Source organism: Trachinotus anak, unplaced genomic scaffold (assembly GCF_046630095.1).
Source record: "Trachinotus anak isolate AG129_WGS33_773 ecotype Australia unplaced genomic scaffold, CSIRO_AGI_Tana_v1 ptg000032l, whole genome shotgun sequence".
Taxonomy (NCBI): Eukaryota; Metazoa; Chordata; class Actinopteri; order Carangiformes; family Carangidae; genus Trachinotus; species Trachinotus anak.
Window position 1 is genome coordinate 26183207 of NW_027273883.1, and position 108569 is coordinate 26291775.

General features: G+C 43.9%; 8 protein-coding genes across 22 annotated transcripts; 3 read left to right on the plus strand and 5 right to left on the minus strand.

Moving 5' to 3' along the window:
• Positions 1 to 4770: 4770 nt before the first annotated feature.
• rwdd1 (RWD domain containing 1) lies at positions 4771 to 9430 on the minus strand. Its single transcript, XM_071470130.1, has 7 exons — positions 9208 to 9430; positions 8692 to 8757; positions 8435 to 8565; positions 6480 to 6623; positions 6128 to 6260; positions 5970 to 6032; positions 4771 to 5256 (listed from the first exon to the last, which is right to left on the minus strand). The coding sequence occupies exons 1-7, from the start codon at positions 9278 to 9280 to the stop codon at positions 5144 to 5146; spliced, it is 723 nt and encodes a 240-aa protein (XP_071326231.1). The 5' UTR covers positions 9281 to 9430; the 3' UTR covers positions 4771 to 5143.
• Positions 9431 to 14446: 5016 nt separating this feature from the next.
• calhm5.1 (calcium homeostasis modulator family member 5, tandem duplicate 1) lies at positions 14447 to 20419 on the minus strand. Its single transcript, XM_071471003.1, has 2 exons — positions 19118 to 20419; positions 14447 to 17809 (listed from the first exon to the last, which is right to left on the minus strand). Exons 1-2 carry the CDS (start codon positions 19658 to 19660, stop codon positions 17420 to 17422), a joined length of 933 nt encoding a protein of 310 aa, XP_071327104.1. The 5' UTR covers positions 19661 to 20419; the 3' UTR covers positions 14447 to 17419.
• A 123-nt stretch (positions 20420 to 20542) lies between these two features.
• On the minus strand, positions 20543 to 23289 carry calhm6 (calcium homeostasis modulator family member 6). The gene is made up of 2 exons (XM_071471002.1): positions 22660 to 23289; positions 20543 to 21410 (listed from the first exon to the last, which is right to left on the minus strand). Exons 1-2 carry the CDS (start codon positions 23203 to 23205, stop codon positions 20976 to 20978), a joined length of 981 nt encoding a protein of 326 aa, XP_071327103.1. The 5' UTR covers positions 23206 to 23289; the 3' UTR covers positions 20543 to 20975.
• On the plus strand, positions 23036 to 36177 carry cnot10 (CCR4-NOT transcription complex, subunit 10). 7 transcript variants are annotated; one of them, XM_071470988.1, is made up of 20 exons: positions 24926 to 25158; positions 27149 to 27240; positions 28494 to 28655; positions 28758 to 28908; positions 29598 to 29737; positions 30057 to 30140; positions 30215 to 30298; positions 30410 to 30527; positions 30635 to 30784; positions 31960 to 32162; positions 32548 to 32669; positions 33283 to 33459; positions 33582 to 33662; positions 33789 to 33902; positions 34039 to 34169; positions 34247 to 34279; positions 34416 to 34543; positions 34929 to 35004; positions 35779 to 35859; positions 36020 to 36177. In XM_071470988.1, the coding sequence occupies exons 1-20, from the start codon at positions 25143 to 25145 to the stop codon at positions 36034 to 36036; spliced, it is 2160 nt and encodes a 719-aa protein (XP_071327089.1). In that variant the 5' UTR covers positions 24926 to 25142; the 3' UTR covers positions 36037 to 36177. The 7 variants fall into 7 exon arrangements, with proteins under 7 accessions (XP_071327091.1, XP_071327089.1, XP_071327090.1 ...); XM_071470989.1 differs by having other exon boundaries at positions 24927 to 25158; positions 29601 to 29737; XM_071470990.1 differs by lacking the exon at positions 24926 to 25158 and adding an exon at positions 23036 to 23157 and having other exon boundaries at positions 35779 to 36177.
• A 168-nt stretch (positions 36178 to 36345) lies between these two features.
• tcaim (T cell activation inhibitor, mitochondrial) lies at positions 36346 to 44103 on the minus strand. Of its 6 annotated transcripts, none has more exons than XM_071470995.1 (11): positions 43834 to 44103; positions 43267 to 43376; positions 42014 to 42146; positions 41426 to 41576; positions 41092 to 41347; positions 40776 to 40898; positions 40338 to 40435; positions 39134 to 39225; positions 38815 to 39047; positions 38600 to 38731; positions 36346 to 37867 (listed from the first exon to the last, which is right to left on the minus strand). In XM_071470995.1, exons 2-11 carry the CDS (start codon positions 43299 to 43301, stop codon positions 37642 to 37644), a joined length of 1479 nt encoding a protein of 492 aa, XP_071327096.1. In that variant the 5' UTR covers positions 43302 to 43376; positions 43834 to 44103; the 3' UTR covers positions 36346 to 37641. The 6 variants fall into 6 exon arrangements, with proteins under 6 accessions (XP_071327096.1, XP_071327095.1, XP_071327097.1 ...); XM_071470994.1 differs by having other exon boundaries at positions 43911 to 44102; XM_071470996.1 differs by having other exon boundaries at positions 43789 to 43913.
• A 2162-nt stretch (positions 44104 to 46265) lies between these two features.
• gpd1l (glycerol-3-phosphate dehydrogenase 1 like) lies at positions 46266 to 55957 on the minus strand. 2 transcript variants are annotated; one of them, XM_071471000.1, is made up of 8 exons: positions 55400 to 55957; positions 54671 to 54848; positions 54373 to 54513; positions 52187 to 52325; positions 51892 to 52004; positions 50240 to 50476; positions 50002 to 50150; positions 46266 to 49189 (listed from the first exon to the last, which is right to left on the minus strand). In XM_071471000.1, the coding sequence occupies exons 1-8, from the start codon at positions 55441 to 55443 to the stop codon at positions 49093 to 49095; spliced, it is 1098 nt and encodes a 365-aa protein (XP_071327101.1). In that variant the 5' UTR covers positions 55444 to 55957; the 3' UTR covers positions 46266 to 49092. The 2 variants fall into 2 exon arrangements, with proteins under 2 accessions (XP_071327101.1, XP_071327102.1); XM_071471001.1 differs by having other exon boundaries at positions 50044 to 50150; positions 55400 to 55943.
• A 526-nt stretch (positions 55958 to 56483) lies between these two features.
• On the plus strand, positions 56484 to 90679 carry LOC139613562 (oxysterol-binding protein-related protein 10-like). The gene is made up of 12 exons (XM_071470322.1): positions 56484 to 56788; positions 63500 to 63678; positions 64760 to 64839; positions 66442 to 66534; positions 68657 to 69014; positions 69919 to 70043; positions 81647 to 81814; positions 83065 to 83557; positions 87117 to 87303; positions 88317 to 88499; positions 89588 to 89741; positions 90553 to 90679. The coding sequence occupies exons 1-12, from the start codon at positions 56580 to 56582 to the stop codon at positions 90595 to 90597; spliced, it is 2274 nt and encodes a 757-aa protein (XP_071326423.1). The 5' UTR covers positions 56484 to 56579; the 3' UTR covers positions 90598 to 90679.
• Positions 90680 to 96661: 5982 nt separating this feature from the next.
• On the plus strand, positions 96662 to 106126 carry ggctb (gamma-glutamylcyclotransferase b). Of its 3 annotated transcripts, none has more exons than XM_071470387.1 (5): positions 96662 to 96731; positions 100463 to 100670; positions 100751 to 100896; positions 101029 to 101161; positions 105601 to 106126. In XM_071470387.1, the coding sequence occupies exons 2-5, from the start codon at positions 100560 to 100562 to the stop codon at positions 105763 to 105765; spliced, it is 555 nt and encodes a 184-aa protein (XP_071326488.1). In that variant the 5' UTR covers positions 96662 to 96731; positions 100463 to 100559; the 3' UTR covers positions 105766 to 106126. The 3 variants fall into 3 exon arrangements, with proteins under 3 accessions (XP_071326488.1, XP_071326489.1, XP_071326486.1); XM_071470388.1 differs by having other exon boundaries at positions 96665 to 96731; positions 100516 to 100670; XM_071470385.1 differs by having other exon boundaries at positions 96701 to 96731; positions 100333 to 100670.
• Positions 106127 to 108569: the final 2443 nt, after the last annotated feature.

The window sequence follows — 108569 nt, forward strand, 5'->3', positions numbered from 1 at the left end:
TGTAGAGTTTGGTTGTGTTAACACAACTAAACCTGGGGTGCTAACGTGTCTTTTCTGGTTGTGGCCAATGAGGGGCCTTTAAACATGCAGCTCATACATGTTCATGAGGAGGGTCACATCAATGAACAACAGGCTGAGCATAAATTACTGCTGTGGGCGTGTACACACTCATTACAAGCAACCAATTACACTACAGAGGAAGTGATGTGCATGAAACATAGGATACAACTGTGGTTTAGGGGAAAGTTTCCATTGGAGACGGTGAAGCCTCAGAAGCAGAAGAAAGCAGCGTGGTGATGCTGCACCCGTTTGTTTTGTCCACACAGACTGTCCTCATTTACTCAGTCTGTACCTTCTGCCAGGGGTCTCTCAGCCAAAACAATAACAAAAGATGGTGTTGGGTGACATCATGATATAGTGTGGAATGATGGGAGTTGTTGTCTCCTCCTGGTTTGGATTTCTAAAGTGTCAGTGGTTCAGGAGGTTTTTACCTGGAGCTGAATTATCTACAGAGGTCTCCTCCTCTCCACAACAAACAGACCAGCTGATTAAAACCAGTAAAAACACAGAATGAAACAGTTTCACATTTAATGTCAGTGTTTCACCCACACTATACAGCTGGGAAGGGAAGGGTTGGACTAATAATCTAACAAACTAACTGCCAATCCATGAACCAGACGTTCAGGAAGTTTTTACGTGCAGCTAAATTATCCACAGAGGTGTTCTCCTCTCTGTAACAAAGGGACCAGTGGATTAAAACCAGTAAAAAAAGAATAAAGCAGTGTCTGTGATTTTCTGGCGCTTCTTGGTGGACATGATGTCTTGGAATGGCTGGAAATTGAGACTCCTTACCTTTGTTTTGTTAAGGATGTTTTTACAGGTTCACCATGTAGCCACTAATCCGCCAAGCAGGCAAGTCCTGGCCAGGACTATGTACTGCAGGTCATTCCTCTTCTCTCTGTCACTCTTCGCTGGTTTTTACCAGCAGTCGATCAGCAGAGGTTCCTCCTCTCCACACAAACGCACCAGGGGGTTAAAAGAAACAAAACAGTTTCCCTTTAGAAATCAATGATTCCTTGAAGAAATCAATGATTCAATGCAGTAGGGAACAGCTCTCTTAACTTCTCATCCACACAGGTTGATGATCTTGTTGACAGTACTGTAGCCTCACTGCGTGCAACTCTAGACACTGTGGCCCCTCTGAGGAAGAAGGTAGTGAGTCAGAGGAGGCTAGCTCCATGGTACAACTCAGAAACACGAGCTTTAAAGCAAAATTCAAGGAAGCTAGAAAGAAGGTGGCGTTCTACTAACCTGGATGAATCTCTAAAGGCTTGGAAAGACAGCCTATTGGCATATAAAAAAAGCCTCCGTAAAGCCAGAACATCCTATTATTCATCATTGATAGAAGAAAACAAGAATAATCCCAGGTTTCTGTTCAGCACTGTAGCCAGGCTGACAGACAGCCACAGCTCTGTTGATCCATCTATACCTTTAGCCCTCAGCTGTAATGACTTCATGAGCTTCTTTACAAATAAAATTGTCTCTGTTAGAGAAAAATTCACTATCTCCTCCCCACAGCTGGCTCAGATGTACTGTCCAGTTCAGCAGCCTCAGAGTCCACTGTAACTGGCTTATATTTTGACTGTTTTACTCCTGTACATCTCTCTGAGCTCACTTCAACAGTCTCTTTATCTAAACCATCGACTTGTCTCCTAGACCCCGCTCCAACAAGGCTGTTCAAAGAAGTTTTTCCTTTAATCAACACCTCTATATTAAGTCTGATGAACTTATCTTTATCAACTGGTTATGTACCGCAGGCTTTTAAAGTTGCAGTAATTAAACCTCTACTTAAAAAGCCTACTCTTGATCCTGATGTTTTAGCCAATTATAGACCTATATCCAACCTCCCCTTTATTTCCAAAATCCTTGAGAAGGTCATTGCAAACCAGTTATGTGATTATTTGCACAGGAATGGTTTGTTTGAAGATTTTCAGTCAGGTTTTAGAGTCCATCATAGCACAGAAACAGCTCTGGTTAAGGTTACCAATGATCTCCTCATAGCCTCAGACAATGGACTTGTCTCTATACTTGTCCTGCTAGATCTTAGTGCTGCATTTGACACCATCGATCATAAGATTTTATTACAGAGACTAGAACATATGGTCGGCATTAAAGGAACCGCACTAAGCTGGTTTAAGTCATATCTGTCAGATAGACTCCAGTTTGTTCATGTTAATAATGACTCTTCTATCATCACAAAAGTCAGTCATGGAGTTCCACAAGGTTCTGTGCTAGGACCAATACTCTTCACTCTATATATGCTTCCTCTAGGAAACATTATTAGGAGGCACCAGATAAATTTCCATTGTTACGCAGATGACACCCAGTTGTACTTATCCATGAAGCCAGGTGAGACTAACCAGGTAGCCAAACTTCAGGTGAGTCTTAAGGACATAAAAACCTGGATGACCAGTAATTTCTTACTCTTAAATTCAGACAAAACTGAAGTTATTGTAATTGGCCCAAAACACCTCAGAGATACACTATGTGATAATATACTGACTCTGGATGACATCACCTTGGCCTCCAGTGCTACAGTCAGAAACCTTGGTGTCATTTTTGACCAGGACTTGTCCTTTACTTCACATATAAAGCAAGTCTCTAGGACAGCCTTCTTCCACCTGCGCAATATTGCAAAAATCAGACCCATTCTGTGTCTAAAGGATGCTGAAAAACTAGTTCATGCATTTGTTACCTCAAGACTGGACTACTGTAACTCTTTATTGTCAGGATGTCCCAAAAATTCAGTAAAAAGCCTCCAACTGATCCAAAATGCTGCAGCATGAGTACTGACAGGAACTAGGAAACGAGCTCACATCTCTCCTGTGTGAGCTTCTCTGCATTGGCTCCCTGTAAACTCCAGGATAGAATTTAAAATCCTCCTCCTCACCTACAAAGCCATTCATGGTCAGGCACCATCGTACCTTAGTTCCCTATTTTCCCAATAGGACACTTCGCTCTCTAAATGCAGGTCAACTTGTGGTTCCCAGAGTTTGTAAGAGTAGAATGGGGGGCAGAGCCTTCAGCTATCAGGCTCCTCTCCTGTGGAACCAGCTCCCAGTGTGGGTTCGGGAGGCAGACCCCCTCTCTACCTTTAAGATCAGGCTTCAAACTGTCCTGTTTAGTAAAGCTTATAGTTAGGGCTGGCTCGGGTATGTCCTGACCCATCCCTTAGTTATGCTGCTATAGAGCTAGACTGCTGGGGGATTCCCATGATTCACTGGGTGCTCTCTCTCTATTTCTGTCTCTCTCCCTCTCTCTCTCGATGACCTCATTCTGCAGGTCTCTCTGCCTCTGGAGCAGCAGGATCCAGATCCACCACTACTCATCTTTACTGTTAACCACTGTTACCTGTCATTATTATTGATAACACCATTACCGACACAGCTGTTCCTGGTCTCTCTCTCTCTCTCTTTTCCCCTCTCTCCTCCCCCACCCCCCCTTTTTTATCTCCTCCTAAACCCAACCGGTCGAGGCAGACGGCTCGACCCTGAGCCCGGTTCTGTTGGAGGTTTCTTCCTGTTAAAGGGAGTTTTTCCTCCCCCCCATCACCAAACGCTTGCTCTTTGCGGGAACTGTTGGGCTTTTCTCTGTAACAAAGTAAGGTCTGACCTTACGTTGTAAAGTGCCTTGAGATAATGTATATTATGTATTATGTATATTATGTAATATTATGTATATTATATAAATAAAATTGAATTGAATTGAATTGATGCTCTTCTGTGGACAGGACATTTCAGAGTTGACGCATGGCCATCCATGAGTGATGGGACCCGAGCTGCTATTTGCCTGTAAATCCAGACATCTGATGATTAAAATCCTTCATCTGGTTAAAATATAGAAGTGAAAAAGACCAAGGTGTAAAAAGTGAATCTTAAAATTTGGTTTAAAACATAAATAGGTAAAAGTCCATTTTGAGCTTCTGGCAAGTAACTGCAACACTTTCTTAAATCTAAAACATTCAGGAGAACCACGACGCTGACGCATGAGCATAGAGGATATGACATCATTGGCAGTCGACCAAATGAAATGGAGCTTTACTATGATTAAAATCACCATTTCTTTGGTTTGAGAATTGATGGAAACATCTGGGAAAATGTGAGAACACAACTCAAAAACATGTGTAACACAGGTGTGGTCATTTTTAGACATTTGAATGTGGAAAAGTTACAGATTATAACTTTAATAACATGTCTGTGAACTAAAGGAAACAGTGGATGGTAGGAACCATAAATAATCCTCTGGTATATATAGTATATAGGAGCAACATGTTAAAGATCAGACACTGCTTCACTCATGGCTGCTGCATCATTACACACAGACAGATTTGGATATAAAAGATACTGATTTGATATTGAAAGGGATCAAGAGTCACCATCATGAGTTAAATGCAGCCTTTAAAGTAAGTCATAGCTCAGCCTGATATTTCGATTTGTGAGTTCCACAAACTCATCACTGTTCCTCAGACTTCCTGTTTAAAAGTTCTAGGACCGTATTTCTGGGACCATGAACCACAAAAGTTGCCATAAAGGCTTATTCCACCCAAATGCTACTTTTTGACTTGTGGTTACTAAGAGTTGCATATTGGGCAATTTGTGTAATTGGCATAATAAGGTAATTATAAATTTAAATAAAGATGGAATCATATGCTATGGTCTTTGAGGTCACAAGATATTTGAACGATTGGAGAGACACAAGACACACTCAAGATAATGTATATACTTTTTATACAATAATGAACAACAAGGAAAGAAGTGAACCACCCCCGTTGTCATTAAAATTAATGACAGTAATGGTAACAGATGATATTTATTTATTGGGGTATTGATCCTTCTGAACACTGGTGAGATTCCCTGTTGTCTACACCTGATGTTACACTGCCCTCTTCTGGCCAAACAAGGTGTCTGTCACTGAGACGTCCTCCAGGTCAAACAGCACCAGTCAGGTCACACATTAATCTGGTCACTTTAATAGTTCAGGCATAGAAACAGACACTGGTGGTGTGTATGTGTGTGTGTTTGTATAAGAGTCTTTAAAAAATGAACACAGCTGTTGGATGTGTCTGGTCAGTCCTCTGTGGTCCTTAGTCCTCATCGCTGCCCATCTCTAAAGGGTCAAAGTCTGGGTCGTCCTCATCCAAGTCCAAGTCCTCAATGTCCTGGAACAGTGATTCGTCCACTTCCACGTTGTTTCCAGCTGCAGAAGAAGAAAGCAGTGAGTGTTAATCATTCTCCAGTAGATCCACTCTGAACTTCAGACATCACACACTTATTAGCCCCTCAGACACATGTTGAGGGTTCATATGATTCATTTATCAGCTCATATTTGGACCTGATGACTAGAGCTGAAACGATTCTGATATGATACGATATGAGATGGAGTGATGAGAAGTGAATGAGCTGGGTTTCATTTTGAAATTAATATTGTAGCAATTTAACCGATAATAATGTTGATTTTTTCTTTTGAGGAAACAATTTAATTGTTCAGTTTAAGAGACATGTGTTCCTCTCTTTTTATATTTTCTATGTTCTATATATTTTTAATATATTCAGTTATTTTTCCTATGTCTTATTCTTCAATAAGACAAAAGTAGTTCTTATTCAATTACTTGATTAATCCATGCAATAATCAGTAGAATACTTGATTGTCAAAATAATAAATAGCTGCAGCCCTACTGATCACATCATAATCATCATCTTCATCATCTTCATCATCTTCATCATGTGGGACACTTAGACCCGAAACCTGTTCCAGATCAGTGCTCACACCATGTGAACCTCTGAACTGCTTAGATTTCAGTTTTGAATTTAATGTGTTGAAGTTTTTGTCCATTTTAATTAAATTATTTTCATTTCTTTGTCCCAAAGTGAATCAACATCAGCAGCCTTAGATTCAGAAACACTCGTTACCGTCTTCAAGGAACTGAATGTCTGATGTGTCCAGATTGTGGTCTCTCTCAAACAGCTGTTTACCTGTTGAGGAAGAGATCACATGTTCACCGGATCAGATAGTGATGTAGTCAAGTTTCCAGGTGAGGAGACACTTTGACAGAAAAGAGTGTGTGTACCAGTGAGTTTGGGTTTTCCTGCCTGCTCCTCCTCCTTCTGTCTCTTCCTCCTCAACTCAGCCATCTCCAGCTCGAACTTGGCTTTCCACGCCAGGAAGTTTTCAATGGTCACCACAGTGCCATGGAACGCCACCTGTCACACACACACACACACACACACACACACACACACACACACACACACAAACACAAACACTTAATATCCTTCACACTATGGGAACATTGTCCTCCTGCCATTCACTAAAATAAAGTTTACTGCATTGAACTGGTTTGAACTGAGGGACAGATGTAGTGTGTATGTACAGACCCTGATTCATAACAATCCATAAATGTGTGTAAATTTGTTTCTCACCTTCTCCGCTTCCTCTGCCTCTCTCTCTTTCCGTCTCTTCTCTTCTTCTTGTCTGTTTTTCATCAAATCCACGATTTCGTTGAGTTTCTCCTGAACAGCTGTGACCAGGGTGAAGATCATCACCATGCCCAGGTTTTCTTCTGCCTGCAGGGAGCACATACACACATCCATGCTACTCATGATACTGGTGCTTTGTGTCAGATCAAGAGATACTGAAGAATGGTAGGTTGGTGACCTTATGAATATTATCATCATGTAGCAGCTCGTTAGTGTTGTCACTTCCTGTCAGTTTACTGTAGGGTGGATCCATGCTTCACGGGTTGTCTAACAGTTGTACAGAGATTTCTATTGTTCAGTGTTTTAACTGTCGATAGTGTTGTGTTTTTAACAGAAGAAATATCAGAAATGCTACTCTTCCTCTCATCAGCTGGAGGGGGGCGTGTCTGTGTTTGATTGACAGCAACTGGCAGGCTGAGCCCCAGCAGGGGACCAGGAGACAAAGGTCCTGTTCACACCTGATTTAAAATGAGTCTCAGTGACACCTGTGGTCAGATCTCATGCAAGAGAGAGAGAGAGTAAGCAAGAGAGAGCGAGAGCGGCATGGTGGGGAGGGTTTATCCATTAGAAATAGTACAATATTTTCGGTTCATGATAAACTTTGAGTGGAGGAGGTGGTCCTTCAATGTGGCCAGGACAGATTTGCGTTCACACTGCTAAAAGAATGTGGCCACATGTGGTCCAGACCAGAGCTGAACACTGGTGATGGCTCACTCAGGACAGATGTTAATACCAGGACTGAACAGATTGGAATGGGTCTGAACAGGACCAGAGTGAGGTGACTTGTGCTCAGAGTGTGTGTGAGTGGAGCTGAGGAAACACAGCAGCTCTAAACTGACTGATGTTCACTGTTCAATGCTACAGCTCAGCAGCTTCTTCTCCACTTCTCCACTCCACTTGTCGCTGCAGGATGAGACATGAAGTTCATGTTTGTATGTTGGATAAGGAGGAGACTTTAGCAGCTAAAGCTAATGTTTGTTGTGCAGCAGCTGCTATCGGCTCTGCCTATGATTCAACAGTGATCTCCCTGTTTTTATGCAAATATGGTTTAAATGAAGTGATTTGATTAGCTGTATGGAAAAAAGTTCTCCATCTATGTTGATGCAGCCTGTTGCGGTTGTTTCTGCTCATTTTATTTTTCAAACTTTTTCTTCTTCTTCTGTCAAACTTGTTTAAATTTTTCCTGTAATTTTCCGGTAACTTCTTTAAACCTTTCCCTCTCTAAAGATGCCTGCAGAGAGACGTTTTTTCATCAATTACTTTGTAGTGGGTGTAGTGATGTGTTTTCATTCAGCTTCCACAGCAAAGCAACTTCACAGTCGCATTGTCTGCACCAGGAAGAAGCTGATCGTACTGAACCTGGCTGGCATGGTGACCAGAGCAGTGATCATCCCTGCAGAAATCAGCAGGAGGACATACAGAGGATGTGGAAGAGGAGGTGACAGGAAGAGAACTGGGTCCAAAAAACAGAGAGTGATGAAGACGAGGTTATCTTCCTTCTGTCATCACAGGCAGCGTGAGATCACTACATCATAAGATGGATGAGCTAGTTGCCTGAGCAACAGAGGGCTGATACCTACAAGAGGATCATCCTCCATCTGTACCATTGATGGCTTTCAGGCGGTTCAGGCGGACAGGAGGGAAACGTTCCTGCAGCCCAGACATTGAACTACAAACCCAGGGAGTTCTCACACGCCATCTTGGTTGTTGTCTGTGTACTACTGAGTGTTTGAACATTTGTAACAAATCAGTTCTGACACTAATGTCAAGATAGGGAACCCCATCATGAAGCAAGAAGTAGAACATGGATTGTAAATTGGACAGACCCCAGGTTCACAGACAGGTCATGTATACAGGATTTGGACAATGGAGGTCATGTTGAGTTCAGATGGACAGACCTGTTGCTGCAGTAAGGTGAGGATGTCCTCCACGTCCTGGTCCTCCAGGTTCTCCTGGGAGTGGATCTCCCACAGTGGAGCCTCATCTGGGTATTTCTCTACATATGTGAATTTGAGTGTTGCTTCCACAGCTGCAGCGAGAGACAGAACAGACAGCTCAAACTATCACAGCCGTAACATCAGTATGAACACAGTCACACCTCAGGACTATTTGTTTTACCAGCCATGTGTGCAGTGGATGATGTTGGTGTACTCACTTTCTCCATGTTCTCCTGCATCTGAAGTGACAGTGATGGTGAAGCTGGTGGGTTCATCTGAAAGCACTGCAAACACACAGGAGTGAGTAAGATCAGTCCACACACAGGTCTGCCTCAGGCCGCCATAGTAAATCTGAGTCTGTTACACCAGGCAGTCAGTACAGTTACAGCTTTACATGACTCACTCTGTTTAACTGACCTGTGCAGCTACAATAAACTGAAGTCTACAGTTCAGCCTATTGATCCTACTTGACATATGTTTGATATACAACACAGAGCTGGGCCTGTTTAATGAAGCTGTCCGTGCCATATGTTCCTCAGTGTGGGCAGAATTGCAGCTCCTCTGTGGAGTTTACTGTTAGCCTGTTAGCCTCTGAGCTAGCTGTGCTCCTCTGTGGAGTTTACTGTTAGCCTGTTAGCCTCTGAGCTAGCTGTGCTCCTCTGTGGAGTTTACTGTTAGCCTGTTAGCCTCTGAGCTAGCTGCCCCCTCTCTCCGCCCCCAGCTGAGGCTCAGACCTGTGAAGGAGTCCGGGTAGATGGACTCTATCGCTTCCAGTTCATTCCTCTGCTCTTCGGCGTAGTCTGTCATGGTGGTGAGGCTGCAGGTTATCTGGAAGTTAGACAGACCATCCCGCTAAGCTAAGCTAACACACACACTGTGCACACACACAAGGTCCGCTGCTGCTTCTTCTTCTTCTAATGACAGGCCTGTCCGACAGGCTGTACACTGAAAAGCTCAATGCTGCCCTCCACAGACCAGGGTTTCTATTTATCCTATGTTTTTACACACAGACCAGTTGAGTGAAGACGCTTCACCAATATATTTAAAACTAGTTTCAGATGAAACCATAGATCTGAAAGAAAAGAGGAGAGACCCAGGTCTGACAACTCCCTGAATAACTGCCTCCTTTCATTTTTAATTTGAGTACAACATGTTGGGCTGTCTCCAAACCTCCACACTGACATGGACCATCTGGAGCTTTGCCTATGACTTTCAAATAGCTGTCTGAACCAGAGTGTCCCAGTCTCAGCCTAGTGAGAACGACATCATCTTTTCCCCCAGAGTGTACAAGCATCCTGATATTTACCCCTTCTCCACACTATTTTTGCCCCTGAAGCTTTAAGTTTTCCTTGCACATGTTGAAGCATTCACATTTTCCCAGCAGCACCTTCAGATCTACATTATTTCTTATCAGAGATTCTTTAGCCAACTTATCACAAACTTTGTGCGTTATGTAATAAATGTACTGAACTTGTACAGAATAAAGTGTATACAGCACAACTTCACAAAATGTACAGATGTGATGTAAATGTAAGTTCTGTTTATTTGAACTTAAATTTTAGGTAGCAGTAGTCCTGTAGTAATAACTTGTTGTCTATATGATGTTTCTCAATGTTTAAATGTTGCTATCTGTTGCTAACCGTTGTTGGGAAATGTTGCTTTCCTAACCAGATGTTGCGACCAGTTCTCCCGTCTCTGAAAAACAAGAAGAAAAGATACAGTTAAAATCAAATGTGATCAAAATAAATAGCTTATTACTATCCTACAGAAAAAAATTTAAGAGATCACTGCCAAATCACAAGTTTCTGTATTTGCAGAAAATATTAACTGTTCAAAATATATATAAAAAAGATGAATATTCTTTGCAATACTCAAGGTTTGAAAACACTGCAATTTTTTTTCATTTTGAACACTGATTTTCTGGAGCCAAAAACAGAAACTGATCATTTTGCGGAGTCCCTTAATTTTATTTTCAGGGGCTGTAACTTATTTGATGTGGTGTTGGCTCTCAGCCTACATTTGCACACTGCATGTGGAGAATATTATTTTCTTTTAATTAACCAACTTTTAACATAAACATATTTTTACATTGGCTAGCTGGCTAAAAGCTGAGGACAAAGCATGCTGCAGACATTTCACTTTTAGTGTTGTGTGACTGGACTGAGCGCTGATAGTTACTTGCTGTTGCACATACAATAAAGACAATAAAAAAATATTTACTCACCAAGTAAAGTTAATCCAACCCCCTGACCTTCACTCCTTGTGGTCTCTCCCTCTGTTGCTGGTGCAGTCTGGCAGCAGAAAATGGCCGTTGGTCACGTTCTCTGCTGTGATAGGAAGCTGCACTAACTTAATATTATAATACAATATTAAGTTTCATTAACTTAATTCTTTTCTTTGTTAAGTGAAGGCAGAAATGCTTATCCAAAATCAATATATTTTTGAGTTAAGACAACTTTCTTCATTTTTAATTTTGATCAACTTCTTGAAATAAGTTATCAACTTAATAAAAATAATGGACATGTAACAAATTGTATTTTTTATGTTGAAAAAGCTCATGTTTTTAAGTCATACTAACTAACCTCCTGAATCCTTTCTTAGAGTGTAGATATTCTGTAAATCTGGGGAAAAGGAGTTGAATGTGTTAAATGTTGCTGTTAATTTGAGTATGAATCATAGTTAGCTCCACTGCTTTCTGTCAGTACAAGTCTCGGCACCGCGCTCACCTGTCTTCACCTGTGGATCAGACAGGGTGGAATGTTGAAAAACTCATCTATCAGGAAGGTGATTGAATGAACCATGAACAGTCTACAGAAGAAGAAACACTTCCTTCACTGTCAAACACGGTGACCCAGGTGATCAGATTTAATTGCATTTAATTCATTATTAGACTCAATTGGCTTCTCTCAGCATGTTAATGAACCCACTCACTCTTTTAAACACACCCTTGATCTGGTTCTGACTTATGGGATTGACATCGAATATCTAACAGTTTCTCCCAGAAACCCTCTTTTATCTGACCATTCTCTGTTAACATTTGAGTTTTCAGTCATGGACTACACAGCATCTGGGGAAAAAATCTATTACAGCAGGCGTCTGTCTGACAATACCATTAGCAAATTTAAAGAAAGGATCCCATCAGTACTTAGCCCACTGCCATGTATCAATGCAGTAGGGAACAGCTCTCTTAACTTCACATCCACACAGGTTGATGATCTTGTTGACAGTACTGTAGCCTCACTGCGTGCAACTCTAGACACTGTGGCCCCTCTGAGGAAGAAGGTAGTGAGTCAGAGGAGGCTAGCTCCATGGTACAACTCAGAAACACGAGCTTTAAAGCAAAATTCAAGGAAGCTAGAAAGAAGGTGGCGTTCTACTAACCTGGATGAATCTCTAAAGGCTTGGAAAGACAGCCTATTGGCGTATAAAAAAAGCCTCCGTAAAGCCAGAACATCCTATTATTCATCATTGATAGAAGAAAACAAGAATAATCCCAGGTTTCTGTTCAGCACTGTAGCCAGGCTGACAGACAGCCACAGCTCTGTTGATCCATCTATACCTTTAGCCCTCAGCTGTAATGACTTCATGAGCTTCTTTACAAATAAAATTGTCTCTGTTAGAGAAAAATTCACTATCTCCTCCCCACAGCTGGCTCAGATGTACTGTCCAGTTCAGCAGCCTCAGAGTCCACTGTAACTGGCTTATATTTTGACTGTTTTACTCCTGTACATCTCTCTGAGCTCACTTCAACAGTTTCTTCATCTAAACCATCGACTTGTCTTCTAGACCCCGTTCCAACAAGGCTGTTCAAAGAAGTTTTTCCTTTAATCAACACCTCTATATCAAGTCTGATGAACTTATCTTTATCAACTGGTTATGTACCGCAGGCTTTTAAAGTTGCAGTAATTAAACCTCTACTTAAAAAGCCTACTCTTGATCCTGATGTTTTAGCCAATTATAGACCTATATCCAACCTCCCCTTTATTTCCAAAATCCTTGAGAAGGTCGTTGCAAACCAGTTCTGTGATTATTTGCACAGAAATGGTTTGTTTGAAGATTTTCAGTCAGGTTTTAAAGTCCATCATAGCACAGAAACAGCTCTGGTTAAGGTTACCAATGATCTCCTCATAGCCTCAGACAATGGACTTGTCTCTATACTTGTCCTACTAGATCTTAGTGCTGCATTTGACACCATCGATCATAAGATTTTATTACAGAGACTAGAACATATGGTCGGCATCAAAGGAACCGCACTAAGCTGGTTTAAGTCATATCTGTCTGATAGAATCCAGTTTGTTCATGTTAATAATGACTCCTCTATCATCACAGAAGTTAGTCATGGAGTTCCACAAGGTTCTGTGCGAGGACCAATACTCTTCACTCTATATATGCTTCCTCTAGGAAACATTATTAGGAGGCGCCAGATGAATTTCCATTGTTACGCAGATGACACCCAGTTGTACTTATCCATGAAGCCAGGTGAGACTAACCAGGTAGCCAAGCTTCAGGTGTGTCTTAAGGACATAAAAACCTGGATGACCACTAATTTCTTACTCTTAAATTCAGACAAAACTGAAGTTATTGTAATTGGCCCAAAACACCTCAGAGATACACTATGTGATAATATACTGACTCTGGATGACATCACCTTGGCCTCCAGTGCCACAGTCAGAAACCTCGGTGTCATTTTTGACCAGGACTTGTCCTTTACTTCACATATAAAGCAAGTCTCTAGGACAGCCTTCTTCCACCTGCGCAATATTGCAAAAATCAGACCCATTCTGTGTCTAAAGGAAGCTGAAAAGCTAGTTCATGCATTTGTTACCTCAAGACTGGACTACTGTAACTCTTTATTGTCAGGATGTCCCAAAAATTCAGTAAAAAGCCTCCAACTGATCCAAAATGCAGCAGCACGAGTACTGACAGGAACTAGGAAACGAGATCACATCTCTCCTGTGTGAGCTTCTCTGCATTGGCTCCCTGTAAACTCTAGAATCGAATTTAAAATCCTCCTCCTCACCTACAAAGCCATTCATGGTCAGACACCATTGTACCTTAGTTCCCTATTTTCACTTCGCTCTCTAAATGCAGGTCAACTTGTGGTTCCCAGAGTTTGTAAGAGAAGAATGGGGGGCAGAGCCTTCAGCTATCAGGCTCCTCTCCTGTGGAACCAGCTCCCAGTGTGGGTTCGGGAGGCAGACCCCCTCTCTACCTTTAAGATCAGGCTTAAAACTGTCCTGTTTAGTAAAGCTTATAGTTAGGGCTGGCTCAGGTATGTCCTGATCCATCCCTTAGTTATGCTGCTATAGAGCTAGACTGCTGGGGGATTCCCATGATTCACTGGGTGCTCTCTCTCTATTTCTGTCTCTCTCCCCCTCTCTCTCTCGATAACTTCATGCCATTAACATTGTATTTTTTCTCTCCCGTAGTTTGTGCTTCTCCTCTCTCTCCCTCTCTCTGTCCTCATTCTGCAGGTCTCTCTGCCTCTGGAGCAGCAGGATCCAGATCCACCACTACTCATCTTTACTGTTAACCACTGTTACCTGTCATTATTATTGATAACACCATTACCGACACAGCTGTTCCTGGTCTCTCTCTCTCTCTCTCTTCTCTCCCCTCTCCTCCCCCTCCCCCTCTTTCTATCTTCTCCTAAACCCAACCGGTCGAGGCAGACGGCCGCCCACCCTGAGCCCGGTTCTGTTGGAGGTTTCTTCCTGTTAAAGGGAGTTTTTCCTCCCCCCTGTCGCCAAGCGCTTGCTCTTTGTGGGAACTGTTGGGTTTTTCTCTGTAACAAAGTAAGGTCTTGACCTTACCCTGTAAAGTGCCTTGAGATAATGTATATTATGATTTGGCGCTATACAAATAAAATTGAATTGAATTGAATTGAATCAGCGTTTCATATGCAGGCATGTTTACAGAGGCTAGCTTTAAGACATAATTCTCACATATTACACAAAACCAAGAGACACATGATGCAGTATTACAATTTACTGTTTTCATTCATACACACTTTCAGCTTTTACATTAATTATCTATCAAAAATGAAACCAGGGCCGGAGCCAGGATTTTAAAAAACAAGGTCAAATTCCCCCAAAGCACCAAAAACAGTGGACTGAAAAAAAGATTTTTCATATTTTATTGTTAAGTGTATCATTCTTTAAGGTTTTCTGCGTTTATTTTCCCAAACTGGTCTAAATATTGTTTTAAAGCCTTCTCCATACTGCCAGGAACACAGCTCTGGAGGGGATATACTGAATATTTTATGTATTTTCTGGTTTAAAAATAAATTAACAACAAAATAGATCATGAAATTTGATATGTTTAGGTTTTATAAATTGTAGAATGGACATTCCTGAAGTTGTGGGGTTTATCAGGTGGTCATGCTTGGGCAGCTGGACCTGTAGCACCAAGTCCAAAAATGCAGTGGTAAATTGCACATTTGTATAATTTTTGATGGACTTTTTGACTGATGTGTGAACCATGCCCTCTGAGTTTAACTGCTGCTAAACGTCAGCCAAAGAGTGTGGTCAAACAGGAAACATCTACAGTGAGAGAGAGACAAGTGAAATTGATCATTTGTTTATAAAACTGTTAACTATCCAATAGCCTGATGTGGTTACTGTGATGTCACTATGTACCTGTGGATGCTCAAATCTTATTGGACCAGTGACACTCTGGACTCACAACAAACACTGGAAATATAACATTTAAAAGAGTAAGCTTGTTTGTCAGTGTTGCTAATGAAGTTAGCTCCAGAGTTCTGTCAACAGACAAACAAATGATCATCATAACAGGGGGACATTACAGACACTTCATCTCCATGACAGAGAGGAGAAAGGACTCAGGTGTGAAATAGTGGCCCTGCTCAGAGACTTCAATGATGGATCACTAGTGGTCAGCTCTGAGTACGGCAGTTCATACCTGAATTAACATGGGTCTCCACATGTGTCTGAGGCCTTGTTCAGACCTGTTCAGACCTGGTATTAACATCTCTCTCGGGTGATCCAATCACAGGTGGACAGCTCTAAGTTAAGGTGTCAAAGCACCCAAAATGTATTGAGGATGCATTTTAGATCTGATCCTTAAGTCCACATTGGGAGGTGTTCTAGCCCAGAGAGAGAGAGAGAGCGGGGCACAGACGGGTTGAGTGAATCACTGCTCTGCTCACAGCTCTACAGTGAAACAAAGTGTTATCCATTAGAAATAGTAAAATAATTTTGGTTCATTATAAACTGTGTTGGGACTAATCAGCCTGTGTCAAAGGACGTCAGTAGAGTAGAAACCTGGATCAGGCCTTGGCCGCGCCCACCACCTGCTGGCTCCAGGTGTCCAGGTGAAAGAGCAGAGAGGATGAAGATGTTAGAGGAGGAAACATCAGAGAGACTCAGCCTCATGTTGGAGCCTCAGTCAGACCCAGACTCAGATGAGGAGTCTGTTGAGACCAGAATCAGAGACTAGCAGACGGATCAGAACAGTTAGCGTAGTTAGCATCTTTTAATTGTTTATGTTGTTTGTTAGTTTGTAAGTGGCAGTGGCTGACACAGTGTTGGACACTGGTTGTGCTAATGCTAACTCTGGCTTTCTGTACTGACAAGGTTTCAGGAACAGGATTGGTTCCTCAGGTTCTATGACGTATGAATCTCTGGCTGTCTGAATGTGTTTTTATGAGACTGTCATTGGTTCACTGCAGTTCAAGGTGGAAATACTCAGTCATGGTGTCGATTGATTCATCATGTGTCTTTATTATATAAAAACATCATGTGGACGTTAACGAGGTGAAGCACCTGACCTTCATCAGAGGCTCTTTAATACCAGGTCTAAACAGACTGAGTGTGTGAGTCACACATTCTCACATGAAGGTACAGGTCCACCCAAGACTCAGTGAGGACAGATTGAGGTGGTCAGGGGCACATTGTGACCACACTGAGCTCAACTGTGAATTAAATTGTGTTGTTCATACAACATATACACATACAACAACTATATTGATGGAAATACATAATCGTGACTGATCCAAACCAGCAAGGGAGCAGTATTGTGGCTAGCAGCTGTTAGAAAAGTTTGTTGTTTTTCTTTGCCCCACACAAACAAGAGGAGGTCAGAGTGATCTGATCTCAGTGTGAATACCTGGATACCTGGAGGATTAAATGGCATCCGTCTGTGCGTGAACAGTCCTGAACAACAACACGACAAAGAGATGGTGTGATGTTCTGTAGGTTGTTTGCCTGGACATTGAAGCTGTTGTGTTAGGTTGCTGTCCATAAAGACAGAGCCTGAGTAAACTGGAATTTCTCCACTTTTCCTTCATTGGTTGTTCACCTGGGCAGAGGGAATTTCTTCCTCCTTGTTTAGTTCAGAGTCCTGAGGTTACAGAAACTACACTACTCCAGGACCTAAAGGCTGATCTCTGTATAGATAATCCCCTGTATTTATTTGGGTGACCTGTCTGAACCACTACACTGCAGTGCTATGTTTTAACTGGCCTTTATAAAACCGCAGCTGGTCCCACACTGGCCTCTGTGTTTAAATGAGCTGGAGCCATCACTGTCGTTGTAATCCTCAGACCTAGTACTGAGGACAGGACTCCAGTGTCTCCACCCATGGCCCCGGCCCTGACGGCAGCTTGTTAAAGTTACTTTTGTTAACACATTTTTTTTCCAGATCCAAAATGTGACAAAATTTCAAACACTGCGTTAGTAATAGAAAACTGACAATGCATCTGTGTTACAGAGGTAGAGAGAATTAGTATAAAACAGTGGTTATGTCCTTTACTGTCTCGTGCTTAGAAGAGGATTGTACCATTGCAGTTAACAGCTTGTCCTCAGTCAAACATGCTCATACAATAGCCCTTACTTACAGTGATGAGTCACACCACTGTCTGCACGTGCATTCAATTTCTGCATCTGCTCCTCCAGTAAAATGGCAGGCAGACCACGCCCTCTTCCTCTAGCTCATCTCTATTCCATGCTCAAACTCTAGGACAGGTCTCTTCTCTGGGGTGAAGTCCCTGTCTGTCCTCTCCACGTACCGCTGCAGCGTGCTGTAATACTGCTCACTCCTGGAGAAGGTGTAGTGTGCAGAGATCTCCTCCCATGCCTTGTGGTTGGGGAAAGGAAATGGGTCGGGGTTCTTGTTCTCAAAGAAGCTCTGCAGGTTCCTCTCAGCCAGCTTGGTGGCATAGTCCAGGGCAAAGGTGTCAAAGCGCTCCTTCTCTTTCTCCACGTAGCGTTTCCAGAAGGTGAGCTGCAGGTAGCTGACTTTAGAGCGGCAGTTTTTGTAGCAGGTACCCAGGAGGCCCATGATGGCAGAGATGATGATGATACACCAGCCCAGGATCTGCAGAAACACAGCAAGGACATGAACTCATGCTCACTATGAAAAGACAAATATATTTGAATAAACGCAGATGATGTGTAATTCCTCTTTTCATAGCCCCAGCACTGATAAAGGTGCCTGAAGGCTGGTGGTGACACTTTCACACTCGAGCTGCCACAGGTATTATTGTGCTGTTGTTAATTTTATTCAAACTTGACTGGTTTAAAATGTGCAATGTGTTTTTCCTTCCTATGGTGTAAAAGCACTGACAATAACAAAATAATCTTAACTCAAGGGCCACTTATTAGCTTTTTCTCTGGAGCTTTTAACCTTATTTGTATTTGACAACTCACTTTATCTCATGATCAACAGAGTGTGAAACACACACTTTAGTGGTAGTTGAATAGAGAAAATATCAATATTATTATATACCTGTGTTAACTGATGACTAATTAACTAACAAACAACCTTTGTTTGAATGCATTTGATTTTTATTTAGTCAAGTGTAAAGGTTTAAATGATGAGGACTGTGATATCTGATTCTGAATTAAAACCTGTTTAAGTTCTGAGATGGCTTGTTGTTTAATGTCTGTGGCTCCAGATGAGCTTTTAAAAGTGGAAAAATAAACCCTGATGATGTCATGGTGATGTCATCAGGGGTGTGGTATTTGAGAGATGTGGGGATACGAGTCAAGCTGTGAATTGTAGAATCCATTTTTTTCAGTATTTTTGTAGAGACGTGAGGAGGGAGGGCTAAGAGATGTGGACCAAACCTCCAGTCCACCAGGACAACCAGAGTCCTGTGTTCCAGTATCTTAACTCTACAAGGGGCTGAAGTCTGAAGTCTTGTCCTCTGCTGCTTCATGTGTCTCTCGTCCCTGAATTTATTAAAGTGCCACAATGAATCACTGGAGTTTATTAAAGAACACACTGGTGTAGTCACTTTAAATCCCCCCGATGTGGACCAGGTTTAGACCTGAAACTCAGACTGTGGCTTCAGGGGCTTCTCTGATCATTTAGTGTTGCCTCAATAAAATTATATCAAACCTGATGTATCGGAGGCTGACATGTCCCTACTATGGATCAAACTCCAAAATCACTGGATCCTACATTTCCCACAATGCAACTGGATTTTTCATCTTTCATTGGACCCTCCTGGTAAACGCCCTCATTGTTTGACCTCCATAATCTGCCATTTTTAATAAATCATCTGTAGTCTGCCAAGATGAGATAACCCCCATGACATCACTATGACATCATCAGAGTGGTTCTTCACTGGTTGGACCCTATGAGCAGTCTAATCCTCAGGTGTGTGTGTGTGTGTCTCACCTGAGACTGGGCCCTGAGCATCAGCAGCAGCTCCATGCGCTCCTGACTGGACAGTTTGGATCGGTCGCAGGGCACCCGGGCCAGCTCCTCCCGACACGCCACGGTCTTGTTTTTGCAGAACAGATCCACCACCAGGTTATCATCAAGACCGCTGACAGCACACTCATAAAAGGTCCCATTGAGCAGGGCCACAGAGAGCCACATTATAGGGGCCACACAGGCCCCAGAGAAGATGCTCATGAACACCCTGAGGCAGCCGAAGCAGTTCCCACGGGGGCAAAGCTTCATGGGGTCGAGGCAGCAGCCGGTGTAGAGCCTCCACATCCTGGTGCTGAAGAACAGACCCAGGACCAGCAGCACTACAGCCGGACCCAACAGGAAAGTCAGACCGTAGGGGAAATTCTGGTCATGGTTGCAGGGGCACTGAAAGGAGACCATGGAGAAGACTCGCTCCCCGCCTATAGTCAGCAGAGCCATGAAGCTGTAGCCAATGGTGGCTTTCTGGTTCATGAAGAACCGCAGGACGGTCTGGAAGTTATCCATGGTGTCAGTGAGGACACACTCCACGAGAAATGAACCCAGCAGAAAGACAACAACAAAAAGCTGAGTGTCTGGGCAGGCACAGAGTCTTTCCCGTCCCGCTGTTGTTTCACTGCCGAAGACAAAACACAGCTGCCAAGCCTGTTTGTGCCCCTCCCTGACTGAGCCTCCTCTCTCCAGGCTCCTCCTTCAGTCATTGTAACGCCTCCTCACTCACTGTGTCTGCTCTTCTCTGGGGCAAAGTCCCTGCTGCTGAGAGGAGAGCTGTGGATTTTACAGCTTTCACAGTGGTGAAGTTACTGCTTCTTCATGCCGCTTCCCCTTTTTCTCTTCACATTTATATCTTCATGTGCCTCTCTCTCCAGCTCTGACACTGCTGATGAAAAATCCTGCTGGTCTGGTTTTCATGATTACCAGTCTGTGTCTACTCAGTGATGTGGGCTACCACATGGAACAACAAATAAAAAAGCAGCACAAGAACTGAAACAGTGTCTTCCTCCTGTTTCTGTTCACTTCTATGAGGAGTTTCATGACTTGATCTGTTTCTCTTCAGGTAAGTGAACTCTACATGTCAGCAGCAGGATTCAGCTGTTTTCATCTGGACTGACACAGTGTGCAAAGAGGAAATACATACACACACAATAAACCCTGCAGAATGAGAGTATTCATTCACATGTTTCCATAGAGAACAGACATTGTTGCAGAGACAGAGAAGCAGTCAGCAGGAGCAAGACGAGTGGGGAAGTGTCCACATCCTCTTAGTGGTTTTCTGTTCCCTTCCCACGAGACTGATCACTCACACCCAAACCCTCTGAGTGCATCAGACAGAGTGTGAAACATCCTCTGCACACATGAAACACATCATTATCTGGCACCAACACCATCATCAGTCAAGTCACTTTTATTTGAGCTCATTTAAAAACAACACAAGTCGACCTCAGCCCTGCACAGAGTCAAATCAGTCAGCAGCCAGGTGAAATGAGTCACCAGTGTGCTGTGAACACAGGAAAAACATTCACGTGTGCAGCTACCATCAGTGCACAGGAAGTGGTTGATGTTATAACCAGTATATGAAGGTCATACATTTCCTGTTTACGTATACTCAGACATGGTAACATGAGGACTAAGCTGGTTGCTCTACTTCATACTTAATCAAATACATTGTCCTGTAAGAGCAAAATATGAGGTGACTTCTGAGGCTGGCTCCACCCACACAAAGCACAAGTCTAAATCTCTCACTACTCCTTGGTTCTTTGGATTAACTCCTGGCAGCCAGACCAGCACTGTCGAGTCCACCCATCAGCAGACTGCTCTGCTGTTATATTGCTGCTATATTGGCATTGTCCACAAAATTAAGAACAGCAGGGTTGTCTGTAGCAGTGGCTGATGTTACAGAAGACATCCTGATCATCCTGCCGTCAGACTCCTGGCAGTTCTCCACATACCGGTGCAGGGTGCTGTAGTACTGGTGTTTGGTGCTGAACTTGTAGAGGGAGGAGATCTCCTCCCAGTCCTTATTGGATGGGGTAACGATGGATTCAGGTGGTGTCTGGTTGAAGAAACTCTTTAGGTTCCTCTCGGCGAGCAGTTTGGCATGTTTGGCTACATATGAATTAATCAGGTCGTTCTCCTCCTGAGCATACATCCTCCAGAACTTGAGTTGCAGGTAGCTGATGGGGGAGGTGCACCGAGCCAGACAGGTCAGCATCAGGTTGGACAACATGATGGAGGCGATGATCAGCCAGCCCAGAATCTGCCCTCACCATGAACACACAGACAGAGGACATGTTATAGTTATCGTTTTTAACACATTTGTCATACATTAAAAGGTGAAAATAAGAGGGAACAGAAAACTGTGAATTTTCAGGAGTGTAAGGACATGTCAGGAGCTCTGTAACATGTGGTGAAGGTCCCTGACTAGTGTTTGAAACATGGCTTTGATTCACAGAAACAAAGAGGGCAGATGTTAAAGGTCAACATGTTGTTCAAAAAAAGAAAGAAAGAAAGCTCAAAAACACATCGAATCTCAATGTCACAAATGAACATCTGTTAATCACACATCATTAGTACTAGAAATGCAGATGTTTGTTTTTTCTCATTGCTAATGCTTCTTTCCTGTAAAAAACGAGCCCATAGGTCGTCTGTCAGCAGGTTATTATGACTCATAGTTAGGTTTTGTTGCTAGGCGACATCTAGTGGTCGCTGTAATTTTGACAGGAGCAAAGGGAAAAGTGCGGTGACGTAGTTTATAGAGCGACAAAGTCCACGTCAGGAGGAGGTTGGGGTGGATGGATGAATATGACACAGGAGAGCGGTGTTCGATTCCCATGTGACAGTAGCAGTTTATGTTGTTTCTAATATCCATAACCGTTCGTTGTTATTATTGTAACCATGACAACAAAGATCGTCCAATGTTGAGGAAGTACTTATTTTAACCCAAATCACCATCTTTTCCTAAACTTAACCAAGCCGTGACCATTATAGTTACCATGGCAACAAAGGTACGTACGCCGCTCTCGGAATAGTCTGCATGTTTACTATTGTAACCATGACAACCAAGTTCCGGGGGCACTGTTATGGGTCCTATCACAGGACACAAACGACCTGTGTGGTCATCATGTCAGGTTGTTCAGGAGGAGCTGTGAGGAGATGGTCTCTAAATGTGACATCATTTACTGGATGCTGCCGGTGAATCTGCCAATCACATCACATGCTTCATGGATGATAGTACACAAAGGATGCTGTTTGTAATTCTGCATATATGTGACCACACTATCGGTTGTCCACTGGCACCAGTACAGCTAATGAATGAGGTCACAGGGAAGCAGGTGTTTTCCTCTGCTACAGGCAGGTAAGGTGAACTTCCACCATACTGGCCTGTGGAGCCCCGAGACACTGAGGCTGTCATAAATGTCCTCACATCAACAGTTACCACAGAGCTGTGAGGACTTCATCTGAGGGCTGCAACATTTTCAATGACTCAATCACATTCATAAACTGACCTGAGACTGAGCTCTGAGGGTGAGCAAGACATCGTCCCCGACAGCCGACGCGACACCGCTGACCCCGCCACAGGGGAACTTGCGCAGGTGATTCTCACACTCGGCCCAGAAGCTCTTATCTCCACACAGGTGTCTGTTGAAGAAGCTGGCGTTGGTCCCGGTCATCAGACACTCGTAGTAGTTCCCGTTGAGCAGAGCCACAGCGATCCAGCTAGCGGGCGCCACCAGCGCCGTGGTGCTGATCTGGAAGAGGACCACCCCGGTGGTAGCCAGCGTCTTCCAGCGGCACAGCTTCTCCCTGCGCCGGCACAGACCCGTCAACAGCTTCCAGGTCTTCTTATTCAGGATGTAACCCAGCAGCAGCAGAGCCAGAGCGGGCACCAGCAGGAACACTAACCCGTACAGGAAGTTCAACTTATTGCAGGGACACTTGAACATCACTGAGGAGAAGATCTGCTCCCCCCCCGCCGTCAGCAGCGCCACCAGCCCGAAGCCCAGGTTGGTCTGTTTGTTGGCGATGTTCAGAACCGTCTTAAACTTGTCCATCTCTGACCGCCGAGTGTCACAGGCTCTGCTTTCTAACGGTCACACTTTCACTTCCACCTTTTTCCATCAGTCACCTCTGAGTTCAGCACTCAGTTCCCTCCCCCTCCAACCCACCACCACCACCACCACCACCCCACCACCCGCAGGTGTCAATAACCCTGCTCATCACGGTTTATTTGTGGGTGTAAAGTTACACCGGGCAGGTCTGCCAGGGCAGGAGGCTGCAGGGAGACTGTAGATTCAACAGAGTCTGTTTCACTGCTTCCATCAGGAGTTTTCTTTAGAGGCACTCACACGACCATAAAGAGGTAAAGAGGAAACACCTGAGGGATGCGGGATTTAATGAGCACAGGTCAGGGTACTGCTACACTGTAAAAATAATTCATCTGGTTCAATTAAAAAACTTAACTCAGGTTCCAGTTAAGTTTGCCCATGTTATTTAAGGCAGCAACTGAACTTGAAGTTCAGTATATATAATATATTCCAATATCGTCAACGCTCCACACAACCATGTACCATGATTTATTTTTAGACTTGTGAATTCTGTCAGTTCTTCATTTGATATGAAGACCTTAGCTTCAGCTGCTGAAGACACTGAGCACCATAGTCAGTGCAGAGACAACAGACACAGCTGACTGTTCAGTGTTTGTTCAAGTCAGAGTGTTGGGTACCAATCATCATCATGGTTTTCTGCACTGTTTTCATTATAGTGAAAAGAAACAACCTTAAGAGACCTTCACACATTTAAAGACACAGCAAGTTTACATCATGTCTGCTTGAGTTTTAACTCATAAGAAATGAATGCTGGGAAATCTGTTCATATAAAGTGACAGCCCACCGTGTTGCCACACATTGGTTTGTGTTTTGAGGCCTCAGTTTGTAATTTGGCCGTCACCATCTTGGTTTTTTGAAACCAGTAGAAACTATATTTGGAGGAGAAGGTGGAGCTGAGGAGGAGTGAGGGGTGGAGCTGACCTGCTCTGTACTCTATCCTGATTGTCAGGTACAGTCTGTCAATCACACGGTAGCCCCGCTCTAATGCATCCCCTGCTTTATGGTCTATTTTCCTCTAAATGGAGCATACTTTAAAAAATGACCGTCATGTTTTATTGAAGACTTGAAACTGTGTTCAGACTGAGACCATCAACTCATCAGGAAAACATTTACTGAGGTAATAAATCAAGTGAGAAGTAGAGACTTTTTCACATAGACTTCAATACAATCAGACTTCTTTTTACCACCAGTGGAGTCGCCCCCTGATGCTCATTAGAGAGAATGAAGCTTTAAGACTCTTCAGCATTGGCTTCACTGTTCAGACCCAGAGTCTACGTCCAGGTTTAGAAACAGTCTGTGGTTCATGCCAGATTTGTTTCTTGAAAAACTGAATTTAATGAGTTAAGTGAACTTTAGTAGTTTATTCAGACTTTGATTTAGAACAGCCCATGTTTATAACTTCATAAATTAAGACTAGACATTTTAAATTTAAATAATAATAGAAATTAATTAAACTTACTTATTTACATTAAGGAATAGGGTGGAGGAGGTAGTTCACATGGAGAAGGATTCATAGTAGTACTCGTCTGTAAAGGAGGATGAAGTATAGTTTAGTGTATATGTGTGTGTGTGTGTGTGTGTGTGTGTGTGTTAGATTGCCAGTTTATTGTCCGAGCCACACTCCGGAGCAGAGGGTGGCGGTAATGCACCAAGAACACAGCTGCCAACCGCCGTAAAAGAAGAAGAAATCAACAACCACCGAAGAAGAGTCTGTTTAGAGCGGACCAGACGGATTTCGGCTACAACATCTTCAGTGTGAAACACTGGAAATTTACTATTTATCTATAATACTAACGTTTCTTCTGCCGAACAACGGATTTGAATTTAATCTACTCCTAACTACAAACACAGGGTTTCTATCTGTCCCTTTAAAGGCTCCAGAAATGGCAGAAAACGCAGGTGAGTGTGTCCGCTAACGTTAGCTGGTGGCTAGCGGTGGTCAGTTAGAGCTAGCTGTACCTCTGTGAACAGATGTGCTGTTTAATGCAGTAAACCCAACACTCCCACCTTGAGCAGCTCTTTGTTATCTTGTTTCCCTGTGGTCCAACCACCCGGCTGACCCGGCTCATAACACCCGTCCCAGTTAACGTTAGCTTAGCCGAGAAGCGTGTTGTCTGAAGACACGTTAAGACCAAACTTCATTCAGAAACGTCACATTTACGTGTCTTTCCTACCCGCAGGACATAAACGACCCAAATATGCTGTAAGAGGTTTTGCCTGAACTAAATCGCCACCAGTATAACATTTAACGAGTATCCCACAGGCTCCTGCTAACGGTGAGTAACGACCAGTTAGCGTTAGCAGGACGACCCCGCTCTCCGTTAGCCTAATAAACGGGTTTAAATTGAAGAGGTGTCTGAACGATCTTGTAAAGTCAATGTGATTTCTGAATTGTGTTCGAGGCAATAATATATCACTCTTTTGAATGGGGCTCTCAGAATATCAACTTCGTGTACACTCATTGGCCACTTTAACACGGATACACCTGTACACCTGCTCCTTAATGCCTACATGTAATCAGCCAATCATGTGGCAGCAAGTGCAAGCATTGAAGCCTGCAGACAAGGTGAACTGGTTCAGTCGTTGAGACCAAACTTGAAATGTGATCTGAGTGATAGTTGCCTCCACACGGTTGCTAAGAGTCTCATAAACTGGTTACAGGTGGTGTGAGAACAGCAAACATCCGGTAAGCAGCAGCTCTGTGGACAAGAACAGCTTATTATTGAGAGAAGTCAGGAGGATGGACAGATACTGGTTCAAGCTGACAGGGAGGAGAATGAACTGAACTGAACTCGCTTAACCAGTGGAGATGCACAGTCTGTAAAACTAACAGCAGAGCAGAGCAGAGCTGCTTCCACTTCCTGTCTGCCAAGACCAGAAACCTGAGGCTGCAGTGGACTAACACCAACACTGGACAGGTGAAGACCTGGTCTGATGGATCTGGATTTCTGCTGAGGCAGCAGATGGTAGGGTCAGAGTCTGGATCCATGGACCCAACCTGTCCAGGTGGTGGTCATGGTGTGATGGGTGTGGGCATGTTTTCTTGCGCACATTAGGCGTCATTACCCACTGTTCAAACACAGTGTAGTTATTAAAGTGAGAGCTGCCACAGTACGGCATCTGTGACAGAGGACACACTTATAGCTATATAAATACTTCATGGTACTTTATGGGGAAATTCAAAGCAGTAGTGCAACAGCTCACTAATGTATTCAGTTTAGATCTGAGTCTATGTCATGATCCACCGTCTTTGTCTGAGGTGTTGAACAGTCTGATGACAGTGGGAACAGAGGATTTCCTGAACTGCTCAGTCCTGCAGCAGAGACATGAGACGTTTGCTGCAGCTGTAGCTGCTTCTCTGGTCTGAAGGATGTTGTGGAGAGGATGGCTGGTATTGTCTTGATATTGATATTGTATATAGATCGTCATATCACCCATCTCTATCAGTGGAATATGACGGTCTGAATGTCTCAGTCTCTCTGAGTGTTGTTCTGACCATGTTCATTCTTCATGGCCACAGTTCACCATCTTCTAACAGCTACTTCCTGCAGGATAATGCTCTATGTCACAAACTGGTTTCATCAACATGACAGTGAGTCCAGTTCAGTATCAGACCTGGATCCAGTAGACCCCCTTTGGGACGTGGTAGAACAGGAGACCTGCAGCATGAATGTGATGCAGTCATGTCAACATGGAGCAGAGTCTCAGAGGAAAGTCATCTGGATCCAGGACCTGAAGACCTGAGGAGCTACAGTGTCAGTGTGGTGTTCCTAATAAAGGGATCCCTGAGTGTCACCCCAGTCTGTTAACGCAGCTCATCCCCACTGCAGAATTAAACCTTGGTTTGAGACTGTGAGATTGACTATTTTCTGCTTTTCATTTTGATCAGAACAAAACGAGGCAAAGCATGACAGCTCATCGTCCCCTGGGATGACAGACCAAGAGAAGGAAATGGCAGCAAGTGCATACGAAGCGTTTTCGGTAAATCATCTCCTTTCTTTCCTAATGTGCTCAGTCCAGAAACATCTGGCTGTTCTTTGCAGTAACATCTTGACACCGATCTAAACAGCTGGCCCAGTGTCTGAGTTCAAGCTTCATCCAGCTGCTGCAGATGCAACACTTAGAAGAAGACAGAGGCACCAGTCACCATTTAAAGATACACACTACACTGAAATAGTAAACATCATGTTAAGACACTCACTGCTTTTCTGATAATAAATTCTGTGTACTGATCTCTCCTTTCATCCAGCCACTCTGCACTTTTACTTTCCAGTGTTTAGTGATGAACAAGTGCACTTGTAAAACCTGATGGCAGGTACATCAGGATCCTCCAGGAGAAGTCTGGTTTGTCTAACCCCCTACCCTGAATATGGAAACCAGGTTTCTTGTTTACATGTAAGAAACCAGCTGAGTGGAGAAAGATGACTGTAATCTGGTGACTGAAGAGCATTTAGATGTAGCTCAGAACAGAAGTTAACTTGTCTGTTGTCATGTTAATGTTCTCTCAGCATGTTTCCACTAACCTTAACCTGAACCTATCCCTAACCAGTCATCTCTGCTTCACCAAACCATAACCCAACCCAACCCTTACTCCAGCCGCAGAGTGAGGCACTGCTGGGAACACTGCTCCAACAGGAGGGAAACCTTATCGGACTCAGTCAAAGATCTTTTATGTGGGCAGAACCTCCACTCTTGCATCACGTCAGTCTTAGAGTCACATTCTCCAGTTTAACTTTCATTCATCTCATTCAAAAGTTTAAGATGATCCAGGACCAGGACCTCCAGTGTTTAGATGAAATCACTCATGAAAAATAAGGTTTCAGATTATAGCAGCTGCAGCTGGTTTAAAAATGTGAAATATTAGATCAGACTCATATCAGCAGAGACCTGAATTTAAAGGACTCAGGTCTGGATCAGGTCCAGAAGACCTTGGTGGTGAATCAGGAGAACATGTTTAATTTGTGCACGTGGTGTCATCCAGCAGCTTAACCCACTGATGTTTTCTCGTGATTGGAAATCAAACGGAAGTTGGTCCAGTTCCCACTGATGTGTGTCACTGTGGGGTTCAGGTCTGGAGACTATGCTGGTCTTCATCATGTTCTGCTCTTCTAATGTTGTGGATGAAGCCCTGACGTCCAGTTGGTTGTGATGTGTGAAACATGTGGACAGTAGCTTAAGGAGAAAGTCTCGTGTTGTGAACCACAGATTGAAACAGGCATGTGTGTTCCTCACAGGCCGGGAGATACGACGAGTCTCTGAAGCACCTGGAAGCCCTGCAGGAGCTCAACAAAGAGGACTACAAGATCGCCATGAACAAAGCTGTTGTGGACTTTTACAAAAGTGGTCAGACCACCACAGGGACTCTGAAGCAGACCCTCATGGCAATGAAGAACCAGGTAACTGCTGAAATGTGGGTCATGTTTTTCTCCTGACAAACACCAGACTGTGCCTCTTCACGAGCTCCTGGGTTTAATCACCCATCACGTCTCTGTCTTCAGGTCCACACGTCGGCAGAGGACGTGGATGGCCTGGACGATGTCGAGAACAGTTTGCTGTACTACAATCAAGCCATCATCCACTATCATATGCGACAGTACTCTGAAGCCATCTCCATAGGAGAGAAGCTCTACCAGTTTCTGGAGCCGTTTGGTACGTTGTGGTGCTTTATTATTATCATCATCAATGTTTCATGAATCATTTATCAAAGACAAAAACACTAAATATTTAATGATCACAGACTCTTTGATGTAAAAATAAATATCTCAGAGGTGTTTACCGACAGTGTGGCTCAGAGTCAGCAGTTTGAAGACATGACTCTGGTCCTGATCACATGTGATTGACGTTTGTTGATTCTATCGACGCCTCAGTTCATCAGTCACATGATGTCTGTGGCTCTGCACATATCACATCCCCTGAGTTATTACAACATGTTCAATAATGAACATGTTGCTTCATGTACCATAAAAAATAATAATCAGAGCTGTAGATCTGACACTGGGCTTCAGTGTTTGGACTCAGATCGTGGAACCATGAATACTGTAAAATGCAGTGGTATGGTTCACTGGTATGAATAATGGATATGGTGACATGGATGTGCAAAGTTTTATAACCTATTAAACGGCAGTCTAAGTTGCTTTAAAAACAGCTGATTGTAAAGTTTGTGGGAATTGTTTGTGGGAAACGTGATGATTTGAGAGAGAGGAGAGATCTGGCCTGTGGCCTGTTTTCACCACAGTCCTGTTTGTGTACAGGGACCAGACCAGTTCATCCAGATATGTGATGAGGGTCCATGTGTCAGCCCTGAGTTTGGCATGCAGTCATTGTGTTATTTGTCCTAGAAGAGAAGTTTGCTCAGGCTGTGTGTTTCCTGCTGGTGGACCTGTACCTGCTCACCTTCCAGCCAGAGAAGGCCCTCCACCTGCTGGCTGTGCTGGATAAACTCTCTGTACAGGGGGGCAACAAGAATGGCAAAGGAGAGGTACCCCACCACCCTACATCCTCATCCTCACCCTGACAAAACTACACCATCTGCCCTTATTTTGAAATGGTTTATTGAACACTTTATTTAGCATTCTTGATGCTGAGGTCTGTGATTACAGTAAATCACTGAAGTGATCAGGATGTTTACACACATCTAAGACCTCTGCCTCCACCCAACTCAGTAGTTTTATGTTTAGCTGACGTAGTTTTTCTGGAGCCACTAACTGAAGATTTTTTTTTATTAACATGTTGAATCAGATGTAAAAACACAGAGTTTACTGTTCATTGAATTCACTGAGTTCTGTGCTTGATTTCAGAACAACAGCTCAAACAAAGACGGAGCGAACCAGAGAGCAGAATTCACAGCCATGATCGAGGCGGCCAAGTCAAAGATGCACCAGGTGAGCCGTAATTCAGACATCAGCTGTTTCTGTCTCAGTCTCGTCCTGGTCACTGACGCTTGTTTGTGTCTCAGTACAAGGTGAGAGCCTACATCCAGATGAAATCCTCCAAGGCCTGTAAACGGGAGATCAAATCAGTGATGAACACAGCAGGGAACGTGAGTGCCCACCTCTGTTCACACCGTGTGGCGTCATGTGATAGGTAGTCGTGTTGGTGTAGACCCTGTCCTGGTTCTCAGTCTGACCTCTGTTTCCTGTCCCCTCATCAGTCTGCACCCTCGCTCTTCCTCAAGAGTAACTTTGAGTACCTGAGAGGAAACTACAGGAAAGCAGTGAAGCTGTTGAACAGCTCCAACATCGCAGAGCATCCTGGACCCATCAAGACAGGTGACGGCTCCTGTACCTGTCAGGACTGATGACTTCCTCTAATAAGCTGCTGGTGTTGACTGTTAATGAATCATTATTGTCGCTCGTGTCCTGTGTGTCTCCCTCAGGTGAATGTGTTCGGTGTATGTTCTGGAACAATCTCGGCTGCATCCACTTTGCAATGGGGAAACATAACCTGGGAATCTTCTACTTCAAGAAGGCGCTGCAGGAGAATGACCACACCTGCGCACAGCTGGGAGACGGAAACAATGGCCAATGTGGGTCATAGTCTGGAGGACACTGTCTCCTGACTCAGTCTGTTTTCCGTCCAGTCCATGATCACGTACCTGTGAGGAGTGTAGCCTCCTCTCTCAGAGGACGGCAGCTCTGCTCACAGTGATCAGTGATGCAGCTTCGTCCTCATAACTCTGCCTCCCTGTAAACACGCTGTGCTTTACCAGAATCTTTCATCAGAATATGACTGAAAAAATAACATTGTTCAATGATATATCATTATGTTTATACATATAATGGTACGTATCATATACCACTGTAATCCATTGAAAACTGAATCCAGCCTCTCATGGCAGTTTTTCCTCTCTCACCTCTGTCCAAGCTGATAGTTTTAAACTGAGTCCACACGACTACCTTTCCCTTTAAAAAGCTGTTTTGAAATGAAAACAATCTCCGTACAGACGAGTGTTTTAGCTCCGTATCAGAAATGATCTGCATCCACACTAATACACCTGAAAACACATACATGTGACCAATCACCTACACTGAGCATGTGCGAGCCGGTGTAAACAGAAGGCCGATTGTCTCCTCTCAGTTGATCCAGTAAATCCTCTGAAGGAGGAACAGTAAAGACAGTTGTAGAGTTCAAATACTGAACCGAACTGAACAACAGCTGCTGCAAAGACAACGTCACTAACTTTCATTCATGATCCATGTTGTTTCATCACTGGTAGTCCAGGCTGATGAGAGCCAATCAGGAGCCACTGTGGGTGTCTATGTCATTGTTTCCAAAGGTCTCTGTTTGTGTTCGTCCAGACAACAACACAACCCTAGAGTTTTAGACTAAAACTGGACCAGCAGCGTTTCTGAAAGTCTGTGTTTTAGTGGCTGAAGACTGGAGGAGAGTGGACGGAAGGTGAAAACATAGAAGAAGAGATGAGTTTTAAAATGAAAATGTAGTTGTGTGGACGTAGCCTTAGTTTTATTTGTCCATGTTTTCTGATTTGTTGTCTCTCAGAGGAATATAGTTTGTGACAGATTCAGGAACTGGAACGTGTTTCTACCATAGAAACAGTCACCATGAGAACTGCTGACAGTCGGCTGTTTAAGAAACACAAGAAATCTAAATCTGTTTACTCTTTTTGTTTGATCAGTTATGTTGTTGATCTCTCCCCCTCAGTAACTCGCCCCTCTCCTCCTCTGCTCCTTTGTTCTCCAGCTAAGAAGTTCACAGGTATCCCCATGTGTGCTCTGCTAGCCAACAAGCGCTACGAGCTGCTGTATAACTGTGGTATCCAGCTGCTGCACATCGGCCGGCCCCTGGCAGCGTTTGAATGTCTGATGGAGGCCGTGCAGGTTTATCACTCCAACCCTCGACTGTGGTTACGGCTCGCAGAGTGCTGCATCTCTGCCAACAAAGGGGTAAGACTCAACTCATCCTGATCCTGATCCTGAACTTTAGCTCTTTTTGATAGTTGGATTTTCTTCTTATCTCATTTCAAAGATATTTTTTGTGTTTTATGTTTTGTTTAGTATCAGTTTTTAAAGGAAACGACTTCACACTCCCTCATTAGATTTTTAAGGAGAGGGTTAAATTCTGAATCAAGAAAGTTTCACATGTTTTATGTCTCTCAATTCAAGTGGAGCATTATGTAATAATGATGATGATGATGTTTGTGCTTCAGTAATGATTCATTATTTAGTCATTTTTCTCCAATGACCTCAGAACCAGATGCAGCAGCTGCAGTGTCAGGCTGATCCTGTGTTTCATGTTTTAAGGTTCTCTCATGTTTCTTGATGTTTCCAGGGCTCAGAGCAGGAGAGCAAAGGTATACCTTGTAAAAAAGGTATAGTTCAGTCTATTGTCGGGCAGGGCTACCACCGCAAGATCGTCCTGGCCTCTCAGTCGACCCAGAACACCATCTACAGGTGAGTGTGAGCAGAGCTGATGAGTGTGACAGTGGAACCAAAGGAAGCTGTTGATCCTGGTCTGTACAGGTTCAACATTCAGTTCAACATCAACCTCATGTCTGCGCATTAACCAGGAAGACATGGGGTTAGTTAGCCTAGCTTAGCATGGGGGAAACAGCTAGCCTGGCACTTTGAATATACACTCACTGAGCACTTCATTAGGAACCTGCTTATTCATGCAATTATCAAACCAGTGCAAAATGCAGCTCAAGAACTCTGCAGATCCAGGTGAGAAGCTGCAGTTCATGTTCAGAGCAAACGTCTCAGAGACTCGGACTGCGACATGATCCAGTGAGCAGCAGCTCTGTGTTGATGAGAGAGGTCAGAGGAGACTGGACAGACTGGTTGGAGCTGACAGAAAGGCTCTGGTCACTCAGATAACCACTCTACAACTGAGCTGAGCAGAAAAGCTTCAGAGTGAACAACACAGTGTTGTTCTGACCATGTTCATCCTTCAGGGCCACAGTTCACCATCTTCTAACAGCTACTTTCTGTCTCTCTCTCTCTCTCTCTCTCTGTCTCTCTCTTTCTGTCTCTGTCTCTGTCTCTGTCTCTGTCTGTCTGTGTGCAGTGAGGGTCAGTCAGCAGCTATCCCAGTAGCCAGTATGGAGTTTGCAGCCATCTGCCTGAGGAACGCTCTGCTGCTGCTGCCTGAACACCAGCAGGACACCAAGACAGAGAATGGCTCCAAGAGCTTCAGCCAATCAGGAAGCACAGAGAGCGGCAGTGAGAACAGTGACGCCTGCAGGTCAGAGCCCCCACCCATCACTGAAATGACTGTACCTCCCTGTTGATCGTGTGCTGAGCTCACATTGTTTCTAGTTGTGTGTTCCTGTGTTGTGATGAGTACCGTGTGTGTGTGTGTTGCAGTGGGAAAGGTCAGGAGGCTGATAAGTTCCTGTCTGCGGCTCCGTCGTCCCCCCTCAGAAAACAGGAGGTAGAAAATCTCAGGTCAGTTCTGGTCTCATCTTGTCCTCACCGCAGTCCAGCTGGGTCCTGGTTCAGGACTCTGAACATTAAACACCTGTAGGTCCAGAGGGCTGAGCAGTAATCAGTGCTGTCACCTGTCTCATGTAGGTGCTCCATCCTGGCCTGTAGTGCCTACGTGGCGTTAGCACTGGGAGACAACCTGATGGCTCTGAACCACGCAGAGAAGCTGCTCCATCAAACTAAGGTGTCTGGATCCCTCAAGTGAGTCCAGGACCTGTTTCTCAAACCCAGTGCTGGTTCCTCTGCTCTACAGGGTCCCAACCAATCTATTCAGGATTTGACCATCTGTGTCTTCCTCACTAAGCGCTATGGTTGTCCTCCTCCTCTGTGTGCTCAGGTTCCTGGGACACCTCTATGCTGCTGAAGCCCTCATCTCATTGGACAGGATCTCTGACGCCATCGCTCACCTCAACCCAGAGAACGTCAGCGACGTGTCGATGGGAGTTCTGAGCAGTGAACAAGACCAAGGTGTGTGAGGTTTACACATCATCACGTCACACAGTGTGGATCTGTTTCCATAGTGACCAGTTTGTTTGCGTCAACAGGGTCTGACAAAGGAGACGAGCCCGTTGAGCCCTGTGAGTCTGAACCTTTATCTTTACCTGAAACCATCCAAATCTCACCTGTAGACAGGTGTGAAGTACCTCATGAGACTAAAGTAGACTAAAGTAAGTGTGTGTGTGTGTGTGTGTGTGTGTGCGCGCGCGTGTGTAGCAGGGAAGCAGACTCCCCTCTGTTACCCCAGCAGTGTGACCTCAGCTCGGGCCATGATGCTCTTCAACCTGGGCAGTGCCTACTGCCTGAGGAGCGAGTATGACAAGGCCCGCAAGTGCCTGCATCAGGTAACCATGGCAACAGCCACAAAACTATTCTCTTTAGATACAGGATTTTAAGGTTAACTTCAGTCCTCAGAACAGGGTCACCTGTCTGCTCCATGTGGTCCAGTCAGAACCTGATCAGGATCAGGATCAGGTTCTGACTGGACCACCTGAGAGGTTCTCAAACAGACATGTTCATAGGACTGGACCTGCTCCCTACAACCTCAGAACCTGACTGAGAATCCTCACAGGGTCAGACCAGTATCTTTATAAAGTTGACCGTGGATCTCATTCTGCTGTTACCCCAGTGTCTCTCAGGAGTAGAGGGTCCTGTGCTGATCCAGGTCCAGAACAGTTTCCTGTTATGGTCTTTCCCAGTGAAGTGACTCTGATGTTTTCTCTTCGTCAGGCTGCATCTATGGTGAACACCAAGGAGATTCCACCTGAGGCCATCCTGCTGGGAGTCTACCTAGAGTTGCAGAACGGTCAGACCTCGTCACACACTCACTGACACACAAACTCTGTCTGGAAAACACTGAGTCACTGTGACGTTTGAGCGGGAAATTCAGAAAGAAAAAAACTGTTCCACCACAGTCCTCATCAGACCGACTCCTATGTCCTCTGTGGGAGCTTTGCTGTTTCATTACTGCTCCCTCAGAGTCGTGGCTCGTTAATGATGTCAGAGTTAATGACACTGTATAATGACACACAACAGCTGTAATTAAAACATCTGTAAATGGAACATAAATTCTCTGACCTTCAAACTTCGCCTTTCTCTTAAAATCTGAAGCTTTTAATGTCACAACTTGAATTTTCCTCAGTTTATCCTGAGGTTTGTTTCTGACTCAGCTGTTGAACAGCATTTGTACCTGTGTGAACACAGGCGAGGAACTTGTAAAGTATTGTTGATATTCACACTGTAACTCAGGTAGAGTCGTCCTGAAGATCAGTGTCAGACCTGATCTGAGCATCTTTCAAATTCAGCTCCTCCTCCTCCTCACAGCAGCTCTGTGCTGCAGACGACTGTATCTCTGGTAAACACAGTGTAGGAGGGGACTCTGTATCTGCAGATCCTCTTGGATTGGGACCTCAGGTGTCACTGGTGTCACTGCTCTGGGTTGACTCCAAACAGACAAGTCTCATCTTCAGTCATTTAGTTTCTGGATGAGTCCAGCTGATCTGAACGGTGGTTGTGGTTTTAAGCTTTTCCTTCATCCAGTATGTGTGTGATAATCCTCAGGTGTGTGGTGTGTCCTCAGGTAACACCCAGCTGGCTCTGCAGATCATCAAACGGAACCAGCTGCTGCCCACAGCGGTCCAGAGGGTCTCACCAGACTCGCGTAAGAAACCCGTCCAGCCCTTCCAGCTGCCCTCATCCTTCACACAAGTTCAGCGCAAATGAGCCCCCACATTCACCTGAGACACACCTACACACACACACACCTACACACACCTCTACCTGTGCGGAGCCTTGATATTTATGAAGCTGCCTTCCCTCAGTGTCAGGAGCCGTATGAAATGCAGGTGTGGCTGCTGACGAGTGAAGAACCTGAGCTGCAGCCACGTCCGTGGACTGAGACCAGCTGACTTTTTATTTCCATTTGACTGAGGAACTTGTGTGTTGTCTGAACCATGAGAATAAATTTTATTTACTGTAATCATGTCTGACTCTTGAATTCCTTCAGTGGACGTCACAGGTGATTTCATGAGGTCAACACTGAGTCTCTGTGATGAGCTGATTTCCACCTGGATGATCAAACATTTTATTTTAGGAAGTCTGTCTGATCCATTCATTCAGAGTTTTCTTTTGTTAACGTCACAAACAGTCTCATGAGCGTTTTTATTAGGGAAGAATCAGTTTCACATCTGTGTGGGACCATTAAAGTTTAAATCTGAGGCTGTGTCTGAAATCTCTCTCCAGCCTGTGATGGTTTATCTCCCTAAATAAGTAAAGTCCAGGACCTGGACTCAATGCAGCAGGTTTTAAAGATGAAAAGAATAATTATAGGATTCTCTAGTTGTCAGTGATGATGATGAGGATGATGATGGTTTAAAACCTGCTTTCTCCTGAGCATCTGTTGTAAAGGGAAGGTTGGAGTGATGTCACAGATGACACAGTCAGGACGTGTGAGAACAGGAAGTGATTCAAAGACCAGGCCACAGTCTGAGGACTGGTCCATGACCAAACCCCAGTCTTAGTCCACAAGCTGGGTCACACAGTCCTGGTTAGTCTGACGAGGTTTCAGGTGCTGGATCCACCTCAGACCATGAAGGTCTTTGATGAGTCTGTTATCTAACAGTGAATCTGATTCAGTCTCATCAGTGAGCTTCAAATGAAGTCCTGCTGGACCACTTAACAAGGTCTGAAACCTCCTACACCACTGAAACTGGATCCTGTGAGACAGACCTTGTGACCATCGTGCTCGCTCTCTGATTGGTGGGATTATTCACTTACAATCAGTTCATTTAAAGCAGACTGAAGCTTTTTCCTGTGTCAGTGTGTCAGACTGGTTACAGGTTCTGACCCAGGTTCTGAATGTGCTGGTTTAGTTTTTTATTTGAAACCTTTAACAGAATCGTTACTAAATCTTCCTCAGTGTTAGTCACACAGCAACAATAAACACTGACTTCATTAAACGTGTACGACGAAGTGTCGACTGAAAACAGCTTCTGTCTTGTTTCACCTCTGCCTCTGGTTCCTAAACTGTGACTGTTACACTGACCTCTCACAGTTCAACCATAGAACATGTGGTTCTCAAACGTACCTCTTTGATTCCTGACGAGGTCAAATCCTCTAGAAAAACAAACATGAGAAAGAAAAAGAAAGAAAGAAGATGATTGTATGTAGCAGAATTGTTTTTGTCTTCTTCCCTTTCTTTTGTTTTATTTTGGGTTCAGGCTGTAAACTACTGACTCTCTCCAGTTCTTCTTCTATTTGGCTTTTCCAGTGGGAAGATAAAGTGCTTCTGATTGGATGAATGACCTCACAAAGGTCACAGGTGAGACTCTGCTGTGACCTGCAGACTAACATCAGTCCTGTTACAGACGAGTACCTGCTGCCTCAACATTACACTGCTAAAAATACTAGTCAAATCCTACAGCCAGGACCAGGTCTCTCTGGCTCAGCTCTTCCAGTCCCAGGGGAGACACAGGTCCCCGTCCTGCATGACTGAGTAGAAGTGAGAGATGCAGACGTGGAGCCCCTGCATGAGGGGGGGGCGCTGCTCCAGCAGCCTCCTACAGCACAGGATCATTTGACTGGAGCTGACACTGGGCTCCTTCGACAGACTCCTCAGAGACAGAGTCTGGAGACACTGCTGCACCACAGCCTCCTCCTCGGCCTGCAGCCTGGACACACACACACACACACACACAGAGTCAGAGTCAGCACAAATGTTTCCATCGATTCTCAAACCAGAGAAATAGTGATTCTAATCATAGTAATGCTATGTTTCACTGGTCACCTGTCAATGATGTCATATCCTCTCTGCTCAAGCATCAGCATCGTGGTTGTCCTAATAAAGAGTTGTGGTTATTTGCCAGAAGCCCAAAGGTACTTTTCTCCTGTTTTCAGCCACATTTAAGATCCAGTTTTTCCCTTTAAATGTGTGACTTTAAATGTGAAAATGTTTTCACTGGTTCTAATCAGCTTCTCTGTTTGTTGTGGGGAGAAGGAGACCTCTGTGGAGAATTAAAACAGTAGAAAAGTCAGTTTTGAGCTTCTGGCAAGCAACCAGAGTTTTGTTTTTTTTTATCTTTATTGAAAAACATTCAGGAGAACCACGACACTGACACATGAGCAGAGGAGATATGACATCATTGACAGTTGACCACCTCAAAACATATATAACACAGATCTAGTTTCATTTTTATACATTTGAATGCGGAAAAGTTACAGATTGTAACTTTAACTTTTATTACTGTTGCTGACCATGGGCAAAATATTTTTTTCTTCTTGTATCTTCTGGGGCTCTGTGAAAAACCATGAGGATTGTGGGTAATACAGGTCCACTGAGAATAGGGTCTGGATGCAGATTTCCAGCTCTGAGACTTTATAGAGGAGTGAAGTGTTGGACTCACTGGCTTTTGCGTTGTGTGCGCTCTCGGGCCTCGGGGGCGTGGCTCTGGAGGAAGACCTGCAGCTTGGGAGGGTCACAGCTGGTGGGGATGATGAAGTGCCCCGTCTCATGAAGACTGGGGTTAGAGCGGTCGCTGTGATGGACACAAAATCTCATCTTACAGAGAGATCACAGCAGTGAGTTGAGTGTGCGCGGCGCTCAGATGTGACAGCTTACTTCTCCAGCAGCATGGTGAGGCCCTGCAGGCTGCGGGGGTGCAGCCGCAGGCGGCGGGACATCAGGTTCTTGTGGAAGATGCTGAGGGTGCTGTAGTGCTCGGCGATGGGCTGTACTGGTCCCAGCCTCTCCATGAGGACCACCTGAGTCCCACCCAGCAGGAGGCTGATCCTCTCCTTCAGCCAGTCCGTCTGCTGCTGCAGGCTGCGATAGCTGGGCAGCTGCTGAAACAGCTGGAGACACAGGCAGAGGGGGGGTCAGACGACAAAGAGGGACACACAGGGGTCATGTGACAGCAGGAGCTTTGCAGCTGCATTACTTTGGTCCACTGATGATGAACATCCATGGTTCCCAGCATCACTTGTCCAGAGGCGTTCATCCCTGACTGGTCAGCGAACACCACAGTGTGTCCTGCAGAGGAGGAGGAGGAGGAGGAGGAGGAGCAGGAGGAGCAGGAGGAGCAGGAGGTTAAAGGGCCAGTTCACCTGTTTCACGTGACTCAGTGTGTTCACCTGAGCGTCAGAAGGAAACTGTGAAATTCTCTGATACTGAGTGATACGAATCGTCTCTACAGTCTCACTGGAGCCCAAACTACAATGAGAGAAGAGACGAGTCACTGCACAATGAAAACACACCAGTCCAGAGTCAACACACCTGAGGAGTACACTACCTCAACAATGACATAATGGTGAAATCCAGATAAATGTTAATGATCACAGTTATTAACATGTTTAAACAGACACATTAAACATTCTGCTCAAGGTAGCTGAGGAATGTCACTTAGAGGATGATTATTGATTATTTGTTATCAATAAATCATTACATGTTTTTGTTGCTTGTTGTTTATTTGATGAAACCTTGACCTTAACCTGAAGGAGAGTGATACATGCCACAATTAGGTATCAGCACAGACAGGTGTTAGCAGACAGGTATCAGCACGGACAGGTATCAGCAGACAGGTGTTAGCAGACAGGTGTTAGCACAGACAGGTGTTAACAGACAGGTGTTAGCACAGACAGGTGTTAGCAGACAGGTGTTAGCACAGACAGGTGTTAGCAGACAGGTATCAGCACAGACAGGTGTTAGCAGACAGGTGTTAGCAGAGACAGGTGTTAGCACAGACAGATGTTAACAGACAGGTGTTAGCACAGACAGGTGTTAGCAGACAGGTGTTAGCACAGACAGGTGTTAGCAGACAGGTATCAGCACAGACAGGTGTTAGCAGACAGGTATCAGCACAGACAGGTGTTAGCAGACAGGTGTTAGCAGAGACAGGTGTTAGCACAGACAGATGTTAGCAGACAGGTGTTAGCAGACAGGTGTTAGCACAGACAGGTGTTAGCAGACAGGTGTTAGCACAGACAGGTGTTAGCAGACAGGTGTTAGCAGACAGGTGTTAGCAGAGACAGGTGTTAGCACAGACAGGTATTAGCACAGACAGGTGTTAGCACAGACAGATGTTAGCAGACAGGTGTTAGCTGACAGATGTTTGCACAGCTGTCCTGTCCTCAGTGACACTGTACCTTGCAAGTTGATCAGGGCCTCAGGGTTCTGCTGGGACAGTCGGCTCAGACTCTGAAGCTGACAGCACCTGTGGGCCACTCCCCAGCTGCGCTGCCACCTGCACCACACATCACCATGTTCACTATTACCATGACCTTTACTATTCTGTCATTTTAATCAACCTTTTAATTCAGAAGAACACGTTTCAGAGCTAACCTGACTGGTTATTAGTTATCATTAGTTATTCCCTAACTCAAACTGACATAATTGTCTGTTCTGAGATCCACCCTCAGAACCACTGGGAACCAAAGACCAGGACACTGGATCTGCGCAGCTCCTGATTATTTAGTCAAGAACAAAGCTCATTGTACAGTTCAGACAGGTAAGCGTCAGGTAGACTACAGCGTTGTCAGCAGCTGTGACAGCAGTTTCTCGGTGTTAGAAGAAAAGCAGTGTACCTGATATCAGCCAGATCAAATCTGAGACACAGCTCCTCCTTCAGTCTGTTCAGCTCCTCCCTCCGAGGAAGACTAGCACTGTGCTTCTTCGTCGCCTCAGGCTCGTTGTTCCTCAGCCACAAACTGACAAAGACGAGGAAACATGAGCCCACTGAGACCACTTTACTCTGTGTGTGTGTGTGTGTGTGTGTGTGTATTTCCCATTCACTTGAACAGCAGTCTGTGGTTATGTGCAGACCGAGGTTTGATACCAGCTCTACATTAGTCAGCTGCAGCTGTGAGCTGAGATACAGACCTGAGGTCCAGTCTCTCTCACCTGAGCGTAGGCTCCACCCTCTTGGCCTGCTGCAGCTCCTGCTCAGGGTCCCTGAAGCCAGTGAAGGTGTAGTAGCTCTTATCCCATTTGATGGGTCTGTAGAAAGGCACCCCCTCCTCAGGTGGACTTTTAGCCGTCTCTGCTCTTCCTTTCAGTCCCTTCATGTGCTCCACAGGCAGGCTGCAGGACTTTAACACATTCATCACTGTGCTCAGAACATCGTTTGTGTGCAGGGTGAAACTCACTGAGCGGAACCCTGAGAACCAGGCAGGAGATTTAGACGCCTCAAAACACAACTACAAAGCAGCATGAGTGATGAGGATGGAGACTGTACCTGAGGTGAGGAGGTCTGACTGCAGGTCACTGCTGTCCTTTGTGTCTCTGACATAGAATGTGAGTTTCATGGGCTGAACTGAGCCTGAGCCAGGCTTCTGCAGGTTCTCCAGGTAACCATTCAGCCTCTTTAATGAGTTCTCATTCACCTCCTGTGACACACAACGTTCAATGTTACACAGGTTGTTACTTACACACACACACACACACACACACACACACACACACACACACACACACACACACACACACACTTGTACTTCTATCTTTGTGAGGACACTCATTGACATAATGCATTCCCTAGCCCCTTACCCTAACCTTAACCATCACAACTGAGTGCCTAACCCTAACCCTAACCCTAACCCTGACCTTAACCTAAACCTAATTCTAACCATAACTCTAAAACCAAGTCTTAACCCTCAAAATGTGATTTGAAGGTGTCTCAAAAAGTGAGGACCAGCCAAAATGTCCTCACTTTCCCAAAATGTCCTCACTCTGTTAGTAAAATACTTTTTTTGGTCCTTACTATGTAGCAAGTACAAGTACACACACACACACACACACACACATTTACATTTCTGACTCGTACCCGCTCTCTGGGAAACTGACAGAAGAAGTCAGGATGGACGGCGAAATAAAAAGGTCTGAGAGCGTTGACGGCGTCTGCCCCTGACAGAGCTCTGAGCTGGGCCAGATGTGTGGCCACATGTTTCCTCTTCAGCCTGCAGAGTATAAAAGAAGCTGTGGTGAAATCTCCTCCTCTCATTCCTCTACAGGTTCACATTGATCTATTTCTCTCCGTCACTTCCTGTTTCTCATGTAGTCAAATCCCTCCATTCATGAAGATGCTTCATCATGCTGTTGCGGTTCAGGTTAACAACAGTTTAAAATCTTTCAGTTTGTAACAGTCAGAGAGAGAGAAGCTGAAAATCCTCAGACAGGCTGTAAACTTTTTTTATTTTGATTTGATTAATTACTTCTTAATAAATTACTAAAGATTAACTAATCATTTTAGCACCTATGTTTAATACATAAACTCCTTCACTGTAAAATCCATCAACCATGTTTTATTATTAGAGATGAAGGTGAACAATGGAGTCTGATGGAGTACTTGATTCTGGCAGAGCCAGACAGCTCCAGACAGAGGCTGCTGGTGGATTTACTTGGGACTAAAAATCCCTCGATCAGACCAGTGAACCTCCAGGGAGTCGACAAAGAGGCTGTTCACTGTGTAACAGGACTGGACTGACAACAGGGATCTGCTCTGTACTGCAGTTAACTAAGGAGTCTAGATGAAGGAATCTGCATCAGCTAAAGCTCAAACAGGACAGGACAGGACCACTGAGTCAGGGTCAGGATCTGGTGAGGTGAGACCTGCAGCATCTGGAGCTTTTAATAAAGTTCTCACCATAACACGTGACATCAGAGTATTTCGTGCTGCCTTCACACATTTTACCTTGACGTATTCTGTTCCCTCTAGTTCTTAAATATTTTTCTATTACAGCTGTGGTGTACACAGTATCTTCTGTTTTCACTGTTTATCATAAAGATCAAAAGTTTTGAGTATTTTAGGTTTTTAAAGTTACTGTTACACATATGGTGACACTGAGTCATCTGGTTATTCAGTCAAACAACAGACTGTGGATCAGTTCATGTCTGTAGCTCAAACACTGGATGGATCTCCGTGACATGTGGTCCAGACACTGACAAACTGATCCTGGTAACTGTAATCATCATTATCATCACCATCATCATCATCATCATCATCAACATCATGTCAGCCTCAGCCACGGAGAAAACAAGGCACTCGGTTCAGTCACACAACACCTGCAGCTGTGTTACCTGATGGAGCATCTCAGGAGGGAGTTGACTGACATGGCCGCTGCTGCTGCTGCTGCTGGTCAACAGATGAGCTTTAAATCATGGCGTCTGCAGCCCGTCCATCAGCGGTCCTGTGTCAGGGGAGGTACAGGATTCACCACAGGGTCCCCACAGCCTGAACACCTGAAAGTCTTAATATGCTTCATTTACACCCACGTCTGGGGTTAATAACTAACTCTGCTCCACACAGACAATCAACGCTTCAACGTTACCATGGTAACTAACACACCTGAAAACTCAACAACCTGGACTAAGCAGCTTAGGCTGCTTTGTTTTTAGCTGCTGCGTTAGCATGTAGCTCTTTGGGTGACCCAACATCAGCCAATCTAACCAGCTAGTTAACTAACCAACTAAGATGACGCATAACGTCCAACAGAGGCTGGTGTGTCTGAGCTGGTTAGTTCTGGTTAGTTCAGGTTGTTTTCTCAACGACAGCAACAAAACATGGCTCCAGTTAGCTCCTGCAGTTAGCGTGCTAGCTACCAGCTGAGGCAGCGCCGGCTGTCAGCGGTCGGTCTGTCCGTTCACCTGCTCACTGCTCCGCACAACTTACAGCCGGCGGTAGAGGTTCAACCAGAGGGGTGACCCTCCGCACTCAGCCTCACCGTGGAGCCGCTGTGTCAGCTTCTTCACTCCGGACCGCCCCTCTTCTTCTTCGGTGTCTCCTCCGACGAATCAACCGGACTCTGAGACGCCAGCCGGACTGGAGTGGGGCGGCAGCCCGGCAGTGACAGTTCCGTTTGGGGACCAAAAATGCCATAAGTATGAATTAATTGTGCAAATATTAATAATTTAATATTTAATATTACATATATGCAATCGTTTGCAAAAGGTTATTTCTGTATCTCTACACCTCTACATTTATTTATTATTATTTTTATATTTATGACATTTTTGGTCCCCCATAGAGACACTCTCATGGAGATTTAAGGAAACTGAAGGGTTGGATGTTTTTAAAGATGTGATTTTAATATTTTAAAATTACCAGTTAAGTTACCAGAATTCCAGTATTGTTTCACAGGAAGGTTAGATAATATTCCTCAGTATCTTACAACTGAAAAGGCTCCATCTTGTGGGACAAAATCAATTAAAAACTCAACTCTAGCTGAGAAAAAGAGTCGTTATTCATCTCATAGATCATTTGAACATTTGAAGCTGTGTAAAGTTGTGATTTGCATAAATTCCTAGAGGGAATTTAACTGAACCTGTAAAACAGTGCGTCTATCACTGACTGAATGATGTTCCATCCTTTGATGTAAAGCTGAGTTTACTGTATACAGTGTTCACCATGTCAACACTACCAGCTTAACGTGTTAATATCATTAAATCATCATAATGATAAGTTTTATTCCATACTTTATTCCATATCTGTATTGTATGTATTTATATTTTATATAAAAATTTTCAGATCTTTATTGTAAATATTTCATTTTATTTTATTGTCAAATTGTCAATTTATATTTCAGTGATCTGTGCTGCAGTTCCTGTTTGATTTATCTTTGTCTGTATTTTTTCCTTCTTACATTGGTCATATTCCTCATATGTTGTAAATGTTCTTGGCAATAAACCAGATTCTGATTCTGCAAAAATCATCATCATCATCATCATCCACTTGTCCTTGATGTAAACCATGATGTAAACCTGATCATCCTGCAGGGAGCTGGAGTCTGTGACAGACCTGCCCAGTGTCCTGTCTGTCATCCAGCACACTGTGTCTCTCTCTAACCTTAAAGCCACAGTGTGGACAGTTTATATACTATAGTGACTATAGTGTCTGTGATATTAGTCAGTTTTACCAGGTCAGATCCAAGTGTGTGTGATCTGGGTGGGTCATTTCTGAAACAACCTCTCGGAGTCACTAAAGTTAAAAATGTTCACGTTTAATAACCCACACAGAGTAGTTAGAACACTAACCTAACAAACATGAAAACACAGAGCTGAAAGCTGCCGATCAGAAGATATCTGAGCTAGGATCTGTCCACATGTTGGTGAACGTCCTGGTCTAGAATCACCACGTCATGGTTGTTCACCTCCACCAACCAGTCAGGTTTACATCCACCTCTGTCCAGGCTCATGTATGAGCTGAAAACTGGTGAAGACCAGGGTGTTTCTGCAGAACATGATGATGTCAATATGAAGTTGACCTTTGACCTTCTGCATGTAAAATATCATCACTTTATTTTATCCTGTTAGACATTTGTGTTAAAGTGTCAGAATTAGTGTTTGAGGACTTGACAGCCAAAGTGTGTTTTGTGAGGTCACAGTGACCTTGAACTTTGACCTCTGGCCACCAAAATCTAATCAGTTCATCCGTGAGTCACAAGCTGTGTCTCAATTCAGGGGCCACATCCTTCAGAGGACCCGGTCTAAGAAGGTGTGGCCCTTCATAGCCGTCACAGACCGTGCAGGCCAAGCTGAAACTAGACGGTCCGGTGTACAGAGGATTTTCACTTTGTGTCATCAGCTGTTCCCGCCCTTACCATGCCAATGCAAAATACAGGTCCTGTTGCTTAGCAACCTTGACAACACATAACATTTTTTCACAGTAACTTGAGGTTTTAAGGCCCTTGGTTTTAACGGTTGTACTGTTACTGTTGAACTGAGCTGAAACACAACACTTTCCTCAGTCTCTCCGTCAGTGCTGTTTGCTGAGGAATTATTTTTCATTACAAGCGCACAGAGAATCTTGGGATACGTTGGGCCACATCTGAAGGAGCCTTTGAACTGGGACAGTCTGGTCACTCCGCTGTGACAGAATCAGTCTTCAGATGAGACCCTGAACTGAGACACAGCTGCAGTGAATGTTTCTGCCAAATTTGGAAAAAAGATGTGACATCACTTCCTTTAGTGGAGCTGAGTCTGAGGAAGTTCAAGAAACATGACTGTAGCTTCACTGTAGTGTGGCAGATAAAGAGCAATGAACTGGGACTGTTTACCACACAGTGGATCATGTGACACTGACAGGTTCAATGAGGAAACTTTATCAGACAAAAAACAATTACATACAAATGAGAGACAGTTGGCAGCTTAAAGAGAAACACTCGGCCACACCCACTCCACTACGTTTTAGTTTAAACTCATCTCTTCTTCTACTGTTTTTACTGTTTTAATCTTAAACCCATCTCTTCTTCTCTGTTTCCTCCTCCGTCCAATCTCCTCCATAGTCTTCTGCCCCTAAAACACAGACTTGTTTTAGTCTAAAACTCCAGGGTTGTGTTGTAGTCTGGATGGAGACAAACAGAGACCTTTAGAAATGATGACGTAGACACCCACGGTGGCTCCTGATTGGCTCTCATCAGCCTGGACTACCAGTGGTGAAACAACATGGATCATGAATGAAAGTGTTAGTGACGTTGTCTTTGCAGCAGCTGTTGTTCAGTTCAGTTCTGTATTTGAACTCTATGACTGTCTTTACTGTTCCTCCTTCAGAGGATCTACTGGAACTAATCAACTGAGAGGAGACAATCTGCTTCCTGTTTACACCGGCTCGCACATGCTCAGTGTACTGGATGGTTATGTGATGTGTTATCAGGTGTGTTACTGTGGACGCAGATCATTTCTGAGCTGAAACTGGACGGAGGTCAATTTCATTTCAAACAAAAACGTTGTGGTGTGGATGAAGCCTCACAGGAACATACCAGATATATTCAACATGGAGCTGAAGCTGGTTTTACAAAAGCATCATGAACATACTGTAGGTCAGTGAAGTCACTCAGTATCGTCATTAAACACCGCACCTGTTCAGGAGGTAAAATATCTGTAGAGCTCAATGTCTCCAGCAGGAAACTGTGAAGGTGTGTTCAGGTGTACGACAGGACCATTTAAAACACACCTGTGAGTTACCTGAGTGAAAACAGGTGAAAGATACTGAAACACACAGTTACTATCATCATCATGTGACACAGCTACGGGATCATGCTGGTGTCTGTATGGCTGGTAGTTTTAATCAGCTCAGGTAAGTAACACACCTGTCTGCTGATGAGCACTCGCTGCAGGTTACCCCTGAACTGTCACCGTGACAACACACAGGCTCCGATTCAAACGTTTGTTCACAAACCAGGAAGTAAATGTTGTGTTCAGGGTGAGGATGCCATCTTTGAAAACAAGCAGACAGGAAACACCTGTAACGACAGAGAACACCTGTAAAACCTGTAACCTCAGTCTGAGGAGAGGTGGAGCCTTTACATCAGAACGACCTCACGAGACTTTTGAAGGACGGTTCTGCTCTGTAACTGAACAGCTCTAAATGTTGTAGTCCCTTATGATAACACTGTACTCGCCAAGTTAAAAGCTCCGTCAACAAACCAGAGTTTTATCCAATGAACTTCAAAACTATATTTTGAAAGTGTGTGGATCTGACATGTTTTTAGTGAACCATACCACACCCTGGATGTGTCTCACCTACATGTCACACAGTGTTTATTCATCTTATCAGTTCATCTGTGGTGGAAAATGACCCTGATACACTTAGTCAGAGGTGTCAGTGAACCCGACTGACGGTCATGATTAGGGCTGCAGCTATCGATTATTTTAGTAATCAATTATTTTACCAATTATTCTACCCATTAATCGAGTAATCAGATAGGAACTATGTTTGAATAAAACAAAAGAAAACAATAGAATATATAAAAATATGTAGAAAATATAAAAGAGAAAAGAACACAGGTCTCTTGAAATGAAAAACTAATTGGTTTTTAAAGAAAAATCAACATTTTTATTGATCAGATTGCAATAATAGTATATGGTAAAACTAAACCCAGCTCACTCTTTGCCGTGTGTGTGTGTGTGTGTGTGTGTGTGTGTGTGTCTCTGTCTCCATGTTTAACTGACACATAACAGACCCATACTGTTTGCTCCACGTGTGTCTGGAGACATTTGCTGGTTGATGCTACAGAACATAACCTGAGTTAAATTAACCACAGTAACAAATGTTTATAGTGATCATTAAAATTGAAACAGTGATACTAACGTTGGGCATTTTTACTATGACTTAGCGTGAAAACAGAAACAGTTGAATATCTAACGGTGACACTGAGCCTCGTGGATTAAACAAAGCTTCAATGACTTTTATGAACTGAGTTAATTGAGGAGTTGTTTTAGTCACTATTATAAGAGCAGGACTTTAACATGGTGAGTACAGCATTAACATTACTGACGAAGACAATGAGAAATTGTTGTAATAAACCAGAGTCATTCTTTAAACGGACAAATCTCAGCAGCTCACTGTTTGTGCTGTTTAACCACAGTGTGGTGCTGCTGTTGGAGTCTACAGGAGGGGGACAGATGAAGCTCCTGTCAGTCTGTGTTTCATGTCTGAGCAGCACCATGAGCAGGTGTGTTTGCCTCAAAGGTGGAAACACAACAGGAGGAGAAACACACAACTACACAGACAGAGCTCAGCATCCCACAGACACATGGAAACGTCTGGTGCTTCACTGTGAATCACTGTGACTGGGTCTGCTCCTCAGTTTGAGCTGGGAGGAGACACCAGAGTAAAGATGAGAGGAAATCCTCCAATCAGAGCCCGGCTTTGACAAGTGTCAGAACTGAGCCTCATGTCTGCTCTGTTAGACTGGACCTCAGTCTGTGACAGATCTGGATCTGAGGAGGTCAGCATACCTGGATCACAAATGAAATAAAACCTGTTGGAGCTCTGGTTGTTTCCTCTGGTCCACATGAGTTTAGGTGAGTTGATGAAGGATGTTTTCTTTTCAGGCTGAGTGACGTTGAACTGATCGTGGTGTGAACATGAATCCTTCAGCAGCACCTGTGGGAGCCACCAGGTGATCACATGTGCTCCGGGTGGCTCTGCAGGCAGGAGATCATCTCATGGACAGGCCTCCCCTCAAAACAGATCTGGTAGACCGCCGTGAAGAGTGGGAACCTGGAGAGAGTAGGGACAAAGTCAGACACTGAGGAAGAGGAGCATCACAGGTGACACCTGTCAAAGCCACACCCACTAAAGGCCCAAATCATATTATTGATAAATAATAATCAGCTGATCCTGGTTCAGTTCATCTTTTAGTCAATAAAATGTCAGGAACGGCACAAACACTGCTCAGAGAGTTCATTAATATTCAGTTAATGACAGAAACAGAGAAGACGAAGAAGCTCACATTTTTGATCAATAAATATCTTCAACAATTTGTCAATAATCAAAACTGTTGACTAATTTTTAAATTTGATTTCAGCACCAGTCCACACAGAAACACAACAACAACAGCTGCTGTATAACATCAGTTAAGGTTTCTGATATTGATTATTGATCCCAGCCTGCAGGTGTTAGCTTAGCATAGAGACTGAAGGCAGCAGTTAGCCTAGCACTGCTCAAACATCATCAACACCTGACAACTGCCTCACTGATCAACAAGCTGCTTCAGATTTGACCCCCCTCCCTCCCCCTCCAAAAAAACAACAAAACAAAAAACAATACAACCTGTATTTTTTACATTTGTATGCAGATGAAACTAACAACACAATCCCTGAACTCCAGACTGAGCCAGGCTAGCTGCTCCCTCTGCTCCCAGTGTTTATGCTAAGCTAGGCTAAAGACTTCAGCTCTGAACAGTCCGAGGTCGATCTGATCGTCTCCCTGTCAGCAGGAGAACTAAGTGTGTTTCCCACAGTGTCAAACATCCGTGGTCTGAATGACCCACTGCACCTTTAAAAAGCACAACAGACAGGTGAGACAGACACCTGTGTACAGACGGACGGACAGACAGGCTGATGGGTACTGACTTGTCCACCAGGCTCTTCTGTTTGAGGATGTGATAAACCTCAGCGGAGGTGGCCGGACCCTGGAGCTTCTGACCATTCAGCATCTCCTTCTCCAGCTCCTCGATGCTCTGAAACACAAACACACTGGGTCGACTCATTTCACACATTTCATTTCACACTCGACCTTCACCGCGTGATGTGCGACACCGTCACCTACCTTTCCTGTTTTGGCGAAGGCCTCTGCCACTCGCCGGTTGCGGCCGCCGTAGCACGTGGTGATGAGGTCGGCCACACCACAGCTCTCCAGAAAGGTTGCTGTAGAAACAGAGTCGTTCTTGGAGAAGAGTTTGGCGAAGGCGATCATCTCCATCAGCCCCAGACGGATCACTGCCGCCTTCGTGTTGTCACCGCACCGCAGCCCGTCACAGAAGCCCGCTCCCACTGCCACGATGTTCTGCTCCACACACACACACATAAGATTTGTTGACAAGATTATTTCACATCTGTGAAAAACCAGAGACCGGTTTATTAACGTGTCATATTTCACAATAAAATAATGAACAGACTGGGGGGTGTGGCCCGTATCAGTGAAAGAGTTGTAGGTTTGTTTGTTTGTTTTTCAGGGTAAATAAACATAAATCAACATCAGTGTAAATGAGCCTGCATTAGACATGAAGTAAAATCAGCCAATAAAACAACAGAGCACAACAGAAAACAACCTGGGCAGGTACAACGTGACATCACACTGCATCACCTGAGCCAGACCATGTGAGTACAGCATGTATAATATAATGTACTGTTAGTGTGTGAACCAGCATGTGTTTTATTACAGTGCACACCTCATCCTGTTAGAAAACAACAGGCTGCAAAAAAACCTCAGCAGACACAACAGAGGTCAAACACACTGTTCACCCTGTGAGTGTGTGTGTATCAGAGTGTATCAGAGTGTATCAGTGTGTATCAGTGTGTATCAGTGTGTGTATCAGTGTGTGTCAGTGTGTATCATTGTGTGCATCAGTGTGTTTGTGTGTGTCAGTGTGTATCAGTGTGTATCAGTGTGTATCAGTGTGTGTATCAGTGTGTGTCTGTGTGTGTATCAGTGTGTTTCAGTGTGTGTCAGTGTGTATCAGTGTGTTTCAGTGTGTGTCAGTGTGTATCAGTGTGTTTCAGTGTGTGTATCAGTGTGTATCAGTGTGTATCAGTGTGATTCAGTGTGATTCAGTGTGTTTCAGTGTGTGTATCAGTGTGTTTCAGTGTGTGTATCAGTGTGTATATGTGTGTATCAGTGTGTATCAGTGTGTTTCAGTGTGTATATGTGTGTATCAGTGTGTATCAGTGTGTGTATCAGTGTGTATATGTGTGTATCAGTGTGTATCAGTGTGTATATGTGTGTATCAGTGTGTATCAGTGTGTGTATCAGTGTGTATCAGTGTGTATCAGTGTGTGTATCAGTGTGTATCAGTGTGTGTATCAGTGTGTATCAGTGTGTATCAGTGTGTATATGTGTGTATCAGTGTGTATATGTGTCTATCAGTGTGTATCAGTGTGCATCAGTGTGTATATGTGTGTATCAGTGTGTATCAGTGTGTGTATCAGTGTGTATCAGTGTGTGTATCAGTGTGTATCAGTGTGTATCAGTGTGTATCAGTGTGTATCAGTGTGTATCAGTGTGTGTATCAGCGTGTGTATCAGTGTGTATCAGTGTGTATCAGAGTGTGTATCAGTGTGTATCAGAGTGTGTATCAGTGTGTATCAGTGTGTGTATCAGTGTGTATCAGTGTGTATCAGTGTGTGTATCAGTGTGTATCAGTGTGTATCAGTGTGTATATGTGTGTATCAGTGTGTATATGTGTGTATCAGTGTGTGTACCTTCAGAGCTCCACACAGCTCCACTGTGTCAGCATCATCCACCACTGTGATCCTGAAGTTTGGAGTCTGCAGCAGCTCTTTGAACAGGAGCCCGTTCTCCAGGATCCTGCTGCCTGCACACACACACATGCACACACACACACACACACACACACACACACACACAGACACACAGACACACACACACACACACACACACACACACACACACACACACACACACACTCATCAGAGGCCTTTTCATTTGTTAAACATGATTTTGTCCGGTGTGCTCTCTGCCTTCTGTTCTTCTTACCGATGGTGGTTTCACAGAACTTCTCAGCTGCCACCTCGTTGGCGATGTTTGCTCCCATGAGGACGCTGATGTCGATCCCCATCTTCTCTCGAATGATGTCAGAGATGAGCTTCAGGCCCTCGGGGCCCTCGTCTATGCCCTGACAGACACAGACACAGACAGAGACACAGACAGAGACAGAGGGACGTGAGGGACACTAGGTGAGAGGTGGGAGAGGAGAGAAACGGAGGGAGCTGCAGGACATTCAGTTTTTGAATAATCAGTGATGTGTAGGTTCAGATCTTTGTTTTGTCACAACGTTAGAGCCTCAGGTATTTAAAGCAGAGGATGATGATGATGAAGAAACAGCAGACAAACTGTCTCCTCTTCCTCTGACTCTTTGTCTCTGAGGCTCAGACTCAGTGACGCAGGACGACAACAAACGCAGACAGCTGATGAAATATTGAAACAGCTCTATCTCACACTCACACACACACACACACACACACACTCACACAGTAATGAATCTAAAAATAAAGTGTTGCTGTAGAACAACCACTGTTACCTGAAGTGTGACTTCAGCTCCTGTATTTACACCTGAACCTTGTATTTACATAATGTTTCACACATTTAAAGTTACAGTCCCACATGTGGACAGATGTGCTGTCAGATCAGATCAGTCAGAGCCAGGCAGAAGATCTGAGTCATTAACCGGATCAGTCTCTACAACAACAGTTAGATCCTCTCACTTCATCTCACTCCTGTTGGTTTATTCAGTTCATACTTCCCCCAGTGCTGCGTTCATGAACGGACCCATTAAAAAACACTACCTCATGTTCAGTCACATGACTCCGCCTCCTCCAATGTTAGTCTGTGTTCATTCAAAGTGAAGCTGATGACATAAGAGAAAACACTGAGCCTCAACCTGAGCAGATCATTGTTAATGGTTTGAAATAATCATGACTCACTCAGCTGCAGCCCTCACAGATGATCTGATGAGACAAAGACAATGTTCAACAGTTCTATTTAGTGATGCACCAATCACGTATTTTGCTACTGATCCCGATAGCCATCATCTATGAGTGAGATCAGCTGATCCACAGCTGATACAGATCATTGTCTGTGTTTGTTATAGCAGCTGGTTCAGAGGTTGAGACCTCCAACAGGTGACAGTGTGACCTGATAAAAGGACCACAAACAGTCAACAACATGATTTGCTCTGTTTAACAGAGCAGAACCAAAAGGAGCAAATCCTTCATCAGACAGTAGAACCTGATTATTACACTGTTACACTTTTCAAGACACACATTTTAAACATCATCTACAGTCTGACCTTTCTCACTTTCCTCCATGCAGAGTCATCAGTTACATCATCATGGGGAGGCCTGAGGTCAAACTCACCCCCCCCCATCTCAGTGACAGTGAGAGAGGAGACAGTCTCAGCAGCACAAACTAGAGAGAGCGCCGCTATGACCACACAGTGGCACTGCACTGCACTACACTACACCAGACTGCACTACAGAAGGACAGCTTAGCTCACCTCTCATTCATTCATCCACACATCCACACACACACACACACACACACACACACACACACACACACACACACACACACACATACAGCTCAGTGATGAACATGTGTCTGCTGTGTGTCACCTGAGCACAAGCACAGATGTAATCACACACATACAGAGGCTGAAAACTGTTGTGTTTACATTTCTGTTTAAAACTGGACAGAAGTTTATACTGACAGATGAGGCTTTTATTCTGAAGGATTTGTTTCCTCTAACACTGAGAGAACAGCTGTGTCCCAGTTTGCTGCTGACTCTGAGCGGACTGGGGGGGGGTACAGCCGTGGTCTCAGTCCCAGTCCTGCAGTACCTAAAGCCTGATATGACATAAATCCCCCTCCCTCCAATAAATCCCCCTCCCTCCATAACGGCCTCGTCCACACTTTTTAATCAGCTTTTTTACCTGGATAGAGCTGAGGATTTATTTCCTCCACTGTACACACACACACATACAGTGACCTGTAAGCAGGCTGCAGCAGGTCCTCCTCCCGACACAACCACAGACCTGTACCTGATGAAAATCTGAGCAGCAGTTAAACACACATCAGGTGATGATGTCACAGTCCACAGATGTTTAAGGGTGTGAAGCAGAGCAGCGGCATGAGACAGTCAGCTGAATGAAGGAAGTTCTGACCTTGATGAGTGTGATTCCTCGAGCTCTGGTGGACACACAGCCCACCAACTCATCACAGAGCTTCCTGATGAACTGGTGAGGGACCACAAACACCAGCAGGTCAGCTCCCTCTGCGGCATCACGCAGCTGCGGCACGGCCACCTGTGGAGAGACAGAGTCTGATCAGGTCTTGAGGGGTCAGACTGGACCTGGAGAAAAAGTCACCTCTGTTTAACTCTGTATTCAGTGCAGTAATGACGAGCGTCAGCAGGCAGAGCTCAGTGTAGCTGATGAAGGCTGCAGGAGGACTGTGTCTCACCACGTTCTCTGGTAGTTTGTATCCAGGCAGGTACTTGATGTTCTCGTGCTCCGTGTTGATGATGTCAGTCAACTTCCTGCCATTGATGTTTTCCTCAAACACCCACATCTTCACAGTGGTGGCGAATCGCTGCAGTGACCTGGCATTGCTTCCAATGATCCTGGCGATGGCTGAGCCCCTGCAACACAGGAGAGGTCAAAGGTCAAGGGTCAGAGGTTTGCCTCCACATCTTTAGTCTGTGTTTGTGTTTGTGTGTGTGCGTGTGTGTGAGAGAGAGAGAGAGAGAGAGACCTGTCTGCAGCAGCTCTCATCTCTACAAACAGCAGCAGTGAGAATGGATTTGTTTTGGTTTGTTGTCGGAGTATTGTGTTGTTTGTGGCACTGATGCTGAACTGTGTTGTGTTATTGCAGGTAGAACAACAGACACGTCTCTCTGTGTAACACAGGTGAACCAACACCTGAACCAGCCTCAGGGAGCAGGACTCACTGCAGCACTGTGTCACACACGTGTTCCTAATACACTGACAGCTGTCTGTCAACATGCTGCAGCCTGCAGCTGTTCTCCTGGGGTGAAGTTGGGAGATGTCCCTGGGTTTGACCGCCCTCCACTGAACTGCCACTAAACAAGGCACTTAATTATATCCAGCACCTGTAGCTGACCACGCTCTCTGACCTCTGACCTCCAGTTGCACCATCATCAGTGAGCTACACTACCCCCCAGCAGCTTACCAGTTCCCGGAGCCCACGATGCACACTTTGAGCGGAGACGCCATGGAGGATGCTGCAGACGCTACTTGAATACCGCTGCACGGAGACACCGCGGGGACGACGATCCGCGTCGTCTGCTGATGACGTCATCAAACGCGTCGAACACGAGGCTGTCGGGAGTTGAAGTATTAGTGTTGTAGTTTTGTGTATTGACGTAGATGGCAGCCCCCGGATTACATAACGGTCCGGGTATGACCATAACAGGCAGACATGGATTACAGAGAGCATCATTTGTAGTAAACATCTGTAATAATATACAATGTTTATAATGATACACGTCCAGCAGAGACTGGGTCATGTGACTGTTTGATACCTGCTGAGGCTGCTTCAGATACAGCACAGTGTCTCTGCGGGGACGGAGCAGGGTAGTGATCATACAGCCTGCTTATCTATGGGCCACATATGGGCCTTCATTAAACAGATCAAAACAACATCATTTCAACACTGCACATGTTAGATTAGCTGCTTATTCATTTGAATTCTTATAATAGAGTGTTATTGCTACAATAAAAAACATTAAAATGTTTACACTGAGAAGTGTTATCAAGAAAGGCACAACATTAAATAATAATAAAAATGAATGAAATAAACACTGCTTCAGTTGACTTGGTTGATATTTCATTCATTTTCACTTGAACCATCAGTCCTTTAACCATTACATTACATCCTCCCGGTAAGAAAAGTCCGACAGGTGATTCATCTGAAATACAGCTCATATGTAACAGAGCACAAGTCAGTGTTCAAATGGAGAAACCTGCATGTGTAGGACGGCGAGAAAAACAAGCTGCAGTCTACATGTGAAGTGAAACACACGGTCCCCTGTCTGCTGTGTTCCACTGTGTTTCTGTGATGTTAAACACCGGCGCACAGTCTGGTTCTCAGCCCGGTGCTCCGAGGTTTTACTGCATTAGTGATTCCCTGTGGCCGCTGAAGGGGGGAGTATCCCGGGCTGGGGGGAGTGACCAACCCGGGATTTCCAAAATAACAAACGCAATTACGTCAGAGAGAAAGAGAGGGGGGGGGGGGGCGCAGTCAGATAGTCGGAGTACCCTCCAGTGTGTGCACAGTGTCGGAGCAGCCCGGTGCCTCCTGCTCATCCTCCTCCGGTGGAAACGCACGGAGAGCGGCCACGAGCAGCAGCATGAGCCGGTCAGCGCGTCCCGAGAGTCCTGCGTGGAGCCCCTGCAGGAGGCAGGAGCAGCGAGGCGGCCAGTCACACAGCGTGGGCTCCAGGACCAGGGACAGCGGCGCAGGGTCCGGCCCCGCTCACCACAAAGCAGCCCGCAGCAAGCGGCGCCTGGAGGGGGTCCTGAAGAAATACACCAACCTGCTCCAGGGCTGGCAGAGCAGGTGGGTACGGGACTGACTGGGGGGGGCTCCTGTTGGGTCTGACAGTACCTCACTCACTCAGTGTGTCACAGGTGTGAAGTATGTGATGTTCCTCAGTTATCTTGTCTCTGTAGTGACTGGCAGCTCATCACTGTGAGGAGAGTCATGCGTCTGACCTCTAACTTCTGTCATGTCCTCACATTAAGGTCTAACACTGTTTCTGTGCCTTTTTTATTTTGCTCAAACTTTTGTCTTTGGATTGAAGGTGTAGTTTGGCTCCGCCCCTCAGTCTGTCTGCTCAGACAGGTGTGTTATAAACAGATTCCTGAAGTGTGTCTCTATGAACTCAGCTTCGGAGTCAGATTTGACAGTACTTTATTTGTCAGTCATTATTTGACTGAGATCACATCACGCCCACCTGAGGCAACACCCCACAGAGCCTGTGGACCAGGACCAGGTCTATGTATGGTCAGGTGGTCTCTCCACTCACTCATCTGTAGGAGCATCCTTCCATTCATGAGAGGAGAGAGGAGATGTGGGGGTGGAAGTCCCAGAAACGCTGAATGAGTCATCCAGGATCAGGAAAGCCCTGCACTCCTCTCCTGCATCACAGCGCCCCTCCCTCACCCTCCCCCCACTCTCTTTAACTGCTGACTCTCTCTCTCTCTTTCTCTCTCTCTCTCTCTCTCTCTCTCTCTGTCTCAGTGGATCGATAAGAAAAGCATCCAATCGTGTAATGAGCTCTATGATCACACTTTGACAGTGTGTGGTACACTCACTTCCACACACCCTCTGTTTCACTCTCTCTCTTTCTCTCTCTCTCACACACATACACACACACACACACACACACACACACATACACACCCTCCAGTTTTCTTGGCTTCTGAGTGCATGAGTTAAGTAGGCCTACAGCAGTGTGTGTGTGTGTGTGTGTGTGTGTGTGCACACGCAAGCAGGTTGTGTATTTGTGTGTTTGACGTCCTGTCAGAGCGAGTGGAGCCTGGAGACGACACACACACCTCCATCATCAATACTGTCTGACTGCTGGACCTGGACCTGAACCTGGACTGAAAGAGGAATGACTTAATCTATAGTCAACATACAGACACACACAAACACACTATACCAACCTGCAAACCATGGAGGACAATACTGATGATGTCACATCTGGACAGAGCTGAGAGGGGTGTGGGAGCCCCCCCCCAGGGCACAGGTCAGACTGTTTGGTTCTATGACCCTCAGGCCTTTGGGAGGGTGTCGGCCTATTGCAGGTCCAGTCCCTCTGAGAAGGGAGCCTCCTCTGGTATGTGTGTCACATTTCTCTTGTGATGTCACAGTGAAGAGAAAGGGTGGACTAAACTGCCCCTCCCTACCAACACACTCCACACACTTACAGACACATGAACGAAGCTGCAGACACCCTGGACATGGACCAGTTTCAGGTCTGTTTGGAGTCACTTTAACAGAAACCTGTTGACATGTCGCATCAATCTGACCTCTTTACTGTTAGAGTTAGAGCCACTAATAGAAACAGTGCAGAGCCATGTGATGAACTAGTTAAGTAAACCAGGACAAATCTTGTGTGTTTGTGATGTGATGCTTAAAGGATCAGGTTTTGATTTAGAAGTGAATCAAAACCACAATGAACTGATCCAACTAACACGTATTATCTGTGTTGGAGCATCTGATAAACCGCTAATCTTCCAGTTGACTTCCTCTAAGAGACGACACAGTGGGTGTGACTCAGAAACCTGTCTCACCTCTCACCTGCTCCGACATGAAGAGTTGCTCTCAGCTTCTTTTTCTTTTTCTTTTTGTAACTTCCTCTCCTCTAGTCTGATTTTACTTCTTCTCCAGTGGAACATTTTTTCTCTTCATTGAGCCGTGCACATTCATCTGAATCTGAAACACAATGTAGCTCAGAACCAAACTGAATAAGTGTTTATATTATTGTATTTCAGTGAGTCTCACTTCCATAGTAGTTTGGAAGTTCTGTCATCCAGGCAATAAAAAAAAACTTCCAACACCATTCATCGAGTTAAGGAACGTGAGACTAAAACCACCATTGATCAACCTCTGCCTCTCTGTAAGAATCATCCTCAACCAAATCTGCTCTATCAACCCTGGAGTGAGCTCACCAGATCAGCTGAGCAGCCCATCATCTGACAGTTGTTGCTTGGCAACCGCTGTATCCCAGGCAGCATCACCTTGCTGGGAGAGCATATGAAGTCAGCACCAAACGACCACTTTGGGTTAAACTGAGGGGTGTTGCGCTACGATGCTGGGATGTGAGTTGATGTCAGACTGTTCTGGACGTTCAGTCCTACAGAAGCAGACTGTGGTTCTGTTAACTCTGGACCTGCTTCAGCTCATGATCAACAGACTCAGTGATCAGTTCACTTCAACATTCAAAGATCAACTTTATTCGCCTGTTTGGTTCTCACCTCTTTGTCATGTCTTCATTAGCAACACCTCATTTATTCAGCTGCTTGTAGACAAGGGTCGGCCCCTCTGCAGTGACCCCCTGTAGCTTTTTTTTTATTGTTGCTGCGCAGTGGACACTCTTTCAAAGGGAACATCTCTTCGAGTTCAAGGTGATACTGTGACACTGAAAGTAATTTCCCTGCAGTGGCTAGTCTTGAGTTTTCACTTCCTGCTCTTGTGTGTTTCGGTCACTGTGATTGTCTGCACCGCCCTAATGTGTCGGCCCTTTGTCTCCATTCTGCTGGTGTGTTTACTCCATTCATTTTCCTCAGTGATGAAGAGTTACAGCCTTGATCTTAGCATGTGTTTCTTGGTTAAAGACCTGAGTCCAGTTTTTTGACCAAACCTCAGCTCCCTCCTTCAGATCCATCTGCCTTGTGTTTGTTTCCTGTGTGCTGACCTTTGCCAGGAAAGGGACTCTGATTATTGGAGACTCTCATCTGTGTCTGAGTTGAGCCTTTGAGTCCTTGTCTTGTGGTTCAGTTCCTGACTCCCACTCCTCTGGTGTACATGTCAAACCCCAGATAATTCCTGGTGACAGGCAGACGCCTCATATCATGGCAGCTCTGTTGCCACTGGTGTGTGTGTGAACATGACTCATAGTGTAAAGAGCTGTGAGGTGTTGTTCAGACTAGAAAAGTGATGTATGACGCAGGTGATTCACCTCTGGAAGTTTCTAGGCTCAGTCCAAACAGTAACACAGGAAATTTAATAAAAAAGTTTTATGTTTGACTGAAGTGGAGGAGTTGGTGCATCTATAAAAATGTGATAGAGTGCAACAGAAATGAAATAAATTAGTATCTACAGATGAAGAATCTGTGTGGAGCGATGATGAGGCTGAGCCTTCCTCACATGAACACATGAAACAAACAGCAATGTCAGACTTCCATCATGTTTTCCATCGCAGACTCTTCCATCAGTGGTTTAATGGCACAGACTGAATAATCAGCAGATGGACACGTGTTGATTTGTATTTTCTTCTGCAGATTTTCAGGAATCGTTTGAAAATTAGCATCATACTTGGATGGAAACCTGACCACTGTCTCTTTAATTCATTCTTCATCTCTATTTCCTCTCATTTTCCTCATCTTCTTCTGCCCGGTATTAATATTAAAAGCCTGTTTGGTTAGTCTTTAATGCTGACCTGTAGATATCAGCTGCGTGCTGTGGTCTCTGACGTGTTTTACACTGTGTGATGTATTTTGTATTTTGTTGTTTCATTTATTTTGATGATGGTTTTGACCTTTTTCGCTTAGCTGTAATCAAGCGGTTGTGGCTTTTACAATGACGTCAGTTCTGTCTGATCAGTTTGAGCCAAAGTCTGATCCTGAACAAGAACATGATAGACTTGATCCACCCTCACAAGGTGGACTGGAGAAGATAAACAAGCATACCCACTGCCAGGCAGGAAGGAGGACTAAAGGAAAATAAATAACTTAGGAACAGACAATCAGATTTCACAGCCTCTTCAAAGGTAGGGAGTCATCACTGCTTCATCACCCTGCTGGTTTAGGATGCTGGTAAATCTGTATTAATTAAACTTTAGTGCTCATACTAACTGAAAACTGAACTGAATGGTCAAATTGTGGATAATTTATCTGAGCTAATGAGGTATAGCGTGTCAATACTGACACTTTTTATCTTTGTTTGTGTTGCTATGCTACTTCACACTAATGCAATCAGGCCTCCAGCAACCTGGTTAAATGCCACAGATCCACAATAATGAAGCAGACTGACAGGCTGTGAGCCTGAGTCTGTGTTGGGTGAACTGACTCATCTGTCAGAAATAACCATGGTGAAAATCTAGCGTTGCACTGAGTGCAGTTTCTGAAGCAGTCCTCCCTGAAGTGGCGGGAACGCAGTATAATGTTTTTGAAGGAAATCTGATAAAAATGATTTCAGATGCTGAGTCTTTGTGGTCAATACAAAGTAGATTTCTGCAGGTAACTGAGAACAGTGTCTTTTTAGCTTGGCTACGAAACTAAAATAACTCCTCCTGGCCTTCATGTTAAAGGTCCACACAGTCTAAAGGTAGATGTCCATGTGTTTGTGATTATAAAGCAGGTCTAGGTTCTATATTAATACTGTGAAAGTATCAAAGCCTCAGTCCACAGAGAGATGCACACAGCCTGTATTCAGAAACTGAGCCTTAAAACCAGCCACACACACACACACACTAACACACACACACACACACACACACACACACACACACACACACACACACACAATGCTCTCTGCTTGTGTTGCTGATCATTTACATTTGGATGACAGTTGGATCCACTTGATGTTCCACTGTGAACCACACAGTCACATGACAGATTCACATGACGGTAGAATTGCTGTGTGAAAACAGTAAATTATTCACAATGGTCTCTTTGATCGTTGATTTCATTGTTTTCCATCAAACCTTTGCTCTTCTTTCCTCTGTCCCTGCAGCACCCTGTCTGTCTTCTTCCTCTCTCCCTCTTCATCTATCTCTCGCCCTCTTCCTCCCTCCCTCCCTCCCTCCATCAGTGGTTCTCCTCTTTACTCAGAGATGCTGCTCTCTTATTAAAGTCTCTAGGGTGAAATCACTCAGTCCACAGTAGGCTGCATATGAGATGGAATCAGATTTGTCCTTTCCCTCATCAGACTGCTGACTGAGCAACATCACACTCACACTGGTTGCTAATGTGTGTGAGACAGAGTGAACAGGAAGTTGTGTTAAAATATTACAACCAGAGCTCAACGATCAGTCTCAGTGGATGTGGTGTGATGTGTTCATGTCATGTTTACAATTTATTCATTGTGGAGATGAAGCTCAGTTAAAGTAAATGTTTCCAGGTCCAGATGGTCACATTGTATTTCCTGAGTTTTGTGATGTCTTTGAAATCCCTCTGCTGGACTGAGCCTAAGACACCTCCACCTGGGTTCTCCTCTGTCACCACACAACAACACAACACAAAAACACAACCACCAAGTCCACCAGCACAAACAGCCATTTACAAAACCATCACAATCAGCTACATCATTCATTTATCAACTACAAATAATACTTAGCTAACGTCACAGTTAACGGACCTGCTGGGACTCAAGACATCTGGCAGGCTTTATAAAGTGTGTATGAGGAGGAGGAAGTCTGAAGTCTTAAGTCTTTAGTCTTTAGTCTTAAGTCTTTAGTGGTGAGCAGATCACAGACCTCGGCTCTGTGTGACTGTGATAGTCAGTCATCTACTATAGGCTCTACAGCTGTCCCAAAGTAGTGTCTCTGATCATAGTTGATGGCTGGTTTCTATGGGAACACAGCTGTCAAGGCTTTCGTCATACAGATGGGGGCGGAGTTTAATCAAACTTAAAATAAACTGGGTTGGAAAAACAATAAACGCAGCCCAAGGAGCTGTGCTGTGCTAGCAGCTGTAGGCAGGTCCAGCTGTGCTTTGAGCTAAATGCTAACATCAGCATGCTAACATCAGCATGCTAACATGCTAACATCAGATATAGAGTTCTATGTGGTGAGTGATTTCAGATAAACTCAAACTAGCTCCTCCCCCTCCCTACCTGCAGCACCTGACAGGAAGTGAGTCCACATCAGCAGGAAGAAGGAGGATGACACAAAACAGGATGAATAATGTTTAAAATTCAATTTTAGATTTAAATAATTATACATTAGAATTACATTTAATAAAAATGTCATATTATTTTCTAGGGAGATATTACTGAGTTCATAGAATAATAAACATCGATTTTCCAGAAACAATATTTATAAATTCAATTCTTGTCCTGGATATATTATTTTTCTAATAATGTATTCAGTATATGGCAGTTTCTTTTTAACAGTAATAAAAAGTAACCAATAAGAGTATTGATAAGATTAGTATTATCAGTTAAATCCTACTAAGACCCATCCGTACCCACCTCTCATTCTTTCTTTTATATGTGTCTTTTGTATATGTTGTACACTACAACAAATACAAAAGTTGCTCATTCATAATAATAAGGTTCATGTCTACATCTAAGATTTTAATATAACTGATGTTTCAACAGCCTCCACTGGATGTAGAGTCTTAATCCAGTGAACTATTCAAAAGTCAAACCTTTCAAAAACACTAAATGTCTGTCTGGTATCAAGTGAAGTGAAGTGAAGTGAAGTGAAGTGAAGTGAAGTGAAGTGAAGTGTCAGTGTGTTCAGATGTCACCTTATATCTTCAGATGATTATATTGTGTAGTTATGTCAGTTTCTCTCTCCCCTCTTGTCTCCTGCAGATATTTTGTCCTGGACCCAGAGGTCGGTCAGCTCCAGTATTATCTCAATGAACTAAGTAGAAGCCAGCGACCTCCCCGAGGGTCCCTGCCTCTCCTTGGGGTGATGGTGGTCTCCAGTGATGAGTTCCCCTTCATGTTCACTGTTCAATCCACTACTGGGGATTCCTACAAACTCAGAGGTGAGAGACAGTGTCTTCATGTCTTCAAAAAGAGACGTAATGAAGTCATGTCATTTTCACAGGGGAAATATAAACTGTGAACTCTTAGTGAATCCAGAGGACAGAAAACTGTGAGGAACATGATGTGCAGATATTGCATTTCCATGTACAGACTGTATAACTGCAGAATTCCTGTTTTTCAAAGACTCAGCCCTTTCTAAATACAGTCCCTCCTTGTAGCTCTGTGTCTTCAGCTTTAGTTACCTTTGAAGAAAAAACACTCACAAGCCTGAGACAGGAATTTGAGAGATGAACTTGAAATAACAGGAAGGAAGAAAGTGGATTTAAAACCAGACCTGATTAGATTCAGTTTAACATCCTGTCTACAGAGGAGGTGTAGTGTGAGCTGCAGCTCCAGTAACACAGGAGGCGTTCAGGCACAGTGTTAAGGTAGGTCACCAGCACTCTGAGCCCAGCACACAATCACTGTAGTTATGTAACTAAAACAGAAGGAAATAGACTTGAATTACAGAAATATGGGTCATGTATGGAGCAGTTATACGGTCTGTGTGACAGATTAAAATAAAAGTGAATCTTTTCCATCATATGTGTCAAATATGAGACTGTGTAGACAGACTGTTAGTGTTTGTATATTTGTATCAGTCACATGACCATTATTAGTTTTAGTCACCAAAAAAACTTTGGTCCAGATTTGATCAATGAAATATTAGTTAAATTTAATCCACTCATCCATGCATCCATCCACTCATATTGATCTCTTCCTCTTCGGGTCTGGGCCCAGAGTGTGTGTGTGTGTATGTACGTGTGTGTGTGTGTGTGTGTTTGTTTCACTGGGAGATTTACATGCTCTTCACTAACTGGGTTACAGTCGGCTTTTTCCAGTAAGTCCAGCTCTTAAATATCAAGGAAACCAGAAACCTGGTCTCTGTAATCAGGTCAGACACACAGGCCACACACAGGTTACCAGGTTCCTAATCTGGACAGGTAACAGTGTGTGTCAGAATGACTCTGACACTGACACGAAGAAACCTGATCGTTAACACACACAGTTTCTCTCTGACACGCTGTCTCTGTTCTTCAGCACTAGACGCCAAGGAGCAGGAGTTATGGATGACTCAGCTTCAGCTGTGCTCCCGACGCCACTCTGATAGCAATGCTGAGGTACACACACACACACACACACTTCTTCATCTTTGTGATGACACTTGATTTCCCAGCCCTGTGAACAGCCTCAGTCTCCCTCCCTCTGTGAGGTCTGCCACTCAAATTGTTTTTCACAAAGATAGAAGAACAAGTTCACACTTCACAGGAGCTCAGACTTCAGATCACACTGATTAAAATGAACTAGTTCATCTCCATCTCTTTTTAATGAGCTGCTCTTCTTCAGTAGAACCTCATCCTCCTCCTCCCTCCATCCTCAGCCTCCAGTCACTGACACGTCCCTGTGAACCGCTGTAGAGTCACAGACTGAGGTCAGGTCTCACAGCCAATTAAAAGCCCTGTATGAACCAGATGATGCAGCAGCTGGAAACAGAAACAGACCAGAGGCTGGTCCAGGCTCCTCCACTGACTTCATCATAGTCTGAGAGATGATGTCACTTCACTTCACACGTCTCTGCTGTAAAACACAGCTCTTCTTCTTCTGATGTTTTTTATGCAGTTGGCAGGGTTTTGGGGCATCACCATCACCCTCTGGTGTGAGAGCTTTGTTAACGTTGTTCATGCTCATTAGCCACAAATGGATACGTTCAGGTCACTTGTCAAAATAAGAGCATGTTTAATAATCTGAGTACAAGCACATGGAACATCAGGCACTGAAAGAGCCTCTGATGACGCCTGGTAACCGGACGTCTCCAGTTATAACTTAGGAGGGACCAAAACTGACAGAAGTATAAATAAATGCAGAAATAAATGAAATACATAAATAAATGCAAATTTTTTAAAAATGGTAATGACAAGGGCTATTTATGTATTTCTACACTTATTTATATATTAATTTATTCATACTTATGTCAATTTAGGTCCCTCACAAACAGCTGTGTGTAACAGCAGCTGCAGATTAACAACATGTCAGACCTGCTGCCTTCACTGAACCTGGACCATGATGAGAACCAACCTGCTCCACCTGACCTGCAAAAATACACATTAATCCACCACCATACATCAGATACAGCAGATATACAGTGTTAGTCTGACATCATCACATAAACTGTTTCACCAAATCATTATTACAGTTATGACCTGATGGAAAATCACACACACTCTGAATATAGATTAGAGATGCTTTTCATGGTTCAGAGTTTAGATGGAACCTCTGACTTTTAGAGACAGAGGTGAAAACCTTATGACTCTTTAAATTTGACACTGATCTTGAAACTTCCTCCTCCTCCTCCTCCTCCTCCTCTTCCTCTTCCTCTCTGCCTCCACAGAAGATGTGTTTGCAGACAGGTGTGACTGGAGGTAATGGAGCCAGACTCTATTTCTGTCAGGTTTGGCCTGATGGGACTAACAGTTTCACCTCATACTTCTTGACGAACCATTCTCAGGTTCAGCAGCAGTGAATATCTGGGAACAACCTCTGACCTGTGACGTGATGCTCGACAGTAAAAACAGTCTGACAGATGAACTGTTCTCAGATCGTTGGCAGTGGTGTGCATAAAATATAAAGACTGTTCTGAGGGTGGAGTCACATGACAGGTGTAGGTTATAAGATGGGTGTATGTGAGGTTACCATGGTGATAATTTACCACTGTCTGTGTGCAGGTGATGAGCCAGACTGAGGGGCGGCAGAACAACATCGTCACCTCGGTCGAATCCTCACCCCCCCGAGGTGGAGCCCTCGCTTCTCTGGATGAGGTAACACGTCTTATAATGAGTCTAGTGAAGAGGGAGTCAGGTACACATCCATCACACCTGTTAGAGACAGTCTGTGTGTGTTTACTTTTATTAATGTGAACACAGGACATCGGTTACTGTGACATCTGCTCTGTCTGACACATCTGTCCAGCTGTTTGTACCATGGAGTTAGGGGCTTGTTGTCGTTGTATTTAACATTTATCAGCGAAAACAGACCCAGATTATAACCTGGTTCAGCTTCATCAGTTATCAGTGTGTTCAGTTAATCTGTGAGAGCAGCAGCAGCTCAGGCTGGAAAACACTTCATCCAGGTTAACTCCCAGGTAAACACCCAAAGTGTTGCTTCTAATAATTCATCAATAGTCATCAGACAGAACACAGCCTCTAACAGCCAAGTTTTAGAGCTGTGACATGTTTCCTTTCTATTTAAATTTCTATTGATGAAGTAAAACAAACAGACGGAGACGTCACATGGCATCACATCCATACAACACCACACGAGCATCACACTGACCTGAGCAGAGACTGGAGCAGAGGTGTGAAGGATGAAGTGATGTGATTCATGACTGAAGGAGAAGAAGAAAAGAACAAACTCATGTTCCAGATTCTTCTTCTTCAAATCTTTATACTTAAAGAAGAAGAAGAAGAAAACAGCTGGTGGATGTTTGGCATAGATGGATTTTACAAGGACTTGGGCAGGAAGTGGGTGGAGTGGAGCTGTGGTGGGTGGGGTCAGTTGGCACCACCCATCAGAGGGGCGGGGCCTCTGATATACAGTCATCATTTTGTGTTCATCTGTCTTGTTCTGGTGAATGTGATGTCTCAGTAACACTTCCACTCCAAACATGTATTAACACTCAAAGATGAACTGATTAGACTATGGTGGTCAGGGTCAAAGGTCTAGGTCATGGTGATCTCTTTAGATTTGGTCCAAATATTGACTTGGACTCCAAGATGAATTGATGAACTGATCATAATCATATTTGGCTGGTTGGTGGAGGAAACAACCATGAGATGGCTAATGGAGGAATAATTAACTAAATACATCCTGTCTGAGTGCAGTGATACAGGTCTGTCTCTATAGAGGTCACTACAGGTGAGAAGACCCACCCCCAACCTGAACTAACCCCCAGCCCCTCAGAGAGGGAGCTGACTGTTGGTAATCAGTAATTATGGAAGAAGAGGCTGTTCCTAAATGAAGCTGATTTTTACACAAAGGATTTGAATCATCTGTGTCTGAGTCTGACTGAAGGTCAAACTAAACATCCAGGACACCTCCCAGCCCCCGATCATCCTGCAGCTCTGTCTACATGTCAGGCTGTGGATCATTTAACTGTCTGCACATTTCCTGATGGTCAACAGGATGTGTCGACAAGGATCGAGACAAATTATCAACAAACAAAGACAGAGAGAGATACAGGGGTTGTGATATGCACATCAGACAAGCAAATACTATGATTTCAGTTGTTGAGGTATATTAACATCATCATCAACATCATCAGAGAGCATCAATAAGTACTTTCTAAAATATTACACATAGTGTCCCAAGATTATTGCACAGTGTGACCACAGTGATTGCACATAAGATGAACTGATAGTGGTCTTGTCCTGAGAGATTATGAAAGGTTATAGTGATGCAGATGTGGTGGCAGTAGGAAGGGGGAGGTGTTTTGGTAGATGATAATAATAATAATAATAATAATAATAACCTGGGCTGCTGCACATGTTTGTCCAGTTATAGTTTATAGCAGTGTCTCATCACAGGCATGTTTAAAACTGATTGATATAATCAGATTGCAGCAACTTTTTAAACATAGAATATATATTTTCAGTTGAGCTAAATTTGGTTGCAATTAAAAGAAACATTAAAGAGTTACAGCACTTTGAATTTGACCACGGCCACAAAAGTTTGTTCGCCAACCACAGGAAAACAATTTGTGATTTGTCAAATCAAACATGTGGAGAGTGTCGTGTCAACATGATGTCTATCTCGTTCAGTGAAGCCTTAAACCGAGATGTTCCTGTTGGTCAGACTGGGAGCAGCTGAGGTCGTTCTTCCTCTTCCTCCTCCTCATCCTCCCTCTCACTCTGTTTTCTCTCTCTCTCCTTCCCCCTGGTCAAGGACCTGCTCCTGTTCAAGGCCACTTCTGCAGCCACCCTGAGCTGCCTGGGGGAGTGCCTCAGCATACTGCAGAACAATGTTATCCAGGCCCTCAACCAGAACCAGAACCAGAACCACATCCCCTGTCCCAGCCTCAGCCAAGGTTCAGCTGGTTTGAATCAGGCTCCGCCCACAAGTCAAGTCAAGTCATGGAGTCAGCGCCACGGCTCCGGTGTGACCCAGTTGGAGCCCAGTGGCCTCGGGTCCCGCAGTCAGAGCCCGACTCACAGTTACTACAGTGGAAGACGAGGAAGTGGCCACAAACACACCCAGAACCAGAACCAGAACCAGAACCAGAGTGAAGGCCGCACACCTACAGGTGAGCTGAGTGATGTCAGGTCATGTCTGAATAATCAGTGGATGAAAGGATAAAACTTTGAGTCCACCTCCACCTGCACAACACACCCAGACCACTTCTGGATGTGGCTCACACTGTGCTTAGGTGAATGACAGGTGCAGCATGTGATACACATGAGCACAAAGAAAAAAGGTCACATTTCCACAGGTGAGTCGGTCGTCTACAAACTAAAGCTAAGTAGCAGCGTCACTTCAGGAGGATCACTATGAAGTGTGAGATGATCGTGGATCATTGAGCGTCAGTTAACGAGCTTCTCCACTTGTGATCTTCTCACAGTTTAAGTGATTGTTGTAAGTGGGATCACATGACTGCTTGGATTGGATAGCAGCTGGAGCACTTCCTGGAACCAGGTTTGATACTTAAATTGGCAGTTTGGTTTCTGGTTTCTTTCACTTCTGTGCTTTGAGTGAGTAGTTTATTAGTTTTTATTTCCTTTCCTCTCCTTATCCTTTTCCCTCTTCCCTTTTCCTTTGACACTGACTACAAGCCAATGATTACAGACTTTATAATGGGACCTCTGACTGTTTCTCCTGATGTGTTAAGTTACACCTGAACCTCTTTGGCTGCTGCTTCACAGGTGAATCAGTCACTTTAATGTCACTGATGCCACCACCTACAGCCTGCATCGATGCTCCTCAGAGGATGTTTCTGTGAACCTTGATCTTTCTTGTGGCATCAACTTCAAACGTCCTCTTGACTGATCCTTCAGTCTATGATCAATGATGATGTGCTCCATCACTGCTGAGGCACCACCACCAGTCAGAGAGATCGGTTGTGTTCACAGATCTAACAGAGACTCATACAGTCTCAGCTGTGTCTCTGCTGCTGTCTGGAGACTTTAGCTGTGATCCTGTTTGTTTTCCAGCAGACAGCTCCACTGGTTGGTCCAGACCTCCCTCTGAGAAACAGGTGAAACAACAAACACCTCTGTCCTCCTCCACCTGCTCATCCTCCACCCAAACACAGCAGGACCTGGACCTCCGCCCTGAGGTAAGATCACATGACTGTGTTACACATCACCTTCACTAGTTTTACATCACATAAATACAACGTACAGTTTACAGTCACTGAGGGGAACTCTGCGTTGTTCTTGTTGTTTGATCTGATGGTGCTTTGTCTTTTACTTGATGTCTAAAGTTAATTACTCACCTTATTTAATCCTCTGTTCTATCATCATGCTCATTGTCTAAATAATTATGTGTTAAATGCTGACCCATCAGAACCTTTACATGTTCCTCACGAACACGAGCACAGACCCAGTCTGGGACACAGTCTGTTGATGTGATGTTGTGTTTAGGGGCTGTTGTTATGACAGATTTATATGATCGATGGATTCCGCAGTTTGTTGGTTTATCCAGGTGTTTAAATCAGGACCAGCTTGTTGTTCAATATTTGAGCCACAGTCTGTGACGTGACCTGACAGGGACTACTTTCAGAGAGAGGATACTCAGGACATCAGGTGTAAACGACCCAGACTGCTGCTGCTTCCTGTTGATGTTGACTAAACAATAAAACGTTTCTCCTCTTTTCTTCATCACATCTTGTCTGAGGTCCGTCCTGCTGTCAGTGTGAGGAGCTGTTTTTGTGTCAGTGTTGAGACATGAAGTGAAAAGTGTTGAGCCAGCGGCTGTTTGACAGATCACTGAGGCGTCAGAGAGTCAGGAGCTCTGACTGCTCCGCGGTCACTGCACTGACAGAGTGTTTGAAACTTTGTCAGCTCTTTGACTTAACACCACCAGAACAACAAAACACGTCCTGTGACAAGGAGGCACAGTCCACCACAGTCCAACACTGTCCAGGTGAACATGTCCCGAACATCCATCATATACAGGTCATTCAGAAAGTATCAGACCACTGTTTCACTGTTTCATGTGTCATGTTGCAGTTTTATGATAAAATCATTTAAAGTCATTTCCCTTGACAGTTTTCACTCACTGCTCCATAACAACAGAGTGAACACAGAATTTTAGACATTTTTTTTTCAAATGTATTAAAAATTCATGATCCTGTGGTCCACCTGTTTTAATGTCTGTATCTGATAATGTGTTTGTAGATCAGTGCAGTTCTCCTGTCATGTTTTTTACTCTGACAAAGTCTTAATTTACCCAGAATTCGTGAACTAGTCAGCTCTGTGCAGCAGATGAATCTGAAGTCTGAGCCTGTCTGTGTGAAACTGGTCCCTGGCCCAGAACCTCAGACTGGGCTGTAGGTCCAACAGGACAAAGACCCTGAGCTCACAGGGTTTATTACATCTGTAAGGTGTGTGTGTGTGTGTGTGTGTTTGTGTGTGTGTACTTGTACATGCTACATAGTAAGAACCAAAAAAAGTATTTTACTAACAGAGTGAGGACATTTTGGGAAAGTGAGGACATTTTGGCCGGTCCTCACTTTTTGAGACACCTTCAAATCACATTTTGAGGGTTAAGACTTGGTTTTAGAGTTATGGTTAGAATTAGGTTTAGGTTAAGGTTAGGGTAAGGGGCTAGGGAATGCATTATGTCAATGAGTGTCCTCACAAAGATAGAGGTACAAGTATGTGTGTGGGTGTCCATCCCTCTCCTCTAATCTCTCCTGCACTATTTTTTTCAGCATCAGAGGGCGCCACACAACAAGATTAAATGATCACATGAAGTGGCCTGTGTAAAACTCAGGTCATTTAAATCAGAGTTACTGTTTACTATGATTTTAACAGTGACTTAATTTATTTATTTATCTGATGACTGAAGTATTAGTCGTCCATCCACTGGAGGAGAGGTGGAAGATGAGGCAAGACAAGGCAAATGTATTTGTATAGCACAGTATCGTACACAGAGATCATCCAGTGTGCTTCACAGAAAATAAAAGAAGCATAAAAATAGAGGTAATAAGCATAATAAGAAAACAATATAAAACAGATTATAACACAGGTTTTAGCAAATTAAAGTGCAAGATTAAGAACGGAGCAGTTTTTATCTTCTTTGTAAAACCAGTTACAGTTTGGGCAGACTGGATCTGGTCCTCTGGGAGCTGGTTCCAGCAGTGGGCAGCACAGTGGCTGAATTTCACCCTGTTTAGTTTTAACTCCAGATCTTAAAGACCCGTTAGCCTCATATTCATCAAACATTTAGAGATATATTTAGAGCCCAGACCATTTAGTGACTTGTAAACAATAAGTAAAACTTTGAATTTAATTGTGTCTGACTGAAGTCAGTGTAAAGACCTGAGAACTGCAGTAATGTGCTCTCTGTTCTTAGTCTTAGTCAGAACCGCAGCAGCAGCATCTGAACTGTCTCAGGGTCTTAGTGAGTGAACCAGAGAGGAGAGTGTTGTGATAGTTGACTCTGGAGCATATAAAGAGATGAATAAGTTTCTCTTGGTCTTGGTTAGACACAAGGTCTCTGACCCTAGCTTCGCTTTTGAGATGACAGAGTGCAGATTTAGTTTCAGCTGTGGTCACTGAAACTAAGACCCCCACCATGACTACACTCAGATGTTTACCATGGCTTGAAGTCTTTCATGCTCAAGACTCTAAGCACTGAGTTGTAAACTTCCTTCTTTATTCCCAATAATAACAACCTCAGTGTTATCTTTATTTAAATGAAGGAACTTTTATCAAAACTCCACCAACATCTGTCCTGACATGAAGACTCTGCTGCTGCAGATGTGTGTGTCTGGGGGCAGTGGAGTGTGACGGTTAGAGGAGACTCTGTCACATTAATGTCTTCATTGTTGACTTCATGAAGCTGTAGTTTGCGGTGTGAACACTTCCAGGACCTGATGATGAGAGACAACACACTGAACCTCTGCTCCTTCATACAAGTGATTTTCTCAATTAGATTATTGGACCATTAAAACCACAGACTGGACATAGCCTCTGTGATGTCACCCACAGGTTTCTGAAGACTGGTTTTAAAGCTCAGAGTGAGCTGCTCCGCTGTCGACATCTTAGTATAATTGGGCTCAGCTGTACCTCACTGTAACTGGGGGCCACTCCCTCAAATAATAATGGGTGTGTTGGTGCTCTTTTGCCTTATTTTGTTTGTTAATTCAGTTTTCTGCCTTGGTTCCCGGAACTCTTTCACCAGGGAACAGATCATTAACATCAGGGCAACAACTCCAGTGGATTTATTTCCCACCTTTCTTGCCTCACCTGTGGAATTATTGGACATTCTGGCCAAAGGTGCCATGACTTTTGCTCATGCAGTGAAGCACCAGAGGAGTGGAAAATGTGCCATTGCACTTGTGCCTCTCTGCCGGCGCAGTCTTCGCACACGGCTCCCAGGTATATTTCTCTTCAACGTGCGTTCACTGCCCAACAAACTGGATGAACTTCAGCTACTGGTGCAGAAGAACAGAGACCTCTTCCATTCAATGCTTCATGGAGACATGGCTGTACGGATCGATCCTGGACTCTTCCATCTCTTCAGAGCGGGTCGCGACACAGAACTCTCCAGCAAAACGAAAGGTGGAGGTATCTGTTTTTGTGCTAACAGTGGCTGGTGCAACAATGTGACAGTGATCCTGCAGCACTGCCCGACCAGGGAGGGGAACACTCTGGATCACTGTTACACCACAATCAAGCCGCCTATCATGTGTAAACCTGTTGTGAGGACATCGAAGCAGTGCAGGGGCATCTCTGGGCATGTTTGGACTGCACTGACTGGGATGTTTTCAGGACTGCTACCAACAGTCTGGATGAGTTCACAGAGGCTGTGACATCCTACATCAGCTTCTGTGAGGACTGCTGTATCCCATCACACACCAGGGTGAGTTATAACAATGACAAACTCTGGTTCACAGCTTAGCTCAGTCAGCTCAGGAGGCAAAAGGAAGAAGCATTCAGGAGTGGGGACAGGGACAGGTTTAGAGAGTCCAGGTTACCAAGGCAGTGAGAGAAACTAAACGACTGTACTCTGAGAAACTTCAACTCCAGTTCTCAGCCAACAACTCTGCTTTTGTCTGGAAGGGGCTCAGACAGATCACCAACTACAAACTTAAACCCCCCCACTCCATTAACGACTCACGCCTGGCCGACTAACTGAATGAGTTCTACTGCCGCTTTGGAAGACAATGGGACAGTCCTGACACCAACCCCTGTGAGTCCAGCCACCATCTTTACACCACCAGCTTCTCCTCCCCCACCTCAGCAGGGGCCCTGGCACAACTGGCCACATCAGAATCCCCCTTCTCCCCTACCAAGGGAACGGCTCTTTCTATCCTGGAGAGAGACGTCAACAGGCTTTTTAAGAAGCAGAACCCCTGCAAAGCAGCCGGACCGGAGCACTGTGCTGATCAGCTGTCTCCGGTGTTCACAAACATCTTTAACACCTCGATGGAGACATGCCATGTTCCAACCTGCTTCAAATCCTCCACCATCATCCCTGTCCCCAGAAAACAAGGTACATTGGACTTGATGACTACAGACCCCTCGCCCTGATCTCTGTGGTAATGAAGTCACTTGAGAGCCTTGTGTTGTCCCACCTCAAAACTATCACTGACCCACTCCTGGACCCCCTGCAGTTCGCCTACAGAGCCAACAGGTCTGTAGATGACGCCGTCAACATGGCTCTCCACTTCATCCTCCAGCACCTGGACTCCTCAGGGACCTATGCCAGGATCCTGTTTGTGGACTTCAGCTCTGCCTTCAACACCATCATCCCGGCTCTGCTGCAGGACAAGCTCTCCCAGCTGAGCGTGCCTGACTCCACCTGCAGGTGGATCACCGACTTCCTGTCTGACAGGAGGCAGCACGTGAAGCTAGGAAAGCATGTGTCTGACTCCCAGACCATCAGCACTGGATCCCCGCAAGGCTGCGTTCTTTCTCCTCTGCTCTTCTCCCTGTACACCAACACCTGCACCTCCAGCCATCAGATGATCTTGTGCTAGAGAGCCCCTCTGTCACTGATCCCCCCGTTCCCCCCCAGAATTATTGTATATTCCCATTATTTTGTACAGTGTAAATATTCATATTGTATATATTCATACAGTTGCAATCAGAAATAATCAACCCACTAAAGATTTTAAGGATTTATCAATTCTTAAAATCAATTCAAGATTCTGCTTTGGATGACTCCTTTATGAGTTGAGTGATACATAAAATCAACACAGAAAATGCATGAGGTAGGCACCTACAGGAAGACATGCACTGAATAAACAAGGACTTCATGGCCGGACTCCAAGACGCACTCTGCTCTTGACCACAAGACTACAGAGTTTTGGGAGACAGTTCTATGGACTGATGAAACCAAACTGGAACTGTTTTGACATATGGACCAGCGGTATGTCTGGCATGCGAAAGGCTAGACCAGAAGAATACCATCCCCACGGTCAAGCATGGAGGTAGGTCATTGATGATGTCAGGCTATTTTTCTGCGGCAGGACCTGGCAATCTTGATCGTGTACCTGGCATCATGGATTCCCAGAAGTACAAGGCCATTTTAAAGAGGAACAGGATGCCTTCTATTGACAAATTAAACCTTGGTGATCATTGGACTTTCCAGCAAGACAATGATCCCAAGCACACCTCCAAAGCTCGGTTGAGAAAAAGATTATGGAACGTCCTGGAATGGCCTTCTCAGTCACCAGATTTAAATCCGATTGAAAATCTTTGGGATTTAAAAAAGGCAGTTGCAGCACGGAAGCCATCAAACATCACTGAGCTCGAGGCTTTTGCACGGAAGAATGGGCAAAGATTCCAGTCGACATGTGTAAGAAGCTTGTCAGCACTTACCGAAAACGTTTGTTAGAAGTTATAAAAGCTAAAGGATGCTCCACAAAGTACTGAAGCTGGGGGCTGAATAACACTGCACATGTGTTAATTAGAGTTACATTTTTCATTTGAACTGCAAAGTTAAGTCAACTTCTGTTGTCAAAATAACTCAAATATGTATCAATAAATATTTTTTGTTGTTTAATGAGGTTTTTTGTCATTTATTGTCATTATCTTTCATCCACATCCCTATAATGTCTTGAGGTGAGGGAATATTTGATTGCAACTGTATATTTTTTATATTTTGTATTACATTCCTCACATCTTTATTGTAAATATTCCACATCTTTGTTGTAAATATTTCACTTTTAATTTTACCTTTAATTTTATTAAAATTGTATTCCCCTATTTATCTTCAAGTGTCTTGTTCTCACTCTTGTTTCTACTCTTTTCCTTCTTCCTATGTTATTGTTTTGCACGAAACACCAGAAAAAATTCCTTGCATGTGAAAACCTACTTGACTATAAACCTTATCTTAACTTAAAATTTTACTATCAATCATTTATAAATATCTGTTTGACTCAGCTTTATTTAAATGAATACATGGACAAACGTGTGTTTCAGAGTGTCTGATAACACCACATTATTATTTAAAAATCTGCCTGGTGCAGTAACAATGTGTAAAACACAAGAAGTGACATAAACTCCACCGACACACAGGTGAGTCTGTGTTAAACATGGAGCTGGTAGGTTACCTGGTTGCAGCAGCTACGCTGACAGCAGCTACGCTAACAGTAGCTGTTCACGAATGATAGACCTTTTTAACCTCTCAAAGATGTTTTACTCTTCACTGTGTCAGTGTGTGTTTACTGTGTGTATACACGGACTAACTCACACAGTACAGTCATCCCAGGTACATACAACACACTAGTTGTAAGTACTACAAAGTGCTAAAGTTCCAACTGAAACCAATGTTATTTATTGGATCAGACTGTTCAGTTGTTACTCAGTCATTACTGTTCAGATGATGATCTTTGTTACAGGGAACTGAATACTGTACATTTGTGATAATGACACATGCCATACTTGTCAGTGTTAAAACATCAAAGCTTCAACCAACACACACACACACACACACACACACACACACACACACACACACACACACACACATACTTGTACTTCTATCTTTGTGAGGACACTCATTGACATAATGCATTCCCTAGCCCCTTACCCTAACCTTAACCATCACAACTGAGTGCCTAACCCTGACCCTAACCTTAACCTAAACCTAATTCTAACCATAACTCTAAAACCAAGTCTTAACCCTCAAAATGTGATTTGAAGGTGTCTCAAAAAGTGAGGACCGGCCAAAATGTCCTCACTTTCCCAAAATGTCCTCACTCTGTTAGTAAAATACTTTTTTTGGTTCTTACTATGTAGCAAGTACAAGTACACACATACACACACGCACGCACGCACACACACACACACACACACACACACACACACACACACCACTGACTGTTACACACAAATTCATTGAGAAGATGATGATGAGGTGCTGGAAAAATATCTTAACTTAACATACACACAATTCTTATAATAGTTTTTAGCCTGTTTATATTACAGACTGCTGGTTGCCGTGACGATGAACAGAGAGTTAATAGTTCAACCTGAATCATCTGATGAGAGGAGGATTATCATGAGATTAATAAGGAGCTGAAGTCTCTTATCTGTCTTTGGTTTCCTCACTGCTCACGGCTCCACACTCAGCTGTGTGTGTGTGTGTGTAGGTGACAGGTAAATGCGTCATCATGTGACCTCATGATCTGTGTCAGAACACCTCATCTCTGCTAAATGGTTCAGATTTATTCAAACCAAGAGAAAACACACTTTTCACCAAAAGGACAAACAAATACACACAGATTCAGTCCAACACAACACGGACCTGCAGAAACACAACGTACACAACACATCCTCCTGTGTGTGTTTGTGTGTGTGTGTGAGAGAGAGAGAGAGAGACAGAAAGAGAGAGAGGGAATGGGGCATGGATGAGCTTTGCTGAGAAGCAACAATGCAAAAACACAACTTTAGAGATCTTTCATGTTATTATTACAGATGTAAAAATGTCTTCACACACATCAGCCTGTGGCAGGTGTGTGTAGTTTTGTATCATGGTAATAGTATATATCATGATACAGGAATTGTTATGTAAATTCGGTGAGGAACACCAAATACTGGGAAATATTCAATACATTCAGAGGCTCAGACTGAGGCAACACTCCAACACAACTACAATCAATTCATTCATTGCTTTGTGAGCTCACTAAATTAAATACTTAAACTATAGTGGGATAAACAGCCACAGCTGTGTGAACTATGATTCTTCTCTGCTGTTCTGTACAAACAGTTTGAGTGTCTGTTTGCGTCACTGTAGAGGAGGAAATCACGAGCACTGGCTCATAAGTTGTGTGATTTTCAGTTTGAAGCAGAGTCACGTCTCTGTAAATCTGATGTGAAGAGTGCAGCGCTGGCGTTGTTGAGTGTTGACACATCACACTGATCAATAACTTGACAGAGGAATCACAGAGCTGTTGGTTTGCTGTAAAACAAACAGGAGTCCTCCTCTGTCTGTCTGACTGGTGCCGTTTTATTTTCATTTCTTATAAAACACAGCTCTCTAAGTGGTTAATTGAAGATTAACATTATATTATAAACGTCTCAGATACAGATGATGATGCAGCCTGTTGTGTTGCTGTTTTTCATTTTATTAATGTGAAATAAGAAGATATGAACTAAAAGTGCGGCCCAAGTTGTAATAAACCAACAGCATCAGTTCACAGTGAAGTTTTCTGTTTGTGTGTTTGTTGTTGTAAATGACAGAAGCTGATCTGTCATTTAAGATCAATGTGTGTTGTGCAGCGCTGCAGAGTTGACAGTGAGGACACAGGCAGCAGCTGCAGCTCAGTCCACAGAGGCCTCCACAGTCCCTCACACTGTACCATGAGAGAGGGAGGAGGACGGAGGTATAGAAAGAGGAGGGGGATGGGACGACAGACAGAGGGCAAATGAGTGAGGAGGAATGTAGTGAGGGATGGAGCAGAGTGAGGGAGGGAGGGCAGGAGGAGAGGAGGCATTAGAGTGGGACAGATTCAGATGTAGCTGTGTGGATGTACGGGGGGCAGGGCTTCTGTAAAGAGGGAGGCCGGTGGGACAGAGAGGAGCGTCAGCATCGCTCTAATCTGCCCATCAAAAGTGCAGCAGGCACAGCTCGACTCTGTCCTCCTCTTCATCTCACTTTCTCCTCCTCATCGTTGATGTCTCTCGGCCTCTCCTCCGTCTCTTACCTGCTGTGGTAGCGTCGGTGCTGGGACGTCAGCCGGGGTCTGCCCCCTCGTCTCCCTGTCCGTCTCTCTCTGGACGGTGGACATGAAACCCAGCAGGACCAGCAAGTCAGCAGTGGTTGAACGGCAGCCCAGCAATGTGAGTGTGACATCACTACTGTGTGTGTGTGTGTGTGTGTGTGTATGTGTGTTATCATATGTATTAGTTCACCATGTCCTGATACAGTGCTGCACCAGATAGTGGATGAATGACAGCTGTTTATCCAAAGTCGGTAGGATTATACTTTGAGTCTGTGTGAGACTATATGTGTGTGTGTGTGTGTATGTGTGTGTGAATATGTCGGCAGAAGGTGGAAACACACCAGGCATTTATAAGTTGAAGTAAACTTTCTGGAGCAGGACACAAAAGAAAATGTGTGTGTACACACTGCAGATTCAGGATGATACTGTAGCTTCCTGTTTGTTATTTCAGCCCCGACATATTAAACAAGGTCCTGATGTTCAGAAGTGAGATAATGATTATTGATCGTTATTGATATTATTGATCATATCTGACAGCAGCTTCTCAAACCTCTAATCAGACAGTCTGCTACTGTCTGGGGGAGCATCAAACCTTCTGAACTGAAAGCCTCCTCAGATGTGCTTGATGTGCCCCCCCCCCCCGACTCTGTCTCTAATGAATAACGACCATCTCATCATGGCTGAATGATGTAGTGGACACAGAAGCTGCTCCTCTGTCTGAAGCTCCTCACCAGCTCCCTCCTCCTCATTCTCATCTCTCAGCCATCAGAGTTTGAAGATACCTGGGACAAAAAACATCTCATGTTCTGCTAACACAGTGCTGAAAGGATTGTTGACTCTAATATTATTACTGATGTAGTGAACACCTGCAGGATGTCAGGCAGAGGAGAGGTGGAGGTGGACAGGAGCACAGGTGGACTGGTGGACAGGTGGACTAATGGGAAAGTGGACAGATGGGCAGGTGGGCAGGTGGACAGGTGGACAGCTGGACAGGTATTGTGTGAGGTGGGTAAATGATCTCTCTTTGTGCGCCTCTCCCTGTGCTCGTCCTCTGACTCCTCACAGTTCTGATGAAGACGATGCGCCTGCATGTTTCTGGTTTTGTGTGTTCACACAGTTTTAGTCATGAATCTAAACACAGGTTTATGGATCTGACCTCTGGAGTCCAGGTCGGTGCTCTGTGCAGACCAATTGTGTGTATTGTGTGTACTGTGCGTACTGTGCGTACTGTGTGTACTGACTGTCACATTAAAAGAGGAGAGGACAGAAACCACACTCTGCCTCAGGTATCATTATTTACTGCTGAATAAAAATTGACCTTGACTGGAACTGAGAGGCTTCACCAACACCATGAAAAACAGTCACAGCCCAAAGAGGATGTGGAGGTAGTGTCCATTGACCTTTGACCTCACAGTGTGAACCTTAAAAACACAAGATGAGTTTGTTGTGTTGGACTTTGTTCTGGTGTTGCTGTACTTCCTGTTCTGTCTGAATACATACTGGATCACACTGATGTTTAACGTCACTGAAGTGTCACCTCCACTCTGCATCATGTGGAGAAGGTGGAGCAGGAGGCTGGCTTATCTTTATATCAATAATAATAATAATAATAATAATAAGTGTATTTGTATAGCACTTTTAAAAACAGTGTTTACAAAGTGCTTTAACAGACAATTAAAAGTAAAAAAGACAGAGGGAAGGCAAACAATATATTAAAATGTAAAGAAGGAGGGAGCAAAACTGCACACACACATACACACACACATGCAAACACAGTAAAAAAAAATAAGATAAAAAGCAAATTAACAAAAATAAAAAAAACTTAAAACAAAATAAAAAGACGATGTCACATAAAGTCAGTCTATAGGAATGAGTTTTGAGAAGTAATTTCAAACAGGTCACAGATTCAGCTGGCCTTATTTCCTCAGGCATGTCGTATTGTTTACTGTGTGAACAGGAACAGATGGTGTACAGGTGAGTCAGGTGACTCTCACACAGACACTACCAAACACCAGTTAGCCACAGATGGTAACGAGCTAGCTTACAAAATGTGATATGTCTTTACTTGAACATTTCAGCTATGAAAAAGTCCAGTGACCAGCTCTGAACTCTACTTATGAACATTTCTATAAATCACAAACAGCTTCATAATGTACATACAAACATTAATACACAATAGTTGCACACAGAGCTGCGCTCACCTCGGTCTCTAATGAACTGGTGATGTTTTAAAGCTGCGGGTGACATTTATCTCCCACCTCTAACAGAGGCCACTCTTGAGCCAATGATCCACACAGATACATAAATATAAAACTGTGGTAGATGAAGAAAGTGGAATCACATGTTATATAAACTGTGATTACATCTGTCTACATCTGTCTACATCTGTCTGTGCTCCGGTGTCACAGCAGCTCTGATATACTGTGTCTGGTGTAGACTTCAGCCATCAACACAGATGTTATTTCTGTAAACTGATTTTTGTCAAATCGAGATAATAAAATCATTTCCTCTAACAAATTTGTCTGTGTCTCAACCAGCAGGGACAGCACCAGGGCCAGACCACCAGTCCAGACTCCCTAGACCCCAATGACGAGACCACAGACACAGAGGACAATGAGGAGGAGGACCTGGGAGTCCTGGATGACCAGCGAAGCATCATCATCCACCTCCTGTCCCAGCTCAAAATGGGCATGGACCTGACGCGGGTGAGACTGGTTCTGCCTTCATTATTTACATTTGAAGTAACAAGTGAAAAGGAACCTTTAACTAGGAAACCCACGTCCAAGCTTCCTGACAGGAGGCGTCCACTGTGATTCAATGTCTGTGAGACAGTCAGTGAGACCAGCTGAGACTGATCCTGCACCCAGACCACCATCACTGGTCCTCCACTGCACAACAAGCTAGTGAATACAGCACAAAGACAAACAGAAACTAATAAAGGGAAAAAATGTACACACACACACACGCACCCACATCTGCACTGAATAAAGACTGGAAGTCCCAAGGTCAAAATGGAAGGCACCTCCTAAGGTGGTTGAGAATGACCAAGCTAAGATCCTGTGGGACTCCCAGATCCAGACTGACAAACTGGTGATGGCTAACCAACCAGACATCATGTTGGTCGACAAACTACAGAAGAAGCCAGTGGTGATAGATGTAGTGATCCAAAGGGACAGCAACACCAAGAAGAAGGAACACGAGAAGCTCCAGAAATACCAAGGGCTGACAGAGGAGCTAGAAGATGGACACCATAAAATAATACAAAGTGTATGTTGTGTGTTGTGTTTTGACTTCATTCACCACACCCCCCTCCCCCCACCTCCCCTCCCCTCAGTGTGTCCTGCTCATGTGACTGTAGTGAGTGTTCAGACCAGGGAGCTCAGGCTGATTACTGATGGACCAGTGCTCTGGATCACAGGATCACGTGCTGAGAGACAGAAGGGGCCGCTCAAATGCCTAAGACCACAAGGGGGGGGGGGGGGGGGGGGGGGGGGGGGGGTGGAGGCAGATTATGGAGGCCTGAGAGCTTCCTTGTGATCCAGCTCTGTCAGTGAAACCACATCATACAGGAACCTGTTACACAGGGGGGGAGTCTGAGACTGAAGATGATGATGATGGAGACAGTGATGATGAAGATAATGATGAAGTATCTGATTTGAGTCTTGGTGAACGTGTCCCTTGTGTCACACTGTCCATGTAGATGGTTCTGGACTTTGAGGCCACTTTGATCCCACAAGTCACATTGTGAATCAGGTTCCTTTGGTTCCTCCCAGTCTTCAGCCATCATCTTCATGTTGAAACCAAAAGCACCTCTGTTCATTTTTATTTGTTCTTCATACACCAACAATACTTAAAGACAAATCTTGAAAGGGAAGCTGTTATAATAACAGTAGAAAAATGTTGTCTTTTTTTCTTGACCTCATGTGTACCTGTTGAAACTTTCTGTCTGTGCCAGGTGGTGCTCCCTACCTTCATCCTGGAGAAGCGCTCCCTACTAGAGATGTACGCCAACTTCATGGCTCACCCCGACATGTTCCTGTCCATCACCTCCGGCTGCACGCCAGAGGAGCGCATCATTCGCTTTGTGGAGTACTACCTGACTGCCTTCCACGAGGGCCGGAAGGGTGCTGTGGCCAAGAAGCCCTACAACCCCATCCTGGGCGAGAACTTCCACTGCTCCTGGTACGTGCCCCGGGACCGTGTTCGACCTCTCAGGAATACCAACTGCTCTGGTCCCAGCTCCGCACCCACGCCCACACAGAGGGGGGGCGGCGGCAGAAACTCTGATTGCTATTGTGTTCGCTTCGTGGCAGAGCAGGTGTCCCACCACCCACCTGTATCAGGCTTCTACTGTGAGTGTAAGGAGAAGAGGATGTGTGTCAACACTCACGTCTGGACCAAGAGCAAGTTCATGGGCATGTCTGTTGGGGTCTCCATGGTCGGGGAAGGTAAGAGATCACGTGACCTGTTCTACACCTGAGGATTCAGACTGTCACAGCAGAGTAAAGTCCTCTCATGTCCATACTTTAATGTGAAAAGAAATTTTGTTTTTCCTGTTTTTTGATAATAATAATAATAATAATAATAATAATAATGATAAACTTTATTTATAGAGCACCTTTCATACAAGAGATGTAGCTCAAAGTGCTCTACAATAAAAAATGAAATAGTTCAATAAAATAATGCTGAATAGACGGACAATGAAATTAGACAACAGAAAGACAGTAGATGATGAAATATGTAAATGAAAATAAAAACAAAGCAGTAGAAAAAGTAAAATATGAGAGAATGAATTAAAAGCCAGTTATATTAATAGGTTTTCAGCTGTGGTTTAAAAATTTTCACAGAGCCTCCATCTCTTGTATCTGTTTGCAGGGTGGCTGCTCCACAGTAGGAGCATAGCTAAAAAAAAAAAAGCTGCACTGCCCATTTCCTTGTGCGTAAAATTGTATGTATTTAAAAGAGCTGCTGACGGATTAATAAACAGAGGATCTGCAGTGTGAGCTGGTCCCAAACCATTAACAGCTTTATGAAAAAGGAAAAGGACCTTAAAATATATTGAATGAGGGACTCACCTGCACCCTAACCACTTGGCTATCAGGTTGCCCCTGAGATTCCATCTTCCTGATTCCATCTGATCTTCAGTCAGTCCACCAGCACTAATGCAGGGTGTTGCTGTGGTCCTGTGGTTTCAGGGGCCAGACCCTCAGATTCAGGTCCTTCACCAGCGTCACTGTGCAATGATCCTCTGAGCTGCTTCAAACTGACCCATTTCCACCAGATAATCTGTAGCTTCACAGAATCAGTCCCTTCCTCTTTGTCAGTTTGTCGAGAACGAGATAATTATTCTGACCCAATCAGGTCAGACTGACTCATTAATGCTTCATTGGTTTCCTATGAACCCGACTCATTAACCTCATTACACAATCGTGTGACATCTGATATGATGGATTTCCTTTTTCAACCAAACCTGCAACATTAAAGCAGAATGAAGTTTTGAAATCCCTCAGTGAACAACAGCTTCTTCCTGTGTGAGACCTTCTGTAATGACTCCTTTTAATGCTCCAAATATAATTTATTTCCTAATGAAGTTAATTTTGTGATTAAATATTGTGGATTTTCCATGTATTGATCAGTTTATTGGTAAATACTTCAGTAAGAGGACAGATATCAAAATTATGCCTCATACAGAGCATGACTTGTATATTTGTAATATAGAGTGTTGCTTTGTTGTGTGGACAACATCTAACTTTAAAATATGAAATCTGATTGGCTAAAGGAAACATTTTTGTTAAAATAGACACTAAACATTCACACATGGCGCTGCTGCACATGTCTTTGCCTCAGGGACTCACTGCTAACTGGTGCAAATATCATTGTATGACAGTCTGCAGCTGTTCACTACCTACACGTGTGTGTGTGTGTGTGTGTGTGTGTGTGTGTGTGTGTGTGTGTGTGTGTGTGTGTGTGTGTGGTGTCGTGTGGTAGGTGCAGCCATGGGCCAGTGAAGGCTGGCTGCAATGAGGCCAGCATCAATCGTTCATTAGCCTCCTCACCACTGACAGAGACGTACAGTATTGAACAGTCTGCTCCTGACTGCATCAGATGAGCTTTTTAACTGTAGTATGATGAACTAAGCGACGAGGAGACTCTGCAGATGTTAATTCTGTCCATAGAGTTAAGCTTGTTAGCTGATTGCTGGAGGCTAGCATCAGGTTTTCAGCACATCAGTGATCTGTCCCTTTGACTCAGGCAGATTACTGTTTGTCAGTGAAATGAGTAACAAGAAAAGTGTTTGTTTGGTGAGAAATTACTCAAATATACGTGAACAGTGAGATGCACCAAGCAGTCATTATCCCCGGTCCACAGGAAATATACGCGTAGGTCGTCCACCACATCTGCATTGTAGTGTTTGTCCATCTGTCTGTCACCACTGATGGGATCTGAGCTTTGCTGTCATTGTCGAGCTGCTGCTCTGAACCTGTATTTAACAACAACACAGAGGTATACTAATCATTATCATACAAAAAACAATAAAACAGTTAAGAGCAAGTTTGTACAAGAATTAAAGTTGAGGTGAGAATTAAGTTAACTTACTTTAAACTGAAAGTCTTTGTTCTTCACATGTTAGATTAAAATGCCACAGACATTAGACGATGTCCTGACACTAAACTGTAGTCACAACCTACATTCAACCAAATATCAACGTCTAACATTGTTGATGGTCGGCTGAGTGCATGCTGGGAATTTTAATTTTCCTCAAGAAACAAATTAAATATTTAAAGGTCCATATTTTAACTTCTCCTGTATTTTATCTCAGTGTAGTTTTACATCTCCTCTCTCAGGCTTCTCTCTGGAGCTCGAGTAACAACAGGTCAGTCAGCCAATCAGAAGAGAGGATCTGAACCTCTCCTCTGATTGGCTGACTTTTCTGAGTAATCCAATAAAAATATAGCAGATTTCAGGTAAACACTCAGAGAAACCAAATCCTGCAAGGTTGGATGGTGGGTCCAGGTGGGTGTGGCTTGGGGCGTGGCTGAGAGCGGTGACTGTTTTGTTGTGACATCACAAAGTTCCAGAAGTCCTGGCGGCTGGTTTTAAGGCTCAGTTTCTGAATACAGGCTGTGTGCATTTCTCTGTGGACTGAGGCTTTGATACTTTCACAGTATTAATATAGAACCTAGACCTGCTTTAGAATCAAAAACACATGTACATCTACCTCTAGACTATATGGACCTTTAAAGAGAGTCACATTATCTGTAGCTCTCTACAGGCACAGACAATGACCTCGTGCCCAGTGGTATGAAAACTACCCAGATCCCTTAATGTGAAAACCTTGTGTTTAAATTAACCTGGATTGATGTGTGTCAGCTTCCTGTGTAGCAGGAGAGACTGACTACAGCATGTGAGTCTATGTTTCACACAGGCACCGACAAATCCTTACATGCATGCACATGTGTACACAAGTGAACACATTTGCAAACAATAGAACTGCTGAGGAACGGATCAATTTATGTACATGTCAGTGAATGTGTGTGTGTGTGTGTGTGTGTGTGTGTGTGTGTGTGTGTGTGTGTGTGTGTGTGTGTGTGTGTGAAACAGATGTGCATGTGTTAGACCTGGGCACAGCACAGCTGTTTGTTATATAAGCAGCAGGGAGGGAGGAGGGAGCGGGCTGGATGGGAGCTCAGGAAGGACAAAACCAATGAGATCTAAATCATGATGTATCTGTAGAGGTCCAGCTCCACTGATGTTGAACTCCTCAGATCACCTCAGAGAGTGAGCTCTCCTGATGATGACGATCTGTACTGCCAGTAGGAGTCAGGAAGGAAACCCAGTCCAGACCATTACTGTTGTCGATGAGGAGTGCTCCTGTTGTCGGTTTGTCCTGAAACCTGTGCGACATCTGAAGCAGATTTTCCGCAGCCAGTGGTGAAAGTAACTGAGAACATTTACTCAACATACTGATGTCTCTGTACTCACACTCATCTGTCCGGCTTTTCTCAGGTGTGCTGTACTTGCTGGACCACGATGAGGAGTATGTGTTCACACTGCCCTGTGCCTATGCCCGCTCCATCCTGACGGTGCCCTGGGTGGAACTTGGGGGAAAAGTCACCATCAACTGTGCCAAGAGTGGGTACTCTGCCACCGTCACCTTCCACACCAAACCCTTCTACGGAGGAAAAGTGCACAGGTAGGCAGAGGGAGCCAGAGTCTGGGTCTGCTGGATCCAGTCTCCTGGACCAGTCGTGACACACACCATCCTCACACTGCTGCACCACTTCAGCCTAAACAGAGCCGCTGCTGCCCCTCCAACCCTAATCCTCCACCCTCAGCAGGACACACAAAGGAAGTGCATAAGGAGAAACTGCATTTCGCCTGTGTTTGCCCTGTGTGGATGACACATTCAGGTCCTTGATTAAAGTGATAGGTGTGGTCATGTGACGTGGGGGTTGTGTGAGGTGGTCATGTACAGTCAGTGTGTTACCTGCAGTAGATTCAGATCAGGAAGGAGAGGCAGCAGGAACACAGCACAAAAGCTTAAAGATGAGCTGATGTGTTCAGGGTCAGCAGAAAAAACATCTTTTTGACGCATTTAAAAGTCGCCCACTGAAAATCTAATATGTGTTTAAATGTTCACTTCATTTAGGATATTTTCAGAGCTTTGTCTTCCCGTGAAGTTTAGCTCTTTCTGATTCAGTCAGCTGACTTCCTGCTGCAGTGTAATACAGTTAGCGCTATAGGTGCACTTGTGCTAGGAATACAGTAGTATTGTGTCTAAGTGCCCAAAACACATTTTTCCTGCTGACCACACATCAGCTCATCTGTCTGTAACTGTGTCTGTACCTGCTGTCTCTCCTACCTGATCTGAATCTATTGCAGGTAACACACTGACTCTGCATGACTACCTCACACAACCCCACATCACATAACAACAACCTTTCAATTTACCGTAGTAGTAACTGTTAACTAGTAAGTAGTAACCAGTAACTATATATGAAGTAAAGTATGAGTGTCTGCATTGTCCTCAGTTCAGAAAACACAAACACAATCTGAACAGAGGGAGACACACTGTGGTTGGTGGTTGATCAACACAGTAGTTCACAGTGTAACAGCTGTTTGTCTGCTGATGCTCTGTGAGGAGGAGGAGGAGCTACAGGTGGACTGTTGTTCGGTCCTGACATGTGTGTTGTTGGTCTCTCTCAGAGTAACAGCAGAGGTGAAGCACAACCACACAGGAAGCATTGTGTGTAAGGCCCAGGGGGAGTGGAACGGCGTCCTGGAGTTCACCTACAACAACGGAGACAACAAGGTGATCGACACGTCCAAGCTGCCAGTCGTCAAGAAGAAGATCCGGCCCCTGGAGAAGCAGGGCCCGTACGAGTCACAGTGAGTGCGTTAAAGTCAGTCACAAACAAGAAGAGAGGAGTTTAAAACTGAAAGGTGTTAGTGTGGGCGGAGCCTGGGACAGAATGAAACACATTCACAGACTGAAGCATCTCAGTAACAGCAGTTCCAGCTGATCAGCTGTGCCACTGTTAATCAGCCTGACAGAGAACATGTTCCTCTGTGTTAATGATGTTGATCTGTGGCATGAACTGCACAGGGCAGGTGTGAACTGGCTGTTTTGCTGGTGTAACAGAGCCCTGTGTGTGTGGAATCTGTTTCCATGAACAATACACTGAACCAGTGACAGTGATACAATGTGAACACACAGCACCACAAATGTGCCTGTTTCAGGTCAGTTTTAGGACCCAAAACCAGAGACAGAGACTCTGAGGTTCCTGAGATCCAGGTTTATTGAAGACTTGGAGGGGTGAGAGTTCAGGAGGCTGAGCCAGGGTAGATGATGGAGCAGGAGGTGGAGCAGGAGGTGGAGCAGGAGATTGAGCAGGAGATGCAGGGTGTGGACGATCCTTGTCTTACATGTTTTCTTGGATTAATCTGATTCTGAACTCACACAGTCCAGACCATCAGTCAGTTCTTCGCATCCTTCATGTAAGAAAAGAAAAAAATGAAATCCACATTAAAACAAACCTCTTATGTCTGACTGCAGATCCTCTGCAGTTTTTTCTTTATGAGTACATATCTGTGTGAATGTTTAAACACCTGTGTGCTTGGTTAAGACTGTAGATGGATGAACATGGAAACAACTAATTAATAATAAATAAACCAGCAGCTATTAAAGGTTTTAAAAGGACAAACCCAACAGATCACAAGTTATTAAACCAGTGAAAACAGCTGTTGCCTATAATAATCCTGATGACCTCATAGTGACGTCATACAGATCAGATGATCTGTGCTGATCTGAATCCATCCAACAATAACACGACTGCTCCAAATACATCGTCCTGAATGTGTGATGTGAGAGGTGTTCACATAAAAGTCAAACTGTCACTGGGTGATGATGTAATGATGCTGCGACCCAGGTGTGATAATGACAGTCGTTGTTGTCGTTGTGTGTTTCCTGTGTCCAGGCGTCTGTGGCAGCATGTTACAGCATCTCTGAAGTCAGGGAACATGGACGCAGCCACAGAGCACAAACACTGTCTGGAGGAGAGGCAGCGCAGCGAAGGCAAACAGAGAGCAGCCGCAAGAGTCCCCTGGAAACCCAGATATTTCATCAAAGAGGTGAGGAGGAGGAGCACAACCCAGTGACATCACGGCCTCAGTGACAGTAACAGATTTAGATCAGACTGTGCTTCAGTTCAGTATTGACTACAAGACGTTAATGTCTTTGAGGCTTCTCATCTCTACAGAGCTGCAGGGATGATATGTTTTTCTGTAGGCCAGCCCTGAAGTCATCATCACCACGGTTCCCTCCACAAACAGCCAATAGGATTTCTCCATTGTCTTTTGGATAATTACAGAAAATCAGCAACAGTTTCTGATCCTGACAGGTTTTGTTCAGCAGGATAATCTTCTCTAATGACACCACTTTATGACGTTTGAAGCCTAAATACAATCAGCAGCAGTAAAAAGCTCATGTTAGGCTATAAACTAACTACACCACAGTCACATGACTTCTCCGTCACCACCACTAAACTTCAACCTGTAGTTTGATTTAGCTCTGAGCTCTTCTACAAGTCAGTAACAGTTTGTAAGAGCACGACTAACATAACATCTCCATTTAACACTCTGTTGTCCCATGAAAAAAGTCTGCAGAGTAGAGGGTCTATTAAGGTCAACCAGGACTGGACTCCTCCCACAGGAGGACACTCATCAGGAGTGTGAAGTTGGGGGACACCTGAACTCGGCCTGTTGGTCAAAATATGAAACATGTTGTGTTACTCTGATATCTCACAGAATAAACTGATGAACCAAAATATTTGGATCTCTCTCAGCTGTGAAATTTCTTGCTTTGAGATGATGCAGATCATGTATGACTTATATTCTGTGTGTGTGTGTGTGTGTGTGTGTGTGTGTGTGTGTGTGTGAGTAGGGTGAAGGCTGGGTGTACCACAACCCTCTGTGGAAAGCTCAATGACCAGGAGCCCTGGAAGCAGCTGTCCACTCGCAGACAACAGTGGGATGATCAGGAGAGACATGGCTGAGAGACATGAGGGGAGAGAGTGAGAGAGAGAGACTGTCTGTATCAGAAGAAGAGGTGCACAAGACTTCCAGTGGAAAATAGACACACTAACAGTTCTGTCCAATCAGAGAGCTGTTTGTTGAGCAGTGGACAGATGTCTTTGAGATTACAGTAGATCACAGTATTCACACACACGGTGGGACGGTGTAAACAGAGACTGCCTTTCTCACTCTTCAGTTGTTTGCACAAGTTTTACAACAGATCTGCACAATTCACTGTACAATAGATACAATGAGCCACAACATTGTGAACACTCACAGGTGATGTGATCATCTCTGGTATAGATCAGTCAGTGTGTGAACAGCTGATTCTCATAGTCAACATGTTGAGTGTCACACTCAGAGCACAGACATCCATCATGTTCAGGTCACTCTCATGTGATGAACCGTGTCTGGAGAACAGGTTCAGCTGGGCTCAGTAAAACAGCTGAAGTTTGAAACTGGTTTCAGCTTTAAAGGGTCAGGTCACTCACATCACTGTTGGTTTGTATGTGTCCAGATTATCAGACATGTGCCTCTGAAATGTCTGAGGTGACTTCATGTTTCTCTGCTGACAGCACTGTATTGTATTGTAATGATATTTAAAATGGCAGAACCATCTGTCTCCACAGAACACACAGTGAGTAGTTCTCCTGGGATTGCTTACCATCACTATAATCATCACTATTATCATCACTATTGCCATCACAGTTACCATCATGGCTACTATCATGGCTACCATCACAGTTACCATCACAGTTACCATCATAGCTACCATCATGGCCACCATCATGGCCACCATCATGGCTACCATCACGGCTACCATCACAGTTACCATCATTGTTACCATCATGGCTACCATCATAGTTACCATCACAGTTACCATCACAGTTACCATCATTGTTACCATCACAGTTACCATCATTTTTACCATCATGGCCACCATCACAGTTACAATCACAGTTACCATCACTGTTACCATCACAGTTACCATCATAGCTACCATCACAGTTACCATCTTAGTTACCATCATGGCTACCATCACAGTTACCATCATTGTTACCATCATGGCCACCATCATAGTTACCATCATGGCTACCATCACAGTTACCATCATTGTTACCATCATGGCCACCATCACAGTTACCATCATGGGTACAATCATTGTTACCATCATGACTACCATCATAGTTACCATCATGGCTACCATCTTGGTTGCCATCACCTTTAACATCATAGTTACCATCATTTTTACCATCATCATTAACTGTAAGTGGGAAACTCTGTCTATTTAATTGTATTTACTGTATTTATTGGAGCTTTTAATTCAAACATGGTTCCAATCATTATCAGTCTATTCCAATCATTATCTGATATAATGATCCTCCCAGTTTCACTGCTAACAGAAACAGTGTTAGCTTTGCTAGCAGTAGCAGCACTAGACTTCAGGTCTCCCTGTTCATTCAGCCTGTTACATTAATTCCTTTAGTCATAGATAAGTGATTAAACAAATTTATGTCCATTCATATTTAAATTTATATTCTGGACACAGCTCCATCTTTGTGTTTCAGGTTTGATTTGGTCGACTGAGATTCTCTGTTCTCAGTCTGTGCTAGAAGAAATCTTATTACTGAAGTCATTTTAAAGAATCCATCAGTCAGGGTCACACTGGAGTCAGACTCTGTCTCTGTGCCTGCTTTTTCTACTTTAGTTCATATTCACTGGGAAGTTTTCAAGAGGGAGGTGTTGCAGTGTCATCATGTAGTTTAGACCAGACACAGCCAAACACCTTGTGCTCCATCAGACCATATACCCAACAAACCTATGCAACACTCGACTGTAGACAGTAGTGCCCGGGGAAGGGGGGGGGGGGGGGGGGGGTCTGGGACTGGGAGTTAGAAGCTCTGTATTTGTGTAAAATAAATATCTCTTATCAAACCTGTTGGATCATTTGGTTCTTAGTTATCTTACCACGTGGTGATGAAGGTGGGGGGCATTATAACACAGAGAGAGGTGAAAGAACTGATCACATCCTTTAACTTTTTTAGCATTATATAGTCATATTATTGTTACTGACCAGTGGACAAACTGTGTTTGACCAGTTAAAGCTAAATTTAATCAATAATCAATAAGAATGATACTGAAGTGGAGGTGATACGTCTCCGTACCTCTCAGACCCAGTAACTGCCCTCTCTTGTGGTGGCAGCAGGGTTTGTCTCTGCAGGTTTGACCGCAGCTGTTGTATCTATAGTTTCTGTCATTGTCGTGGGTGTTACAGTGTCCTGTTGACAGACTGGTGCTCACACACAGAGAGAGGAGCACCTCCTTTACTGTATGTTTTCACATTGAGGATAATCCAGGGATCTTTAACTGCTGACCAGCTATAACTATCTACAGATACAGTGGTTGTTCAGCTCTGCTTTGCCACTTTGTATCATCACAAATCACCACAAGCCACTGAAATACTGTTATACACTGTTAGAAATTTTTTTTTAAAAACCCAATACAAATAGTACAATAATAACAGGAGCTGAGTAAATGCTATAATGAATCTCATAAATTAGTAATGAGGAAACGAGGACCTATCATGGTCATTTATAGTGTTCATCATTTTCTTCTTGGTGTCTGCTAAAACAGATTAACAGGTTTCAATGTTCCAAAAGGCATTATTTTTCTTCTTCTGTACATCTACTACTGAACTCTACAGGCTGGAGTGGAGCAGGAAACAACCGTAGCAACTTTCAGAGGGAGGGAAGAAGCAGAAATGACGAGAGAGTTACTGCAAATCAAGTAGCTGGACAGTCTGCAACAGACTTCACATGAAATATTCATAACCTGGACTTCAATGAAAACCATTTGATTATATTTTATCTGTGGACTCTTCTGGACTGAAAGAATATAAACAATGGAGGAACAGACAGACAGTCAGTACCAGAGTCGGCAGTCAACACCTTCACCGTCCTGCTGGTTCATGATGCTGCTGAATCTGAATGAATGAGACTTGAGTGCTCATAGTAACTGAGAAATGAACTCAGAGGTTAAATTGTAGGTAATCTGTATGAGCTAACGATGTGTAGCATGTTAATACTGACAAACATTGAATCATTTATATCTTTGCTATGCTGCTTCTTATTAACGTGATTGGATCACTGGTGACCTGATGACTTGCAGGGGGGTGTCCAGCTTGCAGGTTGGCAGCACCAAGAAACATGTTGACGTCAATAGGTCCAGGAGGTAAGGTCTGGACCCCCAACCAGGCGTTTCATACAAATGAGAAAACTGGGTTTTGCCCTGACAGAGTTTCTGTCTTTGGTGGAAACTCTGAGCCTGTAGAACATTTACATGAACAAAAAGTTAAACAAACTATAAGAGATCGGAAACTCAGAGAAGAATAATAGGTCCTCTTTAAAGACAGGGTAAAAAAAATTAAGATAAAAGATAAAATACTGTAAGAGATGAGATGTAAAAAACCAAAGGCCTATAAAACCAAGGCCCACAGGACTAAATGACTACAGACCCATTGCCCTGACCTCTGTGGTCATGAAATCATTTGAGCGCCTTATCCTGTTCCATCTCAAATCCATCACTGACCCACTCCTGGACCCCCTGCAGTTCGCCTACAGAGCCAACAGGTCTGTAGACGACGCCGTCAACATGGCTCTCCACTTCATCCTCCAGCACCTGGACTCCTCAGGGACCTATGCCAGGATCCTGTTTGTGGACTTCAGCTCTGCCTTCAACACCATCATCCCGGCTCTGCTGCAGGACAAGCTCTCCCAGCTGAGAGTGCCTGACTCCACCTGCAGGTGGATCACCGACTTCCTGTCTGACAGGAGGCAGCACGTGAAGCTAGGAAAGCACGTGTCTGACTCCCAGACCATCAGCACTGGATCCCCGCAAGGCTGCGTTCTTTCTCCTCTGCTCTTCTCCCTGTACACCAACACCTGCACCTCCAGCCATCAGTCTGTCAAGCTCCTGAAGTTTGCAGACGACACCACTCTCATTGGACTCATCTCTGATGGCGATGAGTCTGCCTACAGGTGGGAGACTGACCGTCTGGTGACCTGGTGCAGGCAGAACAACCTAGAGCTAAACGCTCTGAAGACAGTGGAAATGATAGTGGACTTCAGGAAGAGCCCAGCCCCACCCACCCCCATCACCCTGTGTGACTCCCCCGTGGCTACCGTGGAGCATTTCCGCTTCTTGGGAACCACCATCACACAGGATCTCAAATGGGAGCTAAACATCAGCTCCCTCATCAAAAAAGCTCAGCAGAGGATGTATTTCCTGAGGCAATTGAAGAAGTTCAACCTGCCAAGGACTATGATGGTGAACTTCTACACCTCCATCATTGAGTCCATCCTCACCTCCTCCATCACCATCTGGTACGCTGCTGCCACGGAGAGGGACAATAACAGACTGCAGCGTATCATCCACTCTGCTGAGAAGGTGATTGGCTGCAATCTTCCGTCCCTCCAGGACCTGTACGCCTCAAGGACTCTGAGGCGTGCAGGGAAGATTGTAGCTGACTCCTCCCACCCTGGACACAAACTCTTTGAGACACTCCCCTCTGGCAGGAGGCTGCGGTCCTTCAGGACCAAAACCTCTCGCCACAAAAATAGCTTCTTCCCATCTGCTATTAGCCTCATCAACAAGGCTGGAGAGCCCCACTGTTGCTGATCAATTGCACCAATCACCAGAAAAAATTCCTTGTATGTGAAAACATACTTGGCAATAAAACTGATTCTGATTCTGATTCTGATTCTGATTCTGATGTATTGGAGGGACTAAAACCAGAAATGAAATATAGAGAATTGAAAGGAAAACAAAGATAAAAGATAAAATAATAAAATACTAAAACAGAGGAGATTATATTTCTATCCCAAAGTGTAAAGTTCATCTGCCTCCAAATTGTATTTGAATAAATGTATTTATTTACTTTTCATCACTGAACTGAACAAGTGTAAGATCTGATCTGAAGACGGGGCTCTGACAGGACAGTGTGACTAGTGTCAGGTATGTAAAAGATGGTGAAGACAGCATGACAGTGTGGCACCGTCACCTCTGAGGACACAGACACAGAACAGGATACAGCCTGTGTGAGGAAACATCACTGTGTACCTGCTGCCACCTGCTGAGCAAAATGAAATAGCACCATCACAATCTGAGACTGACCTGTCTCATCAGGACTTTGTACACAGAGTAAATTAAAAATAACTTTTTAAACACTGACAGGAGGCAGCTGCTTAATGAGTGACCAAACAATGACTCATTTATAAATCATCTGGGACAGCAGAGGAACACTGTGATGAAGGTCATTCACTCACCTTTAGTAATGAAAATAACGTGTTTGTCTGTTGCTGAAGTTAAATACTTGTCATCATTATTGCTAACAATCTGATCCTGATCCAGGGTCAGCAGGATGAGGATAGGAAGATGGGAGGTCAGTTTTTTAGGAACACCAGCTAAAAGTCTAAAAGATACAACAGTCCTGCAGTAAATCCTCCTTCATGAAGGTTACAATAGTAATCAATTATTTTATTTAATCATAATTTAACAGTCTGTGATGAAGCTGTTTCACAAGGACGTAGTCTGAGCTGCTGTTGAACTTTGTCACATTATACATACAGATACAGATGTGTCTGTTATTTAGTCTACACTCACAGATTTGAATGGGGTGGACAAAATAATAGGAACATTATAATGCAGATTAGTTCAGCAACACCACAGACTACATCTACACAGTTGAACCAACACCTCTCTAACATAGCTGAAGGACTGTTGTGTCAGACTGTGTCAGACTGCATTAGAGTCAGGTGCCCCCCCATATATATATATATATGGGGGGGCACCTGACTCTCTCTCTCTCTCTATATATATATATATATATATATATATATCAGGTTATATGTTGTTATTTCTAGTGAGGCACCTTTTCGGTCAGCCCAGGTTGCACTGTAGGGTCCTAGTGAGCGTACGGGAGTTACTATGGTAACCAGCCGCGGCGCGGGTTCTTCTCCCCGGTCAACAGAGGCTGTGTTGGTGCAGAGTGTAAGACATTAACAGCCCATATCACAGTATATTTTCTGAGCTGGTTTCTGCTCAGTGTTACTTTGACTCACTCACTGTTGAGCTAATGCTAGCCAACTAGCCGTGTTATATGGCATGTGTGTGTATGTGGAATGCTAACTAAGCTATTCTATTAGCCTTTAATGTTTACATAGCTTTTACAGGGTGTTGCTGTAGTATTAAAGCCTGGTGTGTTAATGTGTTTCAATCTGTTACAGTTTATTTGTGTATTTTATTCTGTCAGTGCAGAAAACTAATTTCAGTTATTTCAGTCACTGGATCCTTCATCTTCCATGTTTGAGAGCAGCAGAGAGTTGGTATTTTTAAAAGCAAAATCAAGTGTTGTGAAGTAGTGAACGATAGATAGATAGATTGTTTTTCGACTGTGATTGAACCTCCTTTGACCGCGTCTCTTCCATCCTCACCACTGTGGAGTCATAATGCATTTGTCAGGATGTCACCTCCACACACTGGATCTTTGTGTAGTTCATGGGCAAAAGCTAATCACCGTCATACTGAAGCAATTATTTTATACAAAACTAAAGCTGACCTTCCAGCACATAGTTGGTGTATGTATGATCTGTGAACAAGTAGACACTTTTAGCTATAAACTCAATTTAGAGGCATTTTTTTGCTGGCATGTTACTTTGTTTCTATTACATTTGTTATAATTTCAGATCATATGCACTGTCAATTTCATCTCTTTTTTTTAAACATTTTCTTCTAAGTAAGTTTTTTTGTCTATTTATGTATACATTTTGGGCTGTTTATGTCCTTTTGGTCTATTTTTCTGGATTACTCTACTTTCCATTTCAGTTGTTACTAACTTTTTAAAATATCTTCGCTTTTTCTTATTTTATCTTGATGGATTGGATTTTGATATGCTATCTTGTATTTCGTGTTTTACTCACTTCAATACAACTCTTCTCTTTTAGAGTTTTATTCTTTTATCGTTCTTTTATCACTCTAGCTTTATCTTTGTTTTCCAGTCTTCTTTGTTTCCTCATTGCAACTTTATGAGATTCATGATAGCGTTTCCTCAGTTCTGTTATTATTGTTTTATTTGTATTGTTTTATTGTGTGTGTGTGTGTGTGTGTGTGTGTGTGGAGGGGGCGTGTTTTTCATGGTATGAAAGGTGATACACAAATAAAGTCTGATATGTTGGATACCATGCTGATGATCTATGCTGCTGTCAGTCCTCTGTGTCTGCAGCTGCTGTGGTGGATAACGTGGTCCCAGCGTTACTCATCACAAACTCTCATCTTTGATACTTAGTGTGTCTGTAATGCAACTGAAACAAACTGCTGTGCAGACTGGGGTCACTGCCCTTCTCTGACAAATATTTTTTGTGTTGGATGATAACAACTGTCTTTGATTGGTGTGTGAGATGATGTGTTATTAATGAGTCATTTAATTTGTGTGCGAGAAGCAGCAGGTGTGTTAATATTTGATTGTGGTATCAGATGTTGGCAAGAGTTGGCATGTAATGGGAGACAGCTCATGGCTCAGTGGAGCATAAACAGTTTATTATTAATCTATTATATGATCAGACTTTGTCACTAGACGACTGACAGAGCCAGAATAATCAACAGAGTATCAATAAATCACCACATTAGATAAGACGACAATTGATCAGTAGCTGAGTCAAGACGCACATGACTTATTTGTGTGGAGCCCAAACAGAGAGAAACCATAAAGTTCTGGTTCACACACAGCAGATTTGGTTTTCTGCAGGAGGTGCTACAGTGTAAAGTACAACACACACCAGCAGCGTCAGTCTGTAGAACACACCACACACACAAGACGTTGCCAGGGTGCAGTAGCTGGAATGTGCTGTTCTATAGAGCAAATGTTATGAAATTACAACAACCACAGCAAAAACACACGGAGTGTAACACAAAGCATCGGCCATCACTGAACTGACAAAGTCTGGATTGTGTCGTGTTGGTGCTAGATTTTTTTTATTTTGGATTTAAGCTGATCATTTTCTGTAAACACAGTGATTCATGTTGGTGCTTGTTGGTGATGTGTTAGTTTTTATTGTGATGGGAATAAAATACAGGTTTGTTGTTCTCTGTTTACTAATATGTCAAAAATATGACTCATAGGTCACAGCCATCTGTGTCATGTAGTTGTATGATTTTCATTATTTCCTAATGATATACACGTCAGTAAGGCAGGTTAATGAGGGGGTACTAACATGGTAGTTACACAGGTAACACAGTAGTCTGTAATCAGTCTTATAGTTGTATCAGGTCTTCATTTCTGATCAGGCAAAACTCTTGAGTCAAAAGCTCTCACTTAAAACATTGCAAAAATTATTATTATTGCTTACAGTAATTACGATATATTAGGGTCATATTCTGGGCTAATATCAGTGTAATACATTCACTATTACAGTAAAACAACAGCTGAAAACAGTTGATTTCTCATGTGGAAATTCAGGTAGTTTCAGTTTAATAAACATGAACCAAAGCTAAAACATCTGTAACCTCTAAATATAAAATGAGCCCATTATCCAAGTTATTACTTAGATTTTCTGCTGAGATGTTCTTCCCAGTGTAACCACTGGTTATTATGTGATGCCAGTAAAATAGTAATGCACTCATGTCGCTTTAAAAGCAATTTAATTTAAATAAAAGACATGATATACTTAATGTACCTGAGGGAACATTTTTTTGGAGCAGCAGCATGATTCAAACAGTCAGAACCTCATGAACAACACAAACTGATAAAAACAGAGTAGAGATTGTTCGGTAGACACAAATTAAAACAAAGATAAAACCTGCATAAAATAGCACATCCTGTAAGATAGCATGTATTTTAATGTATTATGAAGCAGATGCTCTTGTGTTTGTTTAATGTTCAAATAGTCTGCACCTATCCTCAGTGACTGAGTGAACAAAAGGTCAATACAGACACAGCTTGAGTCCTGAAGTTAGCATTTGGTCGCCTGAGTGTTGGACTTCTCCCACTGGCTGTTACGCTTTCAAAATGATTTGGTGCAAACATTTCCTGTAATATTATCAGGAGGCATTTACAGAGAACACACAACAGATTGGACTGTTTCCTCCAACAGTTAACGGGGCCTTTATTACATGCAGAAGGTAACAGTGGCTGTGGCTTTCTAACTGCCTCTGTTTGATATGTAGAATTGGTCATAGTTGTATTTCTGTTCCATTTGCCCTGTTACTGCATCATACATGAATAATAAGTAATGGAGGCATGGAATTGGAGTGAGGCAGTGAATTGGAGGTGTGGCTCAGTGAATTGGAGGCGTGGCTCTGCTTCCTGGCAGCTCCCATGTGACTGTCCGGGAAAAGAGGTGAAGCCCAGAGGCCACAGTTCATGGTCCAGCTGTTTACTGGATTTGAACTTGACCAATAAAGTGTGAATTTATATCTATGATTTTACCTCTGGTATCTCAGAGTGACATCCAATCAGGAGGAGTGTTCAGTAATGTGTATTTTGTGCATCAGGTCTTCTACAGCCTGTTAGAGTAAAATATAACTCTGTGTGTGTGTCTGTGTGATTCTGTGTGTGTGTGCTCTATGTGTGCTGTTGGCTCAACACATGAGGCAGACTGTGTATTGTGAGTGTGAATGGGCTCAGTGGCAGAGCGGGGGATTAACATGAGAATGGTGTGTGAGTGCTGGAAGGCCAGGACTGGTGCTCTCTCTCACCTCCACCCTCTGCTCCTCCTAACACTCAGCTGTGGGTCAGCTCCGCTCTCCACCTCTGTCATCTCTGCCTCTTCATCCTCAGTCTCCCTCGCTCTCATCTTCCTCCTGCCAAAACCTGGTGACAACATGGAGAATAACCACACCTTCCTGTACTTTGCATATGGCAGCAACCTCCTGAAGGAGCGGCTCCAGCTCAAGAACCCGTCTGCAACAGTTCACTGTGTGGCCAGGCTCAAGGTACTGTCTGATATTAGAGGTCTCGAAGTCCTGTTCTCAGCTGTACGCACTCATAAGTTATTTCTTTCTCTCGTTTTCAGGACTATAAACTGGTGTTTGGGAACCATAAAGGTCTGGCCAGTGACCGGTGGCATGGAGGTGTGGCGACCATAGAGCACAGTCCAGGTGATGAGGTGTGGGGGGTGGTCTGGAGGATGAACATGTCTGACCTGGAGTCTCTAGACAGGTAAAGGTTTCATTAATAAGCTCTCCTGGATTTCCCCAGTGTTTTCCTCTGAAATTGACATGTACTGTGTGTGTTTCTGTGTGTGTGTGTGTGTGTGTGTGTGTGTGTGTGTGGGTGTGGGCGTACACTCAGTCAGGAGAATGTGACATTAGGTGCTTACAGTCCTGTGGAGCTCTCAGTGAAGACAAAAGGCCAGGAGCTGCACTGTCGCACCTACATCATGAACAGCTGTGTGTACGCCCCGCCGTCGCCTCAGTACCTGCAGGTAAGACTGATCTCACTGCGTCTTGTGATGTCACATGTGATGCTGCAGGAGTGAGTCAAACAGACTCTTCAGTCTAGACAGTCGTCTTGTCCAGGGGGTTTAAGTCTGATGTTGTTCTACACCATCAGACATCAGTGTGTCAGTAGAGTCTGACCTCCACTTCCTGTCAGAAACCCACTGCTTCTACTGATGGAGATCTTTAGGCTGAAAATAAGATACAGGCATCTCCTCAAACAGCTGGATACAGCTGAGCTTAATGTCATCTGTATACAAGGTGATTGTCAGATTATCAGCAGAATATAATTACATTAATAACATGAATCATCGCTGGTGCATCAATGTGTGACATCTACTGTTGTAGCTGCTCAGGCAGGAGACAGTTCACCTACATTGTCTCCACAGTGGTCTGAGGGGGTCTGACAATCTGATAATTCAGCTCCTCTGTTTGTGGCAGCAGGATGGTGTGTGTGTGTGTTCTTGTGTGTTTGTGTGTTTGTGTGTCTGTCACCCAGTGTAACAGTGTGACTGACTGATGTGTGTTATTAGTTTTTAGAAACAGTGGAGGTCTGTGGCTCAGAGGAGTCAGACATAGCAGGCTGTGATTCACACACTTCTTCTTCTTCTTCACTGGTTTTGGTCTTTTCATGGAATTTGTTAACAATTAGTGTCCAGTTTATTAGGAACATTTATCTGAAACTAATACAGTCTAAATCCTCCTCTTTGACGGTTACAGAGCTCAGTTTGTGTTGAAGCTGTTTTAGAGGAGTCGGTGCAACATTTTGGACCCAGACAGATTAACTGTTAATCAGTGAGAGTGGGCTAAACAACAGTACAATACAACACAGTTCAACAGCAGCACAGACTGCAGCCTCTTCACCAGCCTCTTGAACCAACACCTGTGAAACAGCTGCAACACAAAGTGAACATCACATGAAGGAGGATTTAGGAGGTGTACCTAATAAAAGAGACTAATCTTTTACCAGACTAATCCTACAATCATTTCCGTGATTAACAGTGTGGAGAAGTGAGTGTGTATACTGGAGAGGCTCCAATTAATGGAGTTATATTTATGTCAGTCATTTATATTTAAATGAATGGATCAGTGTCGTCTTGTTCAGCTGAATGAAGTTCTCTGTATGATGGTGGATTATTTATGTCGACATTTAAGAGTTACACTCATGCATAACTTCAGACATATCTGCTGATTAGCTTGTGTCCAAGCAACCTTGTTTTTTAAAAAGTTAAAGTAGCATCGTTGAAGACCTTCATTTCGTTATTTGTGGCCACACCTGTGGCCACTCATAGTAAATGCAGGTTTATTTTTGAACCACACTTGTGTTTTCCATCATCAGTTCTGACGGATGTCACTGACTCTAAAGGAGCTGCATGAAGTTTAGCCACTGCTACATTTTAGCATTAACCACTGTTTACTTACTATTTATAATATGCCCGCTGACTACAGTGACCTGGTATCAGAAAGTCATGAGACAGGCTGACTGGGCCTGAGCTAGCTGGTTAGCATGCTAATTTCAGTACTACAAAAGAAGTGATAGAACTAGACGCAAAACAAGAGGGTTGTTTTCCACCTCCGGAGACAGATGTTGGGGAGTAAAGAATGAAGTTTGATGCTGAACTGACCATGTTTCCTCCAGACAGGGAAGGAAACAGCTGTTAATGCTAACGTTAGTTATGTAGCATTAAAAAAAACTTACATATAGTGCCTTTAGCTGTGTCTCAGTTCAGGGGTCACATCCTTTGACAGGCGCAGTCTACAAAGGTGTAGCCCTTCGTAGCTGTCGTAGACCAAAGGCCGAACTGAAAGGAGACGGTCTCATCTACAGAGGATTTTTCCCTTTGCATCACCAGCTGTTCCCACCGTTACTGTCACAAAGTGCCACTCCTGTAACCTAGCAACCTTGACAACACGTAACTTTTCTTCACAGTACCTTGGAAATGAGACAGTGTAGTCTCCACTGTGACACAGTCAGTCTTCAGACTCTGAAGCGACAGTGTCAGGGACTCATGCTCCACACACCCAGTTCATAAAACTGTAAAATTCAAGCACTTGTGTATAATTTGATCAGTGGGTCACAGGCTCAGTCACTGTGGTGTAACCTCATTCAGAGATAGACAGTAACTAAAATACGCTTGAAAGAAAATCTTAACCAAATATTGGTTCCAAAAACCAGTTAGTAATACAAAGGCATCATTTTGAGGAGGTAGTTTATCAAACTATGTACTGAGCAGGACAAGTTACTCTTTCATTTAACAGTTGAGAAATTAACCTTACACTATATACAGTATGTTGTGTAGACAGTGATGCTCTGTACTTCAATTCAGCAGTAGAGACCAGGAACAGCTCACATCTCCATCTGGGCTTCAGGACAGTTTGAGGATGTTTCTCCCCAACATCACTGTTACATTTGAATCTGTTACACTGTCACTGAATTTGAACAGTTTGTTTCTAACCTTTTGATTGTGGAGTTATAACCAGTCACCCATGGGTGACAGTGTAAATGACCTTTATAATGAGCCTCACTCAGTCAGGGTGATGTCAAACATGGAGGTTTAATGTTGTTGTTTTGCATCAGGAGACAAAGACCACAATCATGAATCAGGTCAGAGGCATCATCACCTATTCACTCCCACACATTTCTCTCTGTGAAGCATCTGGAATAGGACCAGTCACCTGACCATGTGATCAGCAGGTCAGAACAGTCAGGACATACCCCCCCCCGCCGTGCTACGATGTACAGACCTGAGAGCAGTGAGCCAGAGTACCAGATTGTTCTTTTGCACATGTTAGAGCTCCAAACATGCCTGAGAGAACGAGGGACGCTGTGACTTTGTCTGCTGTAGTGTACATGCAGGAGCATTGTTCCCTCTGTGTGAGCTGTGTGTGTGTGTGTGTGTGGGGGGGGGGGTCCTGGATCCTGATGCACTGTAGCTCACACTCAGAACAATACAGTCCAGTGCAGTGCAGAAGAGAGCACAATTCATTTATCCTGCTCAGAGCTCAGTGGTCCATGACCTGCACAGAGGGCTGCTGGGTAAACACATGTGATTTGTGTATTAGCAGTCAAAGAGAATGTGGACACTTTGTTTTCTAAATACCAAACTTTCAAAAACTTTCCAAACTTGTGTGTTTTTTTTCCTGAAGATCAAGACCGAGCTCAGAGAATATCTAACCTCACCACTGTGAGTCCTCCTGAAGGTTTCTAACCCAGAGTTTCCTCTTGAGGTGTTTTCACATACAAAGCTGTATAATAGATGGAGCTCCTGATCTACACTGAATTCACAAAGTTTTCAGACCACTTCCATTTTTCCAAAGATTCAACGACGATCAAGAGAAATGCAGGAACTGAACTAAAGTTCAAGGGTCATACAAAAGCGTCTGAATACTTATGTCAATGTGATATTTCAGTTTTTACTTTTTAATAAATTTTAAATTTAGAATTAAGTTTCTAAAATTCTGTTATTATGGAGGACTGAGTTTAGACTGATGAGGGGAAATAATTATTTTGATTTTAGTGTAAGACTGAAAAAAGTGAAGTTGTCTGAAGGCTTTCTGAAGGGGCGGGGCTAACCCTGTTGCTATGGATGACATCGTGTTTCATGAATGACCCTACTCATGAACCCTGAAGTTGTCATCACCTGGTTCCCTCCACAAACAGCCAATAGGATTTCTGCATTGTCTTTTGGATTATTACAGAAAATCAGCATCAGTTTCTGATCCTGACAGGTTTGGTTCAGCAGGATAATCTTCACTAATGACACCACTTTATGACGTTTGAAGCCTAAATACAATCAGCAGCAGTAAAAAGCTCATGTTAGGCTATAAACTAACTACACCACAGTCACATGACTTCTCCGTCACCACCACTAAACTTCAACTTGTAGTTATATTTAGCTCTGAGCTCTTCTACAAAACCTTTCCTCTGACAAAGTCAGTAACAGTTTGTAAGAGCGAGTAGAAACACAACGAGACTGTAAAGGTGGACTGGTGAGGAGATCGGTTTTCATGTTGGACTGATGACGTTTAATGTCCCCGACAACCTCAGTCGTCTCATTTAGACACTTGTTAGCAACCGGCCTTTTTTAATAGATGGAAAAGATTCAAGAATCAGGGCTGAGGAATTTACTGATGGATTTTATGTCCGAGAATAAAACCTGAAAATGTCTTGAGCTGCTGTTAAACACAGACCTGATTTCAGTCATCAACCAAAAACACATTCAAACAACCAGAGACTCAGAACCAGGAAACAGGAAGTGATGACATGTGACTCATCTCTGGATTTAGGACTCAGTCCTGCAGATCTCTGTTGGCTGACAGGTGGCTGTCTGTGTTAGTTAATGACAATTATTCATCAGCTCACAGGAAGAGGAGTAGATAGATAGATAGATTTGATTGACAGACTCTGCTCTTCATCCTGCTGCAGGTGATTGTGATGGGAGCAGAGCAGAACGGTCTGCCCAGGGACTACCAGGAGAAGCTGAGAGCGATCAAGACCAACATGTACGAGGGTCCACTGCCCATGATGGCTGAACTGGAGAGAGCCAGGAGGAGAGCAAATGAGACGGCCAACCATCACTCTGACGCCTGATGATTCAGCAGAGTCCAGGTCCAGGACAGTCAGCCTGACATTGTAGATGAACCAGTTCACCTGAGCTGACCTGAGTCCCAGCAGCCAGGTCTCTGACAGAGCAGAAACACCACTGATGGCTCTGTGTTCTAACCTGACTTACCTGTGCTTATGACAGTCACAGTCACATTCACAGTGTCCAGGTGTGAGATCCACCTGTTGAGTGAACACACATCACCATGAGGATAAACATAGACTGTTACTTTCTTATTGCTTCACCATCGTGCCTTTTATGTTTTTATGGCTGAGATATTTCAAAGCTTACTTCCTGCTCCTATCATTACTTTGACTCCTGGACAGTTCAAATAAAGGATCAACCCAGTGTTTCTGAAGCTTCTCACCTGCAAGTAAAGATACATTATCTCACCCTTACACTCGCTGTTCCATATAACAGAGACAATTATCTGCTCTGTACCAACAACAACATGACTTACCAAAATAATAGCATCATGTTATTTGAATTAGTGTCCATGCATGTTTGTTTTTTTGTTTTAAGCCAAAAACATGAAAAAACATCATAATGGGAGAAACGCTTCAGTTCTGGTGTTTGTACATTCATTTTTTTTCTATTGAATTGAAAATGAAGAAAGGTAGTCAGGTGGTAGGAAGTAGAGGTAAATATTTCAAAAGCCAAGAGAATAGAATGAATCAATCTGCCAAAGGTATCAATCATTATCAATAACTGCAGAGCAAGATAACCAGAACTTTAGATAATGTAGCTGTCTCCTCTGAGGTCGAGTTATGAATTTCAAAATAAACGTTGGAGTGTCGACTAAAAAAAGTGTACATTAGCTTGATCGTGCAGCAGAATATGAACTTCTTTGGTGTCAGGGTGAACAATCATGTGGTAACAGTGGAGCCCTCTGCTGTAAACAACTGTAAACAACCACACAGTTTATTTCACATTGTGATTAATTAGGCTGTTAATTCACACTGTGCCGGTAAATAATATATCACACTCTTCTGATAAATAATTTTTTAATGCAAAGTAAAAAAAATCTTAATCTGTCTGTGCTTCTGTAATGTTATACTTTATAGATGTCCATTCTATCCTCTTTTATTTACCTTTACTTCCTTCCACCTGACTACCTTTCTTCATTTTCAGTTCAACATAAAAATGAATTTACAAACACCAGAATTGGAGTGTTGTACTTGTTTTTCGTTATTTAATTCTGAACAAAAAACAGGTTTTTGATTTAAAAAACAAACAAAGTGCCTAACAGTACACAGGCCGCTCAGCAAAATAAAACGAGTCAGTGACTGCAGGAGCCTGTTTCCCTGTGGACGAAGCTGACAGGTGAACTGACTCCACCCACTGACTCCACCCACCTGTCACCTTCCTCTGAGACAAACAGGTGACAGACTGTCACCTCCAGTTCTCTCTGTCCTCTCTCTCTCTTTTCTTTCGTCCTGCTCCTCACTCACTTCACTGCTGTCTGTACCTGGCTTCCTGTAAATAGAGGGGGGGGGGGGGTTACTGACTCTCTGGCTGTTTACTTTTTCCCCATGAAGAAGAAAAGAAAAAGAAACCATTACTTTTATTAGGACCTTGTAAATGAAATAATCTGTCATTTGTGTTCCTGCATGCCAGACACACAGGTTCCTTCAGTGCAAATGTAATATTTGTGATGCTACTTGTCATTTCTAACACAACCAAGTGTGACATTAACTGAAATAAACATTAAAGTGGTTCATGTCAACACAGATTCAACCTCTACTTTGTCAGTTCACTTAAGAACAGACGGAGTTGTCAATGTACTGAAGGTAAAGCAGCTCTGCAGTTTACAGCTCGTCACAAACAGCTCTGGCGTTTCTCACAAGAACATTTCACATGTCTGTTTACTGAGGCAGGATGAATGGATCACTGTCTGTATTTCATTATCTGTTTGCAATGTTTCAGTGCTGGACCTTCATCAGGCATTTACATATAGCAGCCTCCCTCAACTCCCTCAAGTGGTCTAGCCAGGTAACCATGAGTTAACCCGTTGATTTACCGCTGCTGTCGTCCTCACCATCCCTGACCTCGCAGTGAGGACAGAGGATTCTTCCTACCTCCGTGTGTCTTGTGTCAGGCTTGTCAAAGAGTTCACTGGTGCCTCCTCCAGACCAGATCCTTCACTCCCACCTGTCCTGCAGTAACACCAGCCCATCCCAGCATCCCCCCACCCACCTGCTCACCTGTCCCCCAGTCCCTCATCATCTCTCTGTCCCAGTCTTACTCATTCTCTGCCAGTCTATGAGTTCTTCACTGATACAGTTCAACTCAATGATGAACGGAGCCTTTCATGTCGTCTTTAATCTGTGTCCCAAAGAGAAGCGTTGTTCCTCTAAAGGTGTTGTTACATCACTGTTGTTTGTAGTCATCAGTGATATTGGACTGTTTGCACCACCTCACAGGTTTTGAATCTCAGAGTGAGCTGCTGCACTGTTTCCATCTTGGCAGTGACTGACTCCGCCCCTAACTCCCAGCTAATCCAAATATGGTCAAAGAGGTGAGGAGTGTGTGGAGCTGAGACTTCAGTGCATCTTGGTTTGTGTCAAGCACGCACTCACCCACCGGTCACTCAAAGAGGTAATTCAATTCTCCATAACTTTAGTCCTTAATAAAATGTAAACAGGTGAGTTATATAAAATTCAGCCCGTACAGTTGTCATGAAGGAGGAAATTATCTCTAGAGACCAGAACAGTTTTTGTACCAGGCTATAAACATGTTTATTTCTGCTGTAAAGTTGGACATTTTAACCAAGTGGCAACCCACCATAATG

Coding starts and splice junctions, on each gene's coding strand:
- rwdd1 (XM_071470130.1), bottom strand. CDS start 9,280: ATGACAGACTACGCCGAAGAGCAGAGGAATGAACTGGAAGCGATAGAG. Junction 6,261..6,479: donor AGGCAGAGGAAGCGGAGAAG/GTGAGAAACAAA, acceptor TGTGTGTGACAG/GTGGCGTTCCATGGCACTGT. Junction 5,257..5,969: donor CATTCAGTTCCTTGAAGACG/GTAACGAGTGTT, acceptor CTTCTTCTGCAG/CTGGAAACAACGTGGAAGTG.
- calhm5.1 (XM_071471003.1), bottom strand. CDS start 19,660: ATGGATAACTTCCAGACCGTCCTGCGGTTCTTCATGAACCAGAAAGCC. Junction 17,810..19,117: donor TGCTCAGGGCCCAGTCTCAG/GTGAGACACACA, acceptor GTGTTTCTGCAG/ATCCTGGGCTGGTGTATCAT.
- calhm6 (XM_071471002.1), bottom strand. CDS start 23,205: ATGGACAAGTTTAAGACGGTTCTGAACATCGCCAACAAACAGACCAAC. Junction 21,411..22,659: donor CCCTCAGAGCTCAGTCTCAG/GTCAGTTTATGA, acceptor TGGTGAGGGCAG/ATTCTGGGCTGGCTGATCAT.
- cnot10 (XM_071470986.1), top strand. Junction 29,738..30,056: donor ACAAGAATGGCAAAGGAGAG/GTACCCCACCAC, acceptor GCTTGATTTCAG/AACAACAGCTCAAACAAAGA. Junction 34,170..34,246: donor GAGCAGTGAACAAGACCAAG/GTGTGTGAGGTT, acceptor TTGCGTCAACAG/GGTCTGACAAAGGAGACGAG.
- tcaim (XM_071470995.1), bottom strand. CDS start 43,301: ATGTCAGTCAACTCCCTCCTGAGATGCTCCATCAG. Junction 41,577..42,013: donor GTCAGTTTCCCAGAGAGCGG/GTACGAGTCAGA, acceptor TGTGTGTCACAG/GAGGTGAATGAGAACTCATT. Junction 40,436..40,775: donor TTTGATCTGGCTGATATCAG/GTACACTGCTTT, acceptor TGTGTGGTGCAG/GTGGCAGCGCAGCTGGGGAG.
- gpd1l (XM_071471000.1), bottom strand. CDS start 55,443: ATGGCGTCTCCGCTCAAAGTGTGCATCGTGGGCTCCGGGAACTG. Junction 52,005..52,186: donor GTTCTGTGAAACCACCATCG/GTAAGAAGAACA, acceptor GTGTGTGTGCAG/GCAGCAGGATCCTGGAGAAC. Junction 50,477..51,891: donor AGCTGTGTGGAGCTCTGAAG/GTACACACACTG, acceptor TGTGTGGAGCAG/AACATCGTGGCAGTGGGAGC.
- LOC139613562 (XM_071470322.1), top strand. CDS start 56,580: ATGAGCCGGTCAGCGCGTCCCGAGAGTCCTGCGTGGAGCCCCTGCAGG. Junction 87,304..88,316: donor TACGGAGGAAAAGTGCACAG/GTAGGCAGAGGG, acceptor GGTCTCTCTCAG/AGTAACAGCAGAGGTGAAGC. Junction 88,500..89,587: donor CAGGGCCCGTACGAGTCACA/GTGAGTGCGTTA, acceptor TCCTGTGTCCAG/GCGTCTGTGGCAGCATGTTA.
- ggctb (XM_071470385.1), top strand. CDS start 100,353: ATGGGCTCAGTGGCAGAGCGGGGGATTAACATGAGAATGGTGTGTGAG. Junction 100,671..100,750: donor ACTGTGTGGCCAGGCTCAAG/GTACTGTCTGAT, acceptor TCTCGTTTTCAG/GACTATAAACTGGTGTTTGG. Junction 101,162..105,600: donor CGTCGCCTCAGTACCTGCAG/GTAAGACTGATC, acceptor ATCCTGCTGCAG/GTGATTGTGATGGGAGCAGA.